This window comes from Xenopus laevis, chromosome 9_10S (genome assembly GCF_017654675.1).
Source record: "Xenopus laevis strain J_2021 chromosome 9_10S, Xenopus_laevis_v10.1, whole genome shotgun sequence".
NCBI classification, from domain to species: Eukaryota; Metazoa; Chordata; class Amphibia; order Anura; family Pipidae; genus Xenopus; species Xenopus laevis.
Window position 1 is genome coordinate 64,326,179 of NC_054388.1, and position 121,896 is coordinate 64,448,074.

At 38.7% G+C, this 121,896-nt stretch overlaps 1 protein-coding gene and 1 pseudogene across 3 annotated transcripts; both read right to left on the reverse strand.

The window, feature by feature from the left end:
• Positions 1–28,668: 28,668 nt before the first annotated feature.
• LOC108702973 (cordon-bleu protein-like 1) lies at positions 28,669–86,608 on the reverse strand. 3 transcript variants are annotated; one of them, XM_018238833.2, is made up of 15 exons: positions 86,325–86,608; positions 84,442–84,553; positions 54,390–54,578; positions 51,506–51,713; positions 50,686–50,914; positions 49,593–49,631; positions 47,700–47,785; positions 46,082–46,327; positions 44,801–44,963; positions 44,168–44,242; positions 40,626–40,848; positions 39,883–39,947; positions 37,140–39,481; positions 33,436–33,591; positions 28,669–29,151 (listed from the first exon to the last, which is right to left on the reverse strand). In XM_018238833.2, the coding sequence occupies exons 2-15, from the start codon at positions 84,501–84,503 to the stop codon at positions 29,065–29,067; spliced, it is 4,170 nt and encodes a 1,389-aa protein (XP_018094322.1). In that variant the 5' UTR covers positions 84,504–84,553; positions 86,325–86,608; the 3' UTR covers positions 28,669–29,064. The 3 variants fall into 3 exon arrangements, with proteins under 3 accessions (XP_018094322.1, XP_018094321.1, XP_018094320.1); XM_018238832.2 differs by lacking the exon at positions 86,325–86,608 and adding an exon at positions 86,120–86,289 and having other exon boundaries at positions 40,626–40,845; XM_018238831.2 differs by lacking the exon at positions 86,325–86,608 and adding an exon at positions 86,120–86,289.
• A 14,833-nt stretch (positions 86,609–101,441) lies between these two features.
• On the reverse strand, positions 101,442–119,219 carry LOC121398792 (annotated as a pseudogene).
• Between the last annotated feature and the right edge of the window lie 2,677 nt (positions 119,220–121,896).

The window sequence follows — 121,896 nt, forward strand, 5'->3', positions numbered from 1 at the left end:
AGGACGAAAGGTGATGACGAAGTTAAAACGGGAGAAGAACAGTGACCATCTGGCTTGTCGAGGATTCAAACGTTTGAGGGACTGGATAAATTCAAGGTTCTTATGGTCTGTAAAGATGGTCACGGGAATGGAGGATCCCTCCAGTAAATGTCTCCACTCCTCCAGGGCGAGTTTCACTGCCAATAACTCACGATTCCCCACATCGTAGTTCTGCTCGGAGGAGGAAAATTTCTTAGAAAAGAATGCACAGGGATGTAGCTTCCCATCCAAGGATGATCTCTGTGACAGGACAGCTCCAACTCCCACATCTGAGGCGTCGACTTCGAGAAAGAAGGGAAGAAGAAGTTCGGGGTGTCTGAGAATAGGTGCAGAAGAAAAGGCAGTTTTCAAGGCTTCAAAGGCTTTCAAGGCTAGAGGAGGCCAGTGCTGTGGTTTACCCCCTTTGCGGATAAGGGCCAGGATAGGAGAGATCTTGGAAGAGAAACCTTTAATAAATTGTCTGTAATAGTTGGCAAAGCCAATAAATTTTTGGATAGCCTTGACACTTGTGGGGAGGGGCCAATCAAGAATTGCTGAAACCTTGGCTGGATCCATCTTGAAACCCTGCTGGGAGATGATGTACCCAAGAAAAGGGATGGAAGACACTTCAAACGAACACTTTTCCAATTTAGCGAAGAGATTATTCTTTCTTAGGCGAAGAAGAACTTCCTTCACTTGGGAGCGATGCTCGAGGAGATTTTTGGAAAAGATAAGAATGTCATTCAGATAGACGACGACACTTTGCCCCAACAGGTCTCTGAATATATCATTTACAAACTCCTGGAAGACCGCGGGGGCATTACATAGTCCAAACGGCATGACTAGATATTCATAATGCCCGTCTCGGGTATTGAAGGCGGTCTTCCATTCGTCCCCTTCACGAACTCTAATGAGGTTATAGGCACCCCGAAGATCCAGCTTAGTGAAGATCTTGGCCCCTCTTAACTGATCGAAGAGTTCGGATATTAGGGGGAGAGGGTAACGGTTTTTAATGGTGATCTTGTTTAACCCCCTATAGTCGATGCATGGTCGCAGACCTCCGTCCTTCTTTTCGACAAAGAAAAATCCAGCACCAGCAGGGGAGGAAGAAGGGCGGATGAAGCCTCTTTGGAGATTTTCCTGAATGTAGGTCTTCATGGCAGCCGTCTCAGAGGGGGAAAGAGGATAGGTGCGACCCCGGGGAGGCATGGAACCAGGAAGAAGTTCGACCGGACAGTCATAGGGTCGATGAGGAGGAAGGGTCTCTGCAGAGCCCTTATTGAAGACATCAGCAAAATCTTGATAGACGGATGGAAGGGACAACTTGGAAGAAACAGAAGAAACCTTGATAAGGGGTACAGCAGGCAAACAGTTCCGTTGGCAATAGGGGCTCCAGCGGGAGACTTGAGAGGAGGACCAGTCAATGACTGGATTATGGGTGCACAACCAGGGAAGTCCCAAAACGAGTGGAGTTGAAGGGCAATCGATGAGTAGGAAGGCCAATCTCTCCAGATGCATGGTGCCTACTCTAAGAGAAAGTTCAGCGGTGGTTTGAGAAATAATGGCCGAAGACAGAGGGCGGTCATCAATAGCCAACACCCGCAGAGGAGAGGCCAAGGGTTGTAGGGGAACCACATGACGAGCAGCAAAAACTCTGTCCATGAAATTTCCGGCAGCACCAGAGTCCAGGAAAGCTTGCACTGGGATCTTCTGGGAACCGAATTGGATCTGTGCTGGAAGAAGGAAGCGTTGAGTAGAGGGTTGGGGAGAATGACAAACACCACCCAGATAGGTCTCCCCAAACCTACCTAGGTGCTGGCGTTTCCCGGCTTCACAGGACACTCATGGGCGAAGTGCGATTTGCCCCCACAATACAGGCATAGGCCGGCAGCCCTTCTCCGTAGCTTCTCCTGTTCGGAAAGACGAGCCCGTCCGATCTGCATGGGTTCCTCAGTAGATGGAGCAGAGGAAGCAGAAACCGCAGGAGTAGGAGAGGGAAAAGCAGAAGCCGGATTGAAGAGTAGGGGTCTCTGGAAGCGAGGAGCCAGGGTGGATTGGAACCGGGGATACTTCTTCGAACGCTCTCTGCCGAGCTTGAGTTGAAATTCCCTCTGCCGGGTGTCAACCTTTATAGCCAACGCCACCAGATCCTCCCACCGAGAAGGAATTTCCTGGGAGACCAAGTCGTTTTTGATCCGCATGGCTAGGCCGTTGTAGAAGGCGGCATGGTACCCATCATTGTTCCAGGTGGTCTCCGCAACTAGGGTGCGGAACTCAATAGCGTACTCTGGAACAGAGCGAGTGCCTTGCTGGATCTGGAACAGACGAGCAGAGGATGCCATAGCTCGACCAGGGGCATCAAAGACGACCCGAAGTTCACGGATGAAGGCACTGGCGTTGTCAATCAAAGGGTCCCCTTCTCCCACAGAGGTGATGCCCACTCCAAAGCCTTCCCCTGCAGGCGAGTAATCATGTACCCCACTTTAGCTCGTTCGGATACAAACTGACCTGGCAGCAGGGCGAACTGGATCTCGCACTGGTTGATGAAACCTCTGCATGCATCAGGATCGCCGCTGTAGAGGGGAGGCACAGGAATGCGAGGTTCCGAAGGCTGAAGTGGGCTTGCAGGAACGGCCACAGGGACCGGGGCCACAGGTGACAATGCCGACAGTTTGTCCAGGATAGCTTCAAGAGCCTGAGTGAAGTGTGACTGCTGGGCTTCGTATGACTGCATGCGGGAAGCCAGACCGCGGATAGCGCCACCGACATCAGGTGGAGCTGGAGTCTCCTCCGAAGGGTCCATGGCCCAACTATACTGTAACGGGCCCGAAGGCACAGTAATAGTGTAGACCAAAGAGGAGACCAGACCAGGTTCGAGGTACAAGAGGGTTTATCCAAAGAATCGTCAAAATACAGGCAAATAGGTCAGACCAGGCAGAAGACAAGCAGAATCGAAGAACAGGCAGGAATCGGTACACAAGAATCAAATATAGAAATCACACCCAGGAACTCTGTAGCAGGAACCTATAGTTGGGCAAGGACTGGAGGGGAAAGTAGGTTTAAATAGTCTCTGGGTTGGCGCCAAATTTTGACGCGCTTGCGTCAGACGCAGACGCCAGCGTCCTCACGCTGACGTCTTGACGCCGGCGCCCGATTCTGACGCCGGCGTCCGTTCCGTCGCCGACGACCAATCCGGGAGTGGGAAGAAGGTGAGGTCATAGAGCTGTGCCCAGCAGGAGCCATGTGGTGAGGCAGGTGGTCGCCATCTTGGACGCCATCTTGGACGCCATCTTGACGACCAGAGGTAGATTCCATTACAGATTTGAGGCAACCATTTAATATTTGTACTGGATATTCTGGGAACTATGGCTGAAAGACTGGTCCACCAATGGTTTTTGTTTTTATTTTATCCATAGGGGCCTTGAGCAAAGGCTTGACCTCTAATGAAAACTTGAACTGAAAAAAGCTTGATAACTACTGGACTAGATGAATCTGTACTATAAAAGTAATTGTGGATAAGAACTTATACACTATAATTTATACACCTAACATACTCCATTTACCTGATTGTTCCTCTGGAAACTGTTACTTCACTATAGATAGTTGTGATATTTTAGAAAACATATTCAAAGAATTAAAAACGTATGCACATTGTGAGGCTGCTGATCTGATCTGAGAATAATTAGATGTCACATATATAGAGCTCCAGCCTAAAGAGCCTGCTTTGCTTCCGGCCAAATTTATGAAATAAAATTAAGATTGTGATCATCATGCTTAGTTATTGTCTTATAAAACTGACAATGATATAGAACATTTGGGGAATTTCTAAAAACTACATAAACAGCCGGTCAATCATTCTGCCATTATCTAATTCGCAAAGCTGTTAATAGAGTCCCCGAGGCATTAGCGTTCTTTGCTCAGTAATATGTGTTCCCATAACAGAACCCATCAAGTAAGCCGGCGCAGGGTAATGTACACATAGAAATGACATACAGGCATTGTGTTTGTTTCTGCTAGAAGCTCCATACATTTACACATTGTTATTAAGGCTCTGTTATTGGAACAGTATAACATAATCCAATATCACTAGACGTGATTGGAGTCTTTTCTACCATAACACATGACTTTTATATAAAGGAATGTGCAGTATTTATTACAGCAATTACAGGGCTGCAAATCCAAGTAGGTAACTTGTTTTAGAAATATTCTTAATAAATATATGCTCCTGATTAGCTTTCAAACAAATACAGGTCATTTGGAATGGAGAAGTAGCATTGTCCTCATAAAAAACCTATTGGTCGGCCAATTTGCGCATCTGATTTATATTACAGCATTATTTCATCCCGACACCTTACAGTTGCTCTATAATATGTGGTCTTTATTTGACATTGCCTCAACCATAGATAATGTGTTCCTCAATTCATACACTGAGGATGTTGCATTATTCTCCATTGCCGGCCTACCATAATATAAGTGCAACGAGTACATGACCAAAAATAGGAAATGCATGTGTCCTCTACAGTATATATATATATATGTGGTCACAGATTTGTAATTTAACAAAGGAAAATATAATTTTTGTGAATTTTTGCCACAATGTAGTCACCCAAGCTAATGTTAGTGCTTTTATGTAATCTTTATCTATCCTTTATAAGTGCAAAATGGAGTGGGCAATCCTAAGTTTGTTCTTTTGTGTTTAAAGCACCAAATAAAATAGGTCAACTCTTCTGACTGGAGGGAAGGCAAATTCATGCAAGGCAATGTAAGTAGTTTTAGTGTGAGCTAGGTAAGGTTCTAAAGAATGAGTTGAGATGACCTAGAAAATGTTTACATTTACCAAGGGAGTAAGGACAAAATGTAAAGAAGGGCTGAACAAGTACAAGTGACTTTTTCCAACACTAATCAACTGTGTAACTATGTACATATATGCACGATCAATTCTTTTAGCACAAGATACAGCCTTCAGCACATAGAATTTGAAGTGACCCCTGACCCTGCTTGTTTATCTTTTTTATTGGCAAACAACTTTCCCATAGTTTATATTCCTTACTCTGAAACAGGGAAGAGAGCTTATCTTCAAGAAGGCAGCTGATACTCATATCTAAATGACATTGTACACAAAACATATTGCTCAGTTTAATTGATTATATTTTTTAAAATGGAAAAATTAGATATGGAATCAGAACTAAAGTAATAATCTCATGTGTCTCAAGCTAAAATCAATAGCATTTAACCCTATTTTCTATATACAGTACAATGTGGCGTCCAAAACAGGGTTGTGTGTAAAGTACTGGCTAGGAAAAAAGAATATGTAGTATGTAAATATATGTAGGTATTAAAGGGCCTGCTCTTACTTTGTCCAAAGCATTGATTCATTGGGTAAGGCCAGGAAGGTTAACTGAATACATATACACAATATTTAATGAATACATGGGCAGTCAATTTTCAACGCCTGAAATCTATACATGTGTGAACTCAAAATGAGCTACCATTCAAATCAGATTGCACCTAGCAATGAATAGGACATTCACACCAATGTCTTATGAAGGCCTTCCCATTGGCACTGAAATACTGCCCCAATACTTAGCATGTTCTCATCAAGAGCTAAAATCTTTACATTTTCTGTAGGGTAAATTAGCAGTAACGTCTAACCAGATACTGTATGAACTCCATGTACAGTATATACATATCTTTAAAGTGAACATTTAGCCAGGAGAAGAGTAAAACTGATTATTTCTGTAGCAGTCCCATCCTTTGAGATGGAGGATAAACTGATTTCCCAGAAGTCCCTTACCCAGCTCACTAACTTCCTCTGGCAGCAGCTAGCATGAAGGAGAAGGTCAGGCTGAGGTAACCCTGTTTTTCATAGAATGACATATAGACAACATTCAAAAAACTATATGATGAGCTATATAAATAGACAGGCATCAAGGTCACATAGAAACCACCTACATCACTAACTAGACCTGTATTCATTTGGTAAAAAAATAAAACATAAACCCACCTATATAATAAATTATATAGCTAATGAATTAGGAGTAAGACCCTACATACTACAGCCTATCAGATCATAGACATCTTTATATGTTATGTCAAGCTCTCCTTACCAACAGTCTACCCAAGGCTTATGGGGCTCTTCCAACAATCAGCACTCTCTCAAGCTTGTTCTACTGCCAATATTTTCTTAACCTCCCTTGACCTCAATGTACTTTCTTGTGTTTTTGCTTTCCTCCTAGTCACATGCTGATTTGGCTATTCCCAGGATGGTTTGTATTTGTGAGGTTATTACATAAAACATCTAAAAAATAATACAATTTTTTTAGGTTTAAGTTAAAGGAGAACTAAAGGTTAATGAAGAAGAAGACTGGAAATGCTACAAAAGATGTTTCGGGCTTATCTGCTGATTCACTACACATACTGCTGTCAGTTACCTGAACTTAAGAATTGACTTACAACATACAGTATTTATATAATATAAAAACCATGTTCTAAGCTTTTATGATGATTTCCCACAACCTTAAACACAGCTTAGCTTCCCAACAGCAGCCAAAAGCACACTGAGTTTCTGTAGTGTTACTACAAAGATTCAAGATGGTGAGCTCCAATGGACAACTTTGAATGCATGGATCATTACTTTTATAAAGCCGCTGAACATCTCTGCTGCTGCAGTAAGTGCAATATATGATATATAGCATTTCTAGCCACGGCAATGTTTAGGCTTTAGTTACGCTTTAACATCAAATTACATTTCACTTTTGCAGCAAAATAGTGTGGCTGTCTAAATCAGAAACAGAAATCTCTCAAGAACATTATAAGTGATATAAAAAAAGAGCTGGAAGAGTCTGTTCTTTCCTTGAAAAGTATTGGAGTTCTGATTCTTATTATCACAAAAGTACATGATGCTTTAACTGCCTTGAACTTTTCTTGTCCTTAGAGAAAATGGAATATCTATATCCTTGAGATAAATTTCAGTCTCTCTTGAAAAAGTAAATATGTCACTTTTGTAATGTTGTCTCCTACTAAATTGATTTTACCAGATAATGGCATAACAACTTTTACAAAGCATTCAGTTTGTTTAATAGAGTTGCTGCATGTGACTGGTATAACAGCCCCTTGTAAAAACAACATTCTTTTGGGCTTGTTTTTGCCCCTCGAGTAAGAGCCCTTGGTTACAGATTTAGCATCTTGTTAGTCAGCAGCACTGGGGATAAGCAAAACTATTAATTTTGCTTCACCAAAAAGTTAACAAAAACTTGGAAAAAATTTACCAAATGGATTGGAGTCATTCTTTTATTGTTCCACCCCCCCCCCCCCACACACACACATTTATTTCCTGTCAAAACAAAATGATTGGGGAAATTAAAATATTAATAACAATGTTGCTGTTTTTTCCTTCATTTTTCACAATGCAGATAAACAAGCACAGGGCAAATTTGTGAAAATTTCCACCATTGGTAAAAATGCAAATTTTCTTTTCCTTTTAGGGAAAAAAAAAGTTTGCTCATTTCTAACCAGAATTAATACATTAGAAATTGTCAACTGCTTCAAAACATTTTAAAATTAATAACTTAATGTAAAATTAGCACTGCAGCTAAAAGCATTGCATTAATCTTCTGTTGCTGGACAGACACATTGCAACATTATTGGCAAATACGTTTCTATTCTGATTAAACTGACCAATCATGTTTTGAGCCCCTGCACCAAATGTGAATAACAAAATCTAGAAATTAAGCCAAGATTATTTCTCATATTATTTATTAACCTTAGGGGATAATTCATGACCCCTGGGGGTACAAGTGCAACAGCACTAAGGGGCCCCCTTGGTGCTCATTCCTGAAGCACTTGTGGCCTCTTGTGGGCTGCACTCTGCACTGGAAAAAGTGGCAAGAGCAGACTCAGAAGGTGCAGCTAGTCTTACCGCCAGCCTTTGGACTCCATAAAATGGCTATTTACACAATACCACATGCAGTGGGCAAAATGCACTTTTCCCACACTGTGGGGCACTGTAAATAAGGCCTAACATTTACTGTTTGTTTAGGTTCAGTATCCAAATAATGTATAGGGAATACTAAAGAAGTAAACATAATATGGAATGTGTAATTGAATTCTCATTATGTTCCTGCCATATACTTACCTAATGGAAATATTAGGAGATAATGATCTGTTTCAGAACTATATTTGTTACTCCTCTTTGCTGGCTGCTTGACCAATACCTTCCTTATAAAATATAGTCATTCTGTAGCATTATCTGTGGCCTAACAGCCAAGCTCAAAGTCTAAAGTGGTCATAGCTAGTCAAAAATGATACACTCACCTTTTTTTCTGGGCATAGCACCATCGGGAAACACCCCATAAGCTAGCTCATAGTCCATACATAGAGAAATCCTAACATTATGCTTGTTGGTATTCACATTTTATACTAAAATTAGAAAGTAAACTGTAGCAAATTATAACAGATCCACTGTAGAAGTTCAAGACACAATGAAAAAGTCATAGTTGCCCCGAGTGACAAAACAAAACTGGTTTGTAGCTGATTTTATGTCCAATTCTTACCTAATATTTGCTTGAATGGGTAGCTATATAGCTACTATTATCTTTTGATAATTCTTACGTTCCATAACTGAAAATGTAACCTGAATTTGGCATTTGGTATCAATGCATGAGGGGCAGCAGGTGTGTGAATAAATGTATAGGGGTCTACCACAAATAAAAGTTTAATGGTACCAATTAACTATCATTCGGGGTCCTTTTGGCTACGATCAAGTGTAGTATCTGTTCTTATCAGTGGGTAGGTACCTCTTAACTAATAGAGGCATGGAAGGATCTATCCACTGGTTGAGGGCAGAGAAACACTTTATCCTATTGCCAAAGACTCTGCAGCAGATTAAGACTGAGTAAATTCCTCAGGATTTGTCTGATGACCACATTAAAGAGGACACCATGGACACTAGCACTATGGCACTATTCTACTGCACTTTATTCTCTTAAACCCCCAGTCTTTCGGCAATCGAGGTAGAAAAATTTCTTAAATCCAGCCACATTGCTTTTATGTATGTTTATTTATTTTTACTCCAAAAGGGATCACCTTGGCACTTTTTTAAAGCACTTTAGGATTGATGAAATAGACCTTCAGGTCGATGCACTAGTCTAGTGGGGAGATGTGTAGCCATTAGACTTCTTCTCACTCTGCCGTTGGTTGCAAGAGACTTCAAGGATCTCTCTGGAGTCCCAGTTTGATTCCTGACCCTGCATATGCCTTTTGGCTAGAGGGGGAAGGATTAAGGGATCCCTAGCCTTGTGGGGAAGGGAATATGAAGACCCTTGCCTCCTGAAGGCCATTATTATAATTGCGCCCGAGTTTTTACATTCGATTTTATAATTCAATTTTATTAAGAAATTTCCCTAAGTCGAATTTCAAATTCTATCGAATTTAAGGGAGTTTTAAAAAAACTCACATGCATCTGAAATTCGACCCTTGATTAATGTGCCTCCCCAAGTTGCACTAAATTCCCAGGCGTTCTCAATATTGTTGGAGATCCATAAATCTCTTCCGGAAGCAATTGAAAAATTGAAGACAGAGTTAATCCTGTAACCATGGGAGTAAAAGAAAGTCAGTTGAGAAAAGAAAGTCCACAAAATTGAACAACAAAAACAGAATGTTCTACCAGGGATTTTGTGGTAAAATCCAGAGTCCGTTGGGAACTGACATTTTAACTGATTTAGCCTTTATTTAAAGCTTAATCATGCACCCTCTTTCACTTTGTGTTGATGTTTGCACTTGTCCATTTTTTAGCATTCACACTTGGGCGAGAAGAACATTAAAAAAAAAAAATCATTCAAGGTGTTAAAAAGCTGTCCATATATACCTTTCATACTGGACCCAGCAACCTGTAACCCCTCTTAGGCACATATTTAGTAAAAAAGATTGGTGCAAAACATTTCCTCTGATTGTAATTCTATATGTTCTTGTTTCTGTCTCCCCTTCTCTCTCTCTAGCTGTCATTACCCCTTGATATACCTTGTTGTTTTCTCATACCCCCTGCAGTTAATCCTCCATGCGTTCCAGCACTGGGCATTTTAGGCATAAAGGAGATGGAAAGACTGTTTGCACTTGGGAGTGCCAAATGTTAGGCACCCCCAAGTGATTGTATTGACTTACCTGAAAACCCGGGCCGGCAGAAAACTGCACCGGCCCAAGGTTATACCAGTGAGAACCACAGAGAGATCTGCGCATCACGCTGGTTTATTTGTTTACGGTCCAGCTGGGTGAGCAGGTCTGGGCGGGCGGGGGGCGGGTGGGGCCCACCGTCGTTTTTTCCTGGTGTCCAGCCGGCCCAGTCCGACACTGTACACAAACACTATCTTTCTGTATTTAATAGCCCCTATGCAGAAAGATAATATAAATTTTATAGTGGAACATGATCTATAGGCTGGTTTATTTTAGTTCCTCATTTTTTACTTTGTGTTTCTTTTTTCAGAACTCTCTACATCTCCAGAAATATTTTACATGATGAATTACATCTTCTCATATTTATAACGTATAAAAAGAAGCAAAACCAATTGTATATTTTTCCACCTGATAAATTGGAGACTCTGACCTGTTCCAAGATAACAATGTTGCAGCTTGTTCGGCTGTTCCACATGATCGAAAGCCCTAAAGTCATATTTGCACAGAAGTAATACATTTTGTGTTGATAGTGGAGCATAGTAAATACTTACTGACTATCACTGTGGCCCTATCAAAGTCGTTGCATATAGTTTAAGACTCAAAGCAATTTGACACAGTTTAGGGAAAAATCCAAGGTCAGCTCTTGCTATTTTTAGTAAGTGATTAAACTGACTGCTGGTAAACAGATGAAAATAATGAAACATGTGTGCCTAGAATAAAAACAACAGTTGGTGAGCCAGAACACTGATTCACTATAAGGTCAATTATGGGGAAAAAAGCTACTTACTGTACATTTACACTTGACTTGCTGCATAATTACTAGGCATGAACAAATGTTTTTCTTGATACAAATTAGCAAATATCGCAGTAAATCTAGCCATACACATGTATTGCACCAACAATATTGTAGTTTTGTATAACTATCGGTACATGTATGGCACTTGCTGATCCCAACCAACATCCATGCACTATGGATATTGGTCAGTTTAGAAACTGGGCTGGTTTGAAAATTGTATCTGTTGATGCACCATGTTGGCCAGTTCATGTTACATTGACACACCAAGGAAGTTAAAGGGATACTGTAATGGGAAAAAAAATTTTTTTTCAAAATGAATCAGTTAATAGTGCTGCTCCATCAGAATTCTGCACTGAAATCCATTTCTCAAAAGAGCAAACAGATTTTTTTATATTCAATTTTAAAATCTGACATTGGGCTAGACATATTGTCAATTTCCCAGCTGCCCCAAGTCATGTGACTTGTGCTCTGATAAACTTCAACTACTCTTTACTACAAGTTAGAGTACTGGGGGCAGCTTGGAAATTGACAAAATGTCTAGCCCCATGTCAGATTTCAAAATTCAATATAAAAAAATCTGTTTGCTCTTTTGAGATTTCAGTGTAGAATTCTGCTGGAGTAGCACTATCAACTGATGTGTTTTGAAAAAACATGTTTTCAGGTGACAGTATCCCTTTAAAGAGGAGCTGCATCTCCTCTTCACTTTGCTGTTCTGATCTCTTTGAAGAGCATGAATGAAACAATAGGAAGGCATTTATCATGTGTGGCCATTCATATGCTATCCATCCATTCAACCCGAGCTAAGGAAAGGTAAGTAAACCCTGCAATGCTCAACCAAACTCCACTTAGTTGTTGTTAGACTAAAAATCCCAGAATAATGTAACAGATAAGGAAGGTTGAGGCATATGGTGATATTGCACAATAAAACGTTTCTAAATCTTTATCCCAAATCTCCACAGCCAGAAGCTGCATTAAAATTCAGAAAAAAATCCTCCAATGAAAATCCCAGCTGAAAAAGATGATCTGAAAAATACAAATATCAAATTATATTTGCCTTTCTTGGCAGAGGAAGAGGACAGGAACATGGCCTGAAAACAGGATGAAACAGAACAGAATCATTAAATAATACCTGCAAATCATAAAACAGATAGTCCTTTCTAACCATCCATCAGAATCTATAGTTCTGTGTAAAATAAATATAGTCCAGAAGTTTAATTTACAATACTCCACAACTAACTTCTGAAAATGTTGTTTTTTTATTTCCCACCCAAAAATGTGCATTTATTCTTTCAGGTTGCATTGTACTGCTTTATATATATTCACTGCGGCACCACAAGGGTGCAGGGTCTTAACACATGGAAGCATACTGATGATTCAGTAAATATATTAATATATATATAATTACACAAGAGAAGTGTATGACACAGTCAAATGCAGAGGAAACATAATATAGAACTGATGGAAAACAAAAGGCATAACTCAGGTTGCATATTGTATTATACAATTCTTTCTTTAAAATGTGTTTTCATAGAAAGCTTGAGAAGATGGTTTATTCTGGAAGCTTGTCTGGTGCCCAGTGGTAGGAAGTTTCAAAGACAAAGGCACTAAGTGAGAATGATTTTCAGAATGATTTTCAGCCTTGAGCCTTTAACCTCCGGACCTCTGGACCTCATGGACCCTATTCAATAACATTATCAGTAAATACAATTTTCATTATTACTTAACTAACCAAGAAGATTTGCATAGAATAAACCAAGCTGGTTGTTTGGGGTCTTCATATATGATTCCATATGCTGACCATACAATCCTGTGTTTGTAATGCCCATGGACTCGAATGTATTTGCATGAGAAAAACACAGCCAAAAATGTCCATTGACTCCAATGCATGTGAGAATTTCTGAAAAAATGTTTTAATTTTGAGAAACAGAGCAATTTCAGGTCATCGCTCTAAAGTTAATCCAATTCTAGCATAAAGGCCAACCACCAAGATCCCTTTTAACATTGTTTTTCTTGGTGAAATAATTATATTGAAGACACTCCCATTTATGGGAAAGGGTTCACCTTCGGTTATTAGTCTCACAAAGGAACTGCCCCCCCATATCACATTGTTTCCCTGGTGTTACATTATCTTCCACTATCAATTCTCCTTCTTGAGATCAACTTGTGTGTTTTCTGTGAAAATTATCCTTAAAATGTGCCACATCAGCAAAATAACTTTCCATGTTTATTCGATTACAAGGACATTGAATGTACTGGGTTTTCTGCCAAATGCACAAATATGACTATTACTGTAATCCTAAAAAAAGAACCTCACACGGGAACTGGATTTGTTCATGTTACTTGTAGTTTTTCAAGTCTGCAAGTTGAAGACCTTACTAATAGTAGAGATGTGTTAACCTCTTCTCATAGATGTAAATAATTAAAGCAATGTTGCAATTGGTGTGTAGTTTTTATTCTGAGCTGTATTTCTAACGGCAATATGTTGCTTATTTCTCAAAATTTTTGCTCATAAAAGCTTACAATCTAAAGGGTAAGGAAACAGTTGACAGAGGCAGAATTTAAGTGTGTCGTTGGCCTAGGCAACGTCTGATTGGTGACATCCCTTCTTCTCTTCTACAAGAAACATGTAGGCACGGAGCAATCACTGTATTGTATATGCAGAACAAAGCAACCCCCTAATCTGCCTGAAAACCAGAATTAACTGCAAGCGGGGGTGAGCATCTGGAGGAGTAATTTAAAAATGTCTTCTCTAGTGGCTCTACTGCATTGAAGCTGCACCCTATCCATAGGTGCCTATATGTCAAAATGTTTTAATACAAACATCCATATCATTTGCACAGTGTCTTCCCTAGGTCATCTAAATGCCCCTAGGACATTTAACTTCATTTGTAATTTTAATGTGGGGTGGGTGTTCGTAACTGGAAGTAGCATCATGGCAAAAAGATATTCAATCAATTCCGTGGTAGTTCTGTAGATTTGATCCACATACTGCCCTACCAGTTTTCTGTGGATAAATCCCTTGCTAGAAGATCAGACAGGGAAACTGTGCTTAATGTTTCCAACTCCAAAGGCAGGAACAAAGAACATTGTAACAGGAACAAGGTGAAGCAGAGCACACTCTGGTATCTTCACAGAGAATGCCTGGTGCACAGCGTAGAGAGTACGGCAACCCCAATGTATAAATGAAATAAAAAACGCTGGCACTCAAGGCAAGTGAAATGCAGGGTTCCCCCTTGCTTTTTATTTCTTGTGCGAACGTGCACCCCTTTATCAAGCATACATACTGACCACAGTGCAGACAATATAAAGAGTGACCAATTCAATTAATAAGCATACAAAATTACCAACATTCAGTTTGAAAGGCAAGGCTCTCGACCAATCACCTAATAGTATGTGAGAATTTTTTTTATTTTTTTTTTAAAACTTTAAAAACAATCACAAAATATTTCATGAGAAAATGTTATTTAAAACAGCAAAAATTCTGTGAAAAGTCCAATTGTGCCAGGGCATTCAATCCCTTCAGAGTGCTAAAATAAACCATGTGTCTGTATTAGAGATAAAAAAAGATACAAAGTAGTTAGGCAACAGCCTATTATACTAAAAAGATAAAAACATTAAAAGGTAACAATTTTGTACCAATTTTGTAACCACAAACTTGCCCTAATACAGATAAGTCAAATTACCTGTCCCTGCAGAATACACAAGAATTTTCTTATCTGTAAAAAACATGAAAGGAACAAGATTATTCATAGCAGGTTCGTTCACAAATATATTTACAAAAAGTTTAAACAAAGCAGGACAAGTTATATTCCTCGTTAAGACCTTTTGGGCTCCTGGATTGGAGTAACCAAATCCAGTAGCACTCTCTTTGGAGTAGCATACGTTTTTTGTCCTGCCCTTGACTAACACTTACTTTTTCTAAGATCTGCCACCTTAATTGTGCCACCCGATGAAATTTAGCCAATAAAATTTCCCTTTTAATTTTTCTGGTTTCCTTATCCTTCTGTTTACAAAATGGAGACTGCGGGGCCTGTGGTTTGTAATTATGTATCATGCACTTATGTTCATTAAGTCTAATTTTAATTGGTCTTGTTGTTTGTCCAATATAAACAAGGCCACATGGACATTTAATACAGTATATTACATCACTGCTGTCACATGAAAAACAACCCCTGATGTCATGTTTTGAGCCTTGTTGTGGGTGTGTTACGTAATTTCCCAATATAATGCTATTACAATGACCATAATTTCTACATGGAAAAGTGCCATGTATTCTAGATTTTACTAGGGGGTTATATCTCTGGTGCCCTGATGACTTTGGTTTAATCAAATCTCCAATGTTTTTTCCACGTTGTGCCACATTTACATTAATGGATTTTCATTGGAGGATTATTTTGTATTTTCATACTGCCTGGGAGAGGTTTTATTGAGCAATATTGCTTTAAGAATACAACCCTGATGTTGCTGGACTACAGCCCCAGCATGTCTTAACCTTTATATGTTAAAGTATGCTGGGATCTGTAGTCCAGCAACAACTGAGTGTGGTTGAGAAGTGCAGTACAGCAGGGTTTAACTTATTCAGATCACATTATGTTCAATGAGAGAGCAGCAAGGTAGGTCTTGGGTGCTTCTTCGCCAATGGAAAAATGCTTGCCAAACACTTCTTCCTCTTGAACCAGAAACTTGTGAGATTGCTCCAGAACTGCTCACCAGACTGAAATGGTCCATGTGACACTGAACATAGGAACAGAGGACAATTCCAAAAAATATGTTGCCTACGTATTTGCCAGCTTGGCAGGTGTTCCACAATAGACTTAGGAGCATATTTATTATTCTGTGTAAAATGATATTCACAGGCCCATTTTTGGGGCGGCATGTCGCCCAGCTGCTCTATGGGGAGCACTGGGGGCACGCTGCTAACTAGTGCTCCAGCGATTGCACACCAGCGCACCAGGTAGTGCGGGCGGGCGCTAGTGGTGCCCGCCCAGCAAATCCGGAGCTGGATATTCGCCATAGAAAAAACGGTGTAAAAATCTGTTATAAATGGTGAAGGTGTGTGTAATTTTATGCCATGAGAACTCCAGATTTGATGCTATTTTACATTGCTTTCAGCGGAAGTCACAAAAAGAAATTCAAATTAACCCATTATGTCCCTTTGATCTTGCCAGTATACTGTACACAACATAGCACAGTTCAAGCACAGGGAACGTGGTGATGGGAAGTCTATTCTATGGGGCATGTCACTAAAAGGGTTAGAACCAGTGAAGCTAGAACAAACTATTTCTGCAGGATGTCTCAGCATTAGAAACAAACCCACTCCAACTTGTCATGCTGCCAAGTTAATAACTGATCAGACCAGTTTTTGCCACAAGACCATTTTCCATTCTCTGCTCCAAAAAACTTTTTTTTCACCCAAAGATTTGCCTGTTTACATTCACATCACAACAAACCCTGCTAAATCTTATAATGGCCATTATATCCTATCTTGGCTTTGTGGATTTGTCTAATGTGAGTGTTAAAAAACAGAATACACGTGTTTTTTTTCTTTTTGCTTCATTCTCTCCAAATTCTGTGATTGTATTGTCACACTGGGTGACTCAAGCTACCCCCAGTTCCATTTCTCATTTGCAAGAAATAAGACCTTGAAGTACTGGAGGGTTGCAAAACAAAAATGTCTGGGAGTCCAACCTCACGGATATCTGGAGATTACTCCACCCCACAGAAAGGGAGTTCTCCCATTTCTCTTCACAATACAATTTGGGGACTAGAATAGATTACATCTTAATTTCCAACAACCTGAAAAACTGCAAAACTGAAAAAGCAGAAATAGGTTCCATTAATCATTCTGACCATGCCCCGATTTCAGTTTTATTTTCTATCTCTAGCACTAAAAATCTTTTTGTCTCTTGGTCTTTTCTGGTATTGCTGGCAGATCAACCAGAATTTACTAATATGCTCACTGAAAGATGGCACCTATTCCTTATTGAAAATTCTCAACATAAAGACAACCTTCCCTTGCTGTGGGAAACTTGGAAGGCAGTTATTAGAGGCAAAATTTCCTCCTATAGAGCTCGCCTCTACCATAAAGTAAATGACAACTTTTTGAAATTGAATAGAAAACAAAGAGATTGCTATCTGAATCTAAAAACTTTCCTTCACCGGAAAAGGTTCAAAAATTTAAGGAGATTACTTCTTCACTAAAATCTTGGATAACTTTAAGAGATTCTTTTTTGCCTGGTACTCAAAAGCCAAATTGAACAACTGTAGTAACAAAGCAAACAATGTCTTGGTTAATCTCTCTAAGATTAGAGAGCAAGAATTCTAAATTGTTAAAGTGAAATACAATCGTGGCTCCCTGACCAATAATCTTTCTAAATGAGTGTATATATTTAAGGAATTTTATGAATTCTTTTACTCCTCTCCAGACCTGGATAATAGCATTAAATTCTTAGAAAAAGTCCAGATCCCTCTGATTTCACACCAACAACTATCCAATTTAAATAAACCTATACTAATTGGAGGTCTCAGATGCTATTAAAAACCTGAAGAAAAAAAAGCAAACCCCCAGTCTTTTACAAATTATTAAACACTAAAATCTCCCCCTTTTTGACAGATCTCTTCAATGATATTTTGTTATCTGGTACAAAGCTCCCAACCAGCACATTGTCCAACCTAATAATCATCCCTAAAGAGGGAAAATAACCTTTCATTGCCCACATCTTATAGGCCTATATAGCTACTAAACCAAGACATCATACTGTTATCCAAGATTTTAGCAGACCGACTTTCTTTAATCCTTCCATCAGTAATTTCTGAATCCCAGAGTGGTTTCCTAAGAAAGAGGTCTGGTATAAAAAATATCAGAGCAGTATTCTCTGTAATTTCCTATGCCAAAAAAACTCCCATACACTATAATCAGTGTCGATGCAGAAAAGGCATTTGATAATGTGATTTGGGATCATCTCTTCAATTGCCTAGAGCTTTTTGGGATAACGGGCCCCTTTTCCAGATACATATACAGATCAACTTCTCTCTTGAAGCTTTAGAGTGTTAAATAACATGAAATCTTTCCATGGTATCAAAATTAGCAATGTTTACATGAAATCACTTGCTTTCGCAGATGACTCTTTATTGATTATTCAAAATGCCAATAACTCACTGGAGGAAATTTTCAATTTACTCCAAGAGTTTTGTTCTTTTTCGGGATACAAAATAAATGCCACTAAATCAGAAATTATGAATATTAATGTAACTATTTGGAGATCCATACTACAAAATTGAATCTTAAGAAACCCAAAACTCATCTAACTTATGTAGGGCTCAAAATTCCATCAGATTTGGGAAATGCTTTGAATTTCACTCCTGCTATTAATAAGGGTCACTATCTTTGTAATAAATGGAAAAATGCGCCCTTGAATTTAAAAGGGAAGATATTTTTTTCAAAATGCTAATTTTCCCTAAACTAATTTATCCACTGATTAATTTGCCACTACTAGTAAAACATTCTGATACAATAAAGCTTAATTCATCTTTGAACAACCTTATTTGGGAGAATAAGAAACCTAAAATTGCTCTCTCAAAGTTACGGTGTCCTGGTGAATTGGGGGGGGGGGGGGTTGAAGGTTCCTGATTTTAGGGCTTTTAATCTAGCTTCAATAACTAGATATCTTATTGAGTGGATATATGGTGGTAATAGATTTACTAATCTGGAACTTGAAATTTTTCATGATAATAATCTAAACATTTTGGAAGTTGTTCACAAAAAATGGAAAGAGGTGCCCACTATTTTCAAAACGAATCCCGTATTGAGAGACTCGGTGTTCACCTGGAAATTCCTGTTCTCAAGCCACGATCTCAACCACATGCAGACTCCCTTTATGCATCTACAACTCCTGTGGAGAAATTCCAAAATGGTCTATCCTTCCCCCCTCTCTCTTAGGAGAAATCATTTACTGATGAATGATGTGGTAGATCCTAACAATGGCAACCTATTAAAATGGCCCGAGTTTAGAAGACAGAACAACCAATCAAGAGTGAATGAGTTGGAGTCAAAAATAAAGAATCTTTTGCTCTTCAGAAACACTGGCTTACTAGGTCATCAGTAGATTTTCTTGAGAATTCCGATTTAATCAACATTAATCTCATTTCCCAAAAACTTGCAGGAAATCTGATCAATCATCCTCTCAAGAAAATGGCTGAAAAATGGTCTGGCTACTTACATACTACAATTACTCTTTCCCAACTCTCATATTCTATTAGTAAATATAACTAGTATTTGGTGTCCGAAATTGTAGAGTTCAACACTTTAAAATGGTTCGCCTGGGTTATGGGAACTTGTATAAAAAGTCTTTGTGTGTGGGCTCTCAGACCTATTGCCCCAAATGTACCCAACTAGACGTAAACTTATTTCACTACTTATGGGACTGTCCAAAAGTGAACAAGGTATGGTTATCCTTGGAAAAGTTTTTGTTTCTAAAACTAAAGCTTAAAATTAAACTAAGCCCAAAATCTGCACTATTACATCTGGACTCTCTAAAACCAGGTCTAAAGAGGCAGCCTAATTCCCAGAAGGATTTATTGTTAAACCTAATTTTGCTGTTTACAGCTGCTACAAAAAAACTATTGTTCTTAAATTGGCTGTCCGAGTCCACTCCTTCAATGACTGACATCCTATCTCTTCTAAACCAACTTTGTTGGCAAGAAGCAATAAGGATAAAATCAGCTGAACCACACCTTAAAAGATCATTTACTGAAATGTGGTCAATATTCTGGGATCAAATTGACACTAGCTCCAAATCACATACTTTGGACTTGCTACATTAAGCTAATCCATAAAGATTCAATGAAAATGTCTTTGTATTCTTTATTTTTATTCATTTTGAATTCATTGAATTTTGTAATATTCGCTGAGTGTTTTTTTAAGGTTAGGTAGTTTAGTAGTTTGGCTGTATGATTGGTGTAACTCCTGTGTATTAATCTCTTGAACAATCAGGATAGCTCCACCTACTGTTTTATAATTGAATGAGCTTTACTGTTCAGTCTTCATCTTCGTGATAAAAATCATTAAGGAAAAAAAAAATGTCTGGGATAATTTTGACCACATTGTGGGAGGATTTTTATTGCTTTATTCATTTATCCCCTTAGTCCGTCCAAAACTCCTCTAACTTTCTGGTAAACCAGATATCTTTTTGGGGTCTGCAATTTTGGATTATCCTACCTAAATGGGGTCAATTGTGGGTGCATGACCAACCTTTAAGGAGTTGAAATGTATTTTTGTAATTAGTCAGTGCTAGTGATCAGCTAAATTTTTGCCTAGGTTTTGCCAGTAGACTTCAATGAAATGTGCTTTGAAAATGTTGCGCTGGAAAAAAATGTTGCGCAGAGAGTGGGAAAAAAAGGCAATCTTGCAAATTTTCAGCGAAGCAAACCAGGGTAGATACGCTCATCATTAGTTCGTGTAATTTTAGTTTCAACAATAGCTCATAGGAACCCTCCAGGTTGGCCATGTATAGAAATGGAACATACAGAAACCACCTTTTGTTGAGTAGGGGAAGGCCCTGGCCCAGGAACCTATATAATGGAGGAAGAGCATCTCAAATATCTTATGTTGCCATTCAAAGCATTTATAGCAGGTACTTTCTCAGCCTAGGTGAGTGCAGTTATTCTTAGTTAGGGCTGGGTAAGCTTACCAAAAAGGTGAGAAGCAAAAGAAGCCCGAATGAGAAATTTAGGTACAATATATCACAAGTAGTTTGCAGTTTAGTGGGAGCACTTAGGCCTGCTTGTGAAGACAGATAAGAGTCAACAGATGAAGACAACCAGTAGTCCCCTCAGTAGCCTCTGCATGGAGTTTGTTTGTTCTCCCTGTGATTGCATGGGTTTCCTCCGATGCTTCAAAAGCATACATGACGGTTAATTACCTACTGATGAAATTGACCCGTACGTATTGCGCGAAAGGGACCTTAAATTGTAAGCTTCACTGTAGCTGGTATTGATATACAGCTGGGAATAATCCTTGTAAACACAATCACTTAATTTCAGGGGCTCTAAAGCAATTGGACAAATTAAAAAACTAAAAATAAAATGTTAATTTCTAATACTTGGTTGAAAACCCTTTGCTGGCAATGACAGCCTGAAGTCTTGAACTCATGGACATCACCAGATTCTGGGTTTCCTCCTTTTTAATGCTCTGCCAGGCCTTTACTGCAGTGGCTTTCAGTTTCTGTTTGTTTGTGGGCCTTTCTGTCCAAAGTTTAGTCTTCAACAAGTAAGATGCATGCTCAATTGGAATCAGATCAGGTGACTGACTTGGCCATTCAAGAATATTCCACTTCTTTGCTGTAATAAACTTCTGGGTTGCTTTGGCTGTATGTTTTGGGTCATTGTCCATCTGTATTATGAAATGCCTCTCAATCAATTTGACTGCATTTAGCTGGATTAGAACAGACAGTGTCTCTGAACACCTCAGAATTCATTTGGCTGCTTCTGTCCTGTGTCACATCATGGATAAACACTAGTGTCCCAGTGCCACTGGCAGCCATGCACACCCAAGCCATCACACTGCCCCCACCATGTTTTACAGATGATGTGGTATGCTTTGGATCATAAGCTGTTCCACTCCTTCTGCATACTTTTTACTTGCCATCATTCTGGTAGAGGTTAATTTTGGTTTCATCTGTCCAAAGAATGTTTTTCCAGAACTGTGCTGGTTTTTACGTTTTTTTTAGCAAAGTCCAATCTAGCCTTTCTATTCTTTATGTTTATGAATGGCTTGCACCTTACAGTGCACCCTCCGTGTCACGTTCAGCACCCAATATCCAGAACCCAAGCTAAGCTCCCTGTTCTCGACTCTCACTTCTGCCTATAACTGCCGCCTTTCACCTCGTTAACCACTAGACCACCAGGGTAACCGTTCCTAACACTCTGTATTTACTTTCATGCAGTCTTCTCTTTATGGTAGACTTGGATATCAATACACCTACCTCCTGGAGAGTGTTGTTCACTTGTTTGGCTATTGTGAAGGGGTTTCTCTTCACCATGGAAATTATTCTGCGATCATCCACCACTGTTGTCTTCTGTGGACATCCAGGTCTTTTTGCATTGCTGAGTTCACCAGTGCTTTACCAAACTGTAGACTTTGCCACACCTAATATTGTAGCAATTTCTCAGATGGGTTTTTTTCTGTTTTTGCATCTTAAAGATGGCTTGTTTCACCTGCATTGAGAGCTCCTTTGACTTCATGTTGTTTGTTCACAGCAAACTCTTCCACATATAAGCACCCCCCTCAAACCAACTCCAGGGCTTTTATCTGGTTGATAGGCATAACGAAGGAATTGCCCACACCTGTCCATGAAATAGCCTTTGAGTCATTGTCCAATTACTTTTGAGCCCCTGAAATGAAGTGATTGTGTTTAAAAAAGGCTTTAGTTCCTCACATTTTTATGCAATCTTTTTTGTTCAACCCACTGAATTAAAGCTGAAAGAGTTGTTTCATTTAAAATTCATTGTGGTAATGTACTGAACCAAAATTAGAAAAGAGTTGTCTCTGTTCAAATATTTATTGGCCTTACTGTATACAGAAGGTAAAATTACTGATCACAGATTTATCAGGTAACTATGGATTTATGATACCCACAGACATGCCATTTAGAAAATAGATGGAAAGACTTTATGTTATTCCCTAATAAAAGTAAGTATTACCCCCCTTCACTAGGAAATATTTATCTTGTCTATAAATATACTATTATTTTATTCCAGTAACCAAAAAGAACAACTTCGATACCCACCTTTCTATGAAGATGCATTACAGTTATAAACTATGTGCTTTGCTCAATCTATAAAAATAGGCAGTAGCTGGAGAACCCAACCCTTAATCATGTTAAATCTATCTTGTTGCTCAGTAAAATAAGTTCCCTCAATGCCTGATAGTGTTTGTTCAGTGCAAATGGATGTTTATGGAACATGCAAACGTATTTTTTGCTCTGCAGACGAGATAGCATTGAGTCAATGACAATGTTCTATCCAAATCAAATGAAAAAGGACATACTGTAGAATTACATAAATTACAGAAAAAGATAAACATATCAGTACTGTTGGTTTCCTTCCAAGTCAATGAAATGTGCTGTTTGTTAAAAATATAAGGCTTATAAAAGACTACATATACACACTACGCTTTAAGATGCACACAGTTGGAGGTGTGTGTGTTTTTGTGTGAGGGGAGGAAACCTAAATCTGCCCAACAATGTAGGTCTGTGCAGTGCAGCAGGATTTACAGCGCCTTTAATAGGCGGAGATAAAAGTAAGCATTTAAAAACATATGAAATTTAGGCCTTTTTTCTTTCTTGCTAGACCATGCCCAGTTATTGGAACAGTAGTATTTACACACCCAAATCCACACATTGTAAGCACTTCAATTCTTTTTGGTACAAAATTCAGGACTATCTTGCAACGAAGAAGTTTAAAGAACAAGAAGGCAATTCACGCACAGCTTTTCTGTTATGTCTTCATTTACTAAAATGAGTAAATTATAGCAAAAAAATACAAAAACACTTGCCCAGTTTTAACCTGCCTGCATTTTCAAAATGTCAAATTCAACCTTTGGCTTTTTATATGTGTAAGTCAAGTTCCACAGATTGGAAAAACTAATATAAGAAATTACCCTATTGTGAACGTCTAGCCCTGCTACTATATAACTGGTATCCACAAGCTTCATACTGACACCACTTTGCCAGGCACAAATACCTTTCCACTGTGCTAACTAAAAAGCAGTGTTGCGCTGCCAAATTTTCACTAGCGTTACTTCGGCTGGGCGAGCATTTCATAGCGAATTTTTCGCTCGCGTTCATTTCTGCCTAGGGAAACTTTGCAAGCACTCTTGAGCTTAGGTTAATTTGTATAGTACCTAAAAGTCGTATGGACGTCTTTAATAGTAATGTTGGTGCAAATGCTTGAAGTGGCCACTTTTTAAAAACATGTCCAATGAGCCATAATAAAGACAGAAGAGATCCTCTAATGCCCTAGACATGAGCCTACCCTTATACAAATGTGGCATGCCCCTCAAATTAATTTTAACTTTAATAGTTCAGATCTGAAGGCAATCCCACTTTAAAAAAAGAAAAGTTTTTTTTACAAATTTAATGCATTTCAGCCATACAAGATATGATGTCACTGACATAAGATTGAGGAAGATGTTGCTTAGTTTTATCAGTTTGCCTGGTCTGTGGTGGCAAAGTAAACTCTTGTGAAAGAGGTAACGTTCAGTAAAATTTGCATCTTAGAGAATTTGCGGCGTAATGACTGTTCGCTAGAGCGAAAAGTCACCTGGTGATAGGGTGCGAACTAACGCTAGCGACGGTCTTGTTCACTAGCGAATTGTCCTCTATGCCTGTAAGTGAATTGGCGATGTCCCTTGCGGATGAGATTTCTGGCGAATTGTCGCTAGCGACTGCCACGTCGCCCTTTAGAAAATCTGCCCCAAAGTGTGATCATACATGGGGTTTTTATGTTCTTGAACATTTGACTTGCATAAAAGCAATATACCTGTACACTACATAGTTAAAAGCATGTGGACCTCTGTTCTAATTAGTAGAATTGGTGACATAATCCACACCCATTGCTAACACAGGTGTATAAATGTCACAAGTAAGTTTGTCATATTTATGACCCATTAGAGCTGCCCTGATCAAATATAACTGAAGTGATTGTGAAATGGAAACAATTTAGTCGGGAAGAAGTAGGACACTCAAAATCAAAGAAAGGGATCACAGAGACTTGAAGCATATACAGTAGTGTTAAAAAATCCCATATCATCCGCTGAAACACTCAATGGCAACTTCCAAACTGTCTCTAGAAGCAACATCAGCAGAAGAGCTATTGGTCGTGTCTAGGGATGGTCGAATTTGACCTGTTTTGCTTTGCGGAAATTTTTTTGACGCGCGTCATTTTTTTTTTCGCAGTGAAAAAAATCTTTGCACCCTAGTCGTGTCTTTGGATGTGCATTGTTGAGAAGCTGCACACATTACTATTGCAATACCAACTATAAAAGCAATTACCATAGGGTTGTGGAACAGTGAAAACACACCCTCTGGGGAAAAAAGGCAAAATTCAGATTAATAACCTTAGTTTTGGCAGGTATATTTAACCTTATAAAGTTTATTTGTACAGGTAAAGATCTACCCTTCATCTCATTATTTCTCAACTTTTACCCCTCCTAGTCGGTTAAATATCCCATTTACAATTGAAAGATATCATGATCTGCGCTGGGTTTCATACAATAATCCGAATAATTCATGGTTTTTGGGCATCAAATCTGAAAAAAAATCAAGTCTTTTCCCGCACCAGATTATTTCTAGTTCATTTATTGATACATTAGGTAAAAATGTGGATGTGAGTTTGGTCCAAGTGGTTTACTAAAATAATGAGATATTTTCAGCTTTTAATAAATAACCCCCAAAATGTCTCGGGTTTTTATGGTGATTTCATTTTAAGAGTTCTAATACTTATAAAAATAAATAAATACAAATTGAATTAATCTTTGGTGTGTCCATACCAAAAATAAAACATTGAAAAAAAATTTCCTGCCAAAGGTATCATAGCCTGAATGAATGACTTAATTATGGTCGTCAGCATGAAATAAAGCTGGTTGTATTTTCTTTGCCATGGAATTGCTCATTATGGCTTATGCATGACAAAAGCAGTAAAAGGTCAGCACATGACTGCAAATGAATTAACTATTTTTTTTCATAAGTAGGATGCTAATATTAGAACTTCTGTATTAAATATGAATTAAAAATTAAATATTTATAAATAAAAACCATATTATGGTCCTTTATAAAATGTCATATAATGTAATAATTATATTAATATAAATACTTTAAAAATAAATTGTTAAACAATCAGCAGGTCTGTATTTTTAATATAGGCAACATGACTCTATGATAGCTTCAAAAAGGTGCCAATATTTAAAAAAAAAAAAAAAAACCCAGCACACCACCAGAATATTTTTTCTAACTCAACCTCTTTGGGGTATCAGGCATGTACATACTGTGCTGTGGTACTGCACATGTTTCAAGGGGAAGGGTTGGCTGAGGTCCAGTACCTTGGACTAGCACAAGACCAATAACCAATAAGCTGAAATAACATTTTTATATAACTGAGAAACCCTTTGCAAACAATGATACAGGCAACTAAATTAACAATAGTATATAACCACGTTTATTTGAAAACACCAATTACTCCACACCATTTCCTTTTTGTTCCGCACATGAAAGAAAGAAAAAAGTGAGGCAGATCCAATGGTCTGTTAGAGGGGTATTCCAGTACAATATGTACAGTATATTTGGTTCTGCTTATATGAGCCACGTGTAATGTAACAAATATACATTCTAGAACACACACATTATATATATATATATTTTTTTTTTTTTTTTCCTTGAAATGTTGTGTTCTGAAATCAAAATCAAAAGTCCATCTAAGAGTGAAACAAAGGAAAGAAAGTTAAACATATTTATAATGGCAACACAATTATAGCAGTGCAATGAAGATTTATAACAGAAATATTTGCCAAGATGAAAATGTATATATTATATTTAGAAGGAGAGTTTGGCTGTTTCCTTTATAGAAATAGTACAATATGAGAAAAGAGCTTTGCATACATACCAGTGTGAATATTGCTTCACCTAACCTAACCTCCATAGCTATCCATAGGTCTTTCATTTTGTTTACAGTAACACCCCACTCTTATTTAAAAATACAAATCTGCACATATTCAATGATTACAGAAAGTGATTGCCTTATACTTTTTAGCCTGAAACAGCTGCAGTTTTCTTTTTAAAGGTGATTGTCCACAAGGCAGAGCTTGGGTACCAGATGGTCTTCTCTCTAGTGCTTAAACCATTGATTACATAATTCAAATGATGGTGTGAACTATTCAAAATTTTACAAATTACTTTCAATTACTTTTTTTTCTTTGCTTTTTATGTTATTAGTAGTTTTACACTGCTAATATCATGACTTTGTGTGCCCTCTGCTGTTTAGTCTGGGCAGAATGCCTAAATAGTTTGTGATGTTGAGGCAATTCCTGGCATGTACTGCTCAGTTCTATTACTCAAATGTGACTAAAACAATGGAAACTGTCGAACAAAACTGAAAGCAGTTAAGACGAGCAGTATTGTATGACATAGTTCAGGTGATTAAATGTCCTTATTAAATCAAAGACTAGTAATTATCAAAACAAGATGATGAGTACTGAAAATACTGTGAATGTTCTGAATTCGTGTGGATGAAATAGAAGAGCTCACATGAGTTCAAATTTGGAAAAACCCCTGGAAAAGAATGCAAAAAAAGAACTTTCCCCAATACTGACATAAGATAATTGTAATTATTTTACATATTTTATTTCAACACTGCTAATTGCAGACTTGCTTAATTTAACTGTGTAACAGAGAAGGCAAAAATGGCAGTTAAAGTATATACATTTATCACCAAGCATATACATCATCTGTACTGTTCAGAAACAAAGAAATCTTTTTGATTCATTAGTTTAGTCTCTAAAGAAAAACAATGAACAATTTAGGAACAAGACATTAATGCTAAAATGAAAGTTGTTCTTATATAGGTCCCATAAGTTATATATATCATTTATGAAAGTAGACAATATATATATATTGTATACAGACTGAAATCATTAGTGTGAATTGGCTGAGCTTCTCTGCATAAAGGGCATGTGACCAAAGGTGGTCAACCATAGGTAACCCAAACATAAATAGACCAGAACTAAAAATGTCAGAGGTAAATGCATGAAGGGATGGAATACATTCATGTATAATGGTAAGAAGCAGGACAAATCCAAGGCAGTAACTATGACTGCAAAGTGCTTTTATTGGGGAAAATTGCACCACAACATGTTTCGGGCTAGGCCCTTTATCACACACTTGATAAAGGGCCTAGCCCGAAACATGTTGTGGTGCAATTTTCCCCAGTCATGGTTACTGCGTTGGATTTGTCCTGCTTCTTACATTACATTATACATTATCGAAATTGATCATGTACTTTCTCTTTAAAACTTCGACCATTCGCCATCTAAAACCTGACGAATTGCTGTTTTAGCTTATGGGGGACCTCCTAGAACCTATACGGAGTGAATTGGTAGACTTTTTTTTATATTTTAAATACTTCGAATCGAATTCGATGTTACTTCGAACAATCAAATACAGCCTACTCACCCGCAAAAAAAACCTTTTTTTATTCAAATTTCAAAAACAATCCCATTACTTCAAAATTCAACCCATGATAAATGTTCCCCTTAAACCGCACTGAGATCCCCTTTAAATATTTGATTTAAAGTACATGAAGCCAGATCTAACTTATGATAATATTTTAGTTAGTGTGCTGTAATTGCAGCTGAGCAACAGTGTTTAGAGCGTCTTTGCATAATTGTAGTTTACAAATAGCAAGGGCAATGAATGAAAAGTGATGTTCCTGAAGAGATACAGAAACTGTGCAAACAAAGCATCTCTCTCTCTCTCTCTCTCTCTCTCTCTCTCTCTCTCTCTCTCTCTCTCTCTATATATATATATATAGTATGAGAGAGAGAGAACATCCAGGATATAATTACTTACAGTAGAACCCCCATTTTATGTTTTTTAGGGGACCAGAAAAAAATTGTGTAAAATCCAGGAAAATGTAAAATTAGGGAAATGTATTATGCATAATATATAGGTGGGACCACAAAATAACAATGTAAAATGAGGGAAAACTTAGGTCAGGGGATGTAAAATGGGGGTTCTACACTATTTATACCAGACTTAAGATCAACTTTCGTTTTAGAATGTGTCCTTTCATAAATGCAGGTTTGAAATGAATGATATTAAGTAATCTCTAAAATAAAATCTTTAGCAAAAACAGACACCTGCAGGCCTCTTAACAAAATTATTTGCTTTCCAAAACTCTGTCCAAGAATGTTACTTAGATGCTTGCATAATATACTAACATAGACTTCTATTTAATTCGAAACACTTGGACCTTCTACAGTTATGCAGAGATAAGGAGTAGTCACTGACACAGAATGATGGATTTTAGAAGTTCTAGAGCTCCTCTTTTGTCTCGGAAAAAACTGGATCACTCATTCTAGATCTTCCTTTTATAGATATTGCATTTGATGGGACACGTACCTAGGGTGGAAAAATATAATAATTAAGGTTGGAAAAATGGTCATGTATAGTTCAGCAGAGTAAAAGCTAATCATAAATAGTTGCAATAAATTTGGCTGATGCACTTTTTGTCCCCTATTGGACCACTTGAGTGACAAGTGCTGACCTGTCAAATAGGGACTGGATCCACAGCCCAGTATGGTGCAAGAACAGAACTATTTCCTAGCCTTCCAGGCTTTCCTCTGAGTGAGGTTTAATTTGATATAAATAAGCAATGCCATAATTATGGCTCCATACATGGGCCGATAAGCTTCCAGCTCAGTTAAAGTGCTCCTGTTTTTATCAACTTCTAAGCCATCCATTAGATCCCAATCCTATTTTTCAGAAAACAGCTTAGTACAGGGAAAAAAAATGTGCAATGCACTGATCTATTAGGAAGACCAAGACCAAATGCATGCGCAATGAACAGTCTTCCCAGTAGGCACATGCACCTCCTTCTTGTGTGCTTTTTCCACATTGCAAGCCGGATCACTTGCATACATTACCCTAGCCAAGCCCGCCCTCACTAAAACTGGAATCAATAGCAACTGCTTATAGGTTGGTAACCCATGCACCAACCTCAGAGACGATCTTCAACAGAATAGTATTTAGTCATTCATTCCTACTGCTGATTGGTGCATGTTATTATTTTGCCTGCCTTGCCTCCAGCCTCATGCGCTGCTACTCGTGCACTGTTGGTATGTAATCTGTAACAGCTCATGAGAAACAGGTATGTGCAAGAAGACTGGATGCAGATGCACAGTTCATCTATCTCTGTGCTCTTCAGAAGTAGCCTCAGTAAAGATGGCGGACATGACTGATGCCTGGCCAGCAAATATATTGATTGGAGCAGTGTATATAACAAGAGGTATTTCAAGATTTAAACTTAGCGAATGGGGAGAGGAGGGGCTGACAATGCATTCTTCAACAAAAGCCTTTCCTTGTCCTTTAAGATTGGCAGACAATCTTAACTTTAATCAAGAATTGCATGAGCTTGAGTACAGTATTCCATGGCTGACTGTGATACAATTGTGGCACAGAACATTCAGATCAAACACATTTGGTTCAGAGAATGGAGGTCAGGATCTTTTGGCAAACACATGAATCATCTACATACTGTATGGTCAGTTAATGGGTTGCAATATGTTACAACAGGAGGGAAAGTCAGCACCACACTGAAAACCCTTCTGAGGTTATTTATTAAAGTCAGATTATTTCTGGTCGACGTTTTAAAAGGGAAAACACCATCTTTTCGGAGGGGAAAAAAATTGGATTTTTTTGGGATTTATTATACCCCAATGCTGCTAGAAGTAGACTAAAAAAGTACTCCATCTCATACCTGCTGATGGTATGTAGAAGTCAATGGCATATATACTGTTTACAATTGGAAGATATCATGATCTGTACTAGGTTTTCTACAACAATCCGAAAAAAAATTTTCAGCCATGAAATCCGAAAAAATCATCCGATTCAGATTTTTTCATGACAAAATAACTAATATAAATTAAAAGAACTAAAACATTCCATTACATTTTTCTGTTTGGTTCATACAGTATTTGCTCCCAACACAGCCTTATGCTGGATACTATCATAAAATCCCCTTTCAACTGAGAGTAGTGTTAAGAAAAATATATTTGTAAGTTGCCCTAAAGTAATGCTCAATGTTTTCAATGCTGCTGCATGTGAAATACACAGTGCATGTGACATTGTTATAGAATAAATGTATATTACTCTGATGTTTAGTACCAGAACTGTCTTGTAGGTGGTGTCAGAAACTGCCTATTTTTGATTTTGGCGAAATAAAAAAACATGAAGTCAACGGGAGCTTTTTTACACATCGAGTCGAAGGGTGTCCCGGTGAAGAGTTTTGGGGGTGGAAAAATGAATGTAAAGAAATCTCTGCTGCGGGTGGTTTCTGCAGTTATGATGCAAAACATTGAACATTAATAAAATGTATGGCAAAACTGTAATACTGCCATGAAGAAAAAACACCAGTTTCACACAGTGAAATTCTAACACAGAAACTGCCTAAATTTGCTATTTAGTATACTAGGAGTAAGCCATGAAATTTTTTTTCAATATTTCTGTTTACAGCAGATTGTGAGCCAACATTTTTTTTAAAAAACAAGTTCATAGATTTATTTAAATGAAAAATTTTACAAATACAAACCCAAACAAGGCAAGGACATGCTAAAAATATGAATATTTGCAGTCCAAAACATAAGCTGATTTCCAATTAGTAGATTAGCATGAAAAAGGGTTCAGAAATGTGAAAAAGTCAAATTTCGTCCATGCATAGGTAATGTAAAGTTCATATTTAATTAAAAGATACAGCGGATTATGTGTGACATTTAAATAGTTCTCTGCTCACAAGACCTGTAGTACATTTTGCTTGACATTATTAGGAGACAAGAATGGACAGTTTTTTTGTCTTTAAAGGATAAATGACCATGGGGGGGGGGTGCTATTTACCATGTTTCCTGTGGAATATAGCGGAAATACATTAATTCATTACAGCTAGGTGCAGTTTTTGGGGGCAGAATAATAAAAAAAATATATATATTAATGATTATTATGAAGGACTCATATACCTCCTGTTGTAAAATTTAAGTTTATGAAAAGCCCCAAAAATGTCATGACCATGTATTTTAAATAGGAGATAAGATGTTATCATCCCCATATTTTACCTAGAGGGTACACTCAATTTTTTAAACCAGAGTACTTTAAAATCAGGGATTATAATATAATAAATAATGGGCCTCCTGTTCTTGGGACAAGGAGTCAGAATATATTGGGATTCCATGACCTGTATAAAAGCAGTCTGCCTTAGGTCATTATACGTTATAACTCATATAGCTCCTCAGTGATTTATAGCATCCTTATGTTCTGCATAGGGAATATATTATCCTCTTGTCCAGAACATTTGTGACTGTTGTGTATTATTGGTGTTCTGGTATCTTAGTACATAAACTTTATAAGCGTCCATCTGATTTTATTATCCCGTATGGGGTCCGTTATCTGAAAATCTGCTAACTAGAAAACTCCGAATTACTGTCCCCCACAGACATCATTTTATCCATATAATCCAGATTTTCTTTTTCTCTGTGATAATAAAACAGTACCTTCTACATGATCCAAACTAAGATATAATTAATTCTTATTGGAAGCAACACCAGTCTATAGGGTTAATTTAATGTTTACAGGATTTCTAGTAGACTTAAAGGTATGAAGATCTAAATTAAGGATCTAAAGTCTTTCCATATCTGGACAGTCCTATGCTCATTTTTCATCTGATTCATTAAGAATTCTATTGCTTCTAACAGCTCCACGTTGTAGCTCCCACCCCTCCCAGCTAGCTAGTCAGGTGATCCCACTGATGTCTAATAAAAGGGCAGCCAAGTTTGGGAGTTTTACTTTGAAAGCAGCAAGTAAGTTGCAGGTAAAACTTAGTCCCTTTGTAAAATGTAATGAAGCAATAGAATTCTTAATGAATCAGATGAAAATTGAGCATAGGACTGGACAGATATGGGATGACTTTGACGTAGTTGGCCAGCTTAAAGGGATCCTGTCATCGGAAAACATGTTTCTTTCAAAACGCATCAGCTAATAGTGCTGATCCAGCAGAATTCTGCACTGAAATCCATTTCTCAAAAGAGCAAACAGATTTTTTTATATTTAATTTTGAAATCTGACATGGGGCTAGACATTTTGTCAGTTTCCCAGCTGCCCCAGTCATGTGACAAAGTTTTTCTAATAATTTCCGAAGCTTAACTGGTTGATAGTTGGTCATTGCATTATCTATACTAAGCTTACTACAGTACATAAGGGACATACACAAGTACAAATATTAGGACTGTTATAAGATTAGAGTCTGGGCTAAAACATTTATAGCTTATTCTATGAACATATTTCTTCTCTGCGCTTGATAATGAATGATAGTAATGGGAACATTTTGCTTGCAAATCTAACAGTGCTCTAGAAGCTTTAGCTTCAAAATAACCATCTATGCCTAATGTTGTCACTTAAAATCTTCCCTAATTTCTGTTGTTGTAAGCAATATGGCAGCTCCAATACCTCAGTTTACAGAGCTCTGTGCAAGTACATGTTTTGGATCTATTGTGCAGAATACTTGAAACCTGATGTTTTTGGTACAATTAGAAATAAAGGGATTGCACAGTGAAAGTTTTTATGGAAAGCTTTTCCCATTCAAGAATATTAACCTCAGCCTTTGAGACATTGTGCAGGCACTCTTTGGTGGCCACTCACCCTCTTCAAGTTAGCGGCAGCTTCTCCAGATCGAATGGCAGCCAGTAAATTCTGCCGAGTGAGTTCTGGGTCCGAACTGTCAAAAGATACAGTAGTCTTTTTCTCTAGAAGCGGTGGTGGGCTATGCACTCTGTATTTTATTTCAGCGGTTAATGTCTAGAAAAGAAAATGAATTACATAATACGGTTTGTTAAAATTAAACAAAGTGATTATGGATAACAAATACAGGTTTGCCAAGAAGCAACATTATTTTTAATTTTAACATACAAAAAATATTAATTTTGTTATTTAGACTATTATATATGAAAACACAGAAACATGAAACAAAATTTAAAAAAAAAAAAGCAAGAAAGGCTTTATTTTGCTCTCCCTGTCATACAGGTCCTTACAAGTAAATCTCTGTAAATAAAGCAAGGCCACACCCTCTGGATCATTACACAAAGATTTGCATAGAAAATAAAAGATTATGCCTTCAAACTTGCCACCAGGTCTCAGGCAGTAACCCTTTAAGTTTCAGCAAACACTGAATTCACCCTTTAAGTTTCAGCAAACTGAACCTACAGCACTGATATACAGTACATCACAAACGTGCCACTAAACTCTACATAACTGATAGCCCTTTTGCTCTATACCTCAATGGACACCGGCAGCACTGTTGCATGGCACTATTGAGGGAATATAATAAAAGTCGCAAAGAAAAAAAACGATTTGTACAAATAAGAATACAAATTTGCATTTTCGCAAATATTCTTCCTTAAATGGTTATTGCATTGCAAATTTTAATTGCATATTGCAAATTTTAATTGCGCATATTTAAGAGTGCTACTACTTTTCAGTAACGAGTTTTATTACATTCACTATGCAATGCACAAACTATAAAATTTGCAAACCTTCGTCCATCGTCGGAAGTGGTCGCTAAACAGTTTCCCGGTTCGCAAAACTATATCAAATTCGCGCAAAGGAAAATTTGTTCGCACAAATGCATAACTTTTCGCACTGTGAATATTTCTTCCGTTACCGAATTTAATTACATTCCCCCATAAGTGTTAAAAGGATAGAATAGCAAGACATCCTTAGCAGCTGATGTCATTAAAGACTGAGCTAATTTCACAGGTTCACATATCCTTGAATAGATTATCTTGGCTTTTCAAGAGCCTTGGGACAAGGAATCAGAATATGTTAGAGAGAAGAAGAGACAACCTTTACCACGTGATGTTATTACATGAAGACAAAGTTATGGAGTTGGGTTGGGTTAGCACATACATTAAAGGCAAACTATGTGCATTGGTGGCAGAGATTTACCTACCCAAATTCCGTCAAAATCAGTGTAACAGCTATAGAAACAGCCTTATACAGTATGACGTATCCCGCGAAGGTGTCAGAGCATATATAGGGTAGGTGGCAGGCCTGGGGCATGTGAGCAGCCAAAACTATGGGGAAGCTGACATTCCAACTAAACGAATGAAAGCAGTGACTGATAATACTTACAATATCACTGTACCAGTCACACCATTTTACCAAATGCCAAAGATGGCCTATGACCAATTATGAAAGGTAGCAGATCCCCACTGAGAAAAGCCACTGTCTCATGTGAGTGGCATTTGTCCAGCTGCTACCCTACAGGAATGCTGCCAGGCACTAGATTGTGTTGATCAGATTTAACTTCTACCATTTCTAGTTTCAAGAATGAGTTATATTAACCGATGGTCTGTCAGAAGCAGACATAATGATGAACAAAAATAATAAAGCTAATATTATAATTACTATTATTGCCATGCTTTAATAAAAAAAAATCGTTTTTTAAAGGGAGAATTTACAGGATTTTTTATTTACTTCAACCCAATACCAATGAATATTTATTCTGTGGGGCTAAAAATTGAGACTGCACTAATGTTTATTGTACAAAATAGAAATCATTGATAGCTCCTTATTTCACTGTCCACCCTGGAATTATATACGACTTGGGTACATAAAAGGGTACAAATGGGGAAGCAGAATTTTAAAACACCGGGCAGGATGACATGTTGGGGCACATTCACTTAGCTCGAGTGAAGGATTAGAATGAAAAATACTTTGAAGGTTTTTTTTGGCTACTTCGACCTTCGACTACAACTTCGAATCGAACGATTCAAACTAAAAATCGCTCGACTATTTGACCATTTGATAGTCGAAGTACTGTCTCTTTAAAAAAAACTTTACCTACTTCGCCACCTAAAACCTACCGAGCACCAATGTTAGCCTATGGGGACCTTCCCCATAGGCTTTCTAAGTAATTTCTGATCGAAGGAAAATCATTCGATCGATGGATTAAAATCCTTCGAATCGTTTGATTTGATGGATTTAATCGTTTAATTGTTAATCGAACGATTTTTCCTTCGATCATTCGATCGAACGAATTGCGGTAAATCCTCCGACTTCGATATTCGAAGTTGAAGGATTTTACTTCGATGGTCGAATATCGAGGGTTAATTAACCCTCGATATTCAAACCATAGTAAATGTGCCCCGTTGAGTTAACCTAATATAGCTGAAACTAAAATACAACAAAGAATTGTGAAACTCAGTCTAAATGGTATGTAATATAATGATTTGAAAACAATTCTTATCCTATCAAAACAATTCACTTCCCTCTAATGGTCATTTGGCAGTAAAGCAGTAGTTTAAGAAAATAGCAATTTCCTTGCAATTAAATTGTATATAGTGAAATGTTTTTATGAGATTTTTCAAACTCCATAGAGCTGAATGAGGGCTTGACTGTCCAACCTATCATGGTGCCAATGGCATCTCCAACTGCTAGTGACTACTTTAAACTTTAAAATTAAAACTCTCAAGCTCTAGGGTGATGTGTTTTTGCCTGTCGTGGGCTTTACTTTACTGAAATATATGTGAGATATAGAATGTTAGTCTTTGAATAATATGGCCACTTATTTTGGAAAGCAGCCATTTGGCTTAATAGAAACCAAAATCAAGAACTGAGCCAAAGGAAAAGTGAATAAAGTGATCAATCATACTTCAGCCTTCATCAAACTACACTAGAACATTTAAAGCCAGCTGGCTGATATCGAAAAACCAGACTATGGCAGACTGACTACGGTATTATCAATATAATTAAAAGGTGTTGCAATTTACAGCTCAAGTTAAAAAAAGTGTTAGAGAGGTCATCAGATCTATTGTTTTGGGAATTCTGATATTGTAAAATGGGGCAAAGGGGGTCCATTCAAAATCAACGGATTTCAGCGAAGAAATACAAAACTTTTTATTTCACACCGAAATCCGTTTAGTGTTTTCGCACTGGAACCTACACAGTGGTTCTGGCTACAAAAGAAGAAGGAGGCTAGCGGTAGGGGTTGAAATCTGCCTGCAGATTTCAACAGGCTGATTTCGGCCCTGTGTGGCACTAGCCTTATAGTGTATTATCAAAGCATGTTTCTATATTCCAGTAAAAATAGCAACTAGGAAGATAGTTGCTATAGTGCATGTTAGTTTTATTAGTATCCAACGTCATAGTATCCTTCTATGACATATATGTTGAATCTGACAGGATCAAAGTTTGTTTCAGCTGTAGTAACAAATCAGATGTTTGCATCATTATTCTTACTTGTCTTGCATAAAATGGAGCAAACTTCGTGCCTGTTTCTAGATTTCCCCATATGTTGGCAGATGGCAGAAAAGTAAGAGTGTATTAATAAAAAGTTTGCCACCTACCTGATGTTCAGATTGCTCCTGTAAATTTTCTGAAGAGAAAGAGGAGTTATTTCTGAATTCCACATCAGTTTGAGAAACAACAGAGGTCCAGCCAGTAGATTTCAAAGGTTGTTTAATGAGTGCAGAACTGGAAGTATATGACTGCGACCGTCTAATTGCTAAGGAACTGGTAGGAACAAAAGAAGAAGAATTACTAATTGAAAATGGTCGAGGGGTGGCAAAAGTCCTCAATTTTTGCAAACTCAATGCAACTGCTGAGCCAGTTGGAGAGCTTGGTGATCTCACAGTTCTACTAGATGATGACAGGGAGTTCTCATAGTGTCTTGTTGTGTCATCAACATCAAAACGCTTGGTCACCTCTGGCAATATATTTAAGGAGTCAGTCTTAACTTTGGCATTTTTTATTCCAGCAGACAGAGAATTCTCACTTTCATTCGCAATACGGAATGCATGACTTTCCAGATGCAATTCATTTAAGGAGTCAGTCTTAACTTCTGCATTTTTTACTCCAGCAGACAGAGAATTCTCACTTTCATTCACAATACGAAATGCAGGACTTTCCATATGCAATACATTTAAGGAGTCAGTCTTAACTTCAACATTTTTTACTCCAGCAAACAGAGAATTCTCACTTTCATGCACAGTACTGAATGCAGGAGTTTCCAGATGCAATGCATTTAAGGAGTCAGTCTTAACTTCCGCATTTTTTACTCCAGCAGCCAGAGAGTTCTCACTCTCGTTCATAGTATTGAATGCAGGACTTTCCAGATGCTTTTCAGGAATATTAACTGTAGGGTTTCCACTTTTGATGTCTGTAAATTTGTTATCCATTTCAGTAATATTCTGAGAGCTGTTACACCTGTTTGCCACCACCGAGTAGGCTTCATAAACTATTTCAACTTTCTTCACATCTGTTAAGTCTTTTGCCTGTTCATCTTCACTTATAGAAGGCAACCGAACATCTAATCTAGGTTTTTGTGTTAGTGGTGCACACTCTCCAAGGCTTTGGACTACTTTAATTGTTGAATTGGGTTTGCGTAGATCAAGTGATGGGGAAGGCAGCTGTAATTCTTCAATGGAAGATGATGTTCTACTAGTTAACTGGGAAGTAGTTCCAGGTTCTAAATTTCTCTCTGATGACATGTTTTTAGCAAATAACGACTTGTCATCAGAAATATTTTTATCTTGTTTGGTAGTCATCTGTGCAACATCTGAACTAAGCAGTGATGGTTTCATTGTTCTTTGCAAAATATCTTTTCCTAGGTTAGGAACTGTGTTTTTGGTAGGGCTACTTGATGATTTTGACATTTTAGAAGCAGCAGAGGTTACATAAAGACTTGAAGCTCTCCTTTGCATCTGCAAATAGAAAGAACTTGGGCCTTTAACAGAACCTGATTTTGTGTCTGGGACATTTGATTTATCCGATTTTAAAACAGGTGATGATGACAAGCTCCTTGTTAATCCAGGATGGTCTTTCTGACTTGTTACAGTGTTGTTTACAAAAGTCAAGCTCATGGGATTTACATTTGCCCTCAGCTGAGGAGAATGACTTCCATTTTTAACTACTGAAGAGAGTTCACTGAAGAAAGCTTCCCTTGCTGCTTGAATAGGAGACACACTTTTAGTCCCTAAAGGACTTTGTAACCTTTTGTCAAGCTGAGCCAATGTATTAGGGTTACTGGAATCCTGTGCGTTGTCAGTTTCGGCATCAAAAGATCTTTGTGGCACTATTTTATAAGTAGTAATTCCAATTTTAGATCTTGTAATTTCATTGGAAGGTTTAGGTTCTGAATCCTGTTTATATAACTGGTGGATTTTTGATGGAGATTTTAATGGGCTCTCCACCATCTTTTCCGTTTCAAGAATAGTTTGCATCTGCATACTTTCTTTGGCACTGGGGATTTCTTTGCTGGTATTTTCAATTTCCTGTGCCTTTATTTGTTTTTTAGAAACCTCTACTTGTTGAGGAGTAACTTGAGGTGGTGTGAGTGACTGGCCATGGATTTCCAAGTCACTTGACTGTCCTAAAGAAGGATCAGAGGTCAGTGAAGAGTCCCTTACACAATGCATTCTTACATCACTGTCGAAGCTGACTGTCTGAACAGCTGAATCCTGCATTTTGGCTTTTGTTGAGCTACTGTGGTCCAAAGTCCCTTCTGTTTCAATAACTGAAACTGTGACATTATCTTGAATATCAGTGATCATAGGTTCACTCTGCTTCATGTAAGGCATGTAAGGTAGCGTTTGCACCTCAGACTCAGTATGAAGTACTTTAATATCCGTTGCTTGGGTATCATCTTCTGTTTCTGTGGTCTGGGTTGATGTACCACTCCCAATTTGACCTTTAGCAACAAAACTATAATAAGTTATAAGAACAATAACACAGCTACATGGAAACTGCTACTAATGATTAGGGTTGCATCTGATTAAAGATTAGATTTGAGATTCATTTGAACACCAACATTTTTTTCAAGATTCATATCTGGATCAGGATTACTTGCCTCACATGCACTTTAAGTTAAAATATATTAATAGAAGATCTGTCATTATGGCTATGAAGAGAAGCTTTGTTATTCCATTTTAGGACACTGTGAGGAGACCAGTAATGTGATAATCTTCCATGTCCTGAAGACAGTTACTGACCACAATGACAACCACTTAATAGTTCTAACACATTGTTATCTTCTTCATACCTGTGGGTGTAAATTTCTATTCTGAAATATGGGGACATAAAAATACTTACTCTTTTTATCACATTCAAATGTAGAACTCCCAGTGGATAAGTCATCAGCCTTGATAGGAGAAGACCTAAAACAAATTGAATACAGTAACTGTAGAGCCAAATACATGCACTCTAATCAAAGTTGTAATTGATTGATTACTGCTCTGTGAGGCACACTATGAATTGCTATATAGTACATACAGGACGCTTTATACACAGGAAAATTATTATGGCATGGTGCTAAGATAGAAAGTACTCTAGTCCACTGCATTTTTTGAAAAAGCAACTACTATCACTGACGGTGCAACACAATTTAGCATTCCAACCCCCCCTCCAGTGATTCTACCTTTCCTTCTCCTTTAAGGAATAACAAATAACATGAATAATGTTTAATTTTTCTACAAGCTTTAATTAGTTGCTTATTATTATTATTATTATTATTATTATTTTTATATTGCTGTTATTTGATAAAAAAGGAAATAGAAGTCACATAAGCACCAGAAAAAAAGTCAAGTATGTTTCCGGCATAAAGGCTAAGCATTCTTCCAGAATTACACTACGTTACCCAGTAATGCTTTTTATACAATCAGAGAAACTTCTGATGCCTTTCATCTGTTAAAGGGGAATTATTGTGTCATCATCATTGCTAGTATTATATGATCCCTTCCTTTCAATATAAAAAGCCTCAGAAATGAATGTTTAAAGGCCTTTTCCACCTGAAACTTTAGTGAACTTATGTAGGTTAAAAGAAAACCTCCACTTACTTGTCACTGATTATCATTATTTCCTCTTCTGAGGTTTTGGAGCCGTTTGCCAAGTCAGAGCCTGAATAGCAGAATTCCTCTGTAATATCGCCCATCACATCAGTAGATAGAGATGACACAGACACATCCTCTGTTTTATCTCCCTCACTTTCTGCCTCGTGACTGAAACTGGTTTCTTCCTTTTCTTTAATTTCTTCCAGAGGTGGCTCAGAGATTATGTCTGCTGCAAGAAGTAAAAGCTTCAATTTGTGGCCCCACTTGGGACTTTCCCACCACTTTCCCTGGGCTACCGACTGAGATTATAACATAATACGAAGCCTAAGGAAGGTGGTTACAATTGTGCCCAAGACAGAGATACTTATATATTTGCTCTGTCTAGAGCTATTTGAATACTAGAAGACACAAAAATTGATTTTAAAGGCCAAAATAATGTGCAGAAGTGTAGAAAAATTTCAGAAATCTGTAGGAAGAGCATTTGACGAGCTTTCAACAAAATAAACAAATGAAATAGCTATGATACCAAAAGAAAGTTTCCAGGATAGGAGCAATCTCCTTACCACACCAGTGTAAATATGTAATATTCATGTACTTAACAAAGTACAACTTATATAAGCAAGAAGGGACATATACCTACACAGTATCCACAACATCATAACATGTTTACATTTTTTTCACAACAGTGGGATTCTTTTAACATGAACTCCACCAAACTACATAAGATCAGAACTTATTTTGTTCCAGTGCACGGATGTGTAATAAGCGCTGTATATTGAGCTCCTTTTGTGCAGCCTGTGCTCCAAGGCATATGCAATGAAACAGAAAAGGATAGAGTGATTTAATCCTTTCCCTACAGAGAAAAGATCCCAAATACTAAAGGGGTCATTTACATTTGGTATGCTATTTGTGTTCCCACAATCAGATGCTTTTTAAATCCCAATCATTAAATGTACTTGCAACAAAATATGCTCTTTGCACTTCCATATACATGTACAGGCTTGATAAAGGGCCCTGTGAGGCCTGAAACATTGCCTTCTTTGTCTACTTTGTGAGCCAATAAAATGCACAGCTAAAAGTTGATTCACTCTGTCAGTGTGTAACTTCATGCACTTCCATATACAGACACTTGGCGCCACTCAGTCCTTCCATTCTGAATTGAGTGCAGTTGAACCTTTTGACGCAGAAGAACCCTGGAGCTATCACTACATCTGGATATAGTGTTAATTCCAGGGTTCCCACAGCAATGTGTGTCAATAAGCAATGCAAAGTTGTGCCTAAAAAATCAATCTCACACCAAACACCAGAAATTATGTAAACTGGACTTGGTAAAGTTTCAGCACAACTGTGGCCGATATAAGGCAAAGTGTGAGGGCAATTGCATTGATAATGACACTTCACCCACAATTGTGTCAGGCCACCCCTTGTGATTGCAACAACGTTTACATCTTGAGAGAATAAATTGTATATTGGCATAAAAATGTTGATTTCACTCGAAATTGCACTTTGCTTATTGCACTAGAGGGGTAAATGCTATTTAAAGAGCAAAGGGGTCATTTAGTGCTCATTAAAAAAGCACTTGTATCTAGGGTCTCACTGGACTCTGCACCTGCCTCTGTATTGGAAATCCGGTGCTAGTTATAAGTTTGGTATGTAAGTACTGTTGCTCATGTGAATAATGCACAAGTTATGGGACAGGTAGGGAGTCGAAAAGGGATATGCCTATGTTCCTTCTCCACCCACCCCTCATGAATACAGAGCTTTTGAACGCAGATAGCATTGTTTACATGTGCCTTACATTTGCACGCTGCTCTGTACTTGGTAAATAGGCTCTAAAAACGAAGCCCCAAAAACACTTTCTAAGGCTTAACAATTCACTTGGATGTAGGAGTTCAGTTGCTGGCCTTCAAAAGGCAGGAATAACCATATAGTTGTCAGAATACTTACAAAAAATGATATGATGAGTGCACACTTAAAAAATAGACTAAAATTTGGCAGTTAAGGTACACTATTAGATCCACTCGTTTGGCAAGGTCGCCAAGCGAGCGGATCTTAACCCGATATACCAACTAATGGCTGGGCAATATCGGGTGAATCTGAACGTTAGGTCTTGGGGCCGAACGATCGGATTACAAAGCTGCTAATTGGCACCAGAAGGTCGCAGGGCCGCATCAACTAGCCGAATTGGTCTAAAGGACCGATATCAGCAGCTTTAATCTGCCCATGTATGGCCCCTTTAGTTTATTTAATGTCTGGGCCTTTTGTGTTTGAAAATATTTGGCAGCAATTGAATTATTCATGTGTTTCCTACAGGACATGCAGAATATGTAGCATCTAAACTGTATAATAATGCAAAGTGCTAGGGAGAAAGAGGTGATTTTAGCTTTAGCTAAGCCTAAGGAACATAAGAAAGAGTTTCCTGTGTGTTTAGCTCATCTATTCTGTAACAAGATATATTCTGGGAAGAACATCAGTTCAGCATCACAGTGTAGGGATCAATTGTGCTGAACAGGTTTCTGCCAGATGAAAAGCTATTTGTTTTTATAAGAAAGCCTCCAAAACACAAACATTTCCATTACGTGGAATACATTTTTGTGGAAATATATTATCCAGAAAGCCCAAAAACACAGCAATTCCATGTTCTTTTGAAACAAATGATAATTTATTTTCAACTTTTTTAGTTTTATTAAAATATTCATCTGTCTTTAACACCAACATCTAAACCCTGGCCAAATCCAATCAATTTCTTTTTGATTTTAGGAAACATTAAAATGTATGCTCCACATTATAGAAAGGCCTGCTATCCAAAAAAACTCCATACCTTTATAATTCGGAATAACAGACCAAGTTTCTGTACTTTTAGCTAACTATTTAGATTGCATTTATGAACACCATAGCTACAGTTTAGCTTTATTCCAGTAGGTGGCAGCATAGGACATATATAGAATTTTACTGTAAACTCTAGCACACTGACTATCTGCAAGGATGAAAGCATGATGGGAGTTGCAGTAAAGCAAAATCAGCTATGGATTCTTGTACTACTACTTGTAGTAACACAGGTCTCCTTTTTTCCTGACATCAAACCCTTAATGATGTCTCATTAGTATGCTTAAACTGCACATTGATCATACTAAAGCATCCCTCAAATTTTTCCATGCTGCAGCGATAATATTCATTCGGATAAAGACCAGTGATCTTACTTTAATTCTATACAGATAATGAGAAGGCTGCAGACAGGACCATTGGCAGAATGCTGGGTGCAAAGAGGTCAGCCTATGAGCCTATCTAATGTAACGCAAGCTATATCTGTGCTGGCCTGCTACTGGTGATCACTGGCAAGAAAAAAATGCCCCCAGTGATGTCACTATTAGATTTTCAAGATTGTAGGAAGCTCATGTCTCATGTTGATTGGCCACACCATTAACTATTGCTCTGCATGAAGCACCTATTGCTCTGCAGTGAATTTCGAGTTTGCTCAACAATTGCAGTAACCAATATTTTTCATTACTAATTGAATAATCAATGGTAGCATTATACAGAGAATGTACCTGCTGGAGCTGTTGTGTCTTGGCTTTCTTCCTCTGAAACCATCTTCTCATAAATAACCTCTTCAGACGCTTGTGCTGTAAGAGCAAACAGACATGTCAAATCACTACTTAAAACATTTGGGAAATATACAGGGTTACATTTCTTTATTATTAACCCAGTGCTACATTATACTCCAGTGGTGGGGGACAGCTCCCGACTAGCATCTCACAACAGCAACATCTGATAACCGGCAGGTAGCACTAGAACAGTGATCCCCAACCAGTAGCTCGCGAGCAACATCTTGCTCTCCAACCCCTTGGATGTTGCTCCCAGTGGCCTCAAAGCAGGAGCTTATTTTTGAATTCCAGGCTTGGAGGCAAGTTTTAGTTGCATAAAAACCAGTTGTACTTCCAAACAGAGCCTCAATGTAGGTTGACAATCCACATAGGGGCTACTAAATGGCCAATCACAGCCCCTATTTGGCACCCCAGGAACATTTTTCATGCTAGTGTTGCTCCCCAACTCCTTTTACTTCTGAATGTTGCTCACGGGTCCTAAAGGTTGGGGATCCCTGCACTAGAATAATATACTAGGTGCACACGTTTTGGCTTCTAATACATGACCTGTTACAGTTAACCACTGGTAAGCATTACCTCTTTCATTCCCATTATCATCATTGTCATCTTGAGAGGAATTTGGTGGTGGAGATGGCGGCAGAGGAGCTTTGCGCTTTGTCCTTCTTAGAGGTGAATTAAAAGAGGATGACCCACTAAGTTGTAGTGAACCCGCCCTTGATCTGTCAATTCCTGGCACAACCTGAAACCAGAACAAGAATCAGTGGTGACATTTAGGAAATCCCTATTCAAATCATGAACATGAATCACATTACCTGATGATCATGAGTGAGGTTACAACAAAATATGTGGAAAGCTTGCCTATTTTCACTAATCCATGACAAGCAAATTAGTTCATTGCCTTCATCACTCTACTGTCTTTATATCACTTTACAGAGACTGTTAATCATTCACAGTAGTCTGCTTCAGCTGGGATTACAATCTAAGGCCCTTATCACATTCACAGACATTACAGTGAATTTCATTAGAAGTCATGTAACTTTATTGTTTGCTGTTTTGGGGTGTGGGAGAAAACTAGAGTGCTTAAAGGAAACCCACAAAGACATGCTGTGAACCTACAAATATATAGGCAAGAATTTAAGAACTCAGAACCTCTGCTCTGCAAGGAGATCGGAGTTTGATTCTGGCCAGAGCCACCATGCTTCCCAGTTTAATACCAAGTATGACCAATATTCAATGATAGTTTTTTTTTTGTATGGCTTTAGCAATGCACTGATAAGCTATCCTCTCTCTTGCACACAACTATGCCTTATTTTAACATGTCCTTTCCTGTATGTGACAAGTTCACTAGGTTGCTAGGCTTTATTATGAGCAAAAGTATAGGGTAAATCAGATAAATATTGCTGTCCCCTGGGGTGCAGACTGTCTGAAGCTAAATATAGGTTTCCTTATAGAAATTTTTCCTGGATCAGCACACCAGGCAAAAGCAGTAACATTTTTGTAATAATTTTCTGCCTGAAGTTACTGTGATTGCTGAGGAATTCATTTAAAGTGTACATCTACTTTAAAATTAATAAAACATTACCTATAAAAAAAAGTATACACCGACTTTTGAAGCAGTACTAAAACAAAAGCATAGTAGTGATAGGGAAGGACTCAATCAACACAAAAACTCAATTCACAGCCAGTTATTACTAATAAAATAAATTAAATGAGACAAAAAAATTATTCCACCCGAGGCAATTAAAAACACCAGTATGAGGGATACAAATTCCAAGGGCAACGCCCATACTGTATGTCTACTAACATCCAGATATTTGGTTTTATACAATTGACCAGTTAAATCCATCTTTAACTAACCTTTTCGGTTTCATGAGTGGTAGATTTCACAATGCAAGATGAAGTTCGCACTTGCCCACGGGATATGCTGTTTTGGGCACTTTGGGGAGGATGCATAGGTGGCAGGGGTGCCATTCTTTTCTTTGGTACCTCAGAGAGCATAGAGGGCATGGTGTTTGAATCGTAGGATTTGGAAACTGTATTTGTCCTTTGTGTTAAGTTTGGTCTTGCTTTGCTGAGCTGAGGGGTTGTTGGAGCACTGGAAGTCTATTGACAATGGCAATGTAAGAACAATCATTTTCCAAATAATTCACTCAAAAAATGTAAAGCAGAACTAGATTTGACAGGCATGTTTAGAGTGATAAATACAGGGATATTCTGTGATAATTGGCCACCAGTCTGGATGGCTTTGTAATATTCTATTCTGTTCCTCTCCAGATTGGGTGGTTGATAGAGGTTCATTGCCCCTAGCAACCAGAAACAAGAGAGGTCTATTGCACCGTCAGCCCTAAAGACGTATGCAAGAGCAGCGCGTCACTACGTTCCGTTACGTGTCTATTGCTAACACCTTCAGCACACAGGCAGCAGTATAGACCAAGTGGCAGATCATTTCACTAATGTGCCCAAATAATATTGCTACTGGATTCCTGATTGCACTGTGCTGGAGGGCCACATTATTATTAATTCATGATGGAGGCTGAGGGCCGGTGTAAATTTAAAAATGGGCCGCAATTGGCCCCCGGGCCTAACTTTGGACATGCCTGAACTACACCATTTTCTCATAATAACAATATTTACATACTTAAGGTTAGGGTTAAGAAAACATTCTATATCTGGGGAAGGCATATACATAATATAGCCAAAAGTATCTGGATACCAGGCTGTCCAACATTTCAATTCCAAAGCAAAGGTATTAATATGAAAATGCTCCTTCCCTCACTGCTATAACATGCTCTACTCTTCTGGGAAGGCTTTTCATTAGATGTTGGAACACTGTTGGTGGAATTAGCTTCCATTCATAGGTAGAAGGTTGGGCACTGATTTTGGGGATCAGGCCTGTCTTCAATTGTAATTCATCTAGAGGAGTCTAACTTGCTGAGGTCATAGCTCTATGCAGGCCAGTCAACTTCTCCCATTTAAGCAAATTCTTTTTGGGTCTCATTTTCTACTTTGGGGGTACTATTGTGAGGGCAGGAAAGGGCCTTTTTTAACATGTCAATAATGCCATTGTACACTATAGCCTTAAGATTTGCATTCAATAAAACCAGGGGTCCTAGTACAAACCATGGAAAACAGCCCCAGACCATTATTCCTCCTCCCACAAATTTAATTGTCAGCATTAAGCATTCCAGGTAGTGTTCTCCAGATGGTGAAATTAGTTTCCAGTGGTGCCAGTTTTGACACAACTCCATCTAATCCTTGGCATTGCGTATGGTTATATTAGGTTTGTTTGCCTTTGATAACCTATAAAAACCCATGATCCCTACAAATAGTTATTGTGCTGACATTTCTTTCAAAGTATGAGTGTCTTGAAACTTTTGGTCACAATTTATACCATATTTTGCAGTCTATTCACATAAATTAATAGAAGCTAACATACCTAAATGGGATTTATCACTTCAAGAAAAATTAATCTTACTTGGTCTCGTTTCTTTTTACTCCTACGAAAAAAATTGAAGAACCCTTTGTCTTCATTTGGCTTGGCTTCCAGATTCTGGCAGGCTTCTGAAATAGAAAAAAATAGAAACGTGAAAACGTACATCTTTAATCCAAGACCTTGTACTTGTCTTAAATAACCTCTCACGCGAAATACATTAAACATGATCATGACAAAATGTGATATTGTAATCTAGCTTCAACCACCCATCTGTACAAACCGTTAAGGAAATGTTGTCACTCAGATGCTATTCTGATTAAGTGCTTACAAGTCCCATGCCTGCCCAAGAGCTGACACTCCTCAGATATCAGTCTTTTTTTGCACGTGAAGGAAGGAGTACTTTAAACAAAAGTTCCACTGGCAAAGTTGAAGATGCTGGCAAAGACCAGTTTATCATGCAAACATTTATTCCCATTCAGGGTTCAGACAGTAATAGTGTTTGGTACAGTATGGCTGCAGGACAGGATATTACTAGTGGAGCTTTATGTATGGAGCCCTATCTACTAATGATCTAAAGATGGGTGCTGCCTTCTCCTTACTTCAGAATCTATTGTTTGCCTTAAGGGCATCGCCAAACGAGCGGATCTTTCCCGATATGCCATTAACGAGCATGGCTTTATCGGGGGTAATCTGAACGTTCGGCCGTACGATCCGATTGCGATGCGCAATGGGCTCCAGCAGGATTGGTCGGGTCAAAATCAAACCTGTCCTATCGACCAAACGACCGATCTCCGCCGGTCGAAAGATGTCGGCACTCTCCACACACGATCCGAAAATCGATTTGTACTATAGGATCTGTGCGTCTATGGCCAGCTTTAGAGCTTTGTGTGCCATTGGAAGTGTGCCCTGGGAAGCTGTTCAGAAACTATGGGCACAAAGTAAATATATGCAAACCAGAAGGATGTCAAATACTGAGGAATGTACCATAATGTACAGCAGAGTAGTACTCATAGAAATCTCTGCAACTATAGAAATGGTGGAAATTTCCCATTACAGTCTTACCCGCAATGTGCATTCTAGCTGGGTTTATAGGTCCTTTTAATAACCAGTGGCATAAATGATTCAAAGATTCAAAAAATTAATTTGCCAACATCTCCCCTTACTTTGTCTTATTATAACAATATATCCTTGGATTTGCAATATATAATTTGGAATAAATATTACAGCACGTGCTTACCGATGTTGTTAGTGTTTTTGTAACCTTTTAGAACAGCACAAAACATGCAGATAAAAAAAATATTTATTTTGTTTGACATTAAAATAAAAAGAAGAGCTTACTGTGTGTACTGAACACTATGTCACTGTATATTTGCAGTGGCTGCAGATTCAGCCTCAGACTTTAATAAAAGAGCAGCTTAAATGCATGCTCATTTTGTGTAAAGTTTAAAGAAAAGGCCTCAGCAAAGGCTAGCAATATGGCATTAGGTTAAGGTGGCCTATTGTTTGGACCCTCCAAAGGTTGCTCGAAGTACACCCAAGTGGGCTAGCTGCAAAGTCTGAGAGCCACTGTATTAGGGTTAAGTCAAGACACAATCATAATGTGTGCTAATTATGTCCTTCTTGATGAGATGCAGATAGAAGCTCCTCTCGCACTCCCTGGCCTACGTGTTGATTTCCCAGTGCACGGTGACAAAGGGATCGGCACACCCAACAGCAAGTATGTAAGAAATCACTGGCACTAAAAGGGCAGGAGCAGCAGGGACAGTCCCTTGCGTTTATTGGCAGAAAATGCAACATTTCGGGGTCAAACCCCGTGCTTGATAAAGGGGTTTGACCCCGAAACGTTGCCTTTTCTGCTTGCATGTCAAGTTAATCACTTGACATGCAAGAGGAATTTGGTCATAAACCCCCAGCCAAAAAAATATAAATACTTGCCTTGCAAAGGTGGGGGCTTCAAATCTGAAGGAGAAGTAGCTGAAATTCAAACATTGAACAAATAAATTGTCAAAGAAATTATTTGGCTACACCTTAAACAACAGATGGGGGCACAATCAAAACTTGGATTACTTTTTCTTATCCCTAAAATGATTTCGTTCTGGAAGTTCTTTTTTTTCTTCATGATAAATTGTGGTAGTTAAAGGGGAACCATTATTGCAATAAAAAAAATACATGAAACTATAATATATTTTATAGTATAGTTTTGCTCAGAGGAAAAATCATGAGCCCAAAGGAGAATGTGAATTCCCTGTCTGGTTGCATACTTATAATGTATTTATAGTTTAATCTAATAGTATAGATGCCACCAGTTCCCCTTCAAAGCATGCAAAGAAGGGTTTAATTTCAAACAGAGCTGTCTTTTACATAAAGAAAACACCTTCCATAACAGTAACCCCTCAAATGCTTTTGATTATTTAGGCTTTTAATTAATTCTATCAAGGCCTCTAATTGATATAGTTATGTAACAGAGAGAACCATATGCCCTCAAAACAACTGGTTTCGTTGGGCAGACTACCTCAATCCAGGATACAGAATTCTTAAAATAACATAATTTTTACTAAATATAGCCCCTGCATGTTGGAGATTTGGAAACTTGTGTTGGATAGTGCTGAACAGTGTTGATCGATGATCATATAATTATTCTGACTCAAGTTTCTAACATCTTGGCAGAACAAGGCCACCCAAAGTGGTTGCTGTCTTGTACCAGTTTTACAGTTCAGTCCTGAACAGTAAACACAATTAAAATGAGACAAGTCTGACATGCTGGCTGCCAGCTAGGTCACAAACAGGAAGATTAGAAAATCCTGTCAGGTGAGGATATCTGGATCTGTAAAAATGGTTCTGCCTGCCCCATCCCCTGTGATTTAATAGTTGGCCTAGGAGTGCAAACAATTGTATCAGTGCAGAGATCTACTGATCTGGAGACCTCAGTTGGCCATATAAGGCAGAGATCCTCCCAAAAAATATACTACCATGTAAGAACAGGTTAAAAGCACTGCAACTTTAGATCACAAAGAGGATAAAACCTTACCTTTGCTGCGATCTACTGCATAAAGTTCTCTTATACCGAGATCATTTAAAGACTTGGTTAAATCCAGGGGCCTTTGTGACTTATGGTCCTTTAGCAGCACAGTGTGCACAGGATCAAACTCACACTTATTGCAGATTGAGAGAAAGAACTCATGAAGTGGAATTTGTGGGCTAACTCTCATTACAGTCTTCTGTGTTTTCCTGTAATTTATCACAACTCGAACAGTTTGCTGAAATAAACATGGGGTGAGCAATTCTTTATTACATTTTATTTATAATAAATGTTCCCCAAACTTCCAAAACAAGAAATAGGAAATTTTAGTTAATGACTTGATCAACCAATGCCCTTGACACACCTTCTGGCCAGTCCAACCTCCATTCAATTCTAGGCAAGCCCTAACTGTTTACGGTGATAGATTTGGGACTGTCTCATGACAACATGAACAGGGCATTTATGGGTGAAGTATAAGAGGAGAATGCTCTTGCCATCTATACTAAATCTTACACACAGCACATAAGAGCCAGACTAGATACAACAGGTCAACTGGTAGTGATACAACCCCCTCACATTGCAGAAGTAACATGTAAACTCAAATGTTACTAAGGTAGCCCAGAGATCACATGATTAGCCCAATGTTTTGGTGACCTGTAGTAGAATAGTGATAGGGATTGGCTATTGGTCAGAAAAGTGACTCTTGGTATTCTGAATATGTAAAAGCAAATCGCATATCTGATGATGGTCAATGACCTCAAGATCTAGAGACTTAAAACATAAAAAAGCAGACATCCTAAGAATTTATACAGGGGGAAAGAAAACTTACCTCTGGTGCAGCAGGAAAGGGCTTTTTATTTTTGTCATCTGGAATTTTTGATTTTAAAACCACTCTATCCACTTCCAGCATTCCAATTGGTGTGTTTGGCTTGAACTTGATCTGGCTTCCCTCTGATGAAATCAGGTCTATAGTGTGGGAGGATGGGTTTAAATGATACTGTCCGCACAGAAATATCAGCAGGTCGAGCACTGGTTTGCTTGACAAATGAGAAGAAAAAGATGAAATGAATTGTGATATTTTAAAGAATACAACAAGGCAGAAATGAAATTATTAAATCGGCTGGTGTAGAGCTGAGAAACTTGTTGAAAATAAAGTTGATATTGGAAAAACAATCTTGGAGTTCTTTATAAAGGCTTGCAATAGAGGCCTCACATTTTTAAATGTACATTTTTAATTAAATTACTTCATTATACTTCTTTACCAGACAGAAAAGAGATAATTCCTTTAGCCTTTCTAAACCAAACAATATGATTCCCTTTATATGTTTTGTTGCTGATCATAACATTTTTTCTCATACAACAATGCAATAAATACAAAATGTGATTGCAAACTCAAGTTGTACCTTAACTAAGGGTCATGATGAAGGAAGACTATATTTTATTTCTTGTGGCCTGCCCTAATATGCCTTCTTGTTAAATTCAGAAACAGAGATCAGACTTAAGGGCCCATTTACTTAGCTCGAGTGAAGGAATAGAATAAAAAAAACTTTGAATTTCGAATGATTTTTTTGGCTACTTCGACCATCGAATGGGCTACTTCGCCCTTCGACTACGAATCGAACGATTCGATTCTAAAAATCGTTCGACTATCCGACCATTCGATAGTTGAAGTACTGTCTCTTTTAAAAAAAAACATTTAAACAATTTTTAGGTCGAAGAAAAATCGTTCGATCGATGGATTAAAATCCTTCAAATCGAACGATTCGAAGGATTTAATCGTTTTTTCGTTCGTTCGATATTCAAAGTCGAAGGATTTCAATTCGGCAGTCGAATATCGAGGGTTAATTAACCCTCGATATTCGACCATAAGTAAATCTGCCCCTAAATGTTGGCATAGTGTGAACAAGGTAATCACTTAATGCTTTACCCTACACCTCCTTGCGACTTAATCACAACGCACCTAAACATAAATGACTGTGAGGGTTCCACATCTACTTTATTCTTCTAATAAGCCATATGTCTATGAAAGTTTTCATTCCTCATTCAGTCATGATATAGTGTCTTAAGAGTCTTAAGTGTCTTAAGAGTAGAAGCCAAAGACAAGGAAACCACACTGATGAGTGCTAAAATAAAACTACTGAGATCACATTGGGTTTAGTCTAATTACACTGGGAGCCTAACCTCACTACAGCCCCACACCAATGACCTGAGGCTATTTGGGGGCCAGTCTGACAAGAAAACATTTTATTAGGTAACTGCCTGATGGCTTTGGGCCTCCACAGCCATGGGTCCAAACAGTCTATTGCTAACCCAATCGCCTTCATTATGTAAGCTTTCCATTGACAATGGTTTTATATATCATAAAGCATTGTTGTACTGCTGGATTTCGCTACAAGAGGATAATCAGATGTCAATGATCTTATTATCTTGCATCATTTTGTTTTTGCTAAACACAGAGAAGGTATTTTGAGTGCCACACTAAAGGTTAGTCAGACCGGTTTAAGAGATTTGAATTAAAAATGTAATGCCTTACAGCTGTTCCAGATATTCCTATATGTTATGTCCAAGTGGAAGAACAAATAATAAAAAATATATTCTATCCAAATCTTTAAAGTATGACTAGAACAGTACCTGTGACCTAGGGGCAGATTTATCACAGGTCGAAGTGAAAATTTAATTAAAAAAATTTTTTTGAGCTAATTTTTTTTTGAGCTAATTTTTTTTTTGAGCTAATTTTTGTGTACTCCGACTAAGGAATAGTCTGAATTTAATAGAATTTGAAAAAAATCTGAAATTTATCATGTACTGTCTCTTTAAAAATTCAACCATTCACCATCTAAAACCTGCCAAATTGCTGTTTTAGCTTATGGGGGACCTCCTCAATTTAATTTCTGTTTGTCTTTTTTAATTTGAATTTCGAAGTTTTTTGAAGTTTTTCAAATAAGAAATCTGACCCTTGATAAATCTGCCCCTAGTGTTCACACTAAGTTACTATACAAGTATGGGATCTGTTATTCATAATGCTCAGGACCTGTGGTTTGTCAGATAAGGTGCCTCAGTATTTGGATCTCCATACCACTTAAGAACCTACTTCAAATAATTGAAACATTAAATAAAGTAATGTTTTATCATTACAGAGCAAAAATAAATCATTAAAAAAAAGGATAAAAAAAAATTATAGAGCAAGTTATGTGCCCCTTGGAGCATTCTGAATAATGGGTCTCCGGATAACAGATTCCATACCTGTATACCTAGGGCCTTTGGAGCTGTAGGTGACAGAAGATATATTTGCCTGAGCTAGGATAATGGGTAGCTATTAACCCTTTCTTAAAATAAACTGGACATTTTGCTAATGGGCACTAAGACATAGGTGCGCCATTACTGCCTGCAAAGAATAGTTGCTGGGTTTCCATAATAATGCTGTCCTTTTTTTATTTATAAAAGTTCTTCTGCTGATCGTTAATCATTAGCACACTCCTTAAGATTCAAGGTGGCACCATAACTAGCATATGGGAAAGTCCTGACCCTAGGATAGGGTGCATTGTGCTCTTCCATTTATCATGCACCTGTTACTTGACTATTCAGGAATATAGCTACACCTACCTGGAATAGTTGTTAAAAAGTTTGATCAAGCACCAAAATGTGCAACCTATGGAGTAACAAACACTGATACATTTCAGCATAGCAAACCAAGAAATTCCTCTATAACATACCTGCCATGAACCATAGCCATTGCGGTCTTCTCCCCAGGAAGAACTACAGTAAGCTCAATGGTTTGATCAGTTATGTTTTCCTTCTGGTCCATGCTGAAATGATGGCTGTCGGAAGAATCAAATGATGGGGAATTGTCTGAGTATTTTCCTTCTCCTGGAGGAAGAGGCGCTTTGCCTTTGGCTTTCTTCCTAAAATATAAAAGTGTTTTATTTAATTGTTTTCATTACTCATTCTGTCCTTAAACAATATTTATTTGTATTTATACAAGGGGACAATGATGAGGCGTTTATACAACTGGATGGAACATGAAAAGTTATTTTAGTTATTACTAGGACAGACATAAAAGAACTAGGATAAGATCCAATAATTTCCAAAAAGGCTTTTGTGCAAGATGTTTTGCAAGAAATCTGGATTTACTTGGATTTAAAAAAAAATAACTGCATAAAGTTATGTTATTTATGTATTCAGAATACTGAATTATTGCTTGTCTTTCATTACCAAGTACCACCAGGAAAGGTTACGTGATATAATTGAACTTTTTAAGAACAATCTGGGTAGGGAAAGCTGCATGGAAGATGGGGGCACCTCAAGATGTAAACTTTTGATATGCTATAGCAATAGTGACACTTACATAGACATTCATACACAGAATATGTAATTTCTTACATAAAATTTACTAGACATGTGCTACATGTACTTATTCCCACACAGCTCATTGCTGCATCCCAGAGTCCTGAACAATTGCTGTGCCTCTTCCAACACCTCTGCAGGTCAAAGTAAGCCAATTCCTCATATAATGGTATGTCACACAGAGATTATTTGTTGGTTTTGATAATAAAAATGAGATAAGGAATATATATGACAAACAAAATAGCAATGATAAAGCCATACAATCAAAAGCTCAAAAGCAACAAGGACTTTTTTTTTTTTACTAAAGTCTGAATTTTTCTGGTCAGAGTTTTAAAGAGGCAATAAAAACCTATAATTTTTCAAGATTTATTTATACCCCAAGTCAGAATAATAAAAAACACATCTCAAACCTGCAGAAGTTATGTAGAAGTCAATGGCAGATGTCCCTTTTACAATTGTAAAACATCATGATCTGCGCTGGGTTTCATACAATAATCCAAAATATTTGTGGTTTTCAGGCAATAATCCAGAAAAGTCAGAGTTTTGGGGCTTCAGATACGAAAAAATCTTATGTTTTGGATTTTTCACATATTTATTGCGAGTCTTCTCCACACCAAATTTTCAGAATTATTTTATTGATAAATAAGGTAAAATTGTGGATGGGAGTTTGGTCAAAGTTGTTTTAATAAAATAATAAGTGTTGGTGTTCGGATACACATGCCCGGTTCTACAGATTGTTCAACCAATGCCAAAAAATATGCAGTCATGTAAATGCCTTTACTGTAAAAGACGAATGAAAGGGTATGCTGTACTCTCTCCAGCAACAGAATATTGATGTAGCATAGCAGGGGTACACAAATATAAATGCGATGCAATGCATACCTTTCTTTTGGGCAGCCATAGAAACAGACAGCAGGCCTGTCAGTTCCAGAATTCCTCTCAGTTAAACTAGAAAGAATGATGCAAAGTTCTAATTGCACAAAGGCAGAACAAAAACACTAAAGGCAGCTGTCTGATCTGCAGTGACCCAGAACATGGTTAATCAAACCCCAGATGCACCCTGGGACTCTGAAAGCTTAGTAAGTCTTGCTCTAATAACAATATATAGTTTTCAGCCAAAAGAACACGGAACTAAGACAGGAATTAAAACCAAGCCATCCTGCTTCAAACTCAATAGCACAGGGCAGTCAGTAACCTGCTGTAATATTCATTTAGAATTCAGAATGCAGAATATTGAAGCTGATATTATGTGAAAAAAAAGTAGATGGCAAGCTTCAGAGATCCAGGCACATGTTTTGGAGGTTTATTAAATACCAGGTATCCACAGACATAGGTGCATAATACAGAGGTAGGGTTGCCACCTGGACAGGCTGGTTTTCTGAAGGGCTGTCGGGGTCAAAACTGCCTGCCCAGTTTTCCAAACAAGGACTAGGCCCACCTCCACCAGCCATGCTCCCAACGTCAGCAGTCCTGCCTTGTGCCTTCACCGTGCTGCCCCCCCAGAGAGCTCCGAAGGACAAGGCAGTAACCCTATATAGAGGATAATATACCACCTACTGCAGGAGTGCCCATACTTTACTAATGTGGGGTCTACTTTTAGTGATGTTGTCCAATCATGAGCTACATCCTTAAAAGCATTGCTAGTATTCTGTTCCATGGAACATATTACTTAAATATTATATTGATTTGTGAAAGAATGTATATTGCTATGTTTAACAAACAACCTTAGCATGAAAATATCTAAATGAAAAGTATGAAACAGGAGGTTGATATAGACAAGCTGTTTGTTGACAGAGTCTTGAGATCTACTGCTCACCAGCTAAAGGTCTACTGGTAGATCCTGATCTACCTTTTGGGCACCCCTGACCTACTGTAATATATAAGATTATTAAACATCACCAAGACGTTCAGAAATAAAGTAATCAGACTGCAGGCCACATACCTATTTAAATGTCACAGAACTTTGTAGTTTCTTTTAATGATATACTGTAGATTGGCTTCAATTTTCAGGCCCTAACTGCTTGTTACTTGGAATATCCACAATCCATTAGAAAACATTGCTCCTAAGAGCAGCAAGCCCCAATCAGATAGATCAGTGACAATTTGGAAGTAATGTAAATTGCAAAAGTGTTTACATCAATTTATTTTTGGGGTTCAGATCCATTTAAGATACCAGTGACTTAAAGCATAAAACAGCGGCTGACTTGTGGCATCTCAAAATCAACAAATATAACACGATCAAAAAATATCTAGTGGAAGCAAATATTGCAGCTGCAAGATCTAATTTTTTATTCTATTTTTTCTTAATGCTCCTGGTTTTTCTCCCATCCCTGAAACACTGCAAGACCTTGGTGAATTTCATAAAAAAACAGCTTGACTAGTTTACACAAACAGATTTATAGTTCAAAGATGGATGCACTAATATTTCTACTTGCTTACTGCAAACAAACTCTAGGTACACCAGGAGGTGAATACAAAGCCTGGGCATGTGATGTCTCGGTCTCACGGGAATGCAAACAAGCAAAAGGCAAAGCACAGTTAATACTGCAACTTCAAATCCTTGATAGTTCTACAGTATATCCAGAACAATAAAAGCACCCCCCTCCCCATGACTATAAAACCTTGGCTCAACTGCCAATGCATGGTGAAGGAAAGTACATTTAATCGAATATGTGGATATCGAATATCAGAAGGCCATTTATGGGTCAATCAGGCACAGTATCTAAATGATTGAACCAGTTGTAGAGAAACCAGTTGCAATCCTTTAGGGGTATGTACAGTTCCATATAAATTCATGTCATTTGGTTCAGTTAGTTAGAGGACACTTTTGTAATGCTGCAGTTTATTAATTGGACTAAAACCAGCTATTTGGTTGGGCCATTGCAGAACAGTCATCTTTGTTTTTTCCGACAATCCATTATTATTTATGTCTCAAAAAGATGCCCAATGCCTGCTGATGATAAGCAGCTATAAAATATAATGTGGCCATTACAAACCTCCAAACATTGAATATTCTAAAGAGGGACAAAAACATCAGACGCGCATAGCGTGCAAATTCTTTGAACACGGCAAATTTGTGGCCACACCTCTAATTACCATGTCCATTATATAGAATTTGAAAATATTAAAGTTTAAACACATTTCTCGTAGTTTTAGGGCTGTGTTTTATGTGTTATAACAGTTTTGCTAATGAAGTTAAAACTGGCCTTTAGGGTTGGGGCAGACGAGCAGATTCGGGGGGATTTAGTCGCCTGGCGACTAATCGCCTCTTCTGCGTGGTAAAGCACTGAGTATCTTGACAGCGCTATATGCGCTATATAAATAAATGATGATGATGATGATGACAATCTCCCTGAACTGCCTTCCATCTGCCTACCGTATGCTTGAATGAAGAATCGCCTGCGCTAATGCACTCGCGGCGCTTCGATTTACAAAGTCGCCCGAAGTTACCTCACGAGGAAACTTTGGGGCAACTTCAGAAAATGAAGTTCCGCGAGTTTATTAGCGCAGGCGATTCTTCATTCAAGCAGACGGAAGGCAGATGGAAGGCAGTTCGGAGAGATTGTCGCCACGCAGAAGAGGCGGTTATTCACCAGGCGACTAAATCTCCCCGAATCTTCTCTTCTGCCCCAACCCTTAAGCCGCTAGACTCTCAAGAGACTTGCTTGTCTTAAATAGTTACAATTGTATCTTTGCTTATCTTATATTGTTACAAATGTAGCAGCTGCTCTGTGTTCTGGGGATCCCTGCCATCAGCCGGAAGTGGGCCAGACACTGTAGTTATTGTATCTAGCAAACACTGACTGGTTGCTTACTCAACCAAACTACAAGCCTACAAGTTGATACCAAGCTAAGAAACAAATATTCAATGGGGGGGGTATAGCTTAAAAAATGCAATATAGTTTTGAAAAAAAACGATATTATGAATTATTTTAAAAGATTGTGGAATAAAAAGCAAACAATGGAAGAAACACAAGTGGGATTAAGATTTGTACTGCATTTTGCATTTTCATTCACTAAACAATTTTTTATTTTTGAGTTTTACATACCCTTTAAACCTCTTCACAGAGTGATCAAAATAAAGGTTCATTGTAAAGCATCTTTTTCATGGAAAATTTACACAATATTTCCAGCCCCAGGGTAGTACAAGTAAAGCTCCATGTTTCAAAAGTTTAAACATCAAAGGTATAAATATAAAATGTTTTATTGAGTAAGAAAATTTAATTTTATGATACGCCGATACAAAACATATGGCCGTCCTGGCACAAGCTTTGCACAGATGTTTAAACAGCTCCTGATTCACAGAAATGAGTCTGAAAATAAATAACACTTTCTGTTTTAGTCAGGTCCCGATTACTGAAATTCTAAAATGATATAACACTTTATCGATAGCAGCTTCCATGAACATGTCTTGATGAAGCCCAGGCCATGAGCCACTGTTGGCATGAGGGATTTTTTATATATATATATATATATATTAGGGATGCACCGAATCCAGGATTCTTTCAGGATTCAGCCAGGATTCTGCCTTTTTCAGCAGGATTCAGACGAATCCTTCTGCCAGGCCAAACCGAATCCGAGTCCTAATTTGGATATGCAAATTAGGGGCGGGGAGGGAAAAAACATGACTTTTTGTCACAAAACAAGGAAGTAAAAAATGTTTTCCCCTTCCCATCCCTAATTTGCATATGCAAATTAGCATTCGGATTCAGGCAAATCTTTTGTGAAGAATTCGGGGGTTTGGCCAAATCCAAAATAGTGCATATATATATATAATAATGGGGCCCACTGACTGGCCTGACTGGCAGATATCTGCTAAATTTTTATTCATATATTGATCAGGCAAGTATCCAGTTGGATGGACGCATGCATGTGTTGACATAGCCTTGTTGGAGGCATCTTGATAGGCCTAGATAGGCGATCTTTGGCTTTAGGACCTGCGTGTCCAAATCAGTCTGAGTTCAGATCATGTGGCAACCTAATCATAAGACTGTGTGTCACCATGCATGGCAACAAGAGAAATCACCACTGAAGGGTGCTGTGCCAAAACTGAAAGCCAGACCAACTAATGACACCCATCAACGGGTATATGGGAGCAGTGGAGGGGGCATTGCACAAATGCAAAAGTCAACTGGCCAAGATTGAAGAATTTTGCATGCAGACCCACATGCAATCGCACCCCTTTCCTCTGCTGGAGTTCTGCTACTTCTGGTAAGTCATATGTTGGTCTCAGGCTGCAAGTTTTAGCTGCTGATGTTGTCTAGACAGTAAACAGTCAATCAGCTTATACACAAACAATTGCTTCACCAATCAATAGATAATTTGATATGAGTTGGAAAGGCAGAAAACTGGGCAACACTTGCTCTAAATCTATAAGTGCAAAAATGCCATGTAGATGCAAAAGAGCTCTGTAGGTTGAGATAAATAGTACATTATGTGGTTTCAACCAAAATTCCCTGTATGCACCACAAATGCACAGGTGTCACATGTAAATCAATCATTAGCTGAGTGGCTAAACTATCAGGTCAGCCTGATGTGGCACACTACTTTGGAGGCCACATAGGATAAAGGTCTTCAATATATTTTGTATGTTCAGCTTTACAGCAACTCTACTTCTGTACATATAAGCTGTAGATGTAGACACCAGTCATTAACTTCCTGAAGTATGCGTGGCTGCAAGGCTGAAAAATTGTGATAACAATCTTGGCTTGCTCCTACAGGACTGGATATGGTATATCTATTAAACGCTACTGACAGGAGAGCCGCAGGTAGCGGTGGGAGTGATGCTCACTTACACCTATAAACACACACACGATAGGACATGGCAGTTAAAATGGTCTCTTAATTAATCAAAAGCATCTAAACATCAGTAGAAATTTAACACAGTAACACAAATACCAGACCCTTAGCACAAGTCTATCATTGTACCCTCAGGTAGCATAGGTACCTGCTACAAAAAAAAACTACTTGAAAAAGTTTAAATGAAAGGCTCAAGGGTTAAAGATTAAATTGCTGGCTCAACAGGTACACCTGAGGTGTGGCTGCCAAAGCCCAAACACCTGTAGCAGAGTTAAGAGTCAATATCTAAAGTCAGGAGAAGATGCCAGTAAAGATCAACTCAGAGATATACCATACTATAAAAACAGAAACCGGCTAATGCTTTCCATGCATACTATCTCCCCCCTACACACAGTAAAAGGTGCTTAGGGTTGTACTACGTTATTATCAGAATTGTGACAGCTAAACTACAGGTATGTGAATGACTGCATGGATTTTGTAGCTTGTGGGAAGGGACTGTGGCTGTGGGATAGCAGGTACAGTAGGGAGAGATGGTGCCTATAGTAGCAGTGGGCTAATAGTCTCTGGGAAGGGACTGTGGCTGTGGGATAGCAGGTATAGTAGGGAGAGATGGTGCCTATAGTAGCAGTGGGGTAATAGTCTCTGGGAAGGGACTGTGGCTGTGGGATAGCAGGTATAGTAGGGAGAGATGGTGCCTATAGTAGCAGTGGGATAATAGTCTCTGGGAAGGGACTGTGGCATAGCAGGTACAATAGGGAGAGATGGTTCCTATAGTAGCAGTGGGGTAATAGTCTCTGGGAAGGGACTGTGGCTGTCGGATAGCTTGTATAGTAGGGAGAGATGGTGCCTATAGTAGCAGTCTCTGGGAAGGGACCATTGCTGAGGGTTAATCTGTAGCAGTTATTCGGCAAAAAAAATTAAAGCAGTCAAAGCTTTGTGTGTAGAACACAGGTCCTATACTGTTTGCATCCTGCTATAGAAGGCCATGTGCTATTCCCAGACTTACTGCAACTATTTTAACATGCTCTTTCATATAAAACCAATTTCCATTTTATTGTTATTGCTTCTTTAACTATGAAAGCATCTGTTTAAATGTAATGAGAAGACAGAACACTTTGTATAAAGCAAGCAAATGGTCAGGTGCCTAAAGAAATTAGGTTCAATAAGCAATAATAGCTCTGCACTCTGTGGCTCTTCTGTAAAAAAAAAAAAAAAAAAAAATTATATATATATATATATATATATATATATATATTTATATATATATATATATATATATATATATATATATATATATATATATATATATATATATATATATATATATATATATATATATATATATATATATATATATATTAAACTTTCTGCTCAGCCAGACATGACCATTCATGGAACAAAAATGTTTATATGACAAAAATATTGGATGCTTAATAAGAGCTTTTTGTGAATAAAAGACCCAGACATTTGGAGTCTTTTTGCATTTATATTAAATATTTTAATAAAGCAGGCAAGTGTGGTAGCAATGAATGACTTACTATGCAGTGGGAACAGTATATGAATGACATGCTTTGTAATTGATGGAAGACCACTAATGGAAACCTACGGCAGCCCCTTGCAGAATAAATACCAGCTATATTTTCTTGTTTATGATTTTGGTATGTTTAGTGTCAGTAGCTGCAGACATAGGAGGGTTTATTTGTTACCCGGACAAGTGCTAGAAAACTAGTTCTAGGGGATATGCTCAGTTACAGAGACAGAGCCCTTCATTGTGGGTACAAAGAAGCTCTGTATTTAACAGCTGCCATAAGGCAGGCGGTAAGTATAGTTTTCCACTGCTCATTGCCCCTCATTGGCTGGCTGAAGGACATGCAAGTTAGGTGTATTCATCTGCAAGCAGCAATGTATTCATGAGAAATGGCCATTGTGCTCCTGGTGGATAAACTCCTTTGCCTATGGGCACAGTACAAAACATGGGGCAAAGCAACTTACTTTGCACCCAGGCCCACTGATGATCTAAAAGGTGTTTGTTGTCTTTTTGGTTACGGATCAATACTGCTTACATGGAATGTAAGTAATACACTGCACACCCGAAATCTACTCACTCAGCAGTAGTGGTGCTGGTCCTCCGTTGACCCGGCACGGTTCCTTAGCAACAGCAGCTTTTTGCTCACAGATCCGGACACACACAAATTTCTGCAGTGGGGAAAGTGCCCCTTCTTTATTGATTTATATCATCACCAATATAAACATTTCGGGGGGTGCGGATCGGTGAACAAAAAGCTGTCAATACTGCTTACAAACATACTAAAAACCATACATGCACACAAAATGAGCAGTCCATACAATGCCACTAATACTATTAAAATAATGAAGCCTCACACATTAATTAAAGTGGTGGTGATGGATCTTTGAAAGAAATCCTGATTGTGATTTCACTTTCTTTTAGTGATCGATCCAGGGAATTCCGCCTGCCAGTTTTGGGGTTCAGGAAGGGTTATTTTCCAACAGTAAGGCTAACTTGGCAGCCGGGCCTGCGGAGAGATTCTGCTTTGCCTTGCTGACTTTTTACAAGCTCACAATGTACTGCTAACATATAGGTCCCCGTTTTAGTACCATGCAGTATCAAGTACAAGTTGCCCAACAGGTGCCATGTGCCATGAAGCTCCAATACATAGCTTACACTAATAACCTATGTAAAATAGTTAGTAAAACTGCATAATAATAAGGTCATATACTTGTATAAAGTACATACTTTAATCACTAGGAGCAGATCTTATACACATGGAATGTAGGTCAAGGGTAGATTGGGATGTGATTTTACAAACATCAAATCTCCATAAATATGCAGTTCATTTTGGGGTCTTTTGTGTAAAATGACTATATTTGTGTTTATAAATATGACCCTTTATATCTATCTGCATCAGTAATATTATAGCAACTGCACTGTTTAAATACAGTGGGAGTTTGGGAATCCGCCAGCACAAAGAAGTATTACAGGCCCCATTCAACTTAAATTGGGCTGAAAAAGTTTAAGCTGCAAAATGTGATGAGTACACTATCTCATTCAAATCCTGTACTTCAGTGCTTTCCAATATGCAGAGCTGGTTCTCCAACAGAAGCTCAGTGTTACGAATGGTAGGAACAAGCTGATGGCTAGTATAAAAAGTGAAATTCATGAAAATATAACTGTAACTATGTTAGTAACTAAAGGAGATGGTTGAGCAACAAAGATGAAGTAACTCTGCTGTGCTCTGACTGTGACTGTGCTAACTTGCCACTTTACAGATATATTAATTTTTACTTCGATTTTTTTAACTCAATAAGGTTGAAGTGGAGAAAAATAACTTTTTAAAATCAGGGCCGGATTTACATAGTGGGTTCCCCCATGCCTGCTTCCATTTGGCTCCCCTGTCTCCTTGCCTTCACATGCACAAATTCATCATCAGTTCGGGAGCACAGAGGATTGGCGCACCCAAAATTATTATTTTATCTCCTTTGCAGAACCAATGTGGGTGTGGTTAGGCAGCATGCCGCCTCCTAGAATCCTGCCACCCTAGGCCCGGGCATTGGTGGCCTTTCCACAAATCCAGGCCTGACTACACTGCCCCCCCCACTTGTGTGTAACAGAGACCATTCACACATAAAGACATCACACAACCACTGCAACCTGATTGGTGCCAATACAAATTTTGCACATATACAGTAGAGTAGCCAGCATCAACATCTGCTGGGGACATCAGAAGTAGGAAGAACCCTTAATAATTTGTAATTTCAACACATATGGAAAAACTTAATAGTAGTAAGTGAATCTTAAAATACAAGCAGTGTAAAATGGGTCCCCATAGCCCCCTATTAATAGGGATAAAAACTTTCTTTGGCTTTAAAATACTACTGACTGTTCACAACTGCTTCTGTATAGCTAGTGTCATAGCAATACAGACTGAACGGTGGCCAGCAGTTTGGAGGACTCCATAGGGATTCTTATTGATTGTGACAGCTATTTTGCAGTGTCTGTAAATTCTAGGTACCCCTCTATTTATCTTCAGCAGTGCTGTATTAACTCCAGTGGTGCCTGGCACACACCACACCAGTACCCGCTGCTCATGTCCCCTGCTCCTCACACCTTCACTCACCAGGCCTCTCTGAACATTTTTTTGCAGGTGGGCCCAGCACATTGTAGTTACTCTTCTGATTATATATATATATATATATATATATATACATATCCTTAAGTCGACTACAAAAAAAAAGCATGCACATGGTATTTAACCCGAATAGGATTGTTTTGCTTCCAATAGAGTCTAGTACATGGTACTGTTTAATTATTACAGTGAAAGGAAATAAGTTTTCAAATTTTGAATTGTTCATCAAAATTGAGTCTAGGGGAGATGATCTACATGTAATTCGGAGGTTTCTGTATAATGGGTTTCCAGATAATGGATCCCATACCCCCACAGCTTCAGCAGATGCAACTGAGAACTGGATGTCTGAAGTAACTGACTCATTCTGGCCCCATCTAAATCACAGAGGTTGTAAGTAATAGGGATACCATTTGGAACAACCCTCTAAGTTTGCTCATGGCCTGTACCAAGAGAGAAAACACTGTATGACAGAATAGGTAATTTTGTGTAGTCAGCACAAACAAGCAGGACAACATAGGGTATAATAGCAGTGTGCCTGAACCCTATAATTGCCATCAATATTAAATAGGACTTAGATAAGCAAAGAGCAAACTGAATTGAATGAAAAAAGACAGATGTACAATACTCTGGAATCCTAGCAGTACATAACTGTAAAATTATTAGCATAGTTGACATTTTAGCATCATGGCCCTTTCATACATTCTTCCAGTTATGAAGTCCAGATCTGTGGAAAGCCCACGGTGTAGTAGAACTGTAGGGGGTGATAGATTTTCCCTATAACTTAAATCTGAATTTTTGTTAAAACAAAAATAATGCATACTGTATATTGGCATTGTGAGTTTAACTGTTAAAGGGGATGATACATGTAAATGTTTTTTCTAAACATCAATGTTTATACCTTATTAAATGTATTTCAAAAAAAAATAAATCTGAGAGTATTTATTTTATGCATGTTTATTACATATGGGTGCAACCTGACAGGGGGTGCCCAAGTGGCTCTCGCTGCCAAATATGGCAACTTTCCTTTACATAAATATAAAATTAGTTGACCAGTCTTTTATGCTGGACCACCCATGACCTTTTATAATAATCACAATGAAATTGAATTAACATTTATATTTATGGTGACTTGGAAAAACACATTTTTGTTTTTTCAATTTGTTAAGCTGGCCATAAACGCAAAGATCTGATCGTACGAATCGAGGATTCGTACGATTTTCGAACCATGTGTGGAGAGTCCCGACATTTTTCGTCCGGCGGAGATCGGTCGTTTGGTCGATCGGACAGGTTAGAAAATTTCTGTCGGCTGCCGATAATATCTCTGCGTGTATTGCCGATCGTACGATTTTCAGTGGGAGACTGTCACTAGTTTTGGTTGGACATAGATATCGTACGATTGCTGTCAGGGGCAGAACATTGCTGATCTGTTCTTTAACTAGTTTATTTGATCTGACTGGTAAGACTTTGATCTGAATGGTTAGTGGCGGGTCGGGAGATGGGAAAGTCCGATCATACGATGATTCGTACGATCGGATCTTTGCATCTATGGCCAGCTTTAGTCAAGGAGAGACTGAAAGCAGTTGAAGTGTCGGCATTTGGGAGATAATAAGTTCATGGAACATCTTACGCTGGCACAATGCTGCCTTTGTCAGTGTACTCTGGGGGTTGTTTAAAGATGTCTTTTTTTCATCAGGTTGCACCATTTCTTCTTAACAACATTAAGTCAGAAATTCATATTTGGGGGCAGGCTGATTAACACCAGCTAGTAAAGATAAATGTCAGCTATCTGCAGAACAGTATTTGAAACCTTATACTTGATTAACACTAACCTACTGTTTGGTATACTGAAGGCATACTAACCCTAGCAATGTGCCAGTCTATGGAGCATCGCAATAGATGGCTTCTGTGTTATTAGGATGATTTATTTTTACATTACTCAGACTGTCCTCTACTGCATTAAGTCATATTTTTCTTCTGCAGGCCGCTACACATTCATGAGTTTATAGTATAACATAGGAATTTAAGCAGAGCCTAGGATGCCACTGGATCCCAGAACTAGGGGGCAAATTTACGAAAGGGCGAAGTGTCTAACGCTAGCGAAAATTCGCCAGCGTGATATCATTTTGCCACTTCGGCAATTTACTAACAGTGTCCCTGGCAAAAATTCGCTATCAAAGTAGCTAGACTAGCGCAACTTCGCACCCTAACGCCTGGCGAAGTTGCACTCTGGCAAAGGGGCGAAACTACGGAGCTGGTAGCACTAAGTGGGAGTAGCACTGGATGCCCCCTAGCAGGAACATTTGGAAAAGCAGCTTCTGAAGTGTCAACAGGAGGGAGACCTGCAGCAGATCCCTGCAATGACTGTCTACAAGGATGCATTGTGCCTACAGGACTGTGCTTTGCACATTGCACTGGATTTAGGAGGCTACATATTCATAAATACAATAACTTTCAGCTTGTTTTCTTTTTATTACGCACAGTCATTTCTGGTTTAAATCTTTGCTTTTGTGTTACGTCCCGTAGAACACTTTTTATATCACAATGGGAGAAAGGCAAACATGAAGGTGATACATTTTGCTTACAACATGCAGAATTCCAAGTTTAGCCATGGCAATGTTGATATATAAATAATTTTGGCTATTACAATTATCCCTTTCCCAACAGAGCAACTGAATTGTTAGTCTTCATGTGTCCGTATTATGATTAATTCTTGCCCTGTAGGATTGTTTGCTGACTACAGTCTGCATCACTTACTGTAATGGCACAGGAGACACTGTGCATTCTGCATTTTTAATTAGCAGTGTTTCCAGATAACTATGGCCTGAAATGTAAAGGCACAAACATTGCAAAATTGCACGCCTTAGTGCTCATTTGCACGCTTCTTGCTCTGCACTTTGCAAATGAGACCTTTTATATCTTTCAAGGAAAACTGAAAGAAGTGTAAATTGAATAGTCTACCAGCTTATAATCGCAGGGAATCTAGAATGCTCCAGGTCCATAGAAAAATGGAGAGGTAAACAATATGGCAGTTTCCACTCACACTATAGAAACATGATTACAGTATTTGTTTCTGCAGTTAACAGCAAACAGTTAACTGTGAAAGGGTGTCAGCTAATAAATTCTCACATATCTCCAGCACATACCACTGCAGGGAATGTAAGTCTTAATAGGATTTCACAGCAAGACTGGAATGCCACAGCACAAGCACTTGGGTAGGCTGCAACCTTGAGAAACCTCAGAGCAGGTGACTTCTGAAGACTTTCATTCATGTCAATACTGTTAAACAGGTTTCAGTAACCTGCAGCCCTCTAGATGGCATTTGCAGCTCAGCAACAATTAGAAGGCATGGGTTGTAGCTAGATAAACTGTTACATAGTAGAGGTATAAAAAGACTCACTTCTATGAAACTGTTGTAGCCGCTGGAAAATCATCCTTAAAAAATTCCTTAAAGGGGTTGTTCACCTTCAAAACACTTTTTTTCTGATCGGTTGTTTTTAGATTGTTCACCAGAAATAAATACTTTTTTTTCAATTGCTTTCCATATTTTTTATAGTTCTTTCAAAATTAGTTTTAAGTTTAATGTTCCTGTGTTTCAGTCTGGCAGCTCGGTGATCCAGATGTAGATTCAACTTGTTACATTACTTGGCACATTTCGCAGGAGCATCTGTGAGCTGTTAGCAACTATTGTATCAATTCTAACAGCCGCCTTTAATGAAACTCAGGGATTCTGCTCAGCAGAGCCATGTTTACTGTACAGAACGGTGTTCAGATTCCAGAACTTACTGAGTCAGCAGGTGGATACGGAATCATTCTACTTCTGCATTCCAGATGTAACCTATACTCTTTGGTTCTGTAATTAACTTTTGTTCTCTTTGTATTTCCTCCCACTGCACTTGCCTTTCACTCTGTTACTCCATCCACCTGGGCGCTCTTTGTACTCCTTGCAAGGCAGCACTGTGTGCAGTATACTTTGCTTTTTCCAACAGGTACAAGGTTTTGAGCATTTTCCTTACATATCTGCCATTGTGTGCTTTGCGCCATCACCGCCTCCCCTCTCCTCATATTGCACTTTAGTCCTTGTCTCTGTAAATCTAACTTTACCTCTAGGCAGCCTTCTCAAGGAAGGGGTAATAACTGTCCATCCCTGATCTAGGACTACTTCTGCATTGGTCTATATGCAACAGCATCCTAATAGAGTGCAAGGTAACAATGCTTAAAGGGTAAGTTTGCCATATTATTTTAAAATAATACACCAAGAAATAAGAATATTTTCAATAGCTAGGCTATGTTTTACCATTGTTCTGAAATTTAAGTTTTAAAAAAGGTCATGTTTCATGTCACATCCGGAATGTGGGTCCTTCTACTTAGAGCTTCCAATCTATATGCAGAATGGACACAGGGTATTGTCTGATCAAGCCAACAGCTAAAAAGTGAAGCTAAGGCCTATTTTTATTCATGCAAACATTTCCATTTTTTATACTCCAAACAGAAAGCACACCATTGGCAATAGCCTTGCACAGCTCTGGTTCAACTCTGTGTGTTGCCTTTCCCCTTGGCTAATTTGATCACAGAAGCAAAGCACTCTATTCATAGCTTGTACATTCACCATATGAGATGCATACACAAATGATGACACAGTTTAGGACAAAAAATATAGTGCCCAAGCTGGGTGGGAATCTGATCCTATGTCGACGCTTCATAGATGATATTATTTTTGTATGTCAGGGGAGTGAAACAACACTCCTGGAATTCATTAAGGATATAAATAAAAATGATATAAATTTAGAATTCACATCTACCTATAGCCATCAAATGTGAACTTCTTTTTTTTGTAACTTAAATTTTATTTGGTTTAGCATTTAAGTTTCCAAGCATAATAAAAGCACAAGGTACAGACATAACAGGAAAAAAAGTCATGTATATCGTTTTCACAAAGTTCTCAGTTGGTAAAAAAGAAGGAGTGTGGGAGTTAACATGGATGTCAGAGTAAACGTACAGAGTTACAGAGATGGTTGGAAAACATTGAACGACCAGAGGGCTTGAAGTATAGGTCAATGAAGCAATAGAGATGCAAGAGGCCTGCAATAGACAATCATCAGCAATACAATTATCAACATCCTTATTCTCATTCCCCCCCTTCCACCATACGCGTTTGAGATACATAATAGACCCATTTCGACCAAACAGCGTCATGCTTAGGTAAGGATCCGCGATGTTTGGCCGTCATTTCTTCCATTAATTTCATATCCCTGATACGGGAAATTGTCTCGCCTATGGATGGGGCACGAGAAGACTTCCAATTGGAAGTAATAGACATTCTTGCCGCAGTGTAAATGAAATTCAGAAGCTTCTGTTCTGGGGGGGAGATGCCTACATGTGGTAGGCCTAGTATTGCATTAGAGGCCTGAATTGGGATCTCATAGAAAAAGAGTTTCGTCACCAGATCCCTAACCGCTTTCCAAAATGCAGATAGTCTCGGACAGGACCACAATATATGGGAGAGAGAGCCCTACTGTCCACAAGCCCTCCAGCACAGCGCTGAGGTAGTTGCAAATGTGAACTTCTTAGACCTGGAGATATACATAAAAGATGAACATATACAATATAAAACATTTTTTTTAAAAAGTGGATGATTGCCACTATGTTCATAGTACTAGTAACCACAATCCACTTTGGTTAAAAAATATTCCATATATACAGTTCCATAGGTTAAGGAAAAACTGTTCTGACATAGCGGGAAAAAAAATAGAGGATAAAGAAGAAGAATGTATGTTCATCACCACATACGCCTTGGGAATGCAAGCCATAAGAAATAATACCCTAACCCTAATACACTAACCTTAACCCACTAACCTTAACCCTAATAACCCTAACCCTGTGTATTATAATAATAATAATAATAATTACCAAACATTGGAATGTCCTGGAAGGAGATATACAATTAAAGGAAAAACTTCCAGTGAAACCCCAGGTAATATACAAGAAAGCAAAGAAAATTTGAGTGCATAACTATATCCCCACAGAAAGAACACAAAAAAGAAACAAAAAGAAGAATGGAAAGGATTCTATCCCTGTGCTATGTATAAGGCTTGCAGGACCACTGAAAAAAAGAAAAAAATTAAATCTAACATTACAAATAAGATATATGAAATTGAAGATTGTATTAAGTGCACCACCCAAAAATATAGTGTACTGTTTGGAGTGCCCCTGTGGTCTACAATACATAGGAAAGACGAGCAGAGGCCTGAGGGAAAAAATCAATGAACATGTTAGAAATATCGAGAAAGGGGTGGAAAATCATAATGTGTCAAACCATTTTAAACAAACTCACAATAAAAATGCTGCAGGTTGAAAATTTTTGGGAATTGCTGAAATAGCAAATAATTGGAGGGGCGGTGATAGAATCAAAAAAACCTTACAGGAGGAGAGTAGGTGGCTCCATAACATGCAGACATCACACAAATATCACACAATAGAACAAAATATATTGGGGAAAAAAGTTATGCGCTTTAATAATCCACATGCAGAGCTGGGTCCCAAGGAATCATCAATGAGTGCTGGAAGAGCATCAGAGGCCACATCACCTCATTCAGCTGCTGCCTTTAGCAGGATGAAATCAAAAGCCTCTGGTTCCTGGCTAAGCAAAGCGAAATGAACTCTAGACTTAGCATTGACAGCCACCCAGAGTCACTTTATGGTATCTTAATGACTCATAAATTGCCCACACATGGGCAGATATTCACGTCAATTCTGCCAGTTTTGAGCAGCCAATTGATCATTTCCCCAAACAGTATACTGTATATTTAAGGCTCCCATCAGACCATTGAATTCAAAATTGTTTTTTTTTTTTGTAAAATTCAACACGAGTTATTAAATAACAACAAAGGAAAAATGTCATGGCTACAAACCCAGTGCAGCTCGAGGTGGACAAGTATTTTTTAGACCCAATAAAGCTCCCAAACAGCACTTGGCGAAACAAAACAACCAAGGTAAAGCTTAGCAGTTATCGTGACTCTGTAGCCTGTTACTCTGCTAACCAACTCACTACAAACAATTTAGCTCATAAACCCAAACCCATTGTGTTCCTTCAGTTCTTATGATATGTCAGCTGTTCAGCTTTCCTAGTGCTGACAGGCTGATCCCAGAAACAATGCCTGGAAATCCAGTGAAAGCTGTAAAGGCAGAGTATGCCGATATATGCAGAGTGTGGCACACAACTGTCAACAGATAATAGATGTGAGGCGTCTAGTGTAAAACAGATGGGTCATTATCTCCACTACACATTGTTTAGCAGCAGGCAACAGGCAGCATCTAATACTGTTGGTGGTAAGGGAATGTGCACCCAGCTGACAATGTGGAAACTTTGGGGTTGCTGAACACTGGCATTAACCATTGGACCCGTGTGTGTGTTTGTGGGAGGGGGGCAGGGCACGCGAGGATCTCCCCATGCTTACATGGTACTTTGTTTTAATACTCTAGGGCCAAGGATCCGATTATCCTTTGGGGTCTATGAAGACCCTTCAACAAGAACTGCATCAAAGTGCCGCTGTGTTCCAATGGGATTTTGAAATCTGACCAATTTTTGGCCAGATATCAGTCAGGCAGGTCCATTGGTGGGCCCCATTCACAGATATATAAGCAGTTGACTTGGTCTGAAGGAGCCAAATCAGCCCATGTATGACTACCTTTAGAGACTAAAGTAGGAGATATATTATTAATCATATCCTAATACGCTTTTATAATATGTTATAATAAACCATTTTCAGTAAATCACGTGATTGGATTGGATTATAACCAATGTTATTACCAGGCACCATTTTTAAGCCTGTGCTACACAGGCTATATATGGCTCTTGTGTATTGAAGCTATTGTATATATTTATAATTGACTTTTAAAATAACTGACTTGACTTGAATAGGGCAAAGGGTATTTAATACAAAACAGGTTGCTTTTTTGTTAAACTCTGTTTTTGTTTCCAGTTAAACATGTTTCTAACAATCACGTTGTACCAATTACTTTCTTTAGAACTGTACTGGAAGTGTAGCTTACAGGCAAGCTAAAATACTTACCCATGCCTACAGGAAATATTAGCAAAAAATAAATATCTTTTGTTCAACGTTTTTGAACTTTGATCTGTAAATTTAATCTGTCTGTAAATGCAGTAAACAAATAATAAAGGTTCATAAAGACTACAAGTGCTGTTTAAATAAGTAACTTTAGACTTAAAGCTACTGAATTCTGTGCATCACTGGGCTAGTATAAGAATATATTTTACAGGTAATGTGTAGCTCTAAAGGGTACATAATACACATACTGCACAATATCAGTAAAAAATATGTACTTAAGCTGGCCATAGACGCAAAGATCCAATTGTAAGAATCAACGTACGATCGGACTTTCCCATCTCCCGACCCACCACTAACCATTCAGATCAAAGTCTTACCATTCCGATCAAATAAAGTAGTAAAAGAACAGATCAGCCGATGTTCAGATGTTCTATCTGACAGCAATCGTACGATAGTTATGTCTGATAAAACTTGTGACAGTCTCCCTCTGAAAATCGTACGATCGGCAATACATGCAGAGATATTATCGGCAGCCGACAGAAATTTTCTAACCTGTCCGATCAACCAAACGACTGATCTCTGCCGGATGAATAATCTCGGGACTCTCCAAACACAGTCCGAAAATCATACAAATCCACGATTCATACGATCGGATCGTTGCGTCTATGGCCAGCTTAAGCCTAACATATGACTCAATACAGGCAGCGATCTATTCACAGGTATTTCGGTATACGAAATTCCCTCTGGTACTTCCCTCTGGTAATTCATGTAGCATGCAAAGTGCAAAAATATAGCATATTGCAACCTTTTTTGCCCCCTGCCTTGCACGTAGTGTATTAACTTTTATAGTTATTTTTTAACAGAAACCAATTCACCTGCCTGTATGTTTTTTGAGAAGAAAAGCAAAATACCTTGTAAATAGTGCTCTGGCTGGAATCAAACCTATAATCTCAGACCACCAGGGAACAATGCTTATCACTGTACCACTAACTGTACGGCAGGGTTTGTTTGAGGGTTTCATCATATGATGAGGGAACTTAAGACATCATAGGTAATGGGGTTTATTCTCCTTTAAGAACACACACTTTATAACATAACAAAAAACTTAAAAAAGCCTGCTCTTGTGGTAAGGTACGATAATAAAGGAAAGAAAATAAACAGCACCAATTCTGGTCATTAACTAATGCAAATAAGATGTTGATTACGTAACTACTGGGTACTAATACCATAGTTAATAATGGTACGTAATAATTACGTAACTACTAGGTACTAATAATACCAAGAGTTAATTTCCCCTTTAAGAAAGAAACAAATCAAAGGAACTTTGACACAAACAGATCCAGAAGCTGCTTTGGAAGTTTATGATTTACTGGATATGAACTTGCTTTCGGCATGAAGAAACGTACAGTAAAATGTTGAACAGTGACCTTCACTCGGTAACTTTTCTGCTGCTCAGCTGATTACTGGTTACTGTGACCTGGGTATTGTAGTTCTGCAACAGTTGGAGAGCCACATATGTGCTACGGTATAAGGGTGATCAACTTAAACTTCACAGAAATTACCTAATGTGGAGATATTCACCATAAAGTAGAAACTGCCAGAGCTCTGTAATTCGGTCCACTGGTCATATAATCATTGCCTAAACCCAGTTAGCGCCTGCTCACGTGTGCAAAATCAGGGTCACTGGCAGCAGCATTTTGACTGTGCTTGTGAAAAACATTTCCAAGGAGATTTGCACTGACTTTTATCCCTGCTGAAAATCAGCCAGCGGCAGCAAAAAGAAAAGGAAAACTGTAACAGAACGAACCCCAATTATTTGTTGTATACATTACTGTACGTTTGAAGGAGAATTAAACCTGTATAAAACTTTCTCCCACAATTTCCAAGCTCTAGTTAGTCCCTGGTTGTGATGGAATGGACTATATACTTTTTACTGCCTATATTCCTAGTCTCCCTCTCCTATTCATCGACCAGTCTTTCATTCATACCACTGCCTTGGCTGTTAAGGTAAGGGGTATCCTAGCAACCAGATAGCTGCTAAGTTTCCAGTGTAGTAACCACTGTCTCATAAATTAATCTACATTTTAAGTAAATACAATATTGGGGTGGTGTGCCCCTTTAAATTCCAGATACAATCATACAAAAGATACCCTTACATGCCAGTGATCATAGAACACACAGCACTGACACAGAAGTATCAGCAAATCAGTCCTGATGACTCTACATTTCCCGGTTTCACTTCCTCGCGTTTCTGGCAGCAAGCAGAATGGAAAGATCAAAACCACATCAACTATAACAGAGTGAAGCGTTCCCCCTACCTAGTGGCCTAAAACAAAGCTGTGCAACAGGGTTGGTGTCAGACCTGTTTGGCTATGTTGCTTTCAGCCCCAGTCTCCATGGTGGTTGTGGCCAAGCTGGATCATGCACACTTTAACCAGACCTGGTCCTGGTTTCCAGTACACCTTAATCTGGTCACTACTGGGCATCTGGGATAGCTGCACAGCTCTGCGTCTGGCCACCAGGTATGGGGGTACACTGCTGTTTAGAGAGGGTAGGGGAAAGCGGAAAAGTGCAAAGCACCGGCTCCACATTTTTTTGCCAACACAACACCTTTGGTCAGGCCCCTCACCCCAGCACATATCAAGGTAAATGTGTTTTCACCATAAATCTTACCCTAACTGACCTTCAAGCTGTATGAGAGCAAATAGCCATTATTGCCAGTTCGCACCCTAACTGCACTTAAGGTGGCCATACACGGGCATAAAAGTTGCCGATATTGTCCTTTAGACCGATTCGGCAGTTTATCTGCCCATGTGTGGGGGCTCCCGACGGGTCCTTCCGATCGATATCAGGCCGAAAATCAGCCAGATATTGATCATCAAGATTGATTTTTTTTTAAAATCCAGGACCGCATCAGCTAGTTGATGCGGTCCTGTGACCCGTCGGAGCCCATTCGTACTATTGTAATCTGATTGTTCGGCCCCAGGGCCGAACGTTCAGGTTCATCAGATATTGCCCAGCCGTTAGTGGGCATATCGGGTTAAAATCCGCTCGTTTGGCGACCTTGCCAAACGAACAGATCTTATAGTGTATGGCCACCTTTAGGCTCGGCCATCCTGGAACTGCACCAAGGCCCTCTTAGGGGTGGGAACTAACATGATTAAATCAAATTCAGTCAAATATATATATATATATATATATATATATATATATATATATATATATATATATATATATATATATATATATACACATGTCCGAAACTAGATTCTACAAGATATTGACTGCTTATTTCAGGTTTCAGATTAAACACACAAATCCTTAAATGACACCATCTCTAAATGACTAACAGGGTCCATTCAACCACACTTTCAGAAGTAACGAGTAACTGTAAAAACTTCAAAGATGACACAGAAGCAACATCCTGACATAAGTACCAGCTGTATTTATTATTTCTTTCAAAGACAACTTAATTTCTTATTCTTATTATTTCTTTCATTCTATATGATTATGACAACTGAACAGTAAATTAAATATATCCTTTTCAGTACGGCAATTAGAGGATTATTTATAAATAGCTGATGAATATGTCATAACATTTCACATAGCAGACTTACATTAACAGTTAAAGAAAGAAACTTCTACTTAAATCTTACTGCTAAGGTTTGTTTTTAAAAGGCCTATATACCCTCAACTTTCCCTGCATAAATCTAGGCAGCTGGAAAGTACCATGTATTGGTCATGATGTGATCTCAGACCACATACCAATTCCTTCCAATGGTTTCTGCAGGACAATTTCAAATTGCGGATACCTACAGGATAGAGCACTGTAGAGTGGCAGTGTAACCACTTACCCTGGTGGTCTAGTGGGGGGACGGCAGGGACGCCGTCTTCTTCCTGATATTTATAGGCGCATGCACGCTGGCATGTTGATGCCGGCGCGCAAGAGTGTGAAATTCAAACCTATTTTTCAGTGCCTGTGATAGGATTTGTTCCTGGTGCTTAGCCGTTGCTATTTCTGATCCTGAAAACCTGTTTTGATTACCTGTTGTGACCCCTGCCTGTTCTTGATGATTCTACTTCCTGTATCCTGACCCCTTGCCTGATATTCGACGCCGATTCTGCCTTAACCCTCTGATTGGCTTCCTGGTTTGACCCTTTCCTGCATGACTACATTTGTTCTCTGCCTACCCTGACCCGGCCTGATCTGACCACTCTTTGCCTAACGTCAGCCTAAAGACTCTAGCTAACAGTCATGCTCCTCTGCCTATCCAGAACCTCTAGCCTTGCACCTCTCGTTTAAGTCCTGGTGGCATCCAAGTAGCTGAGGGCTCCTCCCGAGGCCAAAGGCTGTCACACTACAGGTGAAGCACGAGCCTAGACAAGGGTGCTTGGCATTTGTTCTGGTGTTGGGTGCCAACAGTGACAGGCAGCCAGTTACCTGTTAATTAACCCTCGATATTCGACCATATGTAAATCTGCCCCTTAATGTATGAAGATCCAAATTACAGAAAGATCCATTAAATGGAAAGCCCCAGGTCCTCGGCATTCTGGATAATAGGCCCTATACCTTTACAGGTATAGGATCCTTTATCGGAACAATCCAAATTATGGAACGCCATCTCCCACAGACTCCATTTTAATCAAATAATTCAATTTTGTTTAAACGATTTGTCATTATAAACAGTACCTTGTACTTGATCCTAAGAGTTTAATCAATGTTTCATTGTTTTTTAAAAGACTAAAGGTATGTAAATCCAAATTATGGGAAGATTCCTTATCCAGAAAAGCCCAGGCTCCGAGCATTCTGGATAACAGGTCCCATAGCTGTATATGATACAGTAAGCATTAATAACCCAAGTACACTTAGAGACAGATGTTGGGACAGCAGCCAGCTTGTGGTAGGTTCACTGCAGTCCTGAATTTCTGCTGTATCTGAATCCATAGCCCTGGTTTTTCCGACAGACAATGTTGGGTGCAGCAGGTTCTGACATGTATGAATGAAATGCCTTTGTATTGTTTAACAAGGTATGTGTGTTTCTACACCAATTATGCTGGAGCCTACAAATCATTTGTGTCACTGCATGTATTATCCGCATGCTTTATTGCAGCTTTTCACATACCCCACCCAAAACGGCATTCATTGAAGTGTTTCCTTCAGGGCTACGGCACAGTGAAAATGCAAGCTTCACTTCTCACTGGCAAGATTTGCAAATGCCAAATTTGTCTGCTTAGAACACATACCAACCTACCTCTGGACAACTATTTCAAGCCCGTGAGCTATACAATGTAACTGCAACAACACCTGCATTTTTGTTGCCTAAGGGCCTATTTAATAAGCTGTCATATTTAGAGGAAAGGTCGTGGTTTGAGAAACACTGCTATTTACTCCAACTTTACCTATTTAAAAATGTTTAGCTACAGCAGAAATGCCTTATTCTCATACAACTTCTACCATTTTTTTTCTCCCATTGCCCCATTATAATAAATTTGGCAAAGCTGCATTGGTCCCACATAGCAGACCACAGGTCAGTTTGTTATATAACTACACAGAATTGCTCCCCAATTTTGTACACTATTAATATTCAGATGAATCCACAATAACAGTGATCCCCAACCAGTAGCTCGTGAGCAACATGTTGCTCTCCAACCCGTTGGATGTTGCTCCCAGTGGCCTTAAAGCAGGTGCTTATTTTTATATTCCAAGCTTGAAAGCAAGTTTTAATTGAATAAAAACTAAGTATAGTGCCAGGTAGAGCCTCCTGTAAGCTGCCAGTCCACATAGGGGCTACCAAATAGTCAATCACAGCCCTTATTTGACATCCCAAGGGACGTTTTCATGTTTCTGTTGCTCCCCAACTCTTTTTATATTTGAATGTGTCTCACAGGTAAAAAAGGTTGGGGACCCCTGCACTATAGCAATACATAATGACCACATATAACACACCACTTATGCATGGGCCCAATATACAGCTCAATAGTCACAACAATCACCAAAATGTATGACCAAATCAGACCAGTCCAGCTTACTATGACTATGTACCACACTATATAATTATTACTGTTAACCTGTATTTATATAGCTCGAACAGAGCTTTATAAAGAGTGTGTAATAATGCTTTAATAACAATTCAAACATGAAGAAATAGAAAAGAGTATCATCCTAAACAGGCCAATTTTTTTCTTTGCATATCAACAAGGAGCTAATATGACTCATGCAACAATATGCAATATTGTGTCTGTACTGACCAGGATGGATACTATCTGGCATTATTTGGCTCTCTGACAAAAGTAGTTTTATCAAGGTGTATTGCTAAAGAATAACCTGACTTGGCTGAATCATTCCTTTGCTAAAATTATTGTGAGAAGGAGCAGAGGTATGCAGACAAGCCCCAGAGACATTTCTAATGATGTGCTATAATGTGTATGGGTGTGCATTGTTAAGCAAGTCACTAGGTCAAACAATGTAGTCTGGACAACCCAAAAAAGTGTAAGCTCCATTTTTCAAGGGTGTTGCAGAGGAGACAGCGTCAGTTCTGTTAATATGTGAAAAACTTGGCACTTACACATATCACCTGCTCCCTGGAGAGGGAACGGTCACATTTTGGCCAATTTACCTCTGGACATTGGCATGTACAGTATTTTACTTCAGCAAGCTTTCCTTATGACCACTGGGCTTTTTGTGCTGGGGTGGGGGATTTGAAATGAACACCGGTTGTCTTAAAAAAAGTCACTAAGCTGATACAAAGGAGTGTATTGTAATGAAGGTCAAATGAAAAACTTCTGAAGTATCAGCTTAAGGATTGTGCCAGATACAGAATCTGGTTTTGGGAGTGGGCTGAATACCGCTGTACTTAGCATCACAATAAACCAGGGGCCAAAAAGATATTTCAAAACAGCCAGTCCCAATAATTATATAACAATAGTTTTAGCATAATCAGCAGAATATTCTGCATTCAACTGAAGCATATGGATTGTGAGTTAATTAGCGATCTATATGGGAGGGATAAAAAGAAATAAGAGCCATGATCACCTTTGAAAGAAAGACTCTGGTATATTAAGAAATGGTATAGCTTTGAACCCTGAACTGTCTAACCTGTAGCCCCCCGGTTACTTTCAACATCATGCCATTGACTAAACTGTGAGACGCGTATCCTATACCTGCATTGTGTTTATGGGTGTTTACAATCAATGCATTCTTCTTTTAATGGATCAGTGTATAACAATTACATAACTGTTAAAGGAGAACAATTTTATATAAGCTTAAGTAAGAAACTTTCTAAATATAATCAATCAAAAATTTTGTACTACTGTAAACATGATTATTTTAGAAATACTGTATTTTCAATGTCCCTCTCTCAGCATATGTTTCTCCTCATTCTGTCTTCATGCAGGAGTTGGGAGTCAGATTTTCATTGACAGTTAGATTCAATATTTCTTAAAGGGGGGTTCCCTTTCCTAACAGATGTTTTAGAGCTCAAATAGCTGATTCCAATACAATCTGACTTTAAGAAAATCCTGCATGTAGAGATACAGGATTTCTGCTGATTTTAAAAGAGCAAGCTCTAATACATTATCTAGGCAAAACGAGACCCCTAAATTATATATTTGATTTAAGTGTCATTCAAACTCCTGCATGAAGAGTAGTGTTCCCAATAAAAACATGCATGTTGGCGTTGGTGGTCTTTATAGAGAAGAACTGTTCCGCCATATAAAATATCAAAGGTATCAAAGGAAGAGGAATGCCTGCCGATGAAACATAGGCCTGCTCAACAGATTTCACAAACATACTGGTATTTTCATGTTTAAGTCATTTGTGAAAGAGTTTATTACATGCCATGAATGAGCAGCCAAAAACTGCATTCTTCTCAATTTCTCTTCATCGAATATGTGCAAATCTCACTAATTCTTGCCAAACCGGCGGGGAAAAAAACGAGGTCAGAGCAGAAATGTAGGTAATGTATTGAAATGTGGCATTTTATCATACTCGAGTCTGTTGGTTTCATTGCCAGATGTGAGTCAGGAGTTGAAATATGTATGAATGTGTTGAATAGCGCACCAGCCACACACCCCTAGGGCAAAATGATGGACTCACTCCATGAATATGCAGGAACATCCGTAAAGGCAAAGACTCCCCTGAAACAACCTGCGAATAGTGATGGTTAAATTTATTTGCCAGGCGCAAATTTGCCTATCACTACCTGCGAAGGGATGTAGAGGTGGCCATATATAGGCTGATATATATAAGCTCATTCAGCCCCTCCAAACCAAGTTGGCATCTTATTGGTTATAAGTTAGAAACTACCATTGTGCTAGGACATCAGTACCCATTGATGTGGTCCTTTTTTGATAGGTCTGCAGCTACCTGCCATGGGAAGTAAAATGGCCAATGAAACTACTCACTCAGCCCCTCCAGATTGAGTTGCCAGTTCAAAGGGGTGTTCACTTTTCAAAACTTTTTTCATTTCAGTTGGTTTAAGATAGTTCATAAAAAATTAAGGCTTTTGGTAACTACTTTCTGTTTTCTACTTGTGACCATTTTTTCTTATATTGAAGTGTATAGTTTTTTACCTTAAGGGTGGTGGCAGACGTGGGGATTGCCACCACCCTTAAGGTAAAAATTTAAATCGCCGGCGGGATGGAACTCAGATTGATTTGGCTTTCTGAAGTTGCCCGAAGTTTCTTCGAGAGGTAACTTTGAGCGACAAATGAAGGAAAAATGAAGTGATCCGAGTGCCATCCCGCCAATTATTTCAAGCATTTTGAAGTTCTGTGTGCCACAGACAAAACACCACAAATCTCACATTTGTTTGCTTGAATGGCAGTCGCCTGAAAATTCCTGGTTCACTTTTTTAACAGGAGATCAGCATGATTTGCAAATGTCGGAGAACCATTGAATTTGAGTCTCCTTGTTCCCGAAAACCAGTACAGAAGCAAAATAAATTCACCAAAAATGAATAAAGGTGTACACTTTTTTTTAAAAAAAACAATAAAACAGGTTAATATGCCAATTGTAATCGAGAGGATCTCCAATCTCCACTCCAATGATCCCCAACCAATGGCTTGTGAGCAACATGTTGCTCACCAACTCCTTGGATGTTCCTTCCAGTGGCCTCAAAGCAGGTGCTTATTTTAAAATTCTGGCTTGGAGGCACGTTTTGGTTGCAAAAAACACAGGTGTATTGCCAAACATAGCCTCATGTAGGCTGCCACTCTACATAGGGGCTAACAAATTGCCGATCACAGCCAATAACCGGACCTCCTGGAACATTTAACATGCTTGATTTGCTCTCCAACTTGTATTTACATTTGTAGTTTATGGATAAAAAAGGTTGGGTGTCCCTGCTGTATTCTACACATTGTTGATGTATAACCATACAGCACCATACAGTTTATGGTACAGTAAATTGCTGGCTATTCTAACCAGTCCAACTGTACAACTCACTTAACTTGATTTATCCACCTATGTGACAGATGTATTATCCTGTGTGCAACTGATTCATCCACCCATGCACATAATTTAGGGTTTGTACAGATGAGTGATTTTCCCTGCACTCCCCTGTGTTCAGTTTTAATGTGTTCAGCCGCAGTGGAGAGCAGAAAAGAACACAGCCTGTTAATTTAAAGGGGCACATACTGACACGGGTGCATGTAAGAGCCGAACACAGGTGGAACACAACAGGCTCCTGTGTCAGTACAGGGCCATAAAGAAGAGTAGGTTGCATTCTTTCCCGCTCTTCCCTGCTGCTGAACACATTTAAAATGAAAACAGGGGAGCACAATGAAAAGTGCTCAACTACCTGTGTGGCTGATTTATCCACCCGTGCTCCTGATTTATCAATGTGTGTGACTGATTTATCCACCTGTGTGACTGATTTATCCCTCATGTGTGATTGATTTATTCACCTGTGTGACTGATTTATCCCTCCCGAGCAACTGATTTATCCACCTGTGTGACTGATGTACCACTTGCGTCACTAATTTATCCACCCATGAACCTGATTTATGAACCTGATTTATGCACCTGTGCATCTGAATTACCCACCTGTACAACTGATTTAGGGTACATTTATTCCAGAGTAGTAACCCATTTTTCTTTATATTTCACCTTACTGCATTTTATTACACTTCTTGTGTAATGCACACAAAAGGACAGTTTCTATTGTTTACACTGTAGTACAATTGAAACACACACCAAACAGTATGCTTGGAAAAAAATCTAAATGAATTAGTATAATCCAAGAAAAGAGTAAATCAACAATATAACACCCAAGTAACCCACACAAACTCAAACTAAAACTGAAATACATTGTGCACAGATTTAACTGAGACCTAATGTTGCAGGAGGACTGGGTGGTAATACTGTGCCACACTGCAGCAGGAAAGCAGCAACAATGCCCTAATGCCCTCAGGGTAATAACACACGCGCAAATCGTCTCTGCAACTGTTGTGGTGGGTCAGTCACCACCAGTGAGGAAAGTAGTGAGGGCTTATGTAATAAGACAATACAGCTTCTGCATTTGACAGCTGCACACAGGAATTTATACACTTCTATGTCTTACTTAGATCAACATATAATATGCCAGCACTTAAGAATATGCTAGCCAAGCAATATTGCAGCTCGTGCTCACATGGACAAATGCATCGACTCAATCAATATAATAATAAAATGCCCTCATATTTGTCTTTTTTTAATAGAAAGGTAAATATGCCATATTTCCCCTTCAAATAATTGTCAAATACCAGAAGTGTTTTCCCTAAGCAAAACAAGTGATGTGCTGTTGAAACTGCAGAAGTCCCTAGAGTATATACCACATTACATAGTTTCCCATGAATACCCAAAAAAAGTCAACAATATATCAGTTCATAGTGGAACAGGGCAGCGTGTTCATAAGGTGCAGTGCTGAGCAACTGGTCTGTAAATGCCACATACAAAAGGTGTCTTGTCTTACGGCTGTCCCAGAGAAACCTCACAGGCTGCTTTCTATTCATTTTTGGATTTCTCCTCTCTTTCGTTTAGGCGTATGGCCTCTTGCACAAATCCCCATGTAAGTACTCGTGTCCATAGCTGGATGGGGGTGTCCAGCTGGCATTCCTATTGGCTGCTTTCTATTCATTTATGGATTTCTCCTCTCTTTCGTTTAGGCGGATGGCCTCTTGCACAAATCCCCATGTAAGTACTCGTGTCCATAATTGGATGGGGTGTCCAGCTGGCATTCCTATTGGCTGCTTTCTAAGGCAGGTCAAACAGCTAAACAACCTGTCTAAAAATTTGGTTCGCTATATAATAGTATGTAAATATTGCCGCAGCTCTTAGTACCTGTCTTGGCTTTGATATGATGGCACACTAAAGTCAAACATTGCATAACAGTCAGAAGTCCACAGTCCACTTTACATGAGCCAGATCTTACCCTGATTGTGCCAAGATTCCTTCAGGATTAGAATTCTCCGACCAGGACCCTGAACTGTCCATTCCACAGTTGTGTCTCGACCATGCAAAAAGCTCTGTCTTCCTTACACAAGCTGCAGACAAACGGAAATATCATTTCATACATCCTGACACCCATTGCTCTGTGGCTCTGCAAGGGCCCCAGGGGATCTAAGCTGTTAACATAATAAATGCTCAAATATTTCTATCTTCAATGGCAATTGTGGTCTACAGCTTGTCATTTTCTGTAGATGACCTATAACTCTCAGCATCCTGATACAGTATTAAAGTTGTAATTCAGCCAGATAATGAATGACGTTGGGGATTTATCAACAGGTAGGGTCGTGAGACATAATCACTTTTTTTTGTCCCTGTGTTTTTCTCTGGAGACAAAGCAAATATTTAGCTGCACTGCTTTCAATGAGGTTTGTTCTTTTACAGTTGTGTTTACGTGTGTCACGTATGGGAGAATCCCTTGTTCTAATTATACCCAACAGAAATAGCTGCATTCAACCCAAACAAGCCATGTATAGGCTTGGGCGAATTTGACCCGTTTCGTTTCCCCAAAAATTTGAGAAATGTCGCTGATGCCCATTAAGGTCTATGGGCGTCAAAAAAATTTGATAAAGGGCGCCATACAAGTCTATGGGCCTCATTTCCGTGCCGAAACAAGGTGAAAAATCCGCCCATCACTAGCCATGTATTATTTTGTCTATATTAATATCCAGAAACTCCTGCGGCATAATCCATTGGTAGAACTGCTGCTTAATTGCAAGTGCCAACCAAAAACTTCCTGCTATCATTAAGTTGCAGATAGTGATGGGCGAATAAATTCGGCAGGCGCAAATTTCACGGGCAAATTTCTGCTTTCACCGCTGGCGAATAAATTCGCGAAACTGCAGCAAAAATTTGCCAGCGGACAAAAAATTTGGACGTATGTGAGACGCCCATTGACTTTAATGCAGGCGTAAACATTGACGCGTGCCTCAGATTCGCGTTTCGCACATTTTTTTGCCGTTTCGCGAGAAACGGGGCAAATTTGGCCATCACTAGTTGCAGACTAATACGATCTGAAGGGCTGCAGACTGACCCGTCACGATACAGCGCATTCCTGTAGCTACTGATGAAGAACGACTCCCAGTAACCCCCGAGCTGTCAAGGCTCACTGGGAATGGCAGAACAACAAACAGCTGGAGGGCTGCAGTTGCACATAGTTGCAACAGATATTGCTAGTTGCAGCAGTTGCAGCTCACCTGAAGACTTCACAAATAGCAACAATCCCCCAAGCAGAATGGTGCTGCCCCCGGCTATAGAACACAACCAAACACAGTGGGGCTAATGTATCAAGACTGGGCAAATTTGCCCATGGGCAGTAACCTATAGCAACCAATAAGTGATTAGCTTTTTGAAACCAGTGGCAAGTAGAACAATGATTGCAGCAATTTGATTGGTTGCCATGGGTTACTGCCCATGGGCAAATTTGCCCAGTGTTGCTAAATGACCCCCACTGGCTCCACCTACAGTAGCTGTCCAGTTTCCATGTCCCCGCTCTCAAGGCATTGTGGGAGTTGTAGTGCAGTGATAGGTTGTGGAATGAAGGCTAGACATGCCTAGTGCAAGGTAGGTAACTCTATATACTACATATATATATATATACATACAAGGGCTGCTGCCAAATGTGCCGCTGTTGTCAGTGCAGCTTGGGTACGTGGATGTGCGCCGGTCACTAACATATGTTTCGGTGCCCATGAGAAGCGACTGTGTCAGTGACACCCCCAGCCAGCGCAGCACCCCCGCCCCCTCACCATCCGAACTCCCACCCGGGAAAACTTTCTGCTCCAGGCAACAGGGAGAGCGCGGACCAACCTTGCGTTCGTTGATTCCCAGTGAAACAGAGGCTGTTGTGTTCATGCCCTCTCACTGGCACAGCCTCCCGCTTCTCCCCGCCCCTCGCCCGGCCTGGGCGTTAACTGTGCGCGTCGGGCTGTCGGGCGCTCAAGTTGGGACTTGATGTTGCTCAGTTCGAGTCTTCTTATTCCACAGAACTGTCTCTCCCTCTCTCATTCACATCACAGGAGCCGAGTGTGTGTAGTTAGTTAGTGTTCCTCTGACTGTTGTGCTGCAGGGAGGGGCAAAGTCCTACAGGGCACTAGTGAGGGCAGCACCTGTACTGCAAATACGCACAACCTACACACTGGCAACACACACACTTATATATATATGTATAAACACATGCTACGACACACTGACAGGGACACACTTCCTATACTCTCTCTCACACACACACACACACACACACACACACACACACACACACACACACACACACACACACACACACACACACACACACACAATAGACCCTCCCTCACACTGCACTTACAAACCAAACACACTGAGCTCAAAAGAGCACCCCTACTGTATATTACACACTGACTTACCTGTATTCTGCATACACACACTCTACTACAGCACCAGCTATACACACCTGGATATTGCACAACTTTCACAAATACTATTTATGTTCGCACTAGTACAGTGGCCTATAGGAACACAAGCTATACACCAACACACATAACTATATACAAACACCTAGGGGCACATTTACTGAGGGTCGAAGTGAATTTTCGAATTTCAAAAACAAAATAATTTTTGGATACTTCGACCATCGAATAAGCCAAATTCGACTTTGATTTGAACTGAAAAACTTTGACTTCAAAAATCGAAGTACTGTCTCTTTAAAAAAAATTCGACTTCGTCACTTCGCCATTTTAAACCTGCCGAATTGCTGTTTAGCCTATGGGGGACCTCCTATAACCTAGTGTTTGGCCAAGTTTTGAGAAATTGAAGGATTATTGGTAAAATCATACGATCGTACAATTAAACCGTTCGAAACGTTTGATTTTAAAAATCCTTCGAATTTCAAACTACCCTATTCGATGGTCGAATTTCAATGTTTTTTGCACTTCGAAATTCGACCCTTGATAAATCTGCCCCCTAAAGACATACATAACTATATGCACAAACACAAGTCATTAACACACTCACTTTGATATTGTAGGTTGATTTCCATCTCACAGGTAAAGCTGCCTACTACTGACACTCAGCCTTATGATTTCCCCTAAGAATGGGATTTAAAGGGAAAGTGGACCTGTCGCCCAGACATAAAAAAAACTGAATAATAAAAGTCCTTTTCAAATTAAACATGAAATCCAAATTAATTTTTTTATTAAAGCATTCATAGCTGTTGTAAACACATTTAAAAATCTCAACTGTCAATCAAATATTGCCTGCCCCTCCCCTATGCCTGAGGCATAGCGCAGGCAGTTACTTTCAATTTCCATTCAGCACTTCCTAGATAGCTGATAACACACAGCGAAACGCGTTAGGCACAGTTTGGGGGACACAACAGCCCAGAAGCAAGGCACCACAAGGGAGTCTGGAGTGAGCTGACAGGACCATTCCTGTAAACCCCATACAAACTTTTTATTGGACTCAATGCGCAAAACCCGCCAGGGTAAATGTGAGTGTAAATTTTTTAATTGAATTTAATTATTTTTTAATAATAAATGGTATTACACTATTACTGGTTTTATTCCTGATTTGGGACCTGGAAGGAGCGGCGAACCTTGAAGGAGGGACCAGAAGGGGCGCCTTGTTATATGCATAATACCACAGTAGTGGTCTGTAAGTAGGCATTTTATATAGAAGGTGGAGGTGCTTCACCGCTGGAATATATGTTATATTTTTTATACAAGAAAGGCACCATCCTTCCTTTGCCTCTATTGCTAATCTATACCCCTATCACTAGCTACTTGAAGGAAAAGGAGAATACACCTATTTAACATCTAATGTATGCACGGGGTGATTTTTTACACTGAACGTATTACGCTATGCTTGTTTTTAATTTCTGTCGCCACAGGCGCTGATCTCTTCCTATACATACCCCCTTTGGGAGTATATATATGCTTGTTTTTGGACTTATATACAGTTGAGAGACTGTGAAGGGGTCGGCAAGAAATAATCTAAGAGACTGACATTTTTTAATTGGCTACATCTGTAAGCTATATATTGTTTTTATTAGCACTTCCTAGATGTTGTGGCTCTCCCCACATTCCCCCAGTTCTCTTAACAATTTAATTGTGTAGCCAGTGCATGGAGATGGACATAAGGTGCACAAACAAGATTCTGAGATGATGCAAGGCTTTACTTAATAACAGTGTCCACAAAATGGCCCCTGCCGGTTTGTTATAATTCCACGCTGAAGGAAACAAAATTCAAATAATATACAGTGTAATTAAAGAAAATTTTGCCTGACTAATGTGATAAAATAGGATTTGGATTTTTTTTTTTTTTTTTGCTTGACGGGTCTGGGTCTGGGTCAAAATTTCAAAATGCATACTTGCACATTTTAGAACCATAATCTGCTCCACATGCTTAGACCCAGGCCAGCAGACACAGAAGAAAGCTGATTTAAAAAAAAAACTTTTTTTCTAGTTCAGTTGGTTCACATTCTAAAGCAGCTCGGGGAGGGGGGTCGCCGACTCTTTTAACTGTTATAATGTGATACATTTTGTTGATACATTTGTTATATTTGGCCCTGCTGAGCAGAATCCCTGAGACAGTTTCATTAATGGCATCTGTTAGAATTGATACAACAGTTGCTAATATTCCACAGATACTGCTGAAAAATGTATCAACTAATTGTAGCAAATTGTAACAGCTCTGAATCTGCTTTTGGATCACTGAGCTGCCAGACTGAGACACCAGAGGCAGAAACATTCAAGTTTAAAACTCAAGTTTGGAAAAACTATAACAAATAAAGAACGGAAAGCAATTAAAAAAAGGATTTATTTCTGGTGAGCGATCTGAAAACAACTGAACTGAAAAAAGTGTTTGGAAGGTTAACAACCCCTTTAAAGGGGACCCGCCACCCACACAAAATGATCCAAATCCTATTTTATCATGTTAGTCAAGCAAAATGAACTTTAATTACACTGTATAAATTATTTGAATATTGTTTCCATCAGTCTGGGAACTCATAATTATAGCAACCAGGAAGGAGCCATTTTGTGGACACTGTTATTAAGGCAAGTCTTGTATCATCTCAGAATCTTGTTTGTGCACCAGGGGACAGGGACCCAATGTCCATCCCCATGCACTGGCTACACAATTAAATCGTTAAGAGAGCTGAGGTAATGTAGGGAGAGCGGTGACATCTAGGAAGTGCTGAAAGGAAAGTGAAAGTAATTGCTTGCCCCACCTCAATGCCTAGGCATAGAGGCGGGGTAGGCAATACTTGATTGACAGCTGAAATTTTTAAATGAGTTTACAACAGCTATGAATGCTTTAATAAAAAAAAAAAAATTGGATTTCATATTTAATTTAAGAAGGACTTTTATTATACAGATTTTTATGTCTGGGTGACGGGTCCACTTTAAGCATAGATGCTGATTCACAGCCTGCATTTATCCATAGGATAATGTTGGCTGCTTAGTACATACATGTGTTTTTCATGGAAATGGCATACTGATGTCATCACCAGGGTTATCTTTATCCATTGAACAAACTCCTGGTCTGAAGCTGCATGTACAGTAGTCTACAGTAGGCGATGGTTGTGTAGTGCAACATGTAAAATGCAATTTTTTTATAATTCGCTATGTTTTTAACCCATATTATAGTGTTTCCACAATCCAGTGTAATTCGGCCCTGTGCAAATTTTTACTTGGCACAGTTACATCCAGTGCTCTAAAAGTGGACACCTTCAGGGTGGTGGTAGCCCCAAGGTCCCCCTGCATAAATATACAATAGGCTTTTTGTATCATTATAATTATTTGTGTTATTTCAATTACTTTGCTTTTTGTTCAGCAGCTCTCTAGTCTGAGATTTCAGCAGCAATCTGGTTGCTAGGGTCCAATTTACCATAGCAACCTTGTAGTAGTTAATAACAGACTGGAAAATCTATAATAAGTCAGTTTAGGAGCGAGGTCTGAGCACTTACCCCAGCTTACCCCTTCATCCAATAAGTGCATCTCAATTTTGGAGTGCAAATACCTGAGCCTGTGGCCTTGCAGTGTAAAGTGCAAAGAATTTGCTAGTTTGAACCAGTTTTTGCACAGTCCTTCAGATGTTATTTTACAGTACCTCATTGCTGGCCCTTTCAGCCTTGCATGAAGCTGTAGAAGTGCACAGGGGTTTAAAAATCAGATGGAAAACTCATTGGCTGCTTTAAGGCCCTGTGTATGGGAAGCCCATTAAAGAGTTTTATAAGAAACCTTTCTAAAAAAAATTTTTCTTAGAGATGTTTACTGCAGCAAGGGAAATTTCTGAAATGCTCATCTGGTAATTTTTATGACCTTCCGCATGTACAGCCATACCTGTGAAATTCCTGCAATAATTCAACTCAATGTCAACCAATGTCAAGCAACTAAAGGTAAGTTTTATTGCCAGGGTTTACACAGGAGGCCAGCTGTTGTCATACGCACAGTCCCTGATTGTTCTTGTACGTTGCATAACATATCATTATACTGAGATAATGTTGTCTAATGGATTGTGCCTCAGGACATCCTAATTCCATGGTGAGCATGCTTTAAGAAATATTGAGCAATGTTTGCAATACTTAACTGCAACGGGAACTAAATGAACCCAATTATCTATGGAGTGGGAATTAAAGGAACACTAACTATAGAAACTTTCATTAATGATTCTGCGTATGTAAATAAGCTTGTGATGCCTACTATGGAGAGCTAGAAAGAATAAAAGAGTTGGTTATGGTTGTCCACTTTAAATATATGGGAGTGGTACATAGTGTGACACAGTAGCATGGAAGACTCTAGTGGGAAGGTATAGCTCTCTCAAAAGGTTATGTGAGATTACAAATATGGAGAATAACGGGGCCTGTGTTCACTAAGGTTGGAAAAGCCAATACAGGTGTTGGGATTCATGAGGCATCACCTGTTGAAAGAGGGCATAGATTAAACATTCTGCCCAGGAAGAAGGAAATGTACAGCTGCAGCTATGAGAATAGTGGGGAGAAGATAAAAGACTCAGAGGGTCACTGGAGAAGTTTGTACCTGGGTAGTGACCCGTGGCAAGCAATTAAATGTTTGCTTTCATTGTTCTACCATCAGTCACTGTTTGTGTGGGTCACTGTCTAGGTGTAAATTTCCCCTGTGAGTTTAATATTTGCAAATTTCCTGATTTCTGATATAATCAGGCTGCAAGTAGACCAGTCTGTTCTGGTGCCAGAAGAATATATATTGTTTTGTTTATTTTCCTATGTAGTGTAAATCAACAAGTTTATTTGTGGAAAACCCTTTTGTGAAAAAAACACTAAAATACCAGCATGAAGTTACATTGAATGTTCCTGCCTATTCTTTTGAAACCTTTATCAACTATATTGTTTTTTTCATAAATTATGTCCAATAAATATACATTTTTTTCCACCACTCTATTGTTGCACATAGATTAAAATAATAGGGTACCTATATAGAATTTTTTGTGACCCCCCCAGTTCACCACAAGACAGAAGCTGAACAGTAGACGTAGTCCCATCACCTTGTGTCGTCTGTAATGTGCACGGAAAGGGGTGTGGGGGGTGCCTAAGAAGACACACCAAAATCTTGAAATTGCAAATATACAGTATATTACATGCCAGTATCACTTCTCAGTGAGTAAAGTAAGCATGAACCGATTAGGAAGTGAGAGGAGCCCTAAATTCTACCCACATTCATCCAGTTGTACTATTAAACTGGACTAACCGGTTTATACTACAGGTTCTGTTAGCTGGAAAATCATTATCCAGAAAGTTCCGGATTATGTGAAGGCCATCCCCCATAGAATCCATTTTAATCAAACCAGTAATAATAAAACAGTCCTTGTATTTGATCCCAACTAAGGTATAATTAATCATTATTGTAGTAAAATAATATTATGCTTATTTAGGGATTAAATGATTTTTAGGACACTTTAGGCTATGGCCTTGAATAGAAATGTAAAGTCTTGATATTCGGCTAGCTGTTGCGGGCTGAAATCAGTCTGCGGATTTTAGCAGGCTAATTTCTGCCCTGTCTGGTCCTAGCATAGAGATACAAATTACGAAAAGACTTCATATCCAGAAGAGCCCAGGTCCAAGCATTCTGAATAACAGGTCTTATATCTGCATTTGGCTTGAATAAATAAGTGATTAAAATGCAAAAAAATTGCACTGTTCAGCAAATGGGCCCGACTGACCAGATAACAGATGTGCTGCCATTCTGCAACTTTATTAAGTAAACTTTTACATTATCTCTTCAAGAAAGTACCACAAGGACATGTGTAATGCATGGGCGTTTCAGATAGATTATATATATCAGTAACAATAGCTACTGCAATGTTAAGGCCCCCGGACACGGGCCGATAAAAGCTGCCGACCGACCGAGTCTGCAGCTTATCGGCCTGTGTGTTAGGCTATCCGACAGGCTTCCCCGATCGATATCTGGCCGAAAGTCAGCAGATCTCGATCGTGCAGGGTAAGAAATCCTGTTGGATCGCAGCCGCATCTATGTGTGTATGCGGTCCTGCAATCCGCGCGCCTGTTTGGAATGCATTCTGATCTGATCGTTGGGCCTTAGGGCCCACGATCGGATCAGTCCGGTATTGCCCACTTCAATGTGGGCATATCGGGGAGAGATATGCTCATTTGGCGACTTTGCCAAACGAGCGGTTCTCTGCATCTATGGCCACCTTTAAGGCTCACCTGATAAGGCCTCACAAGAGAGACCAGCCTCAGAGACTGAGGAAACACTTATATAGGGGAAAAGACCTGGCAGCGTGTAGAGAGCAGGATGTTAACACTGATGTCAGAAGCCAAGTAGCTGATAAATGTCTATGTCGTTGATAAGGTAGCCTGCACAATGGCAAAATTATTATATATACTGTAAGTATTGCCAGACCTCCCCCCTGTAAACCAATAAACTTTGCAGCAGAGCTTTTCTCTTGTTCACAAAATGACATTATTTTATTATACAGTAACTCACATATTCAGTTCATGCACCTAGCCCGTATGTGTTGTTTTGCATAAGACCATTAACTAAACATGTATTCGCTTGTTATTCCATGCTGCACACACACACATTTGCACAGATAAAGCTGACTTTCACCAGGATACAATTCTGCTGAGTAGGAAGCAAGCTTGGCAATACCCAGACTGCTCTATGATTCGACAGAGCACTCATAGTAATTTGGACTTTAGACTGTAGTTTCTCTAAATTATAACTCAAGTTACAATACACACCATTATAAAGGGCAAAAGAATGATGGGAGCTGTAGTCCAACAACATCAGTAATGAACTGAAGGGGACATAAACCTTATGCTAAAACTGACTTGTTTGCTCCTTTTAGTTCTCCAATGTAGACACGGTCACCCCAAGCTTAAAGGGGTGGTTCACCTTTAAGTTAACTTTTAGCATGTTATAGAATGGCCAATACTATCAACTTTCTATTGGCTTTCATCTGACTCTTTCCAGCTTTCAGATGGTCACTAACCTCATCTAAAACACAAATGTTCTGTAAGGCTACAAATGTATTGTTATTGTTTATTAATCTTTCTGTGCATGCCCTCTCCTATTCATATTTCAGGCTCTTATTCAAATCAGCGCATGGTTGCTGGGGTCATTTAGTGATTTGGACCATAGCAACCAGATTGCTGACATTGCAAACCTGGAGAGATCCTGAATAAAAAGCTAAATATCCCAAAACCACAAATAATAAAAAATGAAAACCAGCTGCAAATTGTCTCAGATCATCACTCTCTACATCATACTTCAAGGTAACTCAAAAGTACACAACCCTTTTAATTACACTTGTAAAAAATAAAAAATATATCTTTACTTGCAAATACTTTTCAGTAACAGACTAACTGTTCCACGTGGAAGTAGCAGCAGATTTATAACTACAGCCAGGACTTGTAGGAGGTTCAGTCACTTCCTGCATTTTCATTTGCAATAACAAGGGGATGTCACAACAGGTTGAAAACATGAGTAATGTGCAGCTGAGGTGTAGGACCACAGAGAAGATCAGTGAGGTAGGGAGGGCCAGGGTTGAAATTGTACCAATTGCACTGTGTTATTACTGTCATATTACAATGCAGCAACATCAGTTGCCTGTGTAGACTTACACTGACTTACATAGTTCTTAGATAAAGGAAATAATACCACAGTAAAAAATCTATATGTAAAAGGTCCCATAACCTCATCAAATGAGATAGATCAGAAATGTGCTGCTGCCTTTTTCAAAAGAGTGTGGAAAGCAAATATTCTGGCACCTTAATCTGGGTTTAAGTAGATTTCAAATAAAGCAACATCATACTCTCTGAGATAAAGACAAGCCTTTTTCTTTTTATCAGTCAGGAACTATGTTTGTTCTCTTTTCAAATACAACTTACAAAAGGTGGATTATGATGAAAGATATTATCCATTTAATAACAGGTATGGTGCCTGTGAGTCCCTTCAACAACTAGTTGGGGGGACCACTAGTAAACAAAACTTTAAGTCAAATGGTGGCTCTCAAAGTTCCGCCAGAGGCAAGGTTTTTACATTGCCTTAGGCCTGTTGTCTAATGGGTGTGTTGTCCAATGCTGAAACACATGGAGTGATGACAGATAGACAGACTTGGCACCAAAACTCTCAAGCACCATTGTGTCAAATTGGTTCTGTTTTTTTTTTCTACATAATGAAGTCCTTGTGAAACATCTGAATAATGTTGTAATGTACTGTAAATGTTCTCGACTGCAGTTTGTAAATATTTAATATCAGTCAGAAGATTGTGACAGTTCATTGCTTCCTCAAGAACACATAGTACTGAAACCAAACTCCTTCCAAAGTTCTTATAGCTAAATGACTCTGTTGCATTGTTTTGTAGTTTAGGATGATATTGAACAAAAGTTGAGTTCTCATAGCATTCCACTGTGCTGGGTTGGGTTACTGGGAACAAGCAGATGCTTGCTGGGACACTCTGGCATCTGTACAATGTTTGCAATGATTTAATCATTTATGATTTCACATTCAGTCCATTACAAGTATCTGTGGATACTAATGATCCTGCTAGACAAAGTATGAATTAAAAAGTAAGTTTTACTGTTCAGACTATACAACTTACTTTGGCCTGATTTCCTTTTGGCAACCTGTTTAAAAAATGTTGTGCTCCCTCATCCTTAACTGCCTAAAAGTAAGAAAAAACAAGCTGATCTCACCACCTAGCTTTACAAAGGCATCCCATTAGAGATGCAGAAAAATGCAGAAAAATGAGAGTAATGCACATAAGCCCTACGTCATTGGAATTTTTGGCTGCTAGTAGTACACTGATCAAATGAAAGGCTGTGTTGGTGTTTAGTGCTAGAATTAAATATTTTTATATTTAAATACTTTTATATGTTTTTTTTGGCAACATTTATACTAATATAATAATTATATTTACAGTATATATATATACAGTACAGTATATATATATATATATATATATATATATATATATATATATATATATATATACCAATTATTGTACAAAAAAACGCACACTCAGGTCTTCTCAAAGGTGAAAAAAGAACATATTTATTACGACGTTTCGGCTTCTATACTGAAGCCTTTCTCAAGTGGAGTGCACAGTGCAATTGATAATCCGTATTTAAACACAAAATGGCGCCAAGGCCCACCATGTGACGTCATAGCATCATGTGAGCGTCATCAAGTGAATCATGTATAAGTTTAGCATATTATAACAGCGTTCCCCCTATAGAGCAGAGTTTAGGCTGTCCTGCTTCTAAGGAGAAAGGTTTGTGCCATTAAAAATCATAGTATCCCAGTGCATTAAGAAACATAGTGTTATCGGGTGCAAAGAAAATTCACTCATAGTGGCCCAAGTGGATCCTGGAGGACTTTTAGAAGGTTTTATTGTGGTGGTGTTCATCTTTGTGGTTGCTGGAATAGAGCCCCCATGATGTTTAAACCCTAGATATAAGGATGGGGTTCTTATCAGATCTCAGTTGAAGGCCTGCAGGTGAAGTCAGCTCTGGTGTTTGATCCTATTGGCTGCTCGGCAGTGATATAGGCAATCGGCATGCACAAGTGCCAATTAAAACAGGTGCTTTGCATTGAACATTCTGACTCACTGGAGATCTCTGCATTTAAATGGGGGACAAAGGTGTCATGACCCCTTCCTACAGAGGGGGGAAGCCCTAAGACACTTATGGGTAATTGCTAACTTTAATTAGCAACACCATTAAAAGGTAATGTAAAAGAATAGTAACACAACTCATTCTCATGCTTTGTGCTTTGTCTGGCAAAATCCCACATTTAAACCTTGATAATATAAGTACATTGCTGGGATTTGTGGTACAGCAACAATTGAGTAATGTGTGGTTACATTTAGGCCCCTGTGAAATGGTCAATATACATTCACAAACCTGTATGAGAAGCAAGATTAGTATCAAGGAATACCTGCAATGAGTTATGTTACCTTCTACTGCCATTTATGGACCTGGCTGTTAATGCCAGTGGTATAAGGTGACTCACTAGGGCCCCATGAAGAAAAGACTTAACTTTGGCACTAGGTGTTTTGCCAGACAAAGTATGACGTATAATATAGTATAATGTATGTGTACAGTATAGTCGGTGGCATAACCAGCTTCAGAGTATATTGTAGATAAAGTTATTGTTTTTCTGTAACCAAATCTATATAATACAGTGAAAAAATCCCAGAAAATAATTGACACATAACAGTGTAAACATTTAAAGGAAGGAAAGGCAACATGTGGCACCAAACAAACAAGTTTGACGTGCTTAGTGTAAAATACAATACAATATCAGGTGGATCATTGTATCGTTGCTCTTATTTGCATTTGTTTGTGCTTTTACTTTGAAGGCAGCTAGTAAGTTGCAGGTAAAACTTAGTCCCTTTGTAAAATGTATAATGAAGCAATAGAATTCTTAATGAATCAGATGAAAATTGAGCATAGGACTGGCCAGATATGGGATGACTTTGACATAGTTGGCCAGTTTAAATATATTGCAATATATGGACAAACAATCCCTGTTTTGTTTAAAGGGTAAGGCATTTTTCAGTAGCAGTATGCACAAAATGTCTCTGTCTTAAATATATTGATAATGGGTTGAGTGCAGAGGACTCTTGTATTTGTCCATTTTATGCTTGTAACCAATTTACCTGCAGGGCATGGCAGCACCTTATCTAAACACATCATAAGGCAAAGTAGCATAGAGGGCAGAAGAGCACAATAAGTCTCTTGTTTGAGTCTCTTGTTTGAGTGCAGAGTTGCTATGCAAGGAACATTGAAATTATGAAACTGCAGCTAAAATATGAAACTAAGAGAATTCCTAGCTGCATGCCACAAGTTGTGACATACTTTTTACTCCAAAATAAATTCCACTGAGATAATTATTATTCTAATGGCAATTATAGTTATTACAAAGTACAAAGGAAAATAAACCCCACTTATGAACAGTGCTGGAACTAACATGAGATGATTTTGTACTTGTGCAGCCAATCAAACTGTTTATTTAAATCTGCTGTCTGAATAAGGGTAATCACCAATTGGTTGCTATGGCTTACTGCTCAGTTGCCAATTTGCCCAAATAAGGAAAATATTTTTCTATTTTAGAAGCTAAATTTGCTGCAAATTAAATCCAAATTAGAAAAAAGAACACAGATAGATGTATTTTCACTTTTATTTGGCACAGGTTAATAGGTAGAAACTAACATGACTAACCAATACCCCTTGGCATACTCCCATGTAGAGTCATTTGGGACTCCTTCAGCCTCTACTATGTACAAAGGGATCTGTTCACATATTCACAGACGACAGCTATGGGAAATTTCTTCTAGGATCTGCCCTACCCCAAAATTCCTGGCATCCTTACATGGAAAACACCCCTTTAGCACTGAAGAAACTACTAAAGGACTAATGGAAATTAAGCTGTATATGTTGTGACCAAGTAGACGATACATTAATCTGCAATTAAGAGCATTTTATAATAATTGTTTATCAGCTTTACTAACTTTGCCAAGGCTATAAAAATAAATATTTTTCCTGAATTTTTCTCTGACAGCTTCATAATGCAATATATGTACATATAGAAACAGTGTAGGAGAGGGTACACACTTTAGCTTGTTGGTTTTATTTGCTTTATCTGGCACAGTGTATAAACTTTTTTCCATTCCTGTGTGTCTCTGCCTGCTGAATTTATGAAAGCATAAAAGTTGATGTCTATTAACCCTTTAGTAGTGCCAGTTAACATATGACGTGGCTTAATATTTTACAATATTTTTAAAGCACCAGCATACAGCTCTTTACAGATATACGTCAACAGGCAAACATATTTAACCTCATTCACCTGGGGGTTAAAGGGCTCACCAAAAAGAATAGAATAGCTTTATAGAAAAAAAAAATCTGGCGATGGAGCTGGGGAACGGTACCTGGTTCACTGGCTTGTAGCGTATGTGCAATACATAAACTGTACTGTGCATACATAGAAGCCAAAGTGGATGATGTGGTCTAGAGACACTGGACCAAAATACATCTTTGCAGTAAAGTAATTCACTGTCTGCAATTTGTACTGGAACCCATTGCTTACCACCTTTGAAAATCATAGAATTAGCACCCAAAATCCTCATAAACAGCCAGAGCAGCAGGCCTCGATTTGTGGCAAGGCCACAAAGGCCCGGGCCTAGGGCAGCATGCCGTCCAGTCGCACAAGTATTTTGCTTGATTCCGGAGCACTATGGGGTAATGGAAAACACTGCCCTCTGGGAGCGATCAGGGGAAATCTGGCAATGCAGAGCAGGAAACACGAACTGAAGCCAAACTGGGCCAGACACACTTGAATCACTTTCAGTTCAGGTTGACATTTCTACATCTTTCAGTCCCTGTCCCAGTGAATCTGATAATCTAAGGTCCCTATTACATTCATTCATACTATGGTCAATTTCAACAACCAAATCAACCTGCCTGTAGTTAGTGTAGGGCAAACCAGAGAATACAAAAGAAACCCTCCCAGACAAAAAAAAACTCCTTGTAGAGAGTGCCATCTAGTAATGTGGTTGTAGGGCCCAAATCTGCAGGGCTGATGGGGTTATGTGGAATATGTGAGGGTTGGTTCAGTTTGGAAGGACAACAATTACTAGTAGCAAATCACAGGGAGGGTTGGGCGTGTGCAGGTTAGGTAGGTTAGGGTCAGTATTGGTCTTTTTTTTTTGTAAATTAAAGTTATATGTGGATAAATTAAAAAGAAATGTAAGATGCACACACCTTAAAATTGGTGCGCTTGCCTATGCTACTGGCAATGCCATCCTTGACTAAATCCTTTCAGTTGGAGGTCTACTCAAATTTTGGACACCAACTATGATAGTCTGGCGTATGGCCAGCAGATGAACATTTATCTGCACTCTCAATAGAATCAAGCTATAAGTATTGTAATTTCTCAAATTGTGGGAACCTCCCACAACTGGTTGGGTGATGGAACCCTTTATTATTTATTTATTCTTCTCATATCATATGTATGTGTATATCAGAATAATATTTTACTGCTTATCTCATGGTTTCATGCAACCTACACCAGCCCTTTATGATTTCTGAGTGCTGCACCATGGCATGAATTAAGGATACAAACCCAGTAAACATTTTTACAGGAACGTTAATTTCCAGTACAGCTTCAGTTGAATTTCAACTGGTTTTCCCAATATGTCTATATTTATAAAAAAATGTTGAAATAGGCCACTCCCACAATGTATCAGCCAAATGACGAGAAAAACCCCAAAACACTATACTACCTGTTGGTTATTCTGTATTGGGTTGTTAGATTCAGTAAAGTGATTGTTCGCTCTGTGGTCTTGATACTCTTGTGTTGCCCAATAAAGTTGTAACCAGTAATTGCCCTGGAGTCCCTGTGTTTGAACACACACCTGTGTCTGTTTTCTGTTTCCTTGCCTTTCCTGGCCATAACTGCATGGCATTTCCTGAGCTCTAATGGCTACAGTAAATCTATTGTTGGTTTTCTGTTTTCCCTCTGCACCTTCAATATACAGTCAATTCCAGTGTTTATCCCATAATGATTTCACATAAAGGCTTCCTACTCTTCATGTCACTTCTGTTTTATTATAGAAATAGCTTTAGGCCAAGACTGAGGGAGTCATTCTTCCATGTTATTAAAGATAAGATTAAAGATATGAGAAAGAAGGTTTTGTGTGGCAGGCAATAAATAGTGTACGGCACTGTAGAAATCAGACAATCATTTAAAGGGTAGCCTTAATGATGAATAGGACTTGGCCTAAATATTACTATGTAATAAAAACATGTAGCTTCAGAATAAATCCATTTTTTAGCAAAAAAATAGGTTGGAGGATCAGAGATTGTTTTCCCTTTAAAGGGACATCAAACCCTACTGTACTGTACTGCTCAACCACCTCAGTTGTTGTTGGACTACAAATCCCAGCATACTTTATTTTATCAAGGTTAACACATGCTAGCAACATTATGGTGGTATTCTTTAGGGTAAGGCCACACGAGGAGATTCAGGGAGTCTTTTACGCGACTATCTCCCCGAACTGCCTCTGCGTTTTTCCCCATAGGCTATAACGCAAAGTCGCCTGCGCTAATGCACACGCGGCGATGCGTTTTCAATAGTCGCCCGAAATTGCCTCACTGAGGCAACTTTGGGCCACTACTGAAAATGCATAGCCGCGTGTGCATTAGCGCAGGAAACTTTGCATTGCAGCCTATGGGAAAAAACACTGAGGCAGTTCGGGGAGATAGTCGCACAAAAGACGAGGCGATAAGTCGCCAGACGACAAAATCTCCCCGAATCTCCTCTTGTGGACTAGCCCTTAATCTATTTTGAACTGGAGTTCGAAGCATTAAGCCCAGTTTTTCCAGCACTTAGCTAATTAGTCCTTTATCCCCATGTCTGATTCTAGTGTAATATAATAAAGCCAAAATTACATAATTACTGTATGTAAGATAAGAGCATAATGGCTAACATAATTCTCAGAATCAGCATTCTTGCTGGTAAATTCTCTTGCATCTGTACTGAAGTATTTGGTCTGTAGTATCCCTTTAAAAGCAAGAATTCAAGTTGAATAGAAATCATTATTTATGCAAACACTGGAGCGCCAACAAATTACATAACAAGACAATAATGGGCCTTTCTATAATAAAGCACACAGACAATTTACAAATTACAATGCAATCCAAAGAACCAGTCGTTTCTGCCTAATCTTGCTATCACTTTAATTACCAAAGCAAAACAGGATCCACAAATGATTCATTTGAATCTACATGCAATTTGCTGCCTCCAGTGTTCTACCTGTTAGTTTTGGGCGGGTGAGCTAAATTCCATGAAACCAAACTAAGTTATTGGTTGTCTATCCTGGGATTATTCAATCACAAAAAAAGAAACAGTAGTATGTATTACCTCATTGTGTAAGTTCAGTGTAATATCATGAAGCCACATTGATCTCTGTATTAGGGATGTAGCGAACCGCCGAGTATGTGTTCGCGAACGCCGTTCGATTCGAACGATCGAAGGATTTTAATCGTTCGATCGAACGATTTTCGTTCGAATCGAACGAAAATCGTTCGATTTTAGCGACCGAATGGTCGAACGATTTTGACGCGAACGCCTATTGGCGAACGTCGCGCAACGTTCGCGAACTTGCGGCGGACGCGAACAGTCGAAGTTCGCGCGAACTAGTTCGCCGGCGAACAGTTCGCTACATCCCTACTCTGTATGCATGACGACACTGAGATAACTGACATGGAGATGGCAAGGATGCTTCTCACTAGTGAATTCTCTTGCACCAGTAATTCGCTTGGGTCACATACTTTAGAGTACTAGGGGGCACAGTGGGATTTTTTGCAGAGGTTTTTAGATTAGGTTCCTTTGCCAGTTAGTGCACTGATATTAAAGGAAAACTATACCCCCAAAATGAATACTTAAGCAACAGATAGTTTATATCAAATTGAATGACATATTAAAGAATCTTACCAAACTGGAATATATATTTACATAAATATTGTCCTTTTACATCTCTTGCCTTGAACCACCATTTCGTGACTCTATCTGTGCTGCCTCAGAGATCAGCTGACCAGAAATACTACAACACTAACTGTAATAGGAAGAAGTGAGGAAGCAAAAGGCAGAACTCTGTCTGTTAATTGGCTCATGTGACCTTACATGTGGTTTGTATGTGTGCACAGTGAATCTTACGATCTCAGGGGGCGGCCCTTATTTTTTAAAATGGCAATTTTCTATTTATGATTACCCAATGGCACATAATACGTATATTATTATGATAATGGTTAATTTACATGAAGCAGGGTTTTACACATGAGCTGTTTTACTCAGTATCTTTTAATAGAGACCTACATTGTTTGGGGGGTATAGTTTTCCTTTAAAGTCATTTGGTAGAAGCTTTCTGATGTAATATTCAACAGTGTGAAATTAGTGGACGAGCAGTAGAACATTTCATTACCATGACTGCATTCCTGTGATACAAGATCGCCATAAGAAATCCAACTGGCATTATGACCATGCCAAGTAGCAGAATAAGAAGTGGCATGGCATTATCCACATGGTACCAGGGCTTTTCATTCAGTTTCAGATAACATGCAGGGGGAATGATGAATACCAGCGGAGTGGCACTTAGGACTCCCTGTGAACGAGGGAGCAAAATATGGTTATAGATAGTTATATAAACAGACAGATATGCATACAGGAGGTGGGTGGGGGGGTTTGGTGGCAGGGGGGATACTAGAGTAGTGGCAGGGGGCCCAGTGGGGGGCCCTGAAACATCAGCCCCGATTGGAATTTTATAACTTTGTGCCATGAAAGTCATTCAGCATTTCTAGGACCTGTATTTTAAATTCTATTTGCATGGGTGGCAAAGGAGTTATTTGCCTCATTATGCCTGAAGGGTAGTTTATTCTCTCAGTTTCTGCTGTGTGATCCATTGTGCTTTGGCTCTGTTTGCAGCTTTGGGTCTTCGGCACTTCGGGTCTATGGCGCTTTGAGTCTTTAATGCTTTGGGTTCAGCTTGCACGCAGTTAAGGAATGCCTGGCTAAGTCGGAAAGTGCAGTGCAGCCGGACTCCCCTTTAAGCCTGGTACGACTGTACCCCCTGATGGCTGCCCTAGGTACAAGTGTGTACACTGGTACGGGGGCATGGGGATTATGTGGACAGGGTGGAAAATTTGCCCTGGGGTTTACAGTTACGCTACTGGAACAAAGAAAATATACTTGTGTTTTTTCAAATGCTGGCTCTCAGAATTTTGTTGATGGAAGGTTGTAAACCTGGGATCATCTGGATTAATGGGTATCTTGATTTATTTTTTGACCAATCCCAACAACTACTGTTATTTTGGAAGATAAGACCAATACTTGCATTTAGTTCCAGGAACATTCCTAGGCAGTCATACGTCAACGAAAAAGCTGTGGTCAGAGATACAACTACGAAACTCACAGCTAAATGGAGAGTGTAGGGAAGATTCCCACCGAAGAAGACATTTGAAATGACCTGCAATTAAATCAAGATGGATCTTAACGTATTTGTATTATGTGTATTACATATGCATTTTTTTACCACTAGTACATTCAGTTTAGATACTGTACTGTATATGAAATAGAAGATCCTAAGAGAGAGAGGAGTAATGACAATTTCAGTTAATATCTAGCCTGCCTGTATCCAAATTATGACCTAATTGTGCAGAAGATGGTGCAATGGTTTTTTGACAGATGCCAGTATTATCGGAGAACTCCAACCCGTGTAATCATCTGTTTGATATTATTTGCTGCAGCAGTGCCACCTACCGGCAGGATAATAACTTGTCTTGGCCACCAGATCCCAAAATGTAATTGTTCTAAGTATTTCTGGGTCTTTAGCTGTACATTATCTCTGGATAAACCACCAGGTGTCCAATACCCAAGTTAAACTGAAAAAGGGCAAAGTTTTAATACAGTATATTAGAGCAAATGTTTATGTCCCTCCCTTGGGGCATGATAAATCTACCCCTTAATCTCTGAATACTGACCTCTCGTGCCACAAAACTTTCCATAGGGTACGTCAGGATAATTGTGATTGCATAACAGAATCGTCCAGTAGTGGCCAGGTTGACTTCTTTGCAGTAATTTTCAAAAAGATCTCCTGTGGAAAAAATTAATTAGCAAGACTGCATAAAATAAGAGGGGTGAGGACTTTTTCATTTGTGACTTGAACCTTGGAAATAAGTTTGGGTCACCTACTGTTGAGAGCCATGGCGGGCAATGGGAGTTCCAGCAGCTCTATATTTGTAATGATACTACCCTCTAAAGTTGTCCCCAGCAGCTCCCCATCTTTGATCTTGTTAAGCCATTTTTTGAGTGTCAGTGGCTTTGCACATGTTCAGTGTGCCCTGGGCTGCTTTTATTCTTTATTGAGCTATAGTTGTCTTTTAAGTATATATTCACGAAAAATGTACTTATAGAAGTCTTTGGAACAGTTTTTAGATAATTTTTAAAGAACTTTCACCCTTTCTGAAAGGGTGGGCATCAAACAGCAATGATCATTTAAAATATTCCTGGTATGGAAAAGACAAATGACATAATGATATGACTATTTACTATTTCAGCAGAACAGATGGTGGTTCCCTGTTTGTGGCCTAATACGACATATTAATACAGCCACTAATATTCTCTTCTAAATCTGCAAGTGCTGGAAATTCTAATCAAATGGAAAAGCATAACATGTTCAACTCTGTTTCCAAAAGGTCCAGTATTAATGAATGAGCCTTTAGTCAATCAACATCTGTAATAAGGGCCAAGGAGTTCAGAGTAAAATAATAGTTTCCTGCTTAGCTTCTACCATTTACATCTGAAATAGCATCACTGCCAAATTCTCTCTGCAGAGTTGAATGGAAAATCCAAAAGTTGTTTTCCTCCCAAACTTCTATAGAAATGAAACATATTCATGCCACACAACTTAACTTGATATTTTAGAGAAATTATTCATATAACTGTGTTTCATACTTTCCAAAATCCCCATTGAATTCCAAAATGTTGGATCCTTTATCCAGAACCCCAGTAACTGCAAAACTTTGAAACGGTGATGTCAGGGAGCCAGGATCTTTCTTGATTTGGGAGTGGGTTGCCAGCACCCTCCCCCATTCCTTCTCTGATAAACTGAAGGGTTCCAATACATTCTGGATAAGGGGGTCCAATACCAAACTTGAATTTGCTATTTCAATAAAAAAATAAGTCACAAGACTTCAAGAACTATATCTTCCCATAAGAGGACCACAAATAGCCCAGGTTACAGATGCTTTTGATGCAAAACAATTTAAAATAATTGTGGGAACTAATTTGTTTTGCAGAAAGCGAAAATACATTGTTCCAAATAATTTACCTTGAGTAAATCCTGTGAAGGGCACATATCCAAAGACAGAATATTGCAAACTGATTAACAGTGAGAGCAACATTGATACGTGGGTAATACGGGACCAGTTGGCGACTGTAGCCTTTTCCAAGGAGCTGTATATAAGAAAACAAGCATGGTGGCACATGAACACTGCAACACATCAAAATGAAAGGTTAGACTAATTTTAAAAAAAAGAGTATAATTTAGTGACGGATATTTTAGGAAGATTTTGGTGGAGGTAAAGACTAATGCAGTAAGAAAGTCTATATACGGTATACAAGAAATATATTAACGAGCTGGAGAGAGTGCAGAGATGTGCAACCAAACTGGTAAGAGAAGTATGGAAGAAGTAAACTATGAGGAAAGACTGTCAAGGATGGAGTTGTTTCTCTGGAAAAGAAGACTAAAAGGAGGGCATTATAGGCATATAGCAGGGATCTTATTTACCATAAAGAGGATCACCGCACCAGAGGCCACCTCATTTAGACTAGTGGAAAAGAACTTTCATTTGAAGAAATCAAGGTAGTTCTTCACAGTGAGGTTGTGGTATGCACTGCCGGATGATGTTGTAATGGCAGATTTTGTAAGCCTTTAAGAATGGCTTGGATGTTTTCTAGAAGAAGCATAATTTACAAGATGACAGAGATCTCAAGAACTACACTTAGTTTAGTATGTGTGTATACATTTTATATATGCAAGTTTATCAAGTACACATTTATACATCATAAACATGAATATACTTACCAAATGACATCACACCAACTGCTTGCATTACATTTGGCTTGTCAAAAACCAGGCATCTTCTGTATGGGGTCTAGGTATTTAAGTGATATATAAATAAATATGACTTAAAAATTAACAGGCCAATCTCAGCTATTTGTCCACCAATGAAGAACTTAGATTTTTCTTTATGGATCCTTATTATGAATTGCCTGTATTGCTTAAAGTCGTCTTATTGGGTCTTCTGAAAATTGCAAAACACCCATTCATGCACAAGTAGATTTCATTTTAGCATAATGTGCAGACAAATGGGTTACTCTGTTGCCTGGAAGTAAATGCCATAGTTGTAAGCCTCAGCTTGGTCAATGCTCTCTAGCACTTAAGGCAAGGATGTCAATTTATACTCTTCCCACAGTCTATATGTAAGGTGACAGCACTACCCCATTTGGAAGAGTAATGGTGGCTATAGGACAGAAGGCCTTTGTCCGATATGGCCACCTATGTGCTAGGCCTTATCAGGCTGATCGTAATGGAGGTCAGTGCAGGCTTTTGGTAGAGGATTGGGTCCACACACGAGCAGATAAGCTATTAACTCTGATTGGGGCGAACTGGCAACTGTCCATGTATGGCCGGCTTTAGAGGTGGAAAATACCAGCTGATGCAGGTAAATTCAGGAACGACAAGGAGCACGTCCAAAAGCAATGGAACATTATTTGGCTTATTTCAGTAGCACATTTTGCTTAATGCCCCTCTTTCTCTGCTCTTGCACAAACCATATTCTTGTTTAGGCATTAAAGAGGACTGAGGGAAATGTGTTAAATGAAAAGGAGCCTAACATTAGTGATCTCTTATCATTCTTGGCCCCAAATAGCTGGTCTCAAACCACAATCAAAACCTTTTCTTCTTATATTCCCAGGCTTTCATCTGTAGGAGATCCTTTTCCCACAGTCCATTGAAATATTTATGTTATTTACATTTGTTTATCCAACTAATTCCATTACTGGCTGCTGGGGTGGAGAGCTTTCTCCATGATTCCTTGCTTGTTTTTTCTTACCAGAAATGCAAACTTCTTATATTCATACCGTTTCCAGGGAGAATGTCTGTAGTTTTATTTTGTAGGGCATTATGGGGGAAAGTCATGGATCATAAATATAAATATTCAGCCTTGAGTGTGCTATAGTAGTGATAAAGGTGTATGCTGCTATTAAGGTGCCTCTGGCAAAATTCAGGTTGGGGCAACTCCAAGCACTCACATAAATTGCCTGTGGTTCTTCTCACTCTGGTGGTTATCCTAGACCACTGGGGAAAGTCAGCCACCTTAGGTACTTGTTCACTGCCAAATTGAGCCAATTGAGAACTAATGATATCTTCAACGCCAATAAACTACTTTATTGATCCCGGGCATGCTACTTCTGGTGACATCAGAACTTTGCTTGTAAATGAAATAGCACATAAACCACAGCCTTAATATTTTCTTAGTCAAAATTATTTCACAGTTAGATGCACACTAATGATCTATCCTCTCTGAGAATCGTAGTACCCACCTTAGTGACAATCCCCAGTGTAGTCTGGTTCCACCACGGTATCATGTTTAAGAACTCTCATTTACATTGTCCCAGAACTCAACCATCTCAATCCCTATACTAGTGGTCTGGACACTACAGGGTACTAACCCCACTATACTCCTAGTTGGAGCCTTGAGCTGCTTGGCTAGATAAATCCTGAGCCTGTCTCTCACTCCTGGAGTGACTATTACAGGCTACCCTTTTGCTAGCTTCACCTAGCTGAGCTAGCCACCTGCCCAGGCCCATTCCTGTTCCTAACTTGCCATTAGATGGGATCTGGAAAAAGACCCTGAGCACATGGGTGCTCCCCCTTTTATACAGAAAAACATTGCCACCTACTGGGCATTTCTTGAACTAGTGTCAGATTACTGAAACCCTTGAAAATGAAGTAACTTCCTGGGGTTTAACAAAAGACCCATCCAAACCATGGGGGAACTGCCTGAGTAAAAAGCAGTCAAACCCACAGGTACCCTAAATAAATGTTCTAAAACTGCATCACAGTCTTCTGGGCAGGGGCTGAACTCAAAAGACCTGTAAGCAACATATAATTAAAAAAGTTTTTTTGCTTTATGGCATTTTCACATATACAGTATATGGTAGAAACATAGTCAATTTCTATGATTACATTTCATACTTTTGTTGTGTACCGTTCCATTGGGGTATGGCCTTGCTTTTATTGCAGGTGGCATACATTCACTGCTACCTGTCATGTATCTCTTAGAAATCATGCTAGAAATCACACCATAAGCATTTCTGAAAGAAAGGCAATGTTGCCACCAGGAGTCATGGGGCTCCACGAGCCCACCTGGCCATGCCACTGATCTGCACAATGTGCCTAGTCCTTTACCAAATACTTCAAAATGCCACATGTTTAGGGGCAGATTTATCAAGGGTCAAAGTGAATTCAAGGGAATTTTTGAAGTAAAAAAAAAAATCGAAATTCGAAGGAATTTTTTGGATACATCGCATAGGATACTACAACTTTGACTCAAAGTAAAATATTCGATAATCGAAGTACTGTCTCTTTAAAAAAACTTTGACGTCAATACTTCGCCAAATTTAACCTGCCAAAGTGCTATGTTAGCCTATGGGGACCTTCTAGAGCAGTTTTCTAAGTTTTTTGAAGTCAAAAGAAAATCATTCGATCGATTGTTGAAATCCTTCGAATCGTTCGATTTGAAGGATGTAATCGTTCGACCAAACGATTTTACTTCAACCGCAAATGGCCAAATTCGATGAGAAAAAAATTGGACTTCGATATTCGAAGTCAAAGTAATTCAATTCGATACCCTTGATAAATCTGCCCCTTAGTGTCAAGACAATTTGGGCCATCTGATTGGATTCAACACCTGATAGAACTGCTGCCTGATCCCCCATGATGTCAGTTTTACGCTCAGGAACATTTCATGGGATGTGCCACCCCGTCATAGGAAATTATATGATGGGCACTTATAAAGGGGACTCTAAGCATGTCAATAATGAAAAGTGTCTCATCTCACTCATTGTTCATTTACCTGACATAAGATCAGGAGACTTGCTCATTATGTGTATGTGTTTGACCAACCCAGGCTGCCTGCCCCAGGAGCTCCCTCTCAGTGTGGTTGGCATAGCACTTGCTAGGAGAATTTTTGGCCAAAATAATATTGTTTGTTTCACTAAATGGAGTATGGGCTCTACTAGCCTGCACCTCTATGATTACTAAAACTGAATTAACTAAATTCAAACCTTGGAAATAAAAATTCCACTATATTAAGAGACTTAATTACATATACAAAATGATTTTTTCAGAGATATCCTTCATGCTAGTGCTACCAGATTTCCAAATTGAAATTTGGCATACATACAGTACAGAAAGGTTACTCAATACCATACAAACATATTTCTTAGGCCCCACTCAGTTTCAGACTGCTGTCTTTCGATCACATCCACTCAAGGTCAAAGCAGCATATTTTTGCCTGTTATTTTAACAGTACAGTTTGTCTGCACAAATTTTCCCGGAAAGGCTGCAGTATACTATAGTCTTGTACACATTACCCACAGAACAGTAATATGACCAATAAATATGTAGAAGGTTTGTTTCCTGGTGACATCTCACAACTATATGCCTCTTTGTGTGTGCAGTGGCAACCTCACATTTGCTGCGCCCAGGTGTAAATCTAATACCAAGCTCTTGTTTAATGCCACCAGAACACAACGCAAGATAGATGCAGTGACAGTTTCAGGTTTATTACACCCAGAACACATAGCAGTATATTGTTGTGCCAAGCTCTCATTTAATTGCCCCGAAACACAAAAGTATAACATATAGCAGTAGAAATTGTGTGCCAAGCCCTCATTTAATGCCCCAAGAACACATGGCAGTACAGTATATTGTTAAATTGTGCCAAGCTCTAATTTAATTCCCCCAGTACACGTGATAGTATAAATGAGTGCTAACTTTTCAATTAAAGCCCCTTAAATACATTGCAATCTAAATATAGGGCCAGCATATATAAAACCATGACTCTTTTGCCACTGCAAATACCCCTTACAACTGTGTCTTCTGCCGGCAACCCAAGTTGGATAGGATCCTTCATTTTGCTGTTATCTTGCATTTCTATATTGCACTGAACCAGTTGCCTGGACCTAGAAAAATACATATAATTTATTGGCAGCTGACATGACACCAGGTAGCTGCCTCTGTACTGCCATGCATATATCATTGAATAACAATGAGTTAATCAGGCAATGCTCACAATAATAGTTATTTGAAGCTTCATTCTCTTTATCTTTTGTTCTCTGCTTCCGCTTTAGTCTGAAATCCTGTTTGCTAGACTTGTTTTGTGATGATACTTGAGGTGTGACTTTGTTATTGTGACGTCATGACACTTCACAGGTGTTTGCAGTTTAGGAAGTGGCCAGGATCTCACTTATTATGGTGCAAAGGGCTGGGTCTTCATTTGTGTTATGGGCCTGTGGAGTGCTGCAAGCATGCAAACACTGTCAAGCTTAGACAGATTTCTAATAAACATCCACACCCACACAAACAAACTCCCATGGACAGTACATCTTATTAGAGTGGTTTCCATTATTTGTTTTTACTGGTGGAAGCAACTGACTTACTGTATGCCAGAACAGAAACTACAGGTATGCGGAAATGGCATGAGCCTAAGGCTCAACAGTAGGGAAGCGCTGGGCACATAAAGAGGCCCAGACTGGCAATCTGTGGGTTCTGGCAAATGCCAGAGGGGCTGCTGTATGGTTCCATAGAAAGTTACCATATAGTGGTCTGGTAGGGGGCTGTTTGGGCTGGTAGGGGGCTCTTTGGGCCTCTGTGTACTTGAAATGGCAGGGCCTATTTTGACTCCCAGTCCAGGCCTGCACATAATCCTTCTGCCTGCACTCCACTAGGATCAGCCCTTCTGTGAACCTGGCACACCAAATATCCATGATTGCTGATGCACTCGCTGTGGGAAGATTCGGTGCAAGAGTCACAGGCCAGAGGAAGGGGTCACTGTGGGTAGTGGAGCAGAATGGGTTTTGTGCTGTTGCACCTGTAGGCCCGGCACTGGACCCGGACATTATAAAGAGACTGGGTTTGTTGGACCAAAATCACTTACTGACTCAAAGTAATTACGTTTGAAAAAAGACATGTCCATCAAGTTCAAACTTGGGACTAAGGTCCCATCACTACATTTCTCCCCTTGTGCAACCACAGTCCTAAGTCATTATGCTTGTTGGAAACAGACACCGTAGGATGTTATTTATCCATCACCAGGAACCACTAAATTATTGAAGCATAATGCTCCTTTTCTGAAAAATCAGGCCCTGATACAGGAATTCTTAACCTAAGGGTCAGGACCCAAAAATTGGACACCAGTTTACAGCTAAACCCTTTAAATCGTAAGCTCTTGTGAACATGGTCCTCTGATCCTATTTGTATTTTTAACCCTTGTTGGTAACATAATAAATGTATGTAAAATGCTGTGTCTATACAAATATATACTGATAACGATGGCAATCCCCTTTAATCCAGTGAAATACCCTTATTTCATAGAACATTGTAATTAAAGGTGTCTGATTAATGCTATACTAATCTTTTGGTTGTGAAACTAATTTTAAAATGTATCCAACAAAAAGGGTGAGGAAACCACAAAGTAACAACCAAAGCAGAGGAAATAAGCATTATGCCTTGAAAAATCTGATATGTTGCAAAATAATGCCACCTGGTGGTAACAAAAGGATCCTGGAAACTTTTAGATTGAAAAAAGGTATTACAAAAATACGGGTATGGGATCCTTTATCCAGCTCTGAAGAGAAGGAAGTCCGTTTAAATCAGATATTACAAATGTTTTTTATCTCAGTTTTCTCTTTAATACAGGTATAGGATCCCTTATCCGGAAACCCAATATCCAGAAAGCTCCAAATTATGGAATGCTGTCTCCCATAGACTCCATTTTATCCAAATAATCCAAATTTTAAAAAATGATTTCCCTTTTCTCTGTAATAATAAAACAGTAGCTTGTACTTGATCCCAACTAAGATATAATTAATCCTTATTGGAAGCAAAACCAGCCTATTGGGTTTATTTAACTTAAGGCATGAATACCCAAATTACGGAAAGATCCATTATCCGGAAAACCCCAGGTCCCGAGCATTCTGGATAACAGGTCCCATACCTGTACTACAATTGTTTTCAATAGATTTAGGGGCACATTTACTATTGGTCGAATATCGAGGGTTAATTAACCCTCGATATTCGACCGTCAAAGTAAAATCCTTCGACTTCGAATATTGAAGTCGAAGGATTTACAGCATTTCGTTCGATCGAAGGAATAATCGTTTGATCGAACTATTAAATCCTTCGAATCGAACAATTTGAAGGATTTTAATCCATCGATCGAATGATTTTCCTTCAATCAGAAATTGGTTAGAAAGCCTATGGGGACCTTCCCCATAGGCTAACATTGGTGCTCGGTAGGTTTTAGTTGGCGAAGTAGGTGGTCGAAGTTTTTTTTAAAGAGACAGTACTTCGACTATCGAATGGTCGAATAGTCGAACGATTTTAAGTTCGAACCGTTCGATTAGAAGTCGAAGTCGTAGTCGAAGGTCAAAGTAGCCAATTCGATGGTCGAAGTAGCCAAAAAAAAACTTCGAAATTCGAAGTATTTTTTTATTCTAATCCTTCACTTGAGCTAAGTAAATGTGCCCTTAAAGTATGGGGAAAAAACACTTATTAGAAAAACCATGAAGCATTCTGGAAAATGAAATCACATACCTGTACTTATTTGAATGCAATGTGCAAGTACAAAACAATGCAAAATGCAGTCTGTAAAGTACAAAAGACAGTTTTTACCTATATGTTTTTCCCAGATTTTTAGCATAATAATGAGCACCAGCAAAATATAGGATACACCACAACTTGACAATTTTTCAGTGAAGACACAAATGGGAAAAAAGTTATTTATATGTGGCTGCTGCTTCAGTGCATGGGGTCAAACTAGTGACCTTCCAGATCAATATGTGATCTGTGCTATTAATTGGAAATACTTGAAACTGGTAAGGGTCACATTTGACAATGAATATGGTCTTCTGAGGGCCCCTTGTGGGATCTGATCCTATTACAGGGGACCAGATGATCAGATTGGCCTAATATTGGCCCACTATGGAATGCAAATGTAAACAGTAGTTTGGCCTTTTGTGTGGTGTGGCTGCTTCTAGTAGGGTTGCCACCTTTTCTGGAAAAAAAATACCATCCTTCCATATTTATCCATGGGATCAAGCATCATACTGTATGTGACTCTAGCCAGCGCTCTATTACTAAAAAATAAAAAAAAATAATGATTTGAGTTTCTTCTCTGACATCTCTGGTAATCAAGTTGCCTTTGAATGTAATTTTTCGGAATATCATAAAAAAACAAGTTCTAGGCTTCTCAATAAAGGTCTTCCAAATGTTGTCATAGTAACAGGGGAAATTACAAAGCCCAGATGTCCTTATTCCCTGCTTTTTCAGCACAGCCTCAGTAGGTGAGCAGCCTTGTAACAGAAAAGCTACTCTCAAACTGTCTGCAAAAAAAACCCCTTGTATATCCAACATCTAAAGTTTAATTTGGGGATAGAAAAATTGGTCTCCTTTAAATGGATATTACAGTATATCCCCTCACATCGCTAGTGAGTTGCTTATCAGTGTGGCTTTATCTGATCATGAAACTCCTCTGTAACTTCTGATATCATTACTGACTACAATAATCCCTCAATATATTCAACATCTACTCTCCTAATAGTATTAAAGTCACCCTGGCACCTGATATACTGTAAGTATGCAGCATGTAAATGTGTACAAAAATAGTCTATACAGAATGTTACTCATTTCTCTGCAAATTGTTTAAAATGAAGTTCTTTAGTGATGACTTTTTTCTGCTCACTAACTTCAATTTCTAAGCACAGCAACATCACAAAACATTAATTTCCTAAGGAAATTCATCAGTAAGGTAATAGTTATGTGTTTGTGTCCAAAACGTATTGTGTTCTCCTACAACTGTACTGTAAACCCCAGACTCCTACTTCTCGTCCTGTTTTCCAGGATACAGACATATTTATATGCTGCTAGATTTGCTTGTTATTACATTAAGTGCTACTCACATTTCTGAAGTCAAAGAAGATGCTCTCGCAATGATAATCACCAGGACAGTGGTTGTTAAAAGCAGAGACAATACGGAAACCTAGAGGAAAATAATATGCCTTTATTAAATGCCCCAGGTAATTTCAGAAATGGTTACAAGGGACATAAACCTTTCATAACAGAGTTACTCCACCCACATGTTGTAGAACTACAACTTACAACAGTCTCCAGCATATTACAGAATAATGGGCTGAAGCCTGATGGAAGCTGTGGTCAACCACAGAGATGGATCCTTAAAGCAACATTGTATGTTGGTTCTACAAGGCCTGCAGCCCCAATTGATTCAAGAGTATCCCCCCTTGAGAATCCAACACAACTGCTCATGGGAAATGTACTAAATATCAATACTAAAATATATTCCTATATTATAATGATCTCATACCTTCCCAAGCGTTTCCATATTGCGTTAAAGGGCAATGGGCAGAGTAATCACAGCAGTACTGAGCACTATCACAACATGATGATCAACATACCAACTTTCGGAAGAAACTGTAAAAAAAAGTAACCAAAATAATTTTGTTTTAACGTTATACATAAATGTGTGGTGTAAAAAATAGGGATGCACTGAATCCAGTAGTTTGGGATTCTGCCTTTTTCAGCATGATTTGGATTTGGCCGAATCCTTGCGCCTGGTCTAACCGAATCTGAATTTGCATATGTAAATTAGGGGCAGGTAGGGAAAACATGTTACTTTTCATCACAAAAGAAGACCTTTTTTCCATTTTTTCCTTTCCTGCCCCTAATTTGCATATGCAAATTAGGATTTAGATTCGGTTTGGTATTCGGCCGAATCTTCCACAAAGGATTCGGCCGTATCCCAAATAGTGGATTCAGTGCATCCCTAGTAAATAACAACATAAGCACCTGATTTACTTCAATTCAGCAGGCTTAACCAAGATAAGGAAACCCTGGAATTGAGTTGGCTAAATGCTGGCATTTACCCCAGGGATTGCTTGTGTCCATTGGGCCTTGTACTTTACTGAATGAGGCTGAATGAATGCATTGGAGTTTGCTGCAGGTTGCTAAGGGTTGTGCAGAAGTGCAAGCACCTTTGTGAACCACATGAAAGTGTGAATATTTTCTGTCCATTTTAGCACTGGCTGAAATATTCTAAGAGGAACCATTTCTGCCCTGCTACTTACCACCTACCCTATGGCAAACATTAAGGAAAAGGGTTGGGTTGGGCCCCCTGTTGTCTGCACCTCCTACTCAAAATCACCTTTCACCCACGCAGCCTTGTAATGCTGGAACATATTAAAGAACATAGACATCAACACTGAATATGCTTTGGATTCTCCTCCTGTTGAAGTTGAAGGTAAAATCATAGATACCCTGGAAGCCGTACTGCAGATTACAAAAGACAGAACATCTAACCTGTGCATTCTGGCCATAATACAGGATCTTAAGATAAACCAATACCAAGCACTTCTTGCTTGAGGCACTACTACTGGCAAAGAGATTTATAACCCAGAACTGGAGGAGCCTTTCCCCTCCCACCTTTACTATTTGGAAGCAAGCAATGCAAGAAAAATGCAGTGTCAAAAACTTGTGTATGTTAAAAGGGGGGTTACCACCGAATTCCGTAAAATCTGAGGTCCCTGGATAGATATGTACCCCCTTCATCCACAACAACCCACAGTGGAACAATAACAACATGTGAAGAACATGTTTGTACCTGGAGTTACTCTACTTACAATGTATTATTTCACTGCAACTTGCAATAATTACCATATATCAAAATGTAAAGTGAGTTTCAGTAATGTTTACTTTGCCTCCTGATCATTGCTTATAAAAGAAACAAGAAAAGGGAGAAAGGGTAAATGCCTGCAAACTCATTTATTGATACTGTATATGAAAATACAAAGCAAAATTACAAACACAAGTAAAATTCCTTATGTATATATAAATATATTAGGTGTACTAATGAGATACTGTACATCACATTGCTCATCATGGACATAAAGGGGTCCTACAGGACCCCACAATTTAAACCAAATCCATCCTGCCCCAACAACTAATGATGAGTTCATTTAGAATGCAATTTCATGTCTACCATATGCATTCAGTTGTTGAAATGTTGCTTTTGAATGTAGCAGTTCTACATTAACCATTAATGGCAAATGCTCATAAGAGCATCTAAGTCATACAAACTGTAAAGGCACAGTATAAGATCATGGTTTCTGTTCTTTATTTGTAAATTTTATTAATGTACCTGCGAAAGGGTATACAAACTGGAGAACAGACAAAAGAAGATATCCAGGGAACCCAAAAGTCTTGCTGACAAGAGATTGGTATGTGTTCGTTCCAGACATTGATCCTCCTTTAATCAAGAGTATTATGGAATAATCTGTGAAAAAAGATTAACACATAGCCCTCAGATCATTTATTACATGGTCTTGAATGTGTTTGTTAATGAATATTCCAGGGGAGTATAGATCTATACTTCCCTAGATGTTTGTTTTCATTTAGCATTAGAGGATTGTTTAATCATTGGTGGGAGTAGTAGCCCTTCCAGGTCTAGCCATGCTCTGTGGGTAGGTTAGAAAGCCTCATTGGTACAGGGATACCAAGTGGTTTCTCCTATGAGGGGCACCTTTTATAATATCTTTGTCACCTACTATAACATCTTGGACTCTCCTTATGGAGTAAGGTACCTGGTTATGGGAGCCTTAGACAAGGTCTGAAACACAAGGGATGTATGCCATTTGGAACCTGGTTTTCTCCATTAGTTAATGTGTAAATAAGACGTTTTAATCCCCAGGGGGATGTACTGATTTAAAATAAATAGTAGGCTTTAATTTTTGTATCAGTGTAAGGGTGGAGACGCAAAGACTAGACTAACACAAAAAGGTCCAAATGGAACTGGCAAATTAAAAAAAAAAAAAATCCTCGTGTGAATGTAGCAAAGGGACAAATGAGAAACATCTCCTGGTAACCCCTCAGGCAGAGAAAGAATTCCATATGTTTCTTTTATTGATCATATTAGAGTTTATTTTATGCTCTGAACATTGTGGAAAACAATTTCCCTGCACCTGGGTTTAATAAATTAAAAATTATTATCTATGTACCATAGTCTGTCTGGTTTGCGAAAGGAATAAATATATATATTTTTTAATATGAAAATGTAATCACTTCACTTCCATTGAAGTGGATTAATTTGGGCAGGAGCTACAATTTCCTTCTTTTGGATAGGAAAATGATTTTCTGCGCTCTAGATAAGCCATTCTTAAATGCTAAATGCCATGTTACAAAAATTAGCCACATTAAATAATTATTTTATTATTATTGGCAGGACAATTTAGCCTAATGAATAGACTAGATTTAATGCACCACAGGTCCTAGAATTCCTGTATTAGGGTAGGGACACACTGGACGATTTGTCACCAACGTTTTAAAAAAGTAAATCGCGGCGACAAGACGATCGTCTTTTTTGAACAGACGATTCACAGCGACTATTGGCACAGAGCGATTTGTATCCCATTACTCTGTGCGGTACGTGCTCCATCCAAACTGGAAACGGTTTGTGCTTCCCGCTGTAACCTGGCGTCTTTACGTTCTTGCGTCATTGCGTTCGCATTGTAATTTGAATACAATTGCTGCTACTTATCTGTATGTGTGTGCGTGTCTAGGAGATTTCAGTGCTTTTCTAAGTACATGCTATTTCTGATAAATCGCTCGGAAAAGGGTCTCAGTGCGTTTTGGAGCTACAGGCAATTCACAAACGCGCTGTGGGCACAGGAGCTGGCGTCTTTCATTTGTTTTTGTTCAGAGACAAAACGAGCGATATGTCGCTGCGATTTGCTTTTTAAAAACGTTGGCGACAAATTGTCCAGTGTGTCCCTACCCTTAGACTGGACCTTTCAAAACCTTCAGCTCTTAGTAAGCCGGGGCTAACTCAGCCCTCTTTAATGTGTTGTGACTACACATGGTTAGTGTCCCCTGTTGTAGCGCATGTCTAATGACATGTCATCCTTGGGGGCTTGAAAAGACAATGTATTGAGGAAGGCTTTTGTAACATAAGTTCATAATATAATCCTTTGTCTGGGTTTAATTAGCCTTTAAAGAGATGATTGTTGTGCTTCCTGGCACCATCTTTTTTTGACACAACAAAAAAGTAATATACCTTCTGTCACTTTGCTTTAAAGGACATTTTTGCATATTAGTTGGTATCATTACTAACTGATTTAGATTCTCCATGGTGGATGTAGTTTTCGTAACATAAAGGGTGTTAAATACAGTAATATGTATACACCAGATAAACTCAGGATAATAACTTTTTTGGCTGATAATGATATATCCAAAGAATATGCAGTCCCTACCTGTTATGTATGCCACTCCAATTAAAAGCAAGAGTCCTAGTGGAAATCCAGCCAATCACATTGAATACGGTAAACATAGAGACATAAAGGTCCTATATATATTCATTTCTTATAGCCTTTAATACATACTTTGTTTATAAAAAAAATTCTACAAGCAAAAATAACCCTAAAACTATACTTATTAGGTCTTGCTTACAGACAAATCTAAGGGTGTACAGGATATAGTGCTGGCTATTCCACATGATTTCTTGGGATATTGTAACTAGTTAGAATTTCTAATTAGGATTAGAGCGGTTTATTAGAGAATTTAGGGGCATATGTATTTACACTTATTTATTGATTTGTCATTCAAAAGATAAAAAAAATTTATCGGATTATCGAAGGAAAACAACCCAAAACTATTGATAATACTGAAGGTAAAAAAAATGTTCCAATTGTTAAAGTGACCATCTGCCAATGACTTCTGCATGATTTCGACACGTTTGAGCTGGAGTATTTTTGGATTCAGATTTATAACAGCTTAGGCGTACAATACATTTTAAAAAATTAGATTTTTTTTTTCCTTGAAAATTTCAGATTTTTTTGCCCTTTAAAACTCGACCAGAAAAAATTGAGGCTTGATAAATAGGCCCCTAGATATCCACTATCTAGGGTGCATTGGTAATCAGTTTATATGCAAAATTGTGTAGTGCCAAATCTGGTTCTGTTCACTTTAAATTAGCATTAACAAAAGTGATCACCGCTATTGAGCACCACAAAATCTTATACACAAGCCTTTGCTATATGATGCCTATTACATCTCTAGCGGTTAATTTAAAAAAATCCGTGTAAAAACAGCTCACCTGAAAAAGGTGGTGACCCGGGTGTATAAACCCCGGGTCCCGCTCCTAGGTTCACTGATGCCTGAAACTGTATCAAGGGTAATTTGCAAGAAGGAATGAACTCACCAGATCAGTCGGTGGCCCGGGTGCGTTGCCCCAAGCCCGTAGCTGTAGGTGAGTATCAATCAGTAGCAGTAGTTTGAATTTTTTTATTATTTCCGGTTTTTGAGTTATTTTTGAGTTATTTGCTATGGTCTATATTACCCTAGCAACCATGCACAGATTTGAATAAGAGACTGGAATATGAATAGGAGAGGAGTGAAAAGGAAGATGAGTAATAACAAGTCCTCCACTGCTCAACAGTGCCTTGTCTTTTCAGGCTGATTTCAGAACTATGGACAGGTAACAAGATAATCGCTCTTCCTGACACCTCTCCTGATGGAGCCAGCGGCCTGAACTACTGTAACAGGAGGTTATTGTTTCTATGGTGCTATCACGTCTCTGCTTTGAGTTCATATCACATGCCAGTTGAGAAAGCATCCTGTATTTTAATGGGTAAACTGCCAACATTTATCCTGCTGCCTCCCATTTACTTTTAGGCCTTTAGCACCTGGGGTGTTTTGTGTACTGCTCAGTGCAGCTTTAATAAAAGGGCAAAAGGGGCATCTGCCCAAGGCTTACTGATTTTGGGGGCTCGTTGTGCCACTATGTCTTTATCAGCTTTTTGTTTTTTTCCTCTCCTGATGCTGTACCCTACACTATGGAGAATGGAGCAAGAGAAATTGAGTGACAGCTGCACTGGCCTATGGAAGATAAGAACTGATAAGCTGCCTCAAAGCATGGGATCATGCATAATAAAGTGGCTTTTTACACACCATTAGAAAAAAACAAAAACAATTATTTTAAAATAACATTTTAAAGGAAAACTAAACCCTCAAAATGAATGCTTAAGCAAAAGATTATATCATATTAAGTGACATATTAAAGAATCTTACCAAACTGGAATATATATTTAAGTAAATATTGCCCTCTTACATCTCTTGCCTTGAACCACCATTTTGTGATGGTCTGTGTGCTGCCTCAGAGATCACCTGACCAGAAATACTACAACTCTAACTGTAACAGGAAGAAGTGTGGAAGTAAAAGACTCTGTCTGTTAATTGGCTCATGTGACCTAACATGTATGGTTTGTTTGTGTGCACCGTGAATCATACGATCCCACTGGGCTGCCCTTATTTTTTAAAATGGCAATTTTCTATTTATGATTACCCCATGACACAGAAGGACCAAATCAGAAGTTTTTATTGGCACATGTATGGCTACCTTTAAGCATGGGGGAGATCATATCAATAGATGTGCATAACAAAATCAATTGTTATTACACTACCTAATCCTATAAATTGGAACAGAGAGGTTGGGAGAAGTATAACTGCTGCAGTAGTTGTAGTTCAGCAATGTTTGGATAGAGGCGTGGAGCGACACTATTAAGAAAAGTTTACATACACTTTAAACTATGCTGACAAAACTGTAAGGAAGGGGCCACAAAATTGCTCATTAGTAGTGATGGAGGAAATTTTTCCCAAGAAAAAACACCCATAGACAATGTAGCAAAAAAGTTCTTGGTTGCGCTAAAAACAATACATTTGGCAAATTTTTACAATTTTACGAATTTTTGTAGAAGAGAAATTGGTTAGATTTGGAATTCATCATCATTTTGTTTCTAGAAACCATATTCACTGGTTTAAAAGTGGCTTGAAAAAGCAGAATTATTAGTGAGTCATGTCTTTCAGTGAAATATTGACTAAATCATAAAGCAGATGCTGATATACGGGCTTGCAGGGAGTTTAATCAATGTTCCAATGATGGATGTGTGTTGTTATTCCATATTCACTATGGGCTTTACCCTGATCGTTAGTA

Bases quoted from the DNA above. Each gene is read 5' to 3' on its own strand.
- LOC108702973 (XM_018238831.2), bottom strand. From the start codon at position 86,207: ATGGGCACCGAAACATATGTTAGTGACCGGCGCACATCCACGTACCCA. The intron at 47,786-49,592 runs GCAAGTATTTAT...TTTCTATTTCAG, and splicing joins GAAGCCCCCACCTTTGCAAG to AAGCCTGCCAGAATCTGGAA. The intron at 29,152-33,435 runs GTGAGTGGCCAC...TTTCCACCCTAG, and splicing joins CTGCCGCTAACTTGAAGAGG to GTACGTGTCCCATCAAATGC.